Below are 144,179 nucleotides of genomic sequence, written 5' to 3' on the forward strand. Positions count from 1 at the left end.
ACACTCAAGGTAACTTAGTTCATTTACCATGTAAATTAAGATTATTCTCGGACCTAAAACAATAGACTCTTAGTTCATTTACCATGTAAATTAAGATTATTCTCGGACCTAAAACAATAGACTTTGTATTTTCAATAAAAGAAAACATAAATGGTAATATCTCTTGTGGTCCTAAGCTTACTCATCATTCATTCAATGCTTTATTGTATTTATAATATAATCCACTGTCATTTTGTTGCCGTGGCATCTCAATTTAATAAAAGAAGATCATTATCGATATCTTCTGTCTGGTTTTAAATTTGGTTATTTAAATATTGATTATTTGGTTATATAAAAACACGGTTTATTCAAATAAAAAAATAAAATAAAGGGTGTTTTAATATTTTTAATTAATGTAAATTTAATAATTAGGAGAGAAAATAAATTGAGAGAGGATAATCTATGTCCCCCTTATGGGTTGCTCGAAGTAAAGACCTTTCTCTGTCTTATATCTTATCATCCCCACCGTCAAACCTCTTTCTTCTTTATTTATTTATTTATTTTTAATTCATATTGTAAGAATTCAGTTCTTCTAGAGAAACTAGATCACATTTCTTTATTAAAATTTATTCGATGGATGTGAGCTTGAATTTAATATAAAAATAATAAATCTTAATACAAATTTATTATTATTTTTTTTATAAATAATTAATTTTTATCAATTCTTCAAATATGCAAAATTAATTGATAAATAATACAATATAACATCTACACGATCAAAACGATTAAATGATAACGTAAATGTTAAATAAATATCAAATTTGCAGAAATTAAAATTATAATAGAGATATTCAACAATCTTGCATTTTTTTTAAGGTGGCTCCAAAGACAAATTCGTTTGAATTTCATAAGGATGAGTAATCAAATAGAACAAACCAAACAAACCAATTAAACAATATCAGGAGAATCTCTACCAAATATTCTGGACGACAATAAAAATTGTTCCTACCGTGAATTACTAAATAACGTCAAAAAAATCAAATAAGTGATAACTGACCGTCTATATGTATAGTCAAAATAATAAGAACTCCATTAAAACAAGTGACAATACAAGTAAAAGCTAATCCAAATGAAAAATTAATTCAAATAATTCATTATTGAACAAACACACTCACTTTGATCAACAAAGAACCACCAAAATATATATATATAATAAATTTAAATTTTTTCCAAACCCAGATCTTCTAGATTGCGTTTCAAAATTGGATCCCTTCTACTAGTCACCGTTTCCATGTACTTGGATAAGATTAGTGTTTTTCTTTCTTTGATCAAATAACGTTTTTTCGTGTCAGTCAGTCCGGCTATACAACTCTCTATGTGTTCTATTTTTGTCCTTATTTATAATACAAGGAATTACATAATATAATTCATTGCCTCTTGGCACGGGGTACCCTTCAATTTCATCCAAAAAAATAAATTTAATAAAGTGCTATAACCAAATATTTACTATTATATTGATGAACGTCTAATGCAGCAAGTTGAGATAAACCAGAATGCAGAAAACATTTCTATTGCCTATACTGGTATAGGTACTTCAGATGACTAAAGAATGAGAATGTTATTGTCGAGTATATAGTTCAAGTTGAGATAATAATTTGACAAATTTCGTATGCAATTCAAATACAAGATAATATTTTTTTCACGGATTTATATATAAACTACTTACCATATTATGACCCTTCACCAGATTGTTTCAAAGAATTTACTTGTTTGTTATCGTCCAAGGCTTCTCCAATGCTTTTCATTTCCAGTAGCTTTTCCTTCTCTTCTTCACTTTCGGTGGTAGCTTTCATTTCCACAACAGCAGCCTTAGGCTTGCTTGTGGATTGTTGGTACATAATACCACCAGACATGCATATCAATAGACCAATCGTGCCAATCAAAGTCGAATGGTTATCCCATATAACTAAATTGATCACAACAGTCAACAGCTTATTCACAATCCCCAGAACAGTGAAGCCAGTTGCAGAAATTGCTCTCCGGCAAGAAAAACCAAAGAAAGAAATGGCTAAACCAAACAAACATGACAGCCCAACAGGTAAAACCACCTGAAAAGAGTGCCAATCCGACTCATCAGTGATTTCGTGCTTTATCTTTTTCAACTCCCCCATGATAAGCAACTCGATTGGAAAAAGTACTAAAGCCTCCAGATTGTTATACAACACAAGCCCCCATGTGTTCAAGCCGATGGTCATAACCACATGTTTGATGTATACAAAGTCTATAGACATGCTAACTAAATAAGCTGCAGCCCACGTATATGCCATGATGCTAAATTGGTAATCAGTTATTACATAAAGAACGCTACCTCCAAAGATGGTTAAAAGTGACATCCATGTTTTAGTCGTTGGCCAAGGCTGGTGCAGGAATAGGGTCTCTCCAATAGCCACGAATATTGGAACGACTGAACGAAAGACAATAAACGTGTCAACATTGGCATGAAGGAGAAGCTCGCTGTTGGTGAAAAGAGACAGATAGAATATGACAGCTGCTGGAAGGAATTTCCACATTGTTAGGAGGTTAAGCGGGTCATATTCGAGTAGCTTAAACCATCCGCAGAGGAGAACACCTGCTGCACTAGTGAAGTACTGCAAAGCTGTTAAAGCTCCGGGGTATGGAAATTTCATGACAGCCCATTTGTTTATGATTGAAAGTAGCGAAGCTGAGAGGCAGTATCCAGCAGCTATGCCATACACTGATGCGTGCTTTAGAAGGGTATTGTACCATGTTAGTCTTTGATCTTCACTTGGTGATAAAGATGTGACTGATACTGCCTCTCCATTCTTAGGGTTTTCTACATCAATGGTCATCTTCAACTCAAAGAAAATCCAAATCCAAATCTAGTATATCTGGTCATAAATCGAGAAAGTATTAGCTCATACTTGTAATCCTATCTTAAGTATTAGCTATGAAATTAAGCAACTTTTCAACAAGAAATTTAACAGATAACAGATAAAAAACAAGTTCTTCCAATAGCTATCAAGACCCAATGCCAGAAGCAACAAGTAAAAGAAAGCACAATAAAATGAAATGAGAAATCAAACCTACATTTTCAGCTTTAACCATTATGCAAAATTAGATAGAATTAAGCAAGAAGATCAATGTTGTTCCTAGATAGACAGACTCAGATCTTATTGAAATCGACGAAACAACAAAAGGAAGCTGAAATTAATATAAGTGCGAGATTACCTTGTGTTCTTGATTCGCCAAAGTAAATCCCCAAGCACCGACGACGACAGCAACCTTGCCGGGTAGGGCTGCGGAAGATGAAAGTCGTTTGCTTAATCCCGATTCAGGAGGATTTGGTCTCCAGTTTGATTTCAGAGCTTCTTCTTAGCAACAGATCCAATGTCATACTAACGAGCAGTCAGTTCCACTCCACTGACTTGCGCACAAATTATACATTTTTTAATTTTATTTGTTTGAATATACCAAAAAGTAATGCATAATTTAGGCTCAATACAGAAAAATTATCTATTTTTTATTTTAAAAAATGATTTATTTATTTAAGACAGTTCCATTTTTTTTTTGTTGGGTTAATTCTTATTCCTTATCTAATTGTCAAATGTTTAATGAAGGTTATAATATATATTAAAAAAAATATTAGTGACAACTTTATACGTAATATTCTAAGTCTATGTAAAAATTCAATATATTATATAAAAGAATAATCAATTTGATGATTATTTGGATAATCACGGCGATTATTTTAAATTAGAAAATTACAACAGACTTGAAGCTTTTCTTGGTATGATTCATTTGATTTATTTAAAAAATAATAATTAAGAATAATTTAAGAAGGCGTAAAAAAAACTTAAAAATATTAATATATAATAATAAAATAAAAAACAATTTAAAATTTGAGATAGTTTAGTAATTTAATTGATAAATTAAGTAATATAATAAAAAAGAAAAAAAAGTAAAGTAAAATAACATTTTTTTGAATTTAATTTTTTAAATTGCTTAAATCAAACAAAAAGATTTATTTAGTATAAATTATTAAGTTTTATTAGTTTTTTATATTTATAAATAATCTCTTACATCTCTATTATTCAGAGTAAAAAAAATTTATTTAAGACTTTATTTAATAGTATGAGATTGTTTTTTTTTCAAATTTAATTTATTTAAAAATTATATTTATTTATAATATTTTATTAATGTGTTAATTTAGGTATATTATCAAATTTAATAACATTTATATGTTATTTCATTCAACTTTTGTTTTAATAAGATTTTTAGTTTGTCAAATTATACTCGTCATTTTTGTATTATACCGATAATTATATATATATATATAGTATTGAAAAAAAATATTAAATTTTTTTATATATTTAATTATTTTATCAGATATTTATATATTTTATTTTATTTAAATAAAATAAACAAAATGAATAATCTAAATCAAATCAGAATTTGAAAATATATAATTAAAATGTAAAGAAAAATATAAAATATTATAATATTTTTAAATCATAATTCAAATAATTTGATTGATAATTAAAAATTGAGTTATTCTAATTTCAATGAAGTCGGATCAATTTTATTTATTTATTTATTTTTCTAATCAAATCAAGATATTTTAATTTTCTGAATAGTAACATAGATTAGATATTTTAATTTTCTGAATATTAATATAGATTAGATATTTTATAATTTTAATTGATTATTATAAATTAACATTTGTCTTTCTCTCTCTCTAGCATACGTTCTATGGTCAGAAAGAGAAGAACAGCGAAACCCCCATCGATCACATCGAGCTTTCTATCGTCGTCTTCTTCACGAACTATCGCCTCTCCACCTCCGACTGAAATCTCCGGCGACGGACAGAAATCTCCGGCGAGGGACAGATTCTCTTGCCATCTAATCATCGGCGTCGAAGATCCACTTTTCGTCGTGTCAAACTCTGTTCGACGTCACTATTGCATGGTATGCTTTTATACATTTCCATAGAAAAGCCGGAGGAGTTCGTCATTGGCTTCCAGATTCCTCTTGATCTCTTATCAACGGCGCTAACTAAATATAAGAACTAATTATTTGAAAACGAGATGGAAGATTGAGTGGGATACCAATTTCAGAACTGTCTTTCCCCTTCGCTACTGTAGCTTTGCACCGGAGAGAGAAAGACAGAGAGATGAAAAAGGATAAGGATAAGGGGAAGTGGGTGGCAATATTACACAAGGAGGAGGAGGAAGAAAAAGAGGTTGTCCCGGACGAAGAAGCGCCTTCCAAGAAGTTCTCCCCAAGGAATGTTTCATCTAAGTACGACTTCGTTAAGGTCTCATCTGTCTCAATGAATTTCATGGCCGATTAATTATGCTTTTTTTAACTTTAGATAATTTGATCACTAACTTCTATTACCCTTGATTTCTGATTCGTCTGTCATTTCAGGTGAAGGTGTGGTTGGGGGACAATGCCGATCACTACTATGTCCTCTCTAGGTTCTTGCTGAGCAGAATGTTAACAGTAACCAAGGTTTTGAAAACCTTTCAACTTTTATTTTGGATAATGGTTTAGTTTCTTATTATGAAAATTAGTTACCTTCACTGAGTATTTTATACATGTGGTAGTCTTGTTGGTGTTATATGATCTTCTCTATAGGAAGAACTAGGTTAATGGATAAAGGTTTTGCCTTCCTCTAAGAAACTAGCAAGGGTGCATATGCTCTTTTGGTGCACCTGAAGTTTGCATAGGTCATAGTTTAACATTTTATAGCATAAGAAGAGGCATGAACACAAAATGACAATTAGATCCCGCTTAGCTCAAAAAATCCCATCCTGTGCAGGTTCTTCCTTTCTAGCAGCAACAAAAGAGTGGAGACAGAAACCCTTAATCCTTTTGTTCCTAAAATATTTTCCATCGAACATAAGCTGTTCCATTCCCTCCAAAGATCTGTTTCATACTTTACTTACTCTAAACTCTATGATACGATCTATAGCATGTAATTTTGTTTTCCATGGAGTTTCTCTTTACGTAAATATTCGAGGGAAAGAATGACATGAACTTGAAAGACAACAGTCCTGCTATTCATTCAGGGACTTGCCTCACTTGACGCTTATTTATCCTTTTTTGGGACAGGATTTACATTATGTTAACACTGTCAATGATTTTAATAACTATTATAATCTTTTAGTATGCTTACACATTTTTCTCCAGATACCTAATCATGTGGCTGTCAAAATCGCTCTTGAGCTCAAGAAGCTGCTAATTGACAATAGCCTTCTAGATGTGTATGTTATCAATTTTCTCTTTTACCTGCAATGTGTTTTCTTCCATTTACATTTTTGACTTGCAGTTCTTGATCTTTCAAGTTGTTTCTTGCAGCTCTCAATCAGACCTGGAAATAAACTTGTTTAAGGTACCAAATCTTGTTTTGATCTAATCTTAGTTATTTTCTATGGTAATACAAAGTGATGAGTTGGTTTATAGGAGACAATGAAAAGCCAATTATTATTACTCGACTAAAAGGATTTTTTACAAAAGTTTATAATTTTCAGAAAATCTGAATCTTCATTGCTTGTGACACTAGCTCGAATTATTCTTTTCCTTATATATACCAAGTCTGCAGATTTTTCTCGAATTACTCTTTTCTTTATCTATACCAAGTCCTTGTGACACTAGGATATCTGATTTTTCGGTGTTTGGCTTAAAAATGTCAATGTACATTATTTGCAGCTAATGGAACGGAGAGGTTATGGTGAAGAGTACATAAATCGTTATAAGATGATGACAAGGTCAGTCAACATTTTCTTTCTTTTCCTCTATATTGTGTTTACCTTGTTAACTATCTGTCAATAAAGTTAATGTAGTGCTTCTCTGCTAAAATCTTAAACTAAATGTATTTTTTCTTTCTGACAAAGTATCCCTTTCCATGTCGTCGTAAGCGTTAGTTACTTGTTTGGATAGTGGATTTTTATCGCTTGCAATGAATGCAATTTAATGTGGCAAAGATAAAAAAAAAAGTACCTGAAATCTGCGTTTCATCTAGACCCCGATTTGGTAATATTTGATGCATCTTAATTTTGAGGACTCCTGATAGGTGTTAAGTTACTGCACTTCTTTAACTTGAAGCTTGTTTGATCTAGTTTTTTCTTGCAAAAAAACTAGTTTTCTCACAATACTGTTTGATGGAAAAAGTGGTTTATATGGGTATTATTTTATTTGGATTAAATCCAAATAAACCACATCAAACAAACCACATCAAACAAACCCTTGAGCATAGTTGTCAATAGCGTATAGCGCCAAATAGCGCCAAAGCTTCTCATGGCTATAGCGTAAAGCGTAGCGAGGGCTATTTGAAAATAAAGCGCTAAAACATGTAAATATCAAAAATAAAAAACATCACAAAATTAAAAGTTTAAAACATAAAAACCATTAATTCTTAAACTATAAAAAGTTTAAAACATAATCTAAAATTCATTGTCATCATTTTCTTCATCAAGATCGAGATCATCTTCTTCATTTGAAATTGCATAATGCTCGGCATCATTCTCTTCTTCACATTTTTAAGAGAAGAGAAAGAGAAGAATTGGAAAAGTCTTAAGAGAAAAAAGAACAAGAGAATAAAATAAAATAAAAGAACCTTGAGAAGACGAAGAGTCATAAAAAAAAAATAAGGAAAAAATAATAAAATAAGGAAATAAAATAAGATAATTTGGGAAATTTAAAAAAGTCAAATAAATAATATATATGTATATTTTTTTAAAAGCGCGCTATAAGGGGGCTATAGCTATTGGCGCTATAGCTAGAAAGGCGGCGCTATTTGAAAGTGTGTAGCTTATAGCGCCTTATAGCTACAAGGGGGCGCTACGCTATTCGCTATAGCTAGCGCTACGGGCGCTATTGACAACTATGCCCTTGAGTTAGCAAGCATCATAATCTTTCTAGGGTCTGTAGTATTGTTTATTGATTAGCATGTAGGTTTTTATTTAAAAAAAGGTCAAGATATTATTTACAAAAATAATTAGAGCACAAAATGGATACTCGTGCAAATATAAATACTACCCTGTTAAACTAAAAGATAAATACTGTAATACTATTAATTCGTCAGCCACGTGACATCGTGTGATTTTCCCCTTCAGAACCTAGTCTCCGTTCCATATCAATACTTCCTCATTTTTTTTAGAAAATAAATACCATCTTCCTTGATCAAAGAATTATGAAATTTCCCTTCATTTTTGTCGTCTATTAATAGCATGACAAATTAGTCGAAAGATGTGGTCCAGCTCCAATAGTAAAATGCCAAAAATCCGTCTTCGAAAAATTGGAGTTTTTTCAACAGTTTGGTCAAACAACATAATGTGCACAATTTAGCACAAAAGAACTAGGTTCTCTTCTTCCCATGCAAGTTGGCGAGAACTCTTGAACATGGTGTAGTGGTCAAAGAGAGATTATCAGAAGTCTTGTCAACAATCGTAGTGACTCCAATGGACGTCTTAATAATAGCAATTGGAATACGTCTGTTTGTATCTCTAAGTGCTCGTCTTGTGGAATTATACGAGAATCTGGAGCCAACAATTCATTAGATTCAAGTTTCAACACATGCATCTTCAATTAGGGTGACCTTTCATATTATTTAGGTAGTTACTTGAGTTGTTAGATTACATTTACAGCCTTTGATTACATGGATATCGCATTTCAGATTTAGTTTTGCAGGGGTGATTTGATGTTTATGCTGTAATCAGATATTACATATCTAAGGGTTATATTCTTGCATGTTACTTTGGGCTGAAAATTTATTTTAGCCACGTTGAGAGATCTACCGAGAGATTGGATGTTCTGGAATTCAAAGCAGAACAAACTAATTAACTTTCATTGTGGACTCATTAACTTATGATCATTGACATCAGATAGAATAATATGCAGTGAAATTATGTGGACGTAATTCTTAATCACCTTCTGTTTAGATTTCATCATCAAAGAGTACCATTGGTTATTCTTGTATGTGGCACTGCTTGTGTTGGGAAATCTACAATTGCTACCCAACTTGCACAAAGGCTAAACCTGCCAAATGTCTTACAGGTTAGTCAGTTGTATTGAACTGCATTTAACTTCACTGTCTGCTTATACAAGTTAGACAACTTTTTTATGGCTTTTGTACTCACCTATTTTATTTTCTTAAATATGCAGACTGATATGGTTTACGAATTACTACGCACAGCAACAGAGTATGTAACATAAGCTTTTCAGTTCTATAATTTTTTGTCTTGAATTATATAATTCAACTAAAAGAATCTCTTACATGCATATTTATTTGTTGCAAACTTGCAATTGGATATTTGTAATATTGGAACTTGTTTTTTGTTTATCTCAAGTAAGTGTTTCACACAAGTTATGAATTGGTGATAAAAAAGTTGTTTTGATTAGAGAAGTTGATATAAACATGGTCCAAATTGAATAGAATGTTCACATTTCACACCCCCACATTTTGGATCATTCCAGTTATATCATCTTGTTTTGATACATACCTCTGCGATAATCATATAAATGTATGTTTAGCATAACAGCAAGATCAACACCTCTCACAATCTAGAACTGATCTTGGGAAAAATCTCTTAAGAGTAGCTATTGAATTAGGGGTGCATTGACTTTGATTTCACGAATTCAAGGGCATATGATCCCATTTGTAAATACTTTTTAAATAAATTTATGCAACTGGATCCAGGTATATAAATAAATTATTGTATTTGTTTTTTACTATGTTCTGTATTTGGATACATAAACAAAATTAAAAACTTTTCCAAATGGGGCCAATAAGAGTATGTTTGAAAATTGACAGTATTTTAGGGGAATATTTATAGATTTTCTTATAAATAATTAGGATACATATAGAATGTTATCTATCTCATATTGAATGAGAAAACGAAGAAGCTATCCTTCTGAACTGATTTTCAGTGTATTCCTATTTTACTTTTAGAATTAGTATTATAGTGTACATTCAATTCTTTTCTTATCATATGACTACCATTCTCATGGTTATGTTTTTCTTTCATTCTTTAGTGCTCCGTTGGCATCATCTCCTGTATGGGCTCGAGAGTTCGATTCATCTGAAGAACTAATTACTGAATTTTGTAGAGAATGCAGAATAGTTCGAAAGGGTAATTTATAGCTGCAGCTCCCGATAAGGAGTTTTCTTCTCCTGGATCCTTTATCAAATTTTCAAGTGTTTCTTGAGATTTGGATGATGATACTGTTTTTTTTTTCTCTAGGTTTGGCTGGTGACCTAAAGAAGGCAATGAAAGATGGAAAGCCAATTATCATTGAGGTAACTTGCAGTTGTAACTGAGAAGATGCTTCAACTTGAGTTGAAGAGTCATATTTGTAGAACTTTTTTAGCTTACCTTTGTAGATAAGTGTTATCATGTAGTAGACAGGACTTGAACACATCATCATGCATTTAATCAAAATATGATGGGGAGATAATTATTCTTTTTAATTGTTAAAATTTGTATCAACAAAGTTGTCAGTTGTCACAAATACGTATGACTTGTAATAAATATAAACATTGTCTATACCCAGCCTTGGACTCGGGACATGAATCCATCCGGATCAAGGCCACATACAATTGGTCTAAACCTACAGGTTTATACTAGATAGTTTTTTTTAAGGTCAACTTTTCATTGAACAAAGAAAAAGAACGCAAGGTGCGTTCAAGAATTACAAAAAGAGGGGTTGGGAGAAAAAAACAAAACAGAAACAAGTTAAATGCCAATATAAATATGCTGATCCCAAAAAAGAAAAGAAGGAATTTTGCCATACTGTAATACTTCCTTCATTTTTGAGCATTTATACATTTCACATTGTTGGTTTATATAATGTGTAGGGAATACACTTGGATCCCAGTATATATCTCATGGATGATGTCAATAAATTAAGAAATGGAATTCCAGAGAATGTTGAGAAAACGAGTTCAGAAGCAGCTGATGATAAAAATGAATTAGAGGGTAGTTCTGGCGATCAGCAGAGTGAGGATACAAGTATTCCTCCCAGTGAAGGAGAATCATTGGATGTGTCGGTTAATAAGGTCTCAGAAAATATGGAATCAATGGACATTTCTGCAGATGCTCCTGGCGATAAGGGTATGAATTGCCTACATGATTTAGAAGGAAAATTTTAAATCATATATCATTTAAGGAAAATTTTAAATCATATATCATTTTAGCGATCTTAACCTTTTTTGTCTTTATCATTTTCATGTTCCTTACTGCTGGAAGTGAAAAATGAAATCTATGGTTTAGAAGGATGCATGGATTCTTAACTTGATTTGGTAATGTAGGTGAAAATATTAAAGGACTAGAAGCAGATATAAAGGCCCTCCTTGGGAATGAGACAGGATCTGAACCAATAATCATTCCTATTGTTTTAAAGATGGCTGAGTTTGACCATAAGGTGAGTTTTAGCAATCAATTTACCACAAACTTTAGATTATGCACTCAAAATTTTGAGCTGTCATCTTGTTCTTGATGTAGTCTAGTGAGACTAACTGGACCTCTATTAGGTTTACATCCCAATACAAATCATATCCATAAATAAAAGTTTCGTTTCCCCAATGAACAGGCATTACTCGAGGAGTGGATTTCAAATCGTACTAACAGCGACAAATGTCAAATTCAGGTATTGCATTTCTCTTCAACCAATTTTTTGGCTTTTTTAGCTGTGAAATATTGCTTTTGATTTGCATACATACACATATTATACCTTTATATGATTCTGATATCTTTTTTTTTGTCTGATATCAACCTAAGCTCCAGAGAGAATAATGACCTGTGCTTTAGTTTTGTAGTTATTAATTTCTGCTTTTGTGTATTTTTCCTGTTTCAGGACAATGAGAAGTTGATAAGCAACTTGAAAGTTACACAAGACTACCTATGCTCCTTTAAGTCACAGGTGTGCTTATACAAGTTATTTTCTTTTGACTTATGAAGAATACCAATAATACAATATACCTGAGAAAATTAAAGTATATATACATTTTAAATATTAAAGTTTATATGATAGACTTTTGAACAGTTAAACAACTCAACCATCAAACCACGCCGAATTGACCAGATTAGTTTTAAAGATCCACAAATTGGATCAAATGTGGTTGTGTGCTTGCATATGTTTAGCTAAACAATTCATCATGTTTTTTTTACTTGAATATTGAAGAAATGAATTTATTTATTATTTTTGGAAAATGGACAGGGATTGACTGTGGTTAATATATCATCTACAACATTCCCTCAGACACTGGATTGGCTGCATAGCCATCTTCTTCAGGTACATGTCATCATCATCATCATGAATCATACTTTTGTAAGCAGCTGAGTAGGTCTCTTTCTGAATCTCGTCCATTTGATGTCAGTGTATTGAGCAACGCATATCACCTGTTTCTAATGGAAGTCCTGCCGAGGAATCTGATCCAATTGGAACCGAATAATATATAGATGTCTTGTTGCTGGTTTTTATGAATTTTGAGATATCTATGCTTTTAGGTTCTGGAAAACTAGTTTGTGAATTGACAAGTAATCTGTAAGGGGACCCCCATGGGTGGGTTCTTTCTTTCCTTCGAAGAGAAAAGGAGAAAAGAAGGCGAAAAACATCTTTTGTTCATTTGTTTCAGGTGAGAATCCTGAAGAGTTATTTAGAATGGAACAATAACATGTCTTCTAACAAAGACATTTGTTGAACTAAATAACATTTTATATTATATATGGAAAAATCTCTCAAGACAAAATATGTGTGTTTTTTTTTAATGATTTTCTTAGATATTAGGGGTAAATGAAAGAGAATATAGTTACTATTCACTATTAAAAAAAAGTTAAAAGTAATTCAATAATTTTTTTTTGTGATTGTGCTTTTATTACACATTAATGGTTACACAATCATTTGTTTAAATTATAAATAAATATTAATTAATTTTGAAATGAATTATTAGATTATTGTATTTTTGTTACACAGAATCATTTTGATCTGAACACATTTTAAATGGTAAATATTGTATGAGATTTTTTTCTATTTAAACACATGCATAAAATCATCTTGTAAGCTTTATCTTACTATTTTAGTTGTATTGCCACCATATTTAAGAAAATAAAGTTTTTATTATTAAGTAAATAGTTGATATGATAATAAAACTTAGACAAGCATGAATGATATTTATGGCTTTCATATACTTAAATCAAGATTTTCACTTACAAGAGATGATAAATAAGCAACAAATTAAGTTGCTAACCATTTTATTTTTACTTCTAAACAAACTATTTCTAATTCTTAGTTTAAGTGTAGGTTGTCTTGCCAAATTTGATTCTTACTTAAAAATAGTTTAAATTAAACTTGAGATCATGCTAACTTTCTCTTAATTGTATACTATCAAGAACTTTTACTACTCAATATATAACATTCAAAACAAGTTCATATATGTTGAGATAATCCAAAATATGTAGAGGACAAGGCTCATGATTCAAAAAAATATTCAAAATGTTAAGCAACAAAAAAAAAACAAGTACAAACATTATTCATTCATTCCGAGGTGCCTCCATTTGCTGCTTCTTTACATTGATGTCATGTTTCACCATGCTGCAACAGAAACAACAAAGATTATAAATTTCTCAGCCATAGATTTTCTTTTATGTTTATTTACGCCTGCTCAAGGGTTTAAGACTATAGAAATGTGTCAAAGCAATCAAAGGTATGTTGAATTATAGAAATGTCGATGAAATCAAAGATATTCTACTGATTTTCAATAAGAATGTTACAAATGAATTCATTCCAACTAAAAAATGGCCAAAAAGCTCATTGTGATCAAATTAACTAAATAACCAGTAATGTAGTTAAAATGAATACCACACTTCTATAGCAAATCCCCAAGAAAACGAGACCTATATCAAAATCTCAAGTATACCTACCATTATTCAAGCAACACCATGATTGTTTAGATAGACAGATACTGTACTTTATAGGCCAAAAACCACTAATTTCATAGCAACATTACTTAATGGCCATATATGTTTTTGTCACTTTGGTATTAAGCTCTGTTAGGACTTCTACAAATCAAAATATTTAACACATTACCTTATATCATGAGGGGTGATGAATATCCACTGGGAACCTTCGGCTAAAGCAAATTCCACAAGGGTGTCCAAACTAATCTTACGACTAACTGCATCCTGAAGATAAATAATAGCAGGCATTAGGTAGATTGTTAAAGACAATAAATTTTTAAAAAGGTCAACATTTATAAAAGAGAATAAAGAACGCAAGAAGCATTCACAAGTTACAAAAGCAAGAAATCAAAGACAGACGATTGTTAAAGACAATAATGTAATATGCTTTGTAAATTAACTCATCAGACATCAAGAATTTTTTAAATGTCAATTTTCAGTTAACACTTACCATAAACACGTCAAATTCATCCATTGCTCGAAATGGGGATTCAGTCATTTCATGAAGAGCTAACGCAAAACATAATGTTGAGAAAGAACGTTCTCCACCTAGAAAAATCAGTTGAGAAATTTCAGGTGAATAGATAATCGTTGGAAAATGGAATATCTACAGAAAAACTGCCAGTTCACAGGAGAGAAAAAGAATGCTTAAAACTATTTTGGTTTTTCTTTGGTTTAGAGAGGAAGAAACAACAAAGGATCCTGCCAAAACTAACTGTAATACAAAGGAATATAGCATCATTTACTAAGATGATTTGAATTCCTAAATGTTGTGTGAGAATCCACTATAATATGTACAAAATTTAAGAAAACCTGAAAGCCCTCTAGTGTCACGAACTCCATTATTTGATGCATCTTGGGGCATCTTCACCTAAAAAACATAAAATTCAGGTCAGTAAGAAACAGACAACAAAAATCTGTACAGATCTATGCAATTGGTTACCTCAATCGAGAGGGTTTGATCCTCATAATTGACCTTCACATGTCCACTGATCCCTTTCTTTCCCAGATGGCTATTAAATCTATTGTTGCAACCATAAAATATTTAAGCATGTTCAAATAGAAAAATAGAGTTTACACATACTATTCAATTTAATATTAAACTTCACAAAAAATCTGCATGAAAATGCAAATAAGAAACTCATACTTCCAAGTCAGCTGGCGCTTTAGCAATGATGCGTTCCGCTCAAACTTGTCTGATCTCAATTCTAGCGCATTGTGACAAGCCTATATAATAATAAAATTAGTTTCATCAGGAAATAAAAAATACATGGTCTTAAAACAGCAATAGAGTCCGTTGGAAACTTAAAAAAGAAAATCTTAATAGACTTTGTTAATTCTGGGAAAATTTTGGCATCAGATGCAAACCAAGGTTGATTTTTATTTGAGTGGTTAAGGAGCACGTCGTCATTTGCAAGGTTAAAGAAATGATTAATGCCACAGCTCATTTGAAACATTCATGACTGAGATAGACTAATTATGAAAGTGGGCTTGTTGACATTAATATCTCAGGCCCCAACTAGTTATTTTATGAGAAGCAATTCATATGGCTTCTTACCTAATCAATCTGATCTCATCTTAGTTGTTACCTTTCACAATTTGTTTCAAGTGCTACAAGGAAAGAGTGTTTCCCAATATCATAGTTGCTTCCAACACACCTCTTAAACTCCAGAAATACTATCACTGATGACTGGAAATCCAAGAGCCCATTTGGAAACACTTTATGGGTCTGGATCATCTAGATAAGAAACTGTTCATAGAATTCTTTAGAAATATCTTCTTTTTGTCAAGTAGCACATTGTGGATCTAACGTTCGGAAACGAAACTTAATTAGACATAGATTCATAAACTGTTTTGACATTTTCTCGACCACCCAGACCCATACCCAAAACGTGTTAACAAATGGGCTTATAGTTACTTGAAATATCTAACTATGAATCTCTTTTTGGATCAGGCCTTTAGGAACTATAATCAAATAGCATTTCAGAAAGAAAAGAAAATGGCCCTCCCGATCGAAATCTACCTAGGCCTGAAAGACTAACTTACTTTCAGTTTCTCTCGAAATGCTTTATAGGTTTGTTGTTTCCTCAATATCTTTCGCTCTTTTTTCTCATACAACATCCTGAGATCCTCAATCGATTCAGAACACCTGCATAGGAAGGTAAAATAACGTAAAGGTTCAAATTGTCTTAACAATAGATTGTAAAGGACATTATTTTTAAGTGCCTAGTATGTAGAGGAAAGTAAATCAAATCATGTATACCTTTCACTCTCTTGTTGAAGTCTCTGACTTAACCTGGTTAGAAGAGCACTAAGTTTGACAGGATTGTTTCCATCACAACCCTCTAAAGCTTCAATTTCACTTTCAGGACAAATAATAGAAGCCTTTCTGTGGCTCTCCTGTAAAATCATTATTTCATCAAGAATTTGCAGCCACTTTTGCATGCCCCAGACCTCAGAAAACGAATACACAGTTCTAATAACCAATACACATGATCTATTGTGGCGTGCTATAATCCTGACTTGAATAAAGCAACTTCAAGTACAATAGAGAAAAAAAACTAGTAACAAAATATGCAGAATTTTTACAAAGAACATTAAATCCACGTTAATTTTTTTTAGATGAGAAATGTTCACATTAACTTTCCCTAATAATTTTGTGATTTTCCCAAAGAACACAACATAAACATTTGAATGACTGAGTATTTTTCATGGATGTATATAGATCATAGATGAGCATAAACAAATGACAGAAACCAGCGTTGTACAACATGCGACAAGATATCCAAAAATTTAGTAGAAAGAGAAAAGGTTCAATAAATACCACTCGTTTATTTTCCAGCTCCACATATTCTTCTTCCGCTGTTTTTATTTCAGGAAGAACCTTAGTGGACTTTAGCTCTTCGTAATGTCTCTTCTCCTGAAAAACAGGCATTCCAAATAATGTTAGACAAAATTGTAACCATTAGGCTTAGCTAGAGAGGTTGGAGGATTAAGGAGAGAACAATTTCTGCTGAATGTAAATCCTTCTCAATCAGCGACAACTCGTTAGCTGCTTCATCACATGCCCTCATATCCACTTTTGCTGATTCTATAATTTCCAGATTGGATAAGAAATGAGTCACAGAGTATGTATGTATCACACAGCACAAAAGAAGTAAGTTCCTGTACCACATAAATTTTCAAAGGATGTTCTAAGCTCATTGGCCTTTGTCTCTGCCACTTCCGTTTGCACTTGGACTTCTTCTAATGCCACTTCCTTTCCTTGGATATCCTCTTGGAGTTTCTGAACATCACAAAAGTGTAATAATACCCATTTAGGCAAAAGAAGAAATGTTACTAAGACCAATTCTGGCACGGGAAACATAATTACAGGAACTAACTGTGATTTCTTGGCGAAGTTCATCAGCAGAGGAAACATGTGTACTGGACTCAGTAGCATATGAATTCTGCATATCTTGCAATTCTAGTTTATTTGATGTTGCTTCGCGTTCTGCACCCATTCGCCTTCTCTGTAAAACGCAAGAATACCAGTACAGATCATCAGTATCAGGCTTTCAAGAAACTATCTAAAATGATTTCATATCAATGACAATCATCACCTTTGCACCTTGCAGTTCAACTTTAAGATCCTGAGTCACTAGTTCTAGTTTCCTTTTCCTCTCCATAGTTTGCTGAGCTTGCTCTTGTACATGCGATGCATCCTTATCTAGATTATTAATTTGAACTTCAAATGAACCAGATAGACGTGTAGCTCTAGCCTTTTTATTTGGAGGAAGAATTGTTTGAGATTTGCCACGAGAGAACCTATGTAACATATTTGAACACTAATTCTATTAGATTTCACAACAATTTCTATAGTCGACAGAATCATGTCAAACAGGTGGATGGATAAAGGCATAATGAAAATATTGAAATCTGTCAATCCGTTGGAACATAAAAGTAACAAAATCAAACTGTTTAATAGGCACCATTTGGAACTAGTTCAAATACAGAATTGTCATATGTAGCAACCTCTAAGGTTGTAAATGAGAGATGAAGACTTTCAACACTCAGCAATATGATAATTAGAACCTCGTTATTATACTTATACTACTAATCTAACAAACTAATATTTGTCAACTATTGGCCTTAGGTCAGGCCCATATAAGCGCAGTAGGTAACATCATATCTATCTTTGATTATCCTTTTGTTTAATGACTCATTCTTAAAGAGCATTTCTATAAATTAAGTCAAGGATGTCAGTGAGTTCCTTAGTCCCTAATTTCTCCTAACATACTTGAATGAGTTGAGGAAACATTACAAGAGATCAGCAAGCTATACAATTTTGTAATGGTGTATATGATTTACTTCTACAGTTTGATTTTGTAACGATAAACCTACCAGAGGTGGGTAAAGAACTCAGACATGGCACAACATGAGAGAATAGTAATGGACTTACTCAGCCATGGTTGAAACGATAGCACAGCCCGACGAAATACGACATGTTTGACCACCAGCCGCAATTTAATACTATTAATTAATAAGTTAATCATAACTTGCAATTCATAATATTTGTTGGCAGATTAGTTATTTATTATTTGTAGTACCTATAAATTATTTATACGCTACTAACAAAGAGAATTTAAAAAAAAAATTATAATTGTAAGTGTTTGTGGAATATCAATCAAGGCATGTCACACAAGTTAACTCTGAGCAAGTCCCACATGTAAACACTATTAATATGTACCGAAAGTTAACTTGTTTCACTCTTATCAATTTTGTTCTAAGCAAGTCCAGCATGTAATCACCATATTCATTTTTCATAGAAGTTGGTTGATTACCACAGTAAGTGTTATGAAAGAGATGACAAAAAGATAATCATACTACAATTTGTTTCCTCCCTTATGTTTCCTCTCTTCCTTATTAAATAAAACTATCTTACTTTCCCAAGTCAAGCTATTAGTCAAAACCTGACCATTGGAAGTTCATTATACATGTAATTTGTCAACCTTCAATATGTATTCCCACAATGAAATTTGCCTCTTGTGAGATGGTATAACATAAAGCAAGATATTTATTCATTACTGCAAGTTAGATGATTTATCTTACATTTTGTGTCCCTCAGATGTATAGACCTCCTTCAGATTTGGGATTTTCTGATCAAATGTAACTGCTTTACCCACCTCATAGTCCTTTACAAGAACTTGTCGTTCGGCACTTCCCTACAAAACATTACAAGAATCTTGATTTTAGAACTTTCCATGGGAAAAGCTACGGCATTGGAAAGATCAAGGGCTTCATGCTTTTGCTTTTGCTTCTATTAGGAAAACCTCTTTGTTCTGTTTTTTTTCTGGTTCGTGGTTTTCCGAAGACAAGGTTTGCATGTCATAGTATGAGTAACCAAAGACAAATGAAGACTAACAGATAACCGACAAGATAGCAGAAGAAAGGGACAAACAGCCTTACAATATCCACCAGAACATTCAGGATTGTGGGACTGTCCGCTTGTATAATGGAAAGAGTGGTGGGATGCTTCGTTTGGGGAAGCATGTGACTAGGTATCGACAACCTACATTAATGCAGAATATGAAACGAAATTGTTGTGGCATCCATTTAAAACGATGCAAGAAGCAGACTATCAAGGCACTGTTGACACAATCTCATACCTTGGTCTGGAAAAGTCGTATATGATAATCTGAAGATGGTTATAGTAGGCTTCCCTTGCACAACTTCTCAAAAGAAGAGAATCATTATGATCAGTAACGATAAAAGCATTAAGTAACTTCCCTAGAGCACTTTCAACAGCAGTAGCCCATGTTTCTCCCTGTATCAAAGACTGCATTCATAGAAGTAAAGATTGATCTGTTACACAAGGGATCTACTTCTCAGAAATACGAAAATGATAACGATATCAGGGACCAACAACTGCTGAAAAGTATAAATATGCACATCTAAAACTATGGAACTTCACACTGAATGCAAATACGAAACACAAATCTTCATCTTAAAGCACTCATCAATACTTAGTTAGAGTGTTGAAGTTTGTATTAAATAGAGTGTTGCGTAGAAGACTTCAAATAATACAAACAAAAACAATGTCCATACTAACTACCAAGTCCTGAACATGTGACCTGAAAACATTACAACCATCAAACCACGTCCATCAATACTAGTATTCAATTGATAAATTCTAGATCATCATAATTATATACACTACAATCTTCATCTTACAACCTCTCGCTTTCTTTGTCGGTCCGTGCCTACATCCGAAGATGCTAAGTAAACCTATAGGGATATTTTGTTGTGGCTAAAGGAGGAGCCAGACCAATGCTAGGCCTTCCTTGGGCTGAGTAAAACATCTTTCATAGGTTTGTTTGACCATTTTGTTAATCTGCACTATTCCGGGAACCAATGGTACACACACCAAAAGTGCTCGGAACAACTAACAATTACCATCGATCTGCTCCTTTCTCATTCTCAAATTTGTGTTATTTGTGCCTGGTCTTAATTGCAATCTAGTCTCAATTATCAGATTAAATCGTAACCTTAATTGCATTAAAAAGAATATCAAATTATAATGTAGCCAGTAATAGACGAGGCAGCTCTGCGCCCGTGTTCGGGTCAATTATCTAAATCAAGGCAACTTGGATGAAAGGCCTGGAAATTGGGCAAAACTAATCCAGGACCATCTGATAGTACTAACACCATCCGAAGCAACCATGTTCAAAGGGACTTGGTTTTTTATAGTGAATAAATGTGTATCAATATATAGTATATGTGTCATATAGATTAGGACAAAGATCAATTGACATATCTATCAAGTAAATTAGGACATAGTGAATATGATTCTGATGCATATTTGATTGTCGAATAATTATATTTGTCAAACAAGATGACCGCACAATACGACAGGGTGCAGGTAGGCATTAAATGTATTTAACATATATTATTCGTATTAATATGTGAAGCACTCATTTCAATTTTCCCCCCTTTTACTGAGCAAGTGCATATTAAGATTAACGAGAAAGCTATTACTGCAAATGATTTAACCAATCTAGCAGGGAAACGAGCATAGAAAGGAGGCAAAAAAACAAGTCAGACATATAATATCAACTGATCTCAATGAAATGAAGATTGTGGTCACAAATAAGAAGCATAAGCTGATTTATTGCTACTACACCAATATGGTTAAGAATAGTCATTGTACTGACCAAATGAGCACCTATAGGACCAATTGGTGGACTTTTGAATTTGTAATGATGACGCTCAATTGCCTGCAAAAGGGCAGTAACTTTTGGTCCTCCAAAAGCAGTCACCTGATTAAAGGGAAGTATGCCCATGGGTAAGAAGTACAGCAAGAGACAAACAAATAACTCTGTAACACTACTAAACAACAAGCTGCATTAAGACAAATGAATTTTATGGATTTAGCTGTGTAGATACAAAACCTCCATTTACAGATGTTCCTCTAAAAATTAGAAGGGAAGTTTTCCATGTTACAGACCTTATTTGTTTTGTGTAGTTGAAGATCACGGATCTGATCAAGAATCTCTTTATGTCTTTTTCTCTTGTCACTGATCTGAAACAGAAAGCCTGCCACCTTTAGTTCTCAATTTTCACAAATATCAAAGACTCCACACTCCACCAATGGCTACTATAGCCATTAGCGGAGGCATTGGAAGACAATCGGATAGAGACCTAGGCTCCGACACCATGTAGAAATAATGAAGAGAATTTAGATTGATATAATTTATTTTTATTATCAGTTGGTGAGAGCAAAGGATATGTCATTGTTAACTATTAACATTTCTTTTTAGGTAACCCACTCTCAAGTTTCTTTTGGGAAAATAACCCACTATCATGTTAATGCTACAAGAGAGTAGATATATCTCTCTTTCTGAGCACATTGTGCTGAAGGCAGAAAATTCTAAAGAGATCCTCAAAAGGCAGAAGCCTACTGTATTTCTCAAAACACAAATACTAAACCCGACCTGTACTAGACACGACTAGTGAGCCTTGATGGTATCATGTTTTGTCAAAGTGAGAAAAAAAAATGTATTTGGCAAAAACTTGTTAAAAAATTGTCAATCAAATAATTGACAACTTTTCACACATTTGTCACTAGATGAAGTTCAATCACACTTTTCATACCAAATACCAAAAACTCACTATCACTTTTTACTTTTGCATTTTCAAATGTGATTGTGATGGTAACAAATGCCACTTTCCAAAAAAGTTCACTATTGAATACAATCTAGAGAAAGAGAACTACAACAACTCTATTCATCTTTACAGCTTAGTGACCAATAAAAACCACTGCATGGCCCATTGTTTTTAATCTGAAACCAAAAGTGTGAAGAGCTATTCAGCTAAGAAAAGCAATTTATAAATAAATTGACTTCCCTACCTGTTTCATTAATGGAAGGGTATAACAAAGATGTGGAAGTGGAACATTGTTTCACACACATTAGGGTAAATTAGAACAACTAAGAGCAGAATCACTAGAATAGCTCATTGCATGAATTCACAGATGCACTTTCCATGGATAAGCATGATCTTACAACATAGAAGCATACAAACAGAAGACTGTCCAGGGTTCAAAGAGGGGAAACCAAATGAGGCTTTTAACTTTGAATGTCCCCGGGTTAAATTCAAGAGGGTAACTAGGATTTAACTGAAAGATGAGTTTTCAATCAACATGGTAAGCACTTTTCATTGTACACTTTCCCAGCAGAAAATAGCTCTATGAAAGTCCATTAACCACTTTGTTTTCAAGTTTTAAAAAGGTTACAAAAATTTTAGTCCAGAAAATGGAGTTGCATGTGACAAAGATAATGCAACAATGTTCTTAAGTTTTCACATGAAACGAACTGGACAAAAAAAAACTTTATTTTCATTCAAAAATTTACCAGAAAAACAACAAAGACAGAAATAATCACACCTGCTAAAAGAAAATGAGATATCCTCTATGCACATCACACAGAAATAATCTCCAAGCAATTACCAGAAAAGGTCTAGTCAGATTTTACCCATGGATATGGTCCATACCTCTCGATCAATGTCTTCTATTTCACGTGTCTTTGATGATAACTGTTCAGCTAAGTACTCTTCTTCTTTCTTCAACCTACACAGAGCTTTATCAATATTAGCATATGTAGAACAAATTCTATACCAAAAAATCATTCAGCAAAATAAACTCCAACATCATTTTACCAGAAAGATTGTAAATATTTTAGTGAAATTCACTTTGACACTGGAAATACTGAATTTATTATCAAGAAAAGTTGTGTATACAAAACAATGTTTAGTATCCAAAGACAGTATACAGTTCTCAGTTGAAGAAATTGTCTATGTTCTGTGCAAGCAGCTAACTGTTTGCTAGAAGTTTCTATACTAGATGTTCATATTTTTCCAAATAACTATTGTAAATTGTTTCACTTTTTCTTTTTTCTTTCCTTCTCTGAGTAGCTACAGTAATGTGAAAGGAAATGTTGTAATCTACTTGCAAATATTCATCACTGCCAAAGAGACAACAAGGACATTGAAAGATATTCTTTTGGTAACAACAAAAACTTTGTGAACACTGGAATCTCTTCTTCTCTTGTTAAATGAACTCACACAACCTTGTTTCAAGCATATCAATAGCAAATAATAATTCCATGATCTACCAATGCAGTTCATTGGCTGTTGGATCCTTTTTTGAATAAGATTATTAATAAAAATACATGATTATTGTTAAGATTGTGATAATAGATAAGGACCATTCTTGACAAATAATAAGACTAAATTATTAAGAAGGTTTTTTCATCTTTTAAATAATAGAAAGAATTGAACTCTTCGTCTCTTTGTGATAATAAGGTCTCCAACCAAGGTAGCTCATGGTAAGAGTCGGCTTAAGAGACCAAAAGGTCGTCACGGGTTCGCTTCCACCTAGAAGCGCTTTGAATGGAAGTGGGGAGAATAAGGGGTGTCATGTTAGTTCTCCTTAATTCAAATAAAAAGGTCTCCAACCATTAAAAGATTATAGAATTTATAAGAAAGCCACTTCATGGACATGAAAATGGAAATGATATAGATAATATGCCTAGGGATTAGTTGCATCCGATCTTAATTGTTGAATTATCTCTTCATCTTGGATTAGGTGCAATTTTGCTTGCACTCAACATGTTGCTTTGTTTACACTCAACATGTGGAGTGTTGTCGGTCTTTACCTTTATCACACTCAATGTCCTTTAAATATATGAATTTCTCATGTAACTTTATCTCACTATCTAAATAATATTTTTCATTTTCTCAAATTTCTACATTAATCAACCACTATTTCACTCTAAAGTCAATTATATGTATTCTAACCAAGTATGTATTCAAGGAACCCGTTGATATCACTTCATCACTCACATACAAGTTAGAATGGAACCAAACAAAGAATACTTTGTGGCCGAAGTCCTGAATGCAGCTGACAGATTCAAATGGGCATCATTATATAGCCAGATGGAGCTATGGCAAACCACTTGTCAAAATATTAAGAACATGGTGTAAAAAGAACAAGTCTTTGTCAGTTCAGCAAGACAATGTTTTTGCTAAAAGAAAACTTTCCATTTGACTCCTACAACTTCTCTGTACATAAGAGAGGCCATGCAAGAAATTTTAGTTCTTTATTAGCATATCAGTGTGGCATATATTCATTCTACATCAGCTATATAGCCAGCCTAAAGGACAACTTTGTGTGTGTTACTTTATAGGTATGATGAAAAATAATCAATTCATTTAATGCAAGTAATTAGATGTTCTTTTTGTATGTTATTTCATAGAAAACTAGGTTGATTAGGGAGGCTCAATAAGTGATCTTTTTAACATAAAAGAAAAATAACATTAAACATAAAGCTTCACTAAGATAGATGAGGATCATAATCATACATTATTCCATAACGTAATTAAAGATTTCAATTATTGCAAGAATTTGCTAGAATCCAAGAAACTTCAAACAGAACTGACTAGAATAATACAGAAATATCTCAAAAAGTTCACAAATACTGGTAAATATTGAATAAATTGCCATGAACTGAGTGTTGTCCTGAGTCATGTTAATACAGAGATACTACCTTGAGATTGTAACATGGCTGGAATCAAGTACATCCTGAAGTTCCTTCACTTTTGTGTCAATCTCATGTGCTTCAGCCTGCAAATAACTCAAAGCAATAGGATAAGTAATGATTACAAAAATTCTTGACAAATGGTCATGTTTTAAGGGCACCTTACAGAATGAACAATATATTAGAAAAAGTTTACATATGTATCCAGTTATGTCAAGAAAGAACTTTTTAGGAAAAGGTACTGAGTTTAGCATCCGGTTGAATCCAATTGAAAAAATTGGATTAAAGATACTTGTAACTATCAGGATAAAGAAAAAAGAGCCAACTAGAGCACTTGTAATGGATGAATATCCAAATTCTAACTGTCACAATTTGAATACAAGGCTTGACATAATTCATGGAGAAAATAATCCAAGGGCCAAGGTGGCCCATAAAAACACAAGCATTCTAGTTCTTGTTTGCGCCATTTGCCTTTCACCAATTCAGTATGGTTGAGTTGTTCAATTACCAACATTCATGTTCAAAACTTGGTATAGACATTAATTAGAAGTTGCCTTGGACAACTTCATTAATACAAACTTTAACATTCAAAACATAAAGATTGTTTAAGACACTACACAATCCAAGGTCTTTGACCTTGGTCAACGAAGCCTTCTCCCAAATATAGAATTGAGTTAGTTCAACCAACTAGATAAGAAAAGAAGACGATGAAATGGTTTCCCATATGAATCTATCACTATACAGGAATTATCAACAGATATGGAACAGGCATAATGTGACATGCCACGTGTCTACGTTTTGTCATAGGTCACTTAAAACAGAACCATTCAAGCGACAATAAAAACACAAGCACTATGTTTATTGTTTGTGTGCATGTCTTCGTTTCATATTTAATGATGAATAAGATTGCTTAATCCATATCCGCATGCTTTCCATTTGTCAAGTCAACCAAATGCTAGATATGTTGTTAAATGTGGGTCATACAAATGCTAGATTGCAATAATAGACTTAAATGTTTTACTGCACATCTACAGTATCAAAGTTCAAAAAAGAGGCACCTGAGTATTTGTAATATGTTGCTCTTCTATGGCATGCACTTGTTGTTCAAGCAACTTCATCCTATTGACCATTTTCTGAATGAAACTTTTCTTGCGATGATGCTCTTGCTCCAGCTCAAGCCGCTCTTTGGTAGCCTGCGTTTAATAAAAGAACACCAAGTTTCTATAAAGCAAATACCAGGACTAAACTATTCTTGTTCCATACCAATGGAGAAGAAACTGACATGGCCAAGAAAAATAATTTACATTGACAGGAAGGGATAAATGGAGTAAAATGGATAGCACACTTCATAGCTACCATCTTTGAAGTGATAGCAATAAATAAGTAGCTATGGGTTAATTCAAGAGTTTTGATTATCAAAACCAAGAGAACTTTAAGGAAAGAGTAAATGGAAGATTGAGGCAAAACACAAGTAATAATATAAATCCAAGGATGAATTAGAAGCAAAAATGTGAGTGTTAGATGCACTTTATCTTTTGTATAGTTATTATTTTTATAAGCATGATGCAAGGAATAAATCCCTAAGCTGGAATAGCAACCCTAGGTGGCTAGTAGCTTTCTTAGAAAGTTCTCTAGGAGTTGGATGTCATGTTGGCCTTCTACAAGAGTAATAGAATTGATTCTATACCATAGAAAGGCGATGCTGCAGTTCATTCCGCATTCTTGTCAATTCTGATGTCTTTTCCATCATACTTGCACTTTGAGCTTTCTTTTTTCCCAGTCGCTCTCTAAGCCCTTCTATTTTACCCTGTTAAAGACACCAAACTATTCATCAGTCATTTCCTTAAATACAAGGTTACTCATGCAGTGTATAACATTCTAAGAAAGCCTAAATTCTCAAAAAAATCATTTGACAAAGCAAACCATATTTGGCTCAAAAGTGTCATCTAACACCTAATGGATTCTGTCATAATCATGTTCCAGTGTAACATTTTCTTCTCTTTTTTGGGTGGGGGAGAGGTGATAAATGCACTTTGTGTTCCGACAATAACCAAGCTAAGGAAAATGCTGATGGAGATAGTTGGAATTCTAGACAAAAACATAAACAGCATACCACTGTTTGCAAAACATCAAGAGCATTCAGAAAAGAAATATATAAAAAACAATGGGACAACAAATTAAGTATGTAGCCTGCAAGCACATTTAATCATTTAATCAGGCACAGAACTTGCCGCCTGACGGGCTCGAACCTAGGACCTTAGGGTGAGTATCCACCTCTTATTGCCGCAAGTCTAGAAGAGGGTTTAGAAAAGAAATATATATACACACATATATAGCTTCTTTCTATCAGCATTCTTTGTACACTCCCCTTTTTGACTTTTGTAAGTCTTTCGGCTTTTTTCAAAGGTTTACTTATAGTACTTGGTATCATCTTAAAAACAAAGACAAATTGATAGGACAGAATAGCAGTTGGATAACCTCCTGAAATGATTTTCAACTAATTTATCTCAATGATACTACCATTAATTTATCATGTCTGCAATTTACTTTATAAAAATGTGGAAATGTATCCACCTATCATTTGTTGCACTAATAACATACATATGCTCTATATATAGAGAGGAAAGAGTGAAGATCATGTTTCAGGGCAAAAGCATTTTACACGAATTAAATAACATGGGATATTTCAATCTTTGTCAAAAATGAATTTCATGCACTTCAGCATACAAAGTCATGAAAAAAGAAGAAAGGTATACAGACCAGAGTAGAACATACTAACATCCAATCAACTTAGACAAAAAAAAGCACCTATTGAAAGGAAGAAGAGCTACTTAGATGATTAACACAGAAGTCAGTTGTCTGCTGCATTTTGAAAACCTCCATCCAAGATCTACCGGGGTACATTAGCAAGCATTAATATTAATTAATTAATTAGAAAATGGCTTAAACTGGTCGCAAGTTTGAACTCCAGAAACACCCTTAAGGAAATGTTTGGGAAAGGCTTCATAGATCATAATTTCCACAAAACCTACTTATATAGCAGGAGCCTTGTGTACAAGGTACTACCTCGGCAAAGATCCATGTGAAAACAAAAATAATTAGCCAGTTGATGCTTGACACTTGGAATGATTATCAAAATCCTCATTGAGGAAAATGTTTATGAATTGTAGACTCCAATAAGTTTTAAGCAAATGAATAAGTTCTGGTAATGAAGACTAAAAGTTGGCTTCAAATCATTTAACATCTCCAATGATACAACTAATATAAGAAATATAAAGGGTCATGTTTACCATCAATCCTTCTATGCGAGCTTGGACCTTAGGTGCACGCCTTTTCAGCTGTTCAACTACTGCATGCTTCTCTTTAAGTTCCCTGTCAACATCATAAACCCATGACCAAGCAAGTTTCTTCTTTAACAGCTGCACCTGGTGTGATATCTCTTCTACTTGCTCCACATTTTTAATCATTGTTTGCAAGTCATCGAGTTCTTTCTCTATGGGACGAATTGAAGATTCTAGCTCGTCCACCAATCTCTCAGCATCAGCCAGCTGATCCCTGATACTTTTCAGAAGATCTCTCACTTGATGGAGAAGAGTAGCCTTGAAAAAGAACTGCAGAAATATGCCACAAAAGAATGAAAGAGGTTTGTAGGCCAACTCATGTCACAGGCAAGAGGACAATTTTCCTCAGTTCAATCAACTATGAATGAAACAGCTGAAAATATTGGATACATGAAATGCTGACTTCCAAAACAATGCTCACGAATCTCACCTTAAATTTGTCTTTGTCATTTCCTGAATGTAAAAATTCCCTACTCTTGTCTTGACTCATAATAACACATGGATTCTCAACATCAATCTGCATAGGGAAAATATTGACTATTAGAAATCAGGGTCATTGTTTTAACTAGCAAACACATATATTATAGAAAAAAAGTATCATCAGAGAAGAGAAAAAAAAAACTATATCTGAAGTTTCCTGTGTTACATAAATACAGCGTTTACCTTTTTTGAATGGTAAAGTTTTAAGAAATTAAACTGTGATAAACATACAAGGAGACCCATACAGCGGTAAACACAAAGTGGTACTTAGAACTTCTCATGGAACATGTCTAATATAAGGTAGGTCAAGTCTGAATGATTTTCACTTGAAAGCTTATGTTTAGATGACCAAAACACAAGAGTTACTATTAGTGTTTATTGAACTCCTCGTAGAATTCTTCAAGGAGATATCATTTCCCACGCATACACAACTAAACAATTTCCCACGAAAAGTAACACATCAAGCCCTTATTAATTTTTTACCTAAACATAGTGCAAGGTTTGAGGTCATCAATTGCAAGAAAATATCTCAAAGTTAGTCTTACCTATAAGCATGATATACAAAAAACACAAATAACTTTTTAAGGATCATTTATTAGAAACAAAAATAATTTCAATTCCACAACAAAATTAATTCTCAAGTTCAACTCCAGTGTTTGAACAAAAAAAATAATAATAATGTATTTCAGAATGACAATATCTATAGAGTTGTATATATGTCCTTTAATTGATTTACATCTCTTTCAAATATTTCCAAAATTCGAAGTATAAGAAAGAATTATATACAGGTGTTCTACATAATTCAAAACTTGCATTTCTCTTGTTTAAAATAATTTATAAAACTATAATTTAATGCAGTACAAGAATGCAAATCCTTTCCAGGAAACACTAGATCAGACTCACATTGAAATGTTCTATGAGCTCAAGAAGATCTTCTCTACGAGTGGCCACCTTTTTTCCTGTCAAATAGTGTAGACTATATAAATGCAGGTTCTATGCAATTAAGTTGTAAAGTTGCAGGAAAGAAAACACATAAGTGCACAATCTGACGATTAAAAGATTGATAGTAGAAAAACTCTTCATATACACAGAAACCCATAATTGACTAAAAGAACATGTGATTCCCCAATGATTCCTAATGTAAGGTTTGAGATATAATGACAGTGTACTAATTAATCCTTGAGAAGAATGAAGACGTTAAACTGTCTCAGATTGCATATGCAATAAGAGTTGTTCGTCAATTTATGGCATCAGCATGAACAAACATTTGAACTCAATTGTGCATACTCACAAGTGTCTTAAAGGGGCACAAGGAAATCGTGTACCGAAATAGAGGTCACCAACAAATATATGGCTTTTGTGATGGTGATTGGACTAGTTCACACACACATCATTGGTGGACTACAAGTTACTCTCTTTTTCCATTGCAATCTAATCTCTTGGAAGAGTAAGAAACAAAACATAATTTTCCTTCTTCGATATGAAGGAGAAGTCTAGTCGGGCAAGAGAAGAAGTGTAAGGAGATATCGGATCAAGGACGAGATGCTTGAAGTTGAATGAGAAGAATTTATGGGAAAAGGTCCCATTTCTATGAATGAAGCTTGAGACATAAGGATTTTTGTTGAGCTTGGCTTTAGGCAGACATTGCTGGAATTGGTAAAACCATTTGAGTCTATCTGCAAAAATAATCAGTCTAATATCCATGACATCACATAGCAAATGGGAAAAAAATATCATGCACGTTTGTCTTGTTCTACCTAGTCAACTGGAATTGGTAATTCCTACAATGTTACAAAGGCACTCAGTTATGGCGATAATCTAAAGGATAAGTAACCAAATTTGTGTAACAATAAAATTTCAGTACAAAAGAAAAAACAAACAGAAGAAGGAATACCTTGACTATTCTTTAGAACAGTGGAACCACCTGATTCTAAAATCCTACGTTCTATTAAGATAGCATCCCCATATATATCAGGTTTAAAAGCTTCTACACCTCGATTTTTCAACTCTACCACGACATTGGCATAGCTGCAAAAATAATTAAAAACAAGTCCAGTAAACACTAAGAAATACGGATAAAATATCCAATACTATGTTAAAATACATTTGTGTAAACCATGGATTAATGAAAAATAGGCAACAACCATAGCTGTTGGTAAATGGCCTTTTACATGTTTGGAATCTATTTTATATTTCTGCCATTTGATTTCTAATGTTTCAAGTCAATATATGGAAGAAAAGATTGTTAATATTTTTGGCATGTGAAAGAACGTTTTTAAAGATAGTTGTAGTGTATGTGTGTGTCCCAATTAAGAAACAACAGGTGAAGAGCCATTGGCCACCACAATGTTTTTACTACTTAGGCAAGGCCTGTAGATATGGAAGAGTTGTGATATAACAGTTATATTGTTGTGTAGCATTGTGGTGTATCATCCAAGATTGGGCATATATTAATTGAGGCAATCATGAAAATAAAGATTTACTTAAGAGACAAGGAACAAGAAGACGATGCATACGGCTTCTAAAGAGATTCCAACAATTTAGTTAGCTCATCAATCTATTAATGTTGAGCTGTTTCATTGAGGAATTCCCTCATTATGGAACAGTTCAAGTGTATGCTTAGGTTTCTGCTACATTCCATGGCTTCTCCACTCTATATTGTATTGTTGATCATTTTTAACTTCCGACACTTCTCTTTTGTATACTTTGGTTCCTTATATATGCACCCGAGGTTATCTGTATTCCCCTTCTATTGTTGTACTGTACCTAATTGTTTAAGTAGTCTACCTTTTTTTCTTTCTCCTAGTCTGGTTTTGCTGTCAAAGCCAAACCATTTAGTAAGTCTCCTACTTTCTGGACAAATTTGGAATCTTCAATAACTTTGAAGTAGTTAATGGTAATCCCACATGGTGAAAGAAAATTCAAGCATATGAGGGTGTCAAATTGATATACAAATTACAAAGATTTATATAAAGGACAACAAAAAATGAAATACAATCAAGGAAATAAATAAATAGAAATCTCTCCTGAACTAGAGGACAAATACAGGGAGTTCCCCACTGAGGGATTGAATAATTCCTCCATTTAGGAACTCCTAATTTCGGCCCAGAAATATAGAACTTAAAAATTGAAAACCTTCACATACCTGCAACCAGTCTTAATAAAATCCTTCAGAGTAGCAGCTCTTTGAGTGCCTTTAGCTCGACAACCGAATGCAACACACAATGCCGTCAGTATCGCACTCTTACCACCTACATCCATCAAAACCGTACATTTATATGCAAAACCCATTAATTATCACGCATAGACAACAAAAAAGAGCGAAACATTACTTCCATTTTGGCCAGTGACGAAATTAACGCGGTCGCCAAGCTCGATTTGCAAGTTGCTGTGACACATGAAGTTCTCTAATCGAATCCTAGATACGATTCCAGATCTGAATCTGCAATCATCACGGTTGCTCGCAGCGAAATCGGACTCATTCTTCATCCCTACAGCACTCTAGGGTTTTTTCGATGAGGAATAAGCATACGGAGTTTAAGTCCTGTCTTGATTAACAGGCTTTGGCGGGAACAACAATTTAAGACATTGTTTGATGTTGAGTTTTTTTTTTGTTGTTGTTGTAGGATTTTATTCTGTGCTTTTTTTTTATCTTTGAAAAAGGATTTGTTTAGTACAAATTATATTAAAAAAATGTATTTAAAATTTAAATGTAATCAAAATAAAGTAAAATATTTTTATTGATAAATTAAATAATTTGATGTTTAAAAATTAATAACATACCAATTTTTAAATATCTAATCAAATCTTTGAAAACACAAAATAATCCAATATCAAACTAGTCATTAAGAACAATTTTTTTTTTAAAAAAATGATTGGGCAGAATTTTGGAGGGTAGAATAAGTGGGATTTAGAAAAAAATAAAAATAAATAAATAACAAAATTTATTTATTTATTTTCTCTTCATTATTTCTCTTTTTTTTTTAAGTGATATATCATTCCCTCTACATTTTCTTTCTATGACTCTTTTTATTTTTATCTTTACCTTACAATCTAATTTTATTTTTATCTTAATTAAATAATAATATATAATAATATATAATAAAAATAATTAATATTTATTAATTATTTAAAATATTATTAAATTTATTTTCTATTAATTATATTAAGGTGTTTTAATAATAATTGAATTATTATAATCTTTTAACATAATAATATATTTTATGATAAAAAATTAGTATGTACAATTATATTTTAAACTGATTATTTAATAGATATTTAAAATATTAAATTAAAAGACTTAGACCATATTTTTTTTTAGTAATTTTTATTAATATTTTAATAAATCACAATAATTTAAATGTCAATAATTTTGTTTAGATTTTGATTCTTAATAAAAAAAATATTGATTATTTATTAGACATTTTAATTGTTTAATATCTAAATTATTATTTAACCGTTTTTTTAGACTTTATATTTTATTATTTACAAATTACTTGAACATATATAAATCCTCATTTAATTAATGAAATTATTTTTTTATAAAAATAAAATATTCAATGAATTATATTTTAATGTATTTAATCTTATAAGAAATAATTATATATATGCTTCATTTTTTTCTTATTTCCCTATATTTTATTTAGTAATAATATATTAATAATATTACATATTTTTTGAAATAAATTTAACAATTTTAATTAATTAATTAATATATTTAATTTAGGGGTGGAAAAAGTACCTATATTAAAGTTATATCAAAATATCTTACAGTATTATATCAAAAATATCGATTTTTAAAATATATCAAAAAAAAGATAAGGCATGATATATTAATAGTATTTATAAGTTAATATATATATATATATATATATTATATTTTTAAGAAAATAATTAAATAAATTTGATATTAATTAAATTATAAAAATATAATTTTTGAATAATATCAAAATATAATTATAATTTTGATACCGTACAGAAATTAAGGTAATGTAAATGTATGAATTTTTTGTATACCAAGAAATCAAGGTATACGGAAATCAAGATAAAGTTAAAATATGTATTTTTTATATACCAAAATTTTCGATAAGAAAAACTATATCGTAATGACCACCCTAATTTAATTTATTCAACATCTTTACAAACCTCCCTCTCTCTTATACTTACATATATTTTCTCTCATATTTAATATTTAATATTTTTTATTCAAATAAAGTTTCAAATCAATATTTAAATAAGTATTTTTAACATATTTTTTTTATACCATTTCTAATCATTTTAAATTATATATTACTAAAATACATGAATATATAATTGTTTGACATTTAATATATATATATATATATATATATTTATCTTTATAAATTTAGTTTGGAGACACTAAGAGAGATTTTCAGATTATCATTTAATTTTACTTCTTTAGAGAAATATTAATTGTCTAATTTTAAATTAGTTGATATCCTATGACAATATATAAATAATTGAAATATTTGTGTACAGTAATGTATATGTAATAATAGTAGTAAAATATATTAATAATAGTACATAATAATAATTTTGTGTGTTTTTGTCTTCTTTTCTTTTTTAATTATGATATATTTATTAATATGAGAATAAAAAGTAACTAATGTGAATTAAATTTGTTTAGCTTATTATTTTTATATGAGAATAAAAAATGTGCAATTAGGAAAAAAATGAATACGAATAGGAAAAAGCAAAAAAATATAAGTTTACTAGAAAATAAAATTATATTAATAAAAGATAAAATGAAGGTGGAGGTAAAATTTTAAGAAAATTAAGTAATTATTTTTATTTATATAAATAACTATTGGTAATAATAATATATATTTTTTATACAGTAATTAATCATAAATACTTGAACAATTTTAATAATGTAAAATGAAATTGAGATTCTAATTAAATTGTTATATAAACAGGTTTAATTAAGAATTAGTTAAATATTCTATTAAAAACATATAATATAATATAATTAATTATTATGTATAAATATTAAATATTTAAAAATTATTAATAAATAAAAATAAGATTAATATTCTCCTTTTGCTTTTCCTTTCCTTATTTTTTAAATAAAAACTTAAAAAAATAACTACCTTCCAATTAATTATCATATTTATAACTAATTAAGAAATTAAATTTCAAAAATAAAAGAATAAACAAAATAAAAAAATAAAAAAAAAATAAAAAATAAAGGAATAAAAAAAAAAATAAAGGAATAAATAAAAATAGAAAAAAAAATATTGAATAATAATAGGAGCACAAGTTTCTTCATTAGCTGTATATATATAAATCATCCTCATCATTAATCTCACTAAATCTCTAATTTTTATTCTAAAAAAAAATTATCTCTCAAACAAATTCTCTTCTATTTATCATAGTAGTGATGAAATTCCGTCCAATGAACCCATCTCATGTGCCGCCGAAGAAGAGAGGTTCAGCGGTTTGTTGTCCAATGAATCCATCTAATGTGCCGTCGAAGAAGAGAGGTTCAGCGGTTTGTTGTCCAATGAATCCATCTAATGTGCCGCTGAAGAAGAGAGGTTCAGCGGTTTGTTGTCCAATTAATCAATCTAATCCGCCGCCGAAGAAGATATCGATTCGTGGCCAATCATCCGATATTGATGAAAATGATGAAAGTATTCAAATAGTCATTTCAGCTCTAATTCTACTTGGGAATGCAAATATTGTTTCTACCCTAAACCAATAGCACATTTTCAAATCAACCAGATTCGACCATTAGTAGGATTATAATTCCGGACATTACAAATAATTTAAGTGAGAGTTAGAAGAGGAAGTTAAAAAAAGAAAGTGCCAAGGCGGCAGGGGCGGAGCCATCCGGGCTAGGTGTTACTTTATCATTTGCTATATAATAATAAAATAAGGTTAATGTTACTCGGTGATTTTTGTTTAAGGAGAGATAACAGCCCGGAGGATCTTTTGTAAGAATAGCCTATGCAGTAATATTGTTTTCATAAATTGGGTAGATGGACTTTCTATATAAAAATAGTATTAACTTAATTTATAATAATAAAGCAATCTAAATGGACCCTAACTAAGAATTATATAATTATTATATAATAATAAGTAATCCAAATGACCATAACAAAGAATTATATAACTATTATATAATAATAAAACAGTCAATTGTCCATTGTATAATTGATTTTTAATTATAAATATTCACACTCCAACCATAAAATTAATAAAGAGCCCTAATTTAAAATTTTGTAATACATTATCTTAATATTCATATAATTTCTAGAGCTAAAACTAAAAATTTTAATTTATCCATTCTGCATTGAAATTATTCTCTAGCTAAATTTGTATAATTTGTATGGCAGTATTTTTTATATATTATTTTATTAATATTTGTAGTGTTATGTGAATCATTTTTATACTTTTATGTTTAGATAATAAAAATTTTTAGTATCAAATATATACAAGTTGAGAATCTTAAACTTTAACCATTTTTTTTAAGGTTAAATTCAAAGAAGAAGAGAGAAAAAACAATATTTTAACTTTATTTAAATAAAAAATTGACAATTATTCATTATTTGAATCGATTGAAAAAATATAGTAATTTTTAATAATCTTATTATAAATCTCAAAGACTGAAGTTTTGATGAAACTATTCTTGAACGAGATATTAATTTACGTATTTTTATGTGGTAATATCTTGTTAATCATCGTGATAAATTTAGACGAACTTAAGTTAAAATGTGGTCATATGATCAACCTATCCGAGATATGTATCTCGAAAACAATAATGTTGATTTCAATACTCTTGGTTTAAAAAAATCTAATAGTTTTAGTACTCTACTATATTACAAAATTCGTAGATCCTAACTTCAATTATAAATGTATGCAACTTTTACTATTGTGTTATATTGGTTCGGTACAAAACAAAAATTAGCCCGGGTAGATTATAAATCTTGGCTCCGCCCCTGCAAGGCGGCTCGGGTTGTTGCCGATTGTGATGTTTTATTGCCTAATTCCAATTAATGGCTAAAATTTCGTGAGATTGGAGGATCCAATCCAATATTCTTGTTACAAAAAGAATTACACGATTCAGACGTGGATAAATCTAAATATCGTTTATCAATTCCGATGAACTAAACATTACTGAAAAATTTCTTGACTCCCGAAGAAATCAATTTATTGAATACTTTCGAAAATCATGAACATAAAAAAAGGTTGATTCCTAAAAGTATATCCGTCATGGTCATAGATTCAAAGGGAAATGTGAAGGAAGGAATGAAATTAGTAAAATGGGCTATGAACTCTAATACATAGAATCTTGGTACAAGTATTTGGAACGAAATCGTCAAAACTAATGAACTGCTGGAGGGAATGCGTGTACAAATATGGAGTTTCCGTATCCAAGTTCGTCTATGTTTTTCTAATTTATGTTTTGCTATAATTAGAGTAAATACACCTCCAAATTAATAGGAATAGTAGTTAGATAGTCTAATTAATAGTCTTAGATATTATAAAATCTAATATATATATATATATATAATAAAATATTATTAATATTATTATGATAGATAATTATTTTTACAATTAATTAATGTTTCTTTTATTTTAAAAAAATTATATATATAATAAATAATTATTATTATTATGATATATATTTATTTTTACAATTAATTAATGTTTCTTTTATTTTAAATATAAAAAATAGTTTAAAAAGTCAACCCAAATGTCAAATGTAATGGGCAGATATTTTTGTTGATTTTTGATATAATATGAATATATTTTAGTTAGATAATTATTGGTATTATAGTTGATTAAATATTATTATTATTATTTACCGAGTTTAAGTATTTATTATATAAATATAAGATATGTTATCATATAATTAAATACTTTTTTTAAAAAATAAATAAGATAAAATTACATTATATTTGAAATAATAGTAAGTAATTAAAATATTAATGTACAATTGACATTTTTTGATAAATTATTTTCAATTAAACAATAAGTTTTTTTAATAAAATAAAACAATCAGTTAAAAATGATCATATATATATAGAGAGAAATAAAATAAAAAAGTTGAAAATTTTGTTAATACGAAGGAAGGAAGTACGTAGTAATTACATATTAAAAAATATTATTGAAATATAAGAATAAATATATATATGTATTATTATTTAATTGTAAATAATGAACTAATTCCAATTAAATTGCAATTAAAATCTAGGTAATTTGGTTTAAGAACAAATTAAAGTTGACCAGCTAGAATCTAGATAGGTAAATTTTAATTAAATAATTAAATTAAACTATAGCTCTCTCAAAATAAAAAAATAAAAAATAAACTCTAGCTATCCAAACTAAATAATAATAATTAAAGTGAATAAACATAATATTATATATTTAACTAGTTAATTAATATTTTTTTCTTTTTTCTTTTAAAAAGTTTATGATATTTAGATCTAAATAGTAATTATTATTTATCAGCCTATGGTTACTAAGTTTAAAAATAAATAAAATTCACATTTACAAAGTTAAAATAGGCAATACTTACATTTTTGTCGTCGTCATTATCTTTTACATTGCCTTTATCATTTTTTTCGTTGACAATATCTATAGTATGAATACGAGGGTTTCAATGGTTGAAAAAAATTTAGTGATCGTCTTACTTCTTTCATTCGAACTTGCAACCTAATAAAATAAATACAACTTTTTAACCAACTAGGCTAATAACACTTTATATTTTAAATTCAACCCAAAATTTAATAAACGCATGACATTTTAACAATATAAGTTCAACTTTTTAACTAACTAATCTATATATATATATAATGATGCTTAATTTTTAAAGTGTCCGGATTGCCAAAATTTTATAGGTATGGTTCGAACTTGCAACCTAACAAAACAAGTACAACATTTTAACCAACTAAGCTAATAACACTTTATATTTTAAATTCAACCCAAAATTTGATAAACGCGTGATATTTTAACAATATAAGTTCAACTTTTTAACTAACTAATCTATATATATATATATATATATATATAATGATGCTTAATTTTTAAAGTGTCCGGATTGCCGAGTCGAGAGTTGTGGTTAATTTGGATATATGTGAGAGTAAATGGATACTTGGGTCAGATTGTGGGTTGACCCGCCATAAAATTTTTACCGTAATATTTTTTCACGATTTTTTATATTATTATTCGTGCAAATGTACGGGATACATGCTAGTTGTGATAATATCATTATTATATTATAATATATAATTATTATATTATATTAGTTTCTTTATAAGATTAATGTTATGTCTATATAATAAACCTAATTTATGTAATTTAATATATCATTCAATATCATCTCCTATTATAATTCTAACATTATTCTTAAAAAAATGTTACAATATAAGATAATGTATATGTAAGATATTATCAGAATATTATAAATTGTGATAATATCATTATTATATTATATGATATTAGTTTTCTCATAAGTTTAATGTAATGTCTATATAATATACACAAGTTATGTAATTCAATATATCATTAAAATACAATTTATTCCTTCCTCGTTCTAACATGGTATCATAGCCAAATTTTTCTTTAGTTACAAAATCTAGTAGATATATCATGTTACTAATCTTGTAACCTCATTTTTGCACCCAATTATCTCAACAGTACAAATAATTCTTTAATTTCACTTTTGACAAACTAACAATCTCCTCATATTATTAACCTTTTACCTTAACTTTTTCGGTAGATCAATAATCTCATTCATATATATAACCACCAATATTTGTTGTTTTCCAATTAGTCTCTCATATTATAATCTCTCATCTTATCCATTGGCAAACCAACAACAAAACTTTTATCATTGACAAACCAATGTTACCGACCTCTTATCACCCGATAACCAACCACAAATCTTAATCACACTTTCATATATCTTATCTCTCGGCAAACCAACCACCAAACTCAATCACACTGTCATACGTCTCTTATCTATCTATAAATCACATCTCAATCACACAATTTCACAAGTCTCTTATTCTTAGCAAACCAATGTTATTGGCATCTTATCCCTTTTAGCAAATCAACCATAAGATCGCAATCGACCTCTTATCCATCAGCAAACCACATCAAAATTCCAATGTTACCGGTCTCTTATCTATCGGCAATCCAACCACCGATCTCAATAGACCTCTAATCTCGTGACCTCACGATCCTTTATTACTGACCTCTTATCACTCGACAAACCAACCACAAATCACAATCATACATTCATTGTTTCACAAATCTCTTATTATTTTTACAAATAAATATTATCGGTAACTCTTATCACTTTATAAACCAATCACCAGTCTCAATCGACATCTCTAAACGCGTGACCTCACGATCCCTTGTTATCAAACTCTTATCCCTCGACAAACTAACCATCATCTCAATCGACCTCACAATCCAATGTTATCAACCTTTTATCCCGCGTCAAATCAACAACCTCTTATTATTACCGAACTTCCTCTTATTAATCATATAATTTACTTAAATTTGCATTTGTAAGGATTCAAACTCTTGTCTCGAGTAAGAGTCTCTTATCTACAAATATAATTTACTTAAATTTGTATTTGCAAAAATTCGAACTTTTATCTTGAGTAATGATCATTTTAACCATCAGACCACTTATGATTAATGTGTTTTATTTATAATTTTGTGTATGCATGTTGTATATATTTTATAACTAAAAAAATTTCGAAATTTTAATTTTTTGAATTTTTTTTATTTATAAAATTCACAAATAAAAAACTATATATTTTTAATATAACAATTATTATTTGTTATTTTGTGTTATATAAAATATAGATAAATATTATAAAATTATTTTGTTTTTAATTATTTTTTCAATATAAAAAATATTAGTTACCTGTCAAATATAATTGTAGACAAATTATCAAAAATAATAATTTATTTTTATTTAATTATATCATAAATTAAGTTTTAAATAGATTGTTATATATAATATATAATTTTAAAAAAAAATGTTTCATATATATATAATATAATCATATAAAAATAATTAATACAAATAAAATTTATTAATATATATAATTTTTTATTAATTATTTTTATTGAAGAATATTTATTATGTTAATATAATTAAATTAAATTTTTATTCTTAGAATTGATTAATTCTTAAATTCTTAATATTTTATTTATAAGTTAAAGATAAAAAAAAAAAAAATTATATAATTTTAAATAATGGTGTAGAATTATTAATATGAGGAGTGATAGAGTGAGGGAATTTAGTGAGGGAATTTGGTGAGGGAATGACGTGGCATTACCTTCATTGGTTAGAAAATGTAAAAGTGAGAGGAAAGAGAGAAAAGAGAGAAATTATTTGATTTTTTCAGCGAATAAAATTATGCCACATCATTCCCTCACCAAATTCCCTCACCAAATTCCCTCACCTAATCATTTCTCTATTAATATATATATATATATATATATTCAATTAATAAACACTTATTATTATAATATAATTAAATTAGAAATTTTATTTTAAAAATTTATTAAATTAAAAATTTTATTTTAAAATTTTATTAAATTATTAACGTTGATTATAATCATATCCATTTACTTTCATTTATTAATTATATATATTTTTTGTAATATGCTTTCATTTCTCATTCATTATTCAGTATGAACTTTGAATCAATTTTTTTTATCTTCTTTCTTGTTCTTTTAATTTTACTTAATTTGGCTGTGTTTTATTTATTTATTTATTTATTTATTAGCTTATGCATTTCATTTGGCCTTGTTTCTTTATTATTATTGGTATGATATATTTCACTTCATAAATAAAAAGGGTTAAACAAAAGAAAAAGGGTTTCATTCCAGTTTATTTATTGCTTATTCGTGAATTGGTCTTTTGAAAGAAGAAAACAACAAATTTAGAGTTATTTGTTTTGTTGGGATATTGATAAGCACTCTTTAGCCATTAATATTTTGGTATTTTGAATAATCTTCAAATAAATATATATATATTTTTTTATTTTTTATCTATTCATTAATTATATTAATTATTTTAATATATACATATATATTGTAAATATTAACATCCTTTAAATATTTTAACTATATAATCTTTTTTTTATTTAAACAATTCAAAATTAATAAACTTGTGGTACTGAGTTCTACTTAGTTTGACTAATTAAAAATTTCTAAATTAAAAAAATAAAATATGAGTTTGATATGTTAACTTCTTGAATTAAAATAAATATGCTCGCTTCAAAATGTTAATTACAAAATTTAAAAAGAAAAAAAATATCGGTTAGACATATTAACCTTCTAAATTTAAAAAAAATCTATTAGATACATTAATTGTGTTTTAAATGAAGATATTTAGTTTTAAAAACACATAAAAAAAAATTGAATTAAAAGTCCGAGCTAAACAAAAGTGTAATTGAGAAGTATAAAAACACGTTTAAATTTGATTGAAATTCTAATTCAAAATTATTAAATGTTCTATTAAATTTTTTATTTTATTTTATTTTTAATTGTTTGAAAGTTGAAAAGTTATATTTTTTTTTTAAATTATATTTTCTTTCATGAAATTACATTATTTTATATTAAAATTACCTATACAAAATTCGATGTCTATTATTATTAAAAAAAAGATTGTCCTTCTAATGAGTCTTCTGAGAAATTTGATGGAAGGACCCAAAAAAAATAGCCAATATTCCAAAAAGATCTAGGTCTAATAATTTTTACAAAATAATTTTTTTTGCCTGTGAAATTACCCCTTTGCCCCTTCTTCTTTATTCTTTTATTTCTTTCTTCATTTCTTCTTCTTTTCCTCCCGCAACTAACCCCGTAACCCATCCGAAAAGAGAATAATCTGCTGTTTGCGTTGACGGAGAAGAAAAAAAAAATTAAGGACAAATGAGTCATTTCACATGCCCAAAAGATAACCTTAGTCATTTTGACTATTTTAAAGTTATTTATTATATTTGGTTCAATATCTTAGACCCTCACATATATTTTCCCATAATTTATATAAATTTCTTACTATAATTTATATAAAATTTTCACTATTTTAACTATTTACAAACACATTTCATTAGTTCAATTTACTCTATTTTTTATTTATTGATTTGTTATTTTATATATAATCATCAATTGTTGTTTTAATTTTGTAAATATTATTTTATATTATTACTAATTAATTAATTATATAAATATATCAATTAAATTTAATAAAAAAACAATTCTTTATCAAAAATATAAATTATAAATTTGAAGACACTAATATATTGATATAACATTCATGCAAAAACTAATAAATATATCTTCAAATGATGATGTTATATATAACTGAGTTGTTATAACCCAAAAAGCAGTTTTGGTGGTGTTCTCATTTTGCCTATTCCTTATTACCTCCACAAAAGATAAAAGAAGAAAAAACACATATCACAAAATAAAACAAGCCCTATTCTACAACCAGGCCCTAAACAGATTTCAAAAAATCGGTTAATTGTAAATCTATTCTAGAAATAGATTCACTTGTTCATCGACGCCAATATAGACGACAATGAAGAATCTAAAACCTTCCATCTCTATTGCTATGACTGCTTCCATTTCTCAGCATTTCAGCTGATCACAAAATTATTCATAAAAGTAAACAGATAAAACTCTGCTTTTCCCAAACTGACCAATGAAGAACACTAACTGCCACCATCCTGTAATCACAATCCTTAATGAGCACATTAGAACTAATTGGTACCAGGATGAACAAAATCCTACCTAAGATTATCAAATCTATTAGACAGTTGCATCACATTAACTATGACGAGAACCTGCAAAAAGGCATCATGTGAGAAATCATATCATAATACATAATGATTCTATCATTGGACCAACCACAGTTATGTGATTATGAACTGAAAAAATCTCTCAGGACCACATAATATTCTACATAACATGACAGTCTATTAGGTAGGACTTAGGAGTAGAACAGACAGCTGAACAGACACATTTATTGACTTTATCCTATCCACTTACATTGTTTGATTCCTCTACTCAAGATAATTAGAGTTATTTGGTATCAAATAACCCATTATCCATCACTTAACTAAAATACACTTAATTATTTTTACGACACTTTAAAATATTCAAAACAAATTATAGGTTAGTCATTTAATCCAAATAATCCCAACTAATATATAATTATTTTTTTCCAAAAATTCGGAATATACGGCTACACCAAACAAGCTCTAAGTTGTTGGTTTGACATGAAAATTCAAGCATGGAATTTCTTGAGCTAACCCTTTAAAGAAAAAAATAAACAAGTGTACAGCCTTCTTGAAAATAAATAAATAGATGTTTCTTCTATGCTGAAGCCATAAGATCACTGCTGAAGGCAGATTCTGAATAAAAAAAGAAAAGAGGGATATAGGTTTGACCTGCAGGGTTCAAGTGCTCAACATCTCAACTGAGAAACCACATTAGAGCATGAGAATACAAAAGTAATCAGTTTTTGTAGAAAAAGAACAATACAAGTAAACGGATAGTCACCTCCAAGTAAAGCCCATGTCATCTGGTGAGGTCAAAACCTCATGCATTGAGCTCCTTGTTCAAAACGTGACAACTAAGGCAAAAAGGTCATGGTGTGATCAGTGCTTGATTGAACGATCAGACAATCGTTGTGATCAAGCAATGGCAACAACAAAAAATATCAAAAAACACAAATGGAAGCAATATCATATCAGGAAGTTCATGGAGCCAATATAAAGGTTATAGAACATGACCACATCAGGCTGCAAAATTGTCCCAAAATAAAACACCAAGTCCAAACAAAATTAGTAAAATCAAGAGGCTTCAGACACCCTACTCCAACATTGTACTGAGCTAACTGAATATTTGAGCCAGATCTCTGCAAATGCAACAACACTACAGCAAGGTTAGAAGAGGTGAGTCCAAACTTCCAACAAAGAGTCATTGAATGCGGTATGAATTGCTCCAAGAAATCATGCCTGTCAAATGTTACAGCCGTAACAAAGAAAAGAAGTGTTAAGAATTGAGGGAAACAACATATATCATTTATTAAGAAAAAAGGTAACATTGTCTTCATCAGAAAAGACAATTTATTACTCCCCCTCGTGTCACCTGTCTAAGCTACCACGAAGTATAAAATATCTTTAATTTTCTTATTCTTTGAAATGTAGTACAGAAAACCTATAAATAATGGATTTTATTACCAACTTTGGAGTAAGGATTACAGAACAATAAATCAACTGTTGACAAGCTACAGAGAAACATGCCATGAACAAAGTATGTCAAGTGTATCAGTCAAAATTAAGTACATTAAGAGCTGATTGAATATATATGCAAATAGTTTCATCAACAGAATAAGCATAAGGTTGCAGAATATGCTCTACTGAGCAGATGCTAAAGAGAGTTTCAACTATCAATCTTTTTTTTTGGGAAAAAACTATCAATCTTGAAAGGACTTGGGTGAGGAACATAAATTATGGCCAGTACTTTTAGCATGTAGAACTTGAAATTAACCAGTTTTGGCCATAAGATTTATCCTTACAAACTCAAGGGCCTTGTAAATAACTCTTTATCCCATCACCAATCAAATTACATTTACTTTATGCTTTTATAACATTTTAAATATAAATACAAATGATAGTTTAGTCATTTAACCCAAATAATCACCTTTTCATCAAACAAGTTATTTTTAAAAGTGAAAAAAAAAACTACATCAAACAAGCTCCAAATCTCGGTCATCCAAACGAATTCCTTTTGAAAACTGTCACATTTTGTCAAAAAAGTTCCTCAGCAGCATTATGTTATAAAACCTGATGTATAATCAAAACTCTAAGCTTCAAGATATAATTAAGAGGTTACAACAAAAAATTGAATAGCTCCTGCATGTCTCGAACTAAAGGATGTTTTATCATATTAAATCCCCAAAGTAGACAGCAATTATAGAGGATGAACAGCATAAAATAACAGCATCAAACAAACTGCAACATTATAGATACCATAAGACATGAAACTTTCCATGAAGTTGCCTTCATATTTGCACCAGGTAAAAAAAATGGAAACCCAGATGAGATAAAATTGTTAATCAGGTTATGATGCCACCTTTTAAAAATTTCAGAACTGTCATCTATGCCAAAATCTCTAATTCATGTAAGAAACTAAAAGCAAAAACAAAAGTACAAGTATTTTATAACCTTACCTCTCTCTATCTCCAAAAGATAATTAATAAACTCTCACTATGTTGTTTCCGACATGAATTTTTCATACTCAGCATCTGCACTATAAGCTTTCATTTCAGAGGCTGCAGCTGATGGCACAGGAGGAGTCGAGGCCCAGGGGACATTACCCACACTATGTGACAGGTCAGCAGAAGGTAGTGGTGGAGGTGGAGCTACATTGTAATAAGATGGGTACGTATTTGGAAATGGTTGGTACTGAGCTTGAATTGAAGATGGAATCGAAGCTACATTGTTTGGGTACACATTAGTAAGAACAGGCTGAACAGCTGGGCTAGTCTGAGAATTGACTCCAGGGGGAAATATCTGTTGTGTTTCACCAGATTGCACCATTTGAGGAGGATACTGAAATCCAAATGAGGGTACAGGTTGTACAGGAAGATGAGAATACATGGTTAACCCTTGAGGAGATGGATAATGAGCATAAGGAGGTGGCCTAGTTAGTCCCCATGGAACTGGAGCACCAGAATAACCACCATGAGGAGCCTGATTAAGAGTAGGTGGGCCTGGGGGAACAACCGGCTGAGGTAATTTACCAGCAACTCTAACAGCTATAACTCTTCCATCTAAACGGTAGCCACTCATAGAAGTAATAGCATGGTTAGCCTGCTCGATATTAGAATACTTCACAAAACCATAACCCTTGCTCAACCCAGTTGTTCGGTCTTTGATAACCTTTGCCATCACAATCTCTCCGAAAGGTGAAAATAACTTGATCAACGAATCGTCGTCAAATGTAGGTGGTAAGTATCCAACATATAAGTTTGTATCATCAAATTCCTTAACGGGCTTGTTGATCCCATTGGAGATCGAGTCAGTTTGTGAGGTACCTGTAAAAGTAGTTGTGGTTCCTGGACCAAGTGCTAGAGTAGCTGAACTTTGCTTAAAGGAAGATTCGGGAGCATTCCCTCCCAACTCAGCTAAGAAGTTCTGGTATTCATCGTCCATCTTTTTACCTGTTGTTGCTTTCACTGGACAATCTATAGTTGGATGCCCGCCATCACCACATATCTTACACAGGACATCACTCTTGAAAGTAGTCAAACGGGTAGGGCAAGCAAACTGTCGATGGCCTGGTTCGCCACATAGTCTACAGAATTCTTCGTCTCTAATGGTCCCATTCAAAGTAGCAAGCTCTCTCAATTGCTGTCTCTTATGTTCATTGAGAACTTCGTCAACAGGCTGTAGAAGCTTTTCCACCATGCCAGCAGCAGCATCAAGAGCTTCCTGAGTGTCAGCTTCCACCATCACATGAAGATCCTCATTATCAGATGGGTCAGATTTCAAGTCCCTCTTTTGTCCCAACCTACCTTCTTTAGTTGACCCTTTACCCCGGATAACAATTTTAGCTCCAGTTTCTCTTTCCATTCTCTTCTGTGTATTCCCCCTCGGTCCAATAATTAGCCCAATGAAATTGTAACCTGGGAATTCTTTCATAGGTATGTACAGCTTCTTGTGAAGCTTTGGGGGTCTGTAATCAGCTGGAGGCTTATAAGCAGGATTCTTTTTGATAATCTGTGATATGATTTCTTGTCTCTCTCTATTCAATTTCTCACGAGCTCGGAATTCTCTGGTGTTAATTCTAATTCCAAAGTTATCATAAACAGGCTCTGGCGAAGGCGACCGAGCACCTTCAGGACGGTCATCTAACGGCAACCCAGATTGCAATTTGCGACTAATCTGAAGTAACCTACTGTTGAGAGCTTGAATTTCTGGATCAAGATCAATACCTGTAAAATCTTTCATGAAATCTGGAAGTTGAGTAACTGGTTTAGGCTCATCATCCGACCATCGGGATTTCCTCTTCTTAACTGTCCCAGATACGCCATCGCTACCAGCCCCATCGTTAGATTCACTTGGCGGCGGATCCCACCTACTTCGTCGCTTCCTGCGTTTGCTGGTGGTTTCATCTTCTCCGCCAGAGCAGTTGTCGATGCCGCTGTGAGTATTGGTTAAATTCTCGGACAAAAGAGGCTTATGAATCGCGGGTACAGAACCATTTGTAAGATTTGCGTCCTCCTGATTTGATTCTAGGGCTTTATCTGAAATCTCAGCTTTGGACATCGAATTATCTTGACCGTTCGCAGTTAAGGCTTCGAATCGAGCTTCCTCATTCAAATCGTGGTTTAGAAGGGTTTTCTGATGATCAGATTCAGAACTCACGGATCCATGAGAAGCAGGGAAGGTCGAGAGTTGAATATCGACGGCGTGATTCTCTGAGGAGGGCACGGATGAGCATTCGTTGTACTCCATGTTGCCTTGGCCAGCAATGTAAACAAGTTTGAGTGAGAGAAGGAAGATGAAATGAAGAAGACTGAATCCTCTTCAACAAAACCTTTCCTTGAATGCTTGTGGATGGAGAACTCTCTCTCTCTATGAGTTTTTTTTCTCAAAATTGAAACAAATTAAAGAGTTTAAAATTAGAATTTAGTTTAAATATTATTATTATTATATATAATTAAGTATACAATTAATTTTAAAAATAAATGATATTAAAAATAATAATTATAAAATTTATCTAAATAATTTATAAAGTAATATAATCAATAAATATTAATTAAGATCGATAATTTTGAACTCAACACGAAAATACGACCCGAATTGAACACGAAATAATCAGGTTAGGGTCATATATTTTTTTAGGTCTTGTTTAACCTGATTAATAAATGTCAAAATCAGGTCGACCTGAAATTACTCAAAATAGAACCGATAATCCGTTTATAAATTTTTTGTGTGTTTTTTTTCTTATATTTACTCTCTCGTTTTTTTTGTAATGTTTTTTTAAAGCAGATTTGTGATTTAGTGTGATGTAATTTTAATTTGAAATAAAGAACTGTGAATTAATTATTTCGGTTTTGTTCGAGTTGAGTTAAGTAGATTGGGTCGTGTTCGGGTCAATTACAAATAAATAAGTCAGGTTCAGGTTAGAGATTTTGACACGAATTGTTAAACATGTCAAGTTCAAATTAATAACGTTCAACTTGTCTGTCAACTCGAACCCGTCAACTTGAACCCGCCAACTTGAAAATTACCCGAATTGTCACCTTTATTATTATTATTATTATTATTATTATTATTGTTATAATAATAGTAAAAATATAACTTAGTTTAAAACTTTTTTAATTGTGTCCTTTATCATTGTAAAATCTTAATATTCTATACTCAAATGTTAATCCACCTAAAACCTGGTTACAACTTATTCAAATTATTTGAGCTATAGATATGATTATAAAGTATAAGTATTGTAGATTTGTGTTAAAAGGTTGGTTTTTAACCTTCTAAATTTCTAAATTTCGTCATTTATATTTAATCTATTGAATTATAGATTAAATTCTTATTTGATCTCATACGACTTTATTAATTTCATAAATATGATTGGGTCAATATCTCGAATGTTCATAATAATTTATATTAATATTTTTGAAATTAATAAGATCTTTGTGAATTCAATTCTTGAATTGATGTGTATTATTATTGTTAAAATTTTTGTTATCTATGTCTTTGTAAAAACATTACAAAAACATCACGTGGTGACACCAACTATTAAAAATAATTATATCTCGTTAACAAACTACCTATAGTCCTAATGTCCTATACCATGTAAAAACTTGTTTAAAAAATGTACAAGTCATATTATATTATGAACAAAACTCTCAAAATAAATTAAAAGTCAAAAAAAAATTTTTTTTGAGTGAATTTAAAAATTCAACTATTTTATTTTGTTCAATCACAGTTGCTCTGAACAAGTCTGAAATAATCCTATAATTTTTCACACTCATTTAAAATTACATTTGTTTCACTCAATTCACGTTGTCTAAAATATAAATGCAAACAAAAAAAAAGTGTAAAATCAACATATTTAGCTGAAGATTCATTTCAATATAAGGAGGGACAGGAAAGGAATTTGGGCCAGACAATGTCGTGTCACCATATTACTAAGCTAGAGAAATGATAAAGGGTGGGGAGAGAGAAAAAAATAAAATTTATTATTTATTCAATGAAAAAGATTGCTACAAGTCATTTCATTCCCAAATCATTTATCTTGTCAATATATATACTTGAAGGAATGTTTCATCCATAACTAATAGAATAATTTTGACATTTTAAAAATATGGATGATGATGTTAACTACTTCATTAGTTTACTATTTGAAGTTTTTATAAATAAATAAATTTTCATGTTGAACAAATTAACAATCATGTTTATTTAAAATATTAAAGTTTGTCTACATATTCTATTCAAATATTAATTATTTGACCTTTTATTCCTTCTATTAAAATTCATAAAAATATTCTAATATTTTTTATTTAAATAAGTTTATATATTAGTTACTATAAATATTAATTTATAAAAATAAAATTAATATAGACTGGTCAAGCTCTTAAAAGAACATATGTACTGGTTTAAACAAAACAGATCCTCAATTGACAAACTGGTGGTTGAATAAGGTAATGAATGATGAACGGTGGTTGGTGATTTGTCGACGTACGTTTAGTCATGTGCCCCTTAAACTTGTTCATTATATTCAAATATGACCCTAAATTTACTATTCATTTTATTTTTTCTATACAAGTGAAAAAAAATTTAAAAAACAAATGATTATAAAATTTACAATCGTCCTGAATTTTAGCACTATTACCGACCTAAGGGAATCTTCAAATGAAACAATTTTATTTAAATTAAAATAATAATAATAATATGAGGAAGACTTGTAATTTTAGTCTTCAAATATGATTGGATAAAAATAAAATAGGTTATTTAAGTTTTTAATTAATTTAATTACTAAAGTATTATTTTATATTTAAAATTTAAATTTAATAAAAATAAAATAAATAATTTAACAATTAAAATCATGGTTAGCCTTAAGATAAAGGCAACTTGCCTACTTAGGACCACCCATCTCGCCGACAAAAAACTTATTTAATTAAATAGACTTAATTAGAGATAATACAAAATTATTATAATTAATTAACCTAACATAAAATATATATATATAGTAAAATAAAAAATATGAACACTTTTTTTTTCTTGGGCACTAAGTTAAAATGGATAGTGACATGATTGAAAAATAATTTATAAAACACAAATAAAAATTCCCAAAACAAACAAGATTAGTGATAGAGCCTATTATTCATGTATAAAAATGTATTAAGTAAACGAGGAATACAAAAACATTAAAATTAACCATTGAACTATAGTTTTATTAAACTATAACCCTAAACTTTATATTCTTTGTTATCAATAATAATATGACAAGAACAAGAACAAGAACAAGAATAGAGATAGAGAGAATCATTATCTGTTATTACAAATGAATACAAATTTCATGGAATAAAATACATTGGATTAGGAAGTTTAAAAGATCTAATTGACATTGAAGAACCCAACAAATCACTCCATTGATCTCCAGAATTTCCCACAATCCTAAACCCATCTCTCACCATTTCTTCCCTCTTCTCAGATTTGAATGCTGTCGCATGTTTCATATGATCCTCCCTCCCCCTATTTGTTTTTCCAACCAACCAAACAATCATCAATCAATAATGAATCTAAACAAAAACAAGAAATCAAACAAATTACTTACCTTAATATGATCATGTCCCAATCCTGAAACCCAACTCTTTTCAAGTTTTCCACGGTTGCATCCATATAGCTTTCACTCCGACCGGTCAACAAGAAAACCCTAAATCCAACTTTCAAAACCTCCTCATAAAGAATCAAACTGGGTTTTATTGCTGGTGCCATCCCCTTCTCAACCCATTTGTTAAATTCCACTCGATCAAAAATCTCCAACCTAATTAAACAATCTTAATTAAAACATCAAAAGATTCGACCTTTAACTAATAATGCAACAATCGAATCCTTACCCATAACCATGTTCTTCGTAATATGGAAGATTAGAAAGAAGAGTCTCATCGATGTCGAAAATCCAAGCATCTTTTCCATCCTCATTCAATTTGAAATTCTTGGCAAATGATCCAGCTTCCTTCGAAACTCTTTCTAGATCGAATCCATAACCGCGACCTTCCATATATTCCTTCACATATTCACCGCATTCTATAGGAACTGTATCCCATGGACTCAAATTGTTTGTCTCTGCTGCAAATCTCCAACTTGTACACTCCAATCGAAGCTCTTCTTCATCAGATCCTGCCTTGTTCGATTGAAATTCGACCATTTCTGGGTACTGGATTATCAATGGTCTAGGAAGAGGGTGAGAATCTAACCCATCGTGACCACATGCAAGAACCGTCATGGTCAGGGTCAAGAAAAGGAAAACCCAGATCAGTTTCATGATTGTGGGAGAAATTGGAGAAAAAAAGGAAACCCTAAAACAGATTGGTAACAGCAGGGAATCAGAGTAACGTGAGAGTGAAGGAAAATTACAGGAAGAATTGTGAAATTTCTAACACGAAACCTGTTGGAGACCAAATTTGCAAGGAGAGTATTAAATTTTATTCTTTCTTTTTGACCATTTCCTGGTTATGGACGGTGGTGGGGAGACATATTCAGACAGAGACATACATACAAACAATCAGAGGAGAAATGAACTTAACGGATCGTGACGACAACTTCTTCATAAGTTAATTACTTCAATAGATGATACAACCAAAAACAACAAAAATCCATGGTCTTGTTCTAACTTAGGTTTTGGACCAATCATTATATTCAACTTAAAGAAAGTGATCATTTTCAAAACATGACTCTAATTAGTTTGTTTGAGTTTTAAAAATGATTGTTTGTTTATACAAAACTTTAACAAAAACAAAAATCTATTACAGCAATTGTTATGTTGTAGGTCTACATAATTGTAGTGACATGACTTTACATATAAATTAATTTTTTTATTTATAAATTAATAAAGTTGATAATAAAATTATAAAATAAAAAAATTAACTTGGCCTATGATAGTATTGATTATTAATAGTTAATAAATTTGGGCTTTATAAATACTTATTTTACTATAATTGGGCTGCTCCTAACCAAGGGGCTAATTCTAATTATGTAAGTACTAATTAACTTGCAAATTATTATTTCTTTGTATTTATGATTGTCGATTTTAGTGAATATATGGTATTGAACTTTGTATGATTCTATAGTCATAACTTTTATTTTAATTTAAGAAATTTTAAGTATAATTAAAAATTAAACATGGGACATTTACTCTCTTAAGAACTAATTATTGATAAAAAAAAGTATAAATTTATGTTTATCAAACTAATTGAAATGTGGCTAGTAACAAATAACTTAACATATGTTAGAAAGGTGAATGAGAAATAACTAATAAAAATAAAAGGAGCATGGATAGTCATAGCAATTTCTTTGGGATTATTTTATATTGCTAAGCCCTTTATTTCTGTGAAATAAACTAAGCCCAATATGGTGCCTCTCAATTTATGATGATCCAGTCATAGTTAGTTCTTAATTATGGGTATTTAAAATAACATATTTTATCCAACATTATTTTTTTATTATAAAAAATAAAAGTTTATTGTTTAGACTAATATATACATACTTTTAACTTATATCAATATCCATATAATAAAAAAAATCAGAATTTACAATCCAATAGGATTAAAATAATCATTTTTTAATTAATAATATTTTTTTTAAGATCATTTAAGCAAAATAATAATGTGAAGAAAAAGAAAAGAAAAAGAAAAAAGATCAAACTTTAGAAGCATTGACTTCCCTTTACGATACAACAAAGCTGATCATATGGTTAGGCTCCCACCTTCCCAAAAATAAAAATAAAAATCTATAAGATTTAATTTTTTACCTCATTTAATCAACTAAATTAAATTAATTTTGTAAATAACATATAAGTTAAATAAAAAAATTATTTTCCGTCAAACAACGCCCAAAACTTTGAGAGCCACCGGTTATGTTATATCTATCAATATTTGGAAATTTTAGAACAAAACTTTTATGATAATCACTTTCACTATAGGTATTACTTATTATTATTGACATAAGAGATGGGTGAATTAGTTTTTAACATCAGATTATTTCTTCCTCTCTTTTTCCATTTTTTTTATACTTTTATTAAATTTTTAATATCCTTTATCATTGATTCTCAAGACCTAAAAAAATGATCATTTGTTCTGAAAATATATTCAAATGATAAAATATTTAGTTAGTTTTTTTATGGTTATGTTTTAATCAATACATATATTGTTTATAAGTATATTTCAAGCAAATGTTGAGTTTTAATTTTAATATACATTATTGAAAGGCAAACCAAAACTTTAAGTTATAAATAACTTAGCCTTTAGAACAGATAAAAACATTGATGAGAATTGAGACACGCATTTTCCCTAAATTATTTGCTTATTGATAACTAATTAATAAATTAATGGTTTAATATCCTTGAACTATTTCTAAATTTCTAAATTAAGATATTCAACACCCTTAATTAGTTTCAATTTTTTTGGAAAAAATATTTCCCCTGCAATTAATAGCCATAATTTCATTTGTTAATTTTTCTTGATAAGTGAGCAACTCATTCTCATTAAGTCCTTAATCACAAATATAAAAAATCATAATTTTGAATGTCAACAAAATAACAGTGATCTATTTCACGGTTGCCAAACCGGGTTCAAGGCGACATCTTGTTTCACTTTATCTTGTCATGTCAACAGATAGTTTGAATAGGCATCCCGTCCTTATCTCTCAGTTTAGCTAATAGATAACTACCCGCACAACACAGGAAGCAATCAATCACAATTGATTCATTCAGTTCCGCTTTTTTTACGTCACTTTTGGGGTTCAAGTTACATTTAGGGAAGAACGATTATCGAGATAATTATTGATAAATTGACAAGGGAAGATAAAAGTGTGTTTTAATAGATTGGGTGAGGTTAAGGTGTATAGATATGTTGTGTTTAGTTCACAAACTATTTATTTTTAAATAAAAAAATAATAGACTAGTAAAGATAAGGTAAATTCTCAAATGTGGAAACTTTGAATTATTTATTATAGTAGAAAAAATGTTATTTCAAAACATTAAAGAGTGAGTCTAAAGCTATCTGGACCATTTATAAAAGTAAAAGAAAGAGACCCTAATTAAAAAAATAAATGAAAATTTAAAATGATCAAATTTGATAAAAGTTAGAGGGCTTATTTATGAGTTTTTCAATGAAAATTGTGAGGGAAATTTGACGAAATGACTTTAAAGATTGGGTTATTTGCTCTGTTGGTAAATTATAATTTTTATTGCGTTCGTGGTCTTTTTATTTTTTTTTTGACGAAATTGCCCTTGTAGCGAAACGCTAAGGGACTTAGCGTTTCGCTAAGTGGTAATGTGTGAAATGTCCAGATTACCCTTACTATTTAATATATCCAGCCTATTTTTTTTCATTTCTTTTTTTCTCCTTCTCTCTCTTCCCGCTCTTCTCCTCCTTCTCTCTAAACTGGGCGGTGGCAATCGGCGGCGATCGACGGCGACGGCGCAATCCACGACGATGAGCTCCACGACGAGCACAAGCACGGTTCCACTTGGTACGTTTATCCTGTGATACTTTAAGTTTATTATTGATGTTTGATTTATGCATCTTCGAATCTGTTGTTTAGGGTTTACTTTCTGTTTCGCTAAGTGCATAGCGTTTCGCTAAGTGCTTAGCGTTTCGCTAAGTGCTTAGCGTTTCTTTCTTTTTCTTGTTTGGTGTATTGAAGAAGATTAGCTTAGTTAAATTTGTCATGAGGAAGAAGATAGAGATGGATTAGTGTCGTAATGCAGGGATTAGTTGCAGAAGAAGAAGTAGGAACAATTATTGCTTCTCTTGGTGTTTAGAATCAAAGGTAGTATCTTTTTCTAGCTAGGCCAATGTTTGTTTTTTATTCCATGATTGGATGAATCATTCATGAATATATACCAAGCTCCTTCTGCGGGCAAGTTACCGTTGCAAGAAGCATCATTTCTCCTGCAATTTTACAACTTTTTGTGGCTATTATTCATGGACATTGTTTATGTTATTGAGTTTGATTCTTAACTTTTGATGAGAAAAAGGGGTTAAAATATGTTCTGTTTTTGACAGGCAGGCCGAAGAACCTCCTTTTGTGAAGGAATTAGGGACTGATTGCTCTTTTGTCCTGAGGATTGGAGCTTTCAGTCCGTATCATATCAATGGCAACCAAAATCAAAGGGATCCGTAAATGATTTAAATATATATCACAAATCTTTGGTAATTCCTGCATTCAAATTGCAAACCCTCTTTTCTTTTTCTTTTCTCCCTTTTATCATAAGTCACAATAATGATCAAGAATTCTTCTTGCAGTTGTGAAGGATCGTGAGTTGGATATTGGGTATCCAACAGACGTGAAACATGTGTCACATATTGGCTGGGATGGATCCACTGGTAATGCTCCCGGTTGGGTATGTTCTAATTCTTTCTCAATTTGTGTAAATTCAACTTCAATTATTGTCCTTTAATTTGATGATGATATGATGATGATGATGATGATGATATAGATGAACGAATTCAAGACATCGTCTGATTTCTCGACAACCTCCATAGACAACATTCATGAGCTAAGAGGCGGTTCCAGTTCCATAATCTCGTCAACATGGGCGTCTCAAGGTTTGAAAAAACAAATAATTCTAGTTTGATTGATGACTTGATTTAAGGAACATATTTGATTTTGAATCCATATTTGTTTACTTTCTCTTTTCTGGTGGGATATATAGATTTTGAATCCATGGACAGCCAACCAGTAGCTGATATATTCAAAGACACGCCACCAATGGATATGCCAGATATTCCTAAGAAGCAAAAACGGAAGAAATCGAAGTCAAGTTCCTCATCGTCGACGTCTACATCCGCATCTTCGTCAAGATCGTCTCGAGCAATTGCAAAATTGAAGGCTAAATTCGTCGATGAAACTGGCAGACAAGAAAACAGAGATGTTGTGTTATAAAAGAAGATACCATGCACCCCTTTTAACTAAACCTTAATATTTTGACCAACAGATGAAGTGTTTGCAAGAACAAGGATTGATGAAAATTGTCAATGTTTTATATATTGTTGTAAATGCTCTAATGTTTTCGGTTGCACAAAGAGCCAGAGCTTTAATCATCATTTGTCTCCACTAAAATTGAAAATAAACATTTAAGCCTTCCTCCATCAAAATTTCAGCACGCGTTTCGCTAAGTGCTTAGCATTTCGAAATGGATATATTGAACCCTATTTATTATTATTATTATTATTATTATGCATTGTTAAGCTATCTAGAGATTTTCTCATCTCTTTTGAAGATTATACATAATACAAAGGATATGTTAAACATTTTCAACTAATAAGTACTTCACTAATAAACTAATAAAGATTATTTGTTTATTTGTATCAATTACTGTAAATAAGTACTTCACTAATAAACTATAAATACCTTTATAGGGTACCTCTTGAGCTTGATTATACTAGTCTCGAGGTACTTTTAGTATATTTTTTCACGGGTAATGATATTTGTATCAAAACCGACCCGATAGTAGAAATAAGGTGTCACGAAGAGTACCTTTTGAATCTTAAAGAGATCACGACGACTAAATCCCCATCATAAAATCACAGTTAATATAGTGATATATTTGTGGTTTGTTTTGGATATTTATAGTCTATTTTCTCACGTCTTACAATAACTAATATACTTTTTAAGAGTAAACTCTAGAATTTGTTTTTAATCATATATAAAAACAATCAAAATAAAAAGATGATGAATGTCAAAAGTACTGAAAAAATGAACACGATATATTAATGCCACAAGAAGCACACAAGTTAAAACAATTATATCTACATAGTCAAGTTTAGTTTAGTTGTCTCTAGCAACCTTATAAAAAGAAAGAACATGAACTGTATGTATTTGCTGCAACAAACAGCAAAACATCGTCACCATCTTAATCTTAAGTAGCATTCACACACACATAACTAATAATAATAATACATCATTTCATCCATCCCGATCTAAACAAAGAGTCTTCATCATAAAGGTAACAATAAGTCGCAAAGCTTAGTATCTGTACTCATGGGAGTGATGATCTTCAAAAAATGGATTATAATTATCGCTCATCATCTTTGACTCCTTATCAGTCTGCATCATATGCAAGAGATTTCAGTGAAATTTTCAATTAGTTGCATAAAACATTTTTTTCATACCCTTATCCGAACAAGGTCTAAAAAAGAAACGCCGTTGCGGGGATAACATATAATAACAAAAACAATTCTTTACAACTAAAGAAACAAAAATGTAAGCACTTAGCGAAACGGTAAACACTTAGCGAAACGGTAAGCACTTAGCGAAACGGTAAGCACTTAGCGAAACGGTAAGCACTTAGCGAAACGATAAGCACTTAGCGAAACGATAAGCACTTAGCGAAACGATAAGTACTTAACGAATCTTCCCTGAAACAGAACCAATATGAACCAAATAAGAACAGGTTAAATCGAAAGGTTTGAAATGAAGATAAGATAATGGAAACATTAACATAAATCGAATTAGGTTAAGGTTTGAAATAAAGATCTTCTTCTCCTTTTTTCTTCGACCTTCAAATCCTTATAATCCTTCACCTGCATGCAAAATAAGTTTAGGGTTAGAGTTTGAAATGAAGATCTTGTAAATAAAAACATAAATCGATTTAGGTTAGAGTTTGAAATCAAGATCATGTAAACTCCGCTGCCTCCGTCGCCGTAGCCGCCGCCTCCGTCGCCGTAGCCGCCGCCTCCGTCGCCGCCGTCAAAGAAAGAACAAGAGAAGAGAGGGAAGAGAGAGAAAGAAAATGAATGAAATGGAAAAATTAGAGTATTTATACTAAACCTAATCCACTTAGCGAAACGCTAAGTCCCTTAGCGTTTCGCTACAAGGGCAATTTCGTCAAAAAAAAATAAAAAGACCACGAATGCAATTAAATTTATAATTTACCACCAACTCAAATAACCCAATCTTTAAGGTTATTTCGTCAAATTTCCCAATTGTGAACACACGTTAGATAAAATTAAAATATTACTTTTTAAATATATTTTATAATATTAATTTATATAAGATAATGACTATATATATTAACCAGTTTAAATAATCTTAATTCGCTATAATAGTAGTTTTGTTTTTATTAATGGAGGAGGAACAAATAGTCTTTTTGTACACAAATATAAGATTTTCATTAGTTATTACATAAGTCACCGGAAAATCAACCCACTTTATAATTATTATTGTTTGACTATAAACATAGAATAATATTAATCATAATAATATTCCTACCCACGAAAAATAAAATGTAGCTTTTATTGACCAAGACTAAAAAGATTAATATTTTTTTAAAGGTTAAAAAAAGGATTATTCTACCCACAGAAAAAAAACATAAATAATGTCCTTTACAAGAAAAATGTTCTTTCATTCATTCAATTAATAAAAACAACAATTACAATCCAAAAACAAAATCACTGCCTTAGGCGGTTTGATATAGTTTATTTGATTTATTTGTTTGAATTGAAAAAGTTAATCTTCTCTAGCAGTTTTAATTTAAAACTTTTTTAGTAATAATAGAAAATGTTACATTTAATTAATCTTTTAGACATGACTTTTGACCTTTATAAATTTTTAAGTAAAATCTATATATATTTTGTGATATTTATTTCTAACCAACATACCATTCTATTTATCCATGAAAATATTTTTCTTTTATTTTTAAAATTTAAAATGAAAAAAAATATTAATTCAATCAATTTCAAACTTAAATATTTATTTTTAACCTCAAAATAATCGATATCAAATATTACAGACAAACAGACAAACAAACACAATAAGGCCTTATGGATTGCCCTGTTATTTAAATAAATTTCATTATAGGTTATACATTTTTTAATTATTTGAATAATTTTTTATATAGTATTAATATAAATAAAAAATCAAATATATTTTTTTAATTAAGAATACTTTTTTTTATATAGAATTAATATATAATAAAAAAATAAAAATATTTTAATTAAGAATTTGAATAATATGATTAATAAAAAGTGAATAAAAGATGAAAAATTATTCAAATAATACAATTCAAACAAAGCCTAAGGTATTTACTAAGAAAGTCATAAAAATAATAAAATGTTTTTTCAATACCCGCTGACATACGCTATAATTGCAATATAAATCACATACTCTCACATTCAATAAATTAATTCTATCATTAATGTCAATAATACACAATATAAGTAGGTATGATCTTGGGTTTTTTACATTTTTAAAAAATTTGTAGTCACTATCATTCATATTACACCAAATTATTTAATTTATAAATTAAGATATTTTTATTTTACTTTTATTAAATATAAAATAACATTCAGTAATTTATTTTACAAAATATTTAAATATTTATTTTTCAAACAAATTTATAAAATTCCTAAAATAAAAATAAAACTACAAAATCTAAGATCAAACAAGTCCCCTATTCAATTCCATTCTAACATAAATATTAATATTAAAAAAATGTAAGATGTGACAAAATTAAAAATTAATTTGAGATATTAAGATTGATTTTTCAAATGTGGATTTTTAGATTTAGAAATAAAATATTTTTAGATTTCTTTAGAAAACTTTGATCTTCTCTTTTGATATAAAACAAAACAATTTTATATTTACAATTTCTTTCATAGAATAAAAATACTTATAAAACATATGGTGAGAGTTAAATAAAAATATTTAACAAAACAAAAACTTGATATGAAAAATAAAACAAAAAGGTGGATGTAAACTTATTTTGTACAAATGTGTTATGTATAGATCTTTCTAAAGTAACAATAATTATGATATGCTTTAATTTAATTGGACTTTATCATCATTAAAAGTAAGATTATTTTAAGTTAATAAATCACCATAAAATCATGAGAATGAAAAATCATTCATTTTTTATTCTCAATTCTCTAATAACTTCAAATGAAACATTCAAATTCATTGAGTTTAGAAAGAAAAAATATATATATTTAGTTTATAAATACTAAAATAATAATAATAATAAATAAATATTTAACCTTCAATAATATTGTGATAATATTAAAATAATATTTATAATAATTATTATAAATTAGTATTTTCTCACCTTATAAGTTAATTTATTGAATATTTTATTGTTTTTTAAAATTATTTATTAATACTGTGTTTAAAATGCACAACAATTAAATATTTTATCTGAAATTTATTTCAAATATATAAAAATAATATAATTTAAATAAATAGTATTATTGTATTACTAATTTCCTAATAAATAAAATTGAAAATAAAAAATTTATTGTTGAACAAGAAATTTCAACCAAACAAGTGTTAGTGACATATTGTGGGAATAGTCTCTTATTATTGTTAAAAGTCAAGAGTCTCTCCTTATTTATTATATTGAACTTGTTTAGTTTTAAATAAAATATTTTTCAAATAATAGGAATAGTATTTCAGTTCAGGTGTTTTAAATCTTAATCAAACTCATAATTTTTAATCATTTATACCTTCTCACTTAAACCATTTACTAGTTTGAGTTTTTAATTATACACTAAGAATGAAAAATAAAATAAAATAAAAAGAATTATTCAAAAAAGTTATTATTATTATTTTTTTTAATTTAGTTTTTTCCTGTTGTTTTGAACAGTTTATTCTTTTTATAAAAAAAATAAACAAGCAAGACTTTAATCAGGCAAACAAAATCATTTTTCCTTGGAGTGAGCTTAGTCTTACTAGATTTTTTTTTATCTTACAATTAACACCATGTTTTTTTTAATTATTTATTTTAGGCATGATTTTTGATTAAATTAATTGAACATTTTATTTTAAATGATGTTGATAATTACTAATTACATTAAGATTATTAAATATTATAAATTATTTTAATATATTAAAATTTATATTTTGTAATAAACCATGATTAAATTTTAACACTTATTAGCAAGAAGCAAACTATTTTACACATAAATTAAGGATTCAAAACTTTAGTTACAATTCAAGATTCTAAACATATTTTTCAATGAGAGTGATCATGTGTCATTTTAGAAAAATAAAATTAGAATTGACAATCAATTCTAAATATAATTCTACAAAATTGATATTCAATTATCAACCAATTCATATATTTAAAAATAATAAAATTATACTTTAATTTAAATTCTTATATTTAAAAAATAATATAATAAAACAATTTAATTATATATTACCATATTAATAAAATATTGATTTTATACACGTTATTAAAATATTTCAAATATTAAGAGTTTGAGTTTGTCTAAGATTATATTTAATTTATAAATTAAAAAAAAAAATCAATTCAATAAATCAAAAAAGTTTTTTTTTTTAAATATATAAAACTATAATTTTAAGCTTAAAAATGAAATGGAGAGTAATATTTAAATTCTATCATAATTAAAATTGGAATTACAACTCAAAGTTTAACGATCATTTTTTTTTTCCGTTAAACGAATCCATTGTACACAGGTGATGAACATAACTGATAAATTTCAAATAAACCGTCCTGTTCTTCCCAACCGTGTGTCAGACTTGACAACTCGCCGCTTATTTCCGCCGCCTTGCCATCAGATTCCGGCGCCGGCGAAATAATCTTCCTCCTTTTCCTCCGACAAAACCCAGAATCATTTTCCAGAGCATTCCCAATTTCAAGAGGAAAATTCAGAATAGCTTTTCTCCCCCGGAGCTTGAACGCCGCCTTATCGTAAGCCCTCGCCGCCTCGATCGCCAATTCGTAGGTCCCTAACCAGATTCGTGAACCTCTCCGATTGGGATCTCGAATCTCCGCCGCAAATTTCCCCCACGGCCTCTTCCTCACTCCTCTGTAATGCCTCCCTTCCCTAGAAACCGCCGGAAGTGGTGGTTGAGGAAGGATGACGTCATTTTCCGGTGTAGAATTGAAAGAGATGAGTTTGGAAGTACTAGTTGTTGTTGTTGTTGTTTTTGTTTGTGGGTTGGATTGGAAATGAAGAGATTGAAGCTCGTAGTTGGAGAAATACTGATATGAAGATTGAGTTGCCATGGGAGTGAAATCAAATGGGTAATCGTTGAGAAGGTGGTGACTGATAAGATCCAATGCTGAGAGTTCAAGAGAGGATGCCATGGAATTAGAATTTTAGAAAGGATTCAAATGAAGTTCATAGTTAATTAATTAATATACAGAAAAGCCATGGAAGAAGAAGAAGGAAGCATTGAGAGATATTTATGCAGGGGATGAGAGAGGAAGATCAAACACTACGACGTCATCTATCAACATTTGCTTGCGCACTACTAGCGAGCCCCGGAATTTAATGTTAGTATTTAAAAATTAAATTATATTATCTCTGCATTTTTTCATTCTATTAATTATTTTTTCATTTATTATTATATATATGATTAATAATATTTTATTTATTTATTTATTTTTAGAATATTTTTGTCTTTTTTTTTTTTTGAAATAGGACTAAAATTCACTAATTGATTCTCAAGACTTTTTGTAAAACTTGAAATTCAATTATCCAAGAGGTAGTCATATTGTGTAGCATGTTTATAGTTTTATTTTTATTTTATTTTCTATTTCATGATTTATAGTATGTTTAAATAATTTTAATCATTTTTTAATATACTTACATTTAAAATATGAGATAGGGAGAGGGAATTTGGGAATATTTGTTGTCTCTTTAAATGTGGCCAAGTATGGATGTCAACGAGTACTCTATTCCGGGTAGTGAAATACTCATCTATAAACTCGAATTTTATATTAAAACTCGACTCAGAACCCGATGAGTATCTCTATTTGTATTATATCCCCGTTTCGTTGTGTACCCGATCTCTGATGGGTAACCCATTACTCAATTAAAATATAAATTTATATTTATTATTAAATATACTAAATATTAAAAAATAAATAAAATATTACTTACTTGCATTGCATAGTTAATTGTAGAAGTTGAAAAATATAACAAGTTTGTTGTTATTAAATATTGGAGTTCAACCAAAACTAAAATGAAAAAAGTTAACAAAAACTAGAGAAAGTGAAGAAAGTTAAATTGAAAAGTGAGTAGAGAGTAAAAAAAATTTTGTTATAAAAAATGTGAAGATTAAGAGTTATGCGGAAGATAAATTAAAATGATGTTGAAACGGATGGTAAGTACAGATAGAGTGAGCTTGAAAAAAATTAAAATGGATTTAAACTTTTTTTGATAGTGTTGAATAAAATAATAAAAAAATTATAAATATAACTAGAGATGAACATGGATTTAACCTTATAAAAGAAAATAATGAATAAAAGTGAAAAAAATTAATAATCCATGTCACTTTTCTACTATAAGAAAATATTTATTTTGTTTTTGTTAAACATTTCTCAGTCCTAACATAGACTCATTCTGAAAAAGAGTTATTCATATTAAAAAATATATGTTATAAAACCGAAATAAATTTAATAAAGCAAAATTTTAATTAAATTTTTATAATTTAATCAAATAAGTGGTCGTACCAACATTTTAAATATAATTATAACAATAAATATAATTATAACAAGACATTTGTTATTAAATAAGAATGAATAGAATAATAATTAATTATCATAAAAAATAATTAATTTTTATTGAAAAACTTTTAACATATGTTTTTATTTTATGTGAGATTCATACATGTTATCATTAAGTCGGATTTATAGAAAAATAAAAAAAAAATATTTGGGATTCACTCAAAAAAATAAAATAAATAAATAATATGTAACTATAAAGAATCATAAGATATAATTTAAGAAAAAAGTCAAAATAACTATTATATAAATAATAATAATAGTATTATTTTTGAAAAAGTTTTAAAAAAAATTGGAATATACTTTAATATTAATTATTTATTATAAATATGATTTAAATATAAAGAAAATAAATAAATTTTAAAAATAAAAATACCCATAAATTATAAAAATACTAAAACTCATGTCAAACCAATTCAAAAACATAATTATAATTAAAATTAAAATAATCATTCAAATCAAAAGAAAATATATATATATATATATATTTATATATATAACTCACTCTTTTCTTGCCCTTTCTCCAACAATACTTAAGCACCTTTAATGCATACTCAACTGCCTTCCTATAAATTGTAGTATATAAATTTTTTTATAAATGAGCTAGGTACCTCATCCCTTATCTCTATCCGTCCCTGGTATATGTAACTTAATAATATAAAATTAAAAAAATATCTTTATCCGTCCCTGGTATAGGTAATTTAATAATATAAAATTAAAAAAATATTATGATAACATTTTTATTTATTCACATATATATTCAAATTAATCAAAACTTTCGACACCACAATCAAAATGTTTTAAAAATTAAACATAATTATATATACAAATTAGTTAGTTAAAAAGTATAACTTATACTCGGCAATCCGGACACTTTAAAAATTAAACATCATTATATAGTTAAAAAGTTGAACTTATATTCTTAAAAAGTCTCGCGTTCATCAAATTTGGTGTTGAATTTAATATATAAAGTCTTATTAGTCTAGTTGGTTAAAATGTTGTACATATTTTTGTTAGGTTGCGAGTTTGAAACATACATATAACATTTTTAATTTTATTTTTAACAATTTTAAATTTATGGGCGGGTCAACTCACAATCCAACCAAACTATCCATTTACTTTCAAATATATATATTCAAATTAACCACAGTTCTCGACCCGGTAATCCGAACACTTTGAAAATTAAGCATCATTATATATATAGATTTGTAATGATGTGGTATTTAAAAAGTCATTTTAAACTTTAATATATATATATATATTTAATATTAATATTAATATTAATATTTCGGAAATCGGGTATCGGTTATCAGGTTTGGGTTATGCACACTCCAATTCCCGACTCCGAATCCAATCGAGTAATTATTTTCACTCTCCATCTCCGACCCCAATTTAAAATATTCAAACCCGACCATCAGGTACCCACGAATATCAGGTATACGGGTACATATTACCATCATTATGGAAAAAAGACTGAGGCATCATTTAAAATTAGTTTATTTTAAAAACTTCTGTAGGGTCTACATACATTTTTTATGTAATTTTTTTTTTTATATTTTTTGAAGGATAACTCAAACTTTGGCATACCAAGGGGATATCAGATCCTTGCCGAAAGACAAAGTGAGAAAAAATGACATGACCTGAAAAATGTAAAAAATATGAAGAAAAGAAGAGATAAATTATTTTATTTTCCAACCAATCAAATTATACGTCACGTCATTCTCTCCCTATATTTCTCTTAATATAGAAGGGGATTAGGTGTACCACTAAATCCTCTCGTTTGAAGATTTTTGCTTTTGTGGTACATGAGAGAGTTTATACTCTGGTACAACCGATCATCTCTCTTCTTAATTATATATGAGTAATGACAGAGAGCAAACAATACGTAGAAATTATAAGTGATTGGATTTGAAAAAGAAATTACTCTTTTATATATATATATATATATATATATATAATGATACTTAATTTCAAAGTGTCCAGATTGTCGGGTCAAGAGTTATGATCAATTTGGATATATATGTAAGAGTAATGAATACTTCAACCAACTAGGTTAATAAGACTTAATATTTTAAATTCAATACCATATTTGATGAACGCGAAACATTTTTAACAATATAAGTTTAACTTTTTAACTAATATATATATATATATATATATATATATATATATATATATATAATGATGCTTAATTTCAAAGTGTCTGAATTGTCGAGTTGAGAGCTGTGGTTAATTTGAATATATATGTGAGAGTAAATGGATATTAGGGTCAGATTGTGAGTTGACCCGCCCATAAATTTAAAACGCTTAAAAATAAAATTAAAAAAACTATATGTATGTTTCAAATTTGTAACATAACAAAATAAATACAACCCTTTAACATATAGGCTAATAAAACTTTATATTTTAAATTCAAAACCAAATTTGATGAACGTAGAACATTCTTAACAATATATATAAGTTCAACTTTTTAACTAACTAATATATATATATATATATATATATATATATATATAATAATAATGCTTAACTTTAAAGTGTCCGGATTACCAGGTCGAAAACTGTGTTTAATTTAAATATATATGTGAGAGTAAAAGGATATTTGTGTCAAATTTTGGGTTGACCCGTTCATAAACTTAAAACGATTACAAATAAATTTAAAATTATTATATGTATGTTTTGAACTTATAATTTAATAAAAACAAGTATAATTTAACAAACCTAATTAATAATAAATCTAATTAAATAAAATTAATAATTCAAAATTTATTTAAAATAATAATAAAAAAATCAACATTAATAGTATAATAATAATTCATTCATTTATAATAAACTTTAGTGAAAAATTAATAAATTTTAAAAATAAATATTTAATTTAAATATATGAAAATAATAAGTATTTATTATATATTTAAAAAATATAAATATTATATAAATATTTTAATTTTTAGTCATATAAATTATATAGGTATATATAAAATTATAAATATAAATCAACAATCTTAAGTGATCTAGTGATTGAAGTGTTCATGCTACATAATGGAGAACATGGTTCAAATTCCGTTAGGCACAATTTCTAAACTATTCAAAACATTGATAGTTAATATGTGAAATAAAAACGTTGGTTTATCGAAGTGAAAAAATAGTTGGATGCGAATGATATTTGTTAAAATTTGCGATAAAATTGGTGGATGGATAAATGACATTCACAAAATTAGAGGTTGATTAGGATGGTTGGTTAAAATATGCGATAAAATTAGTGGTTGGGTAAATGACCTTCACGATATGGAAGAAGATGATTTGTTGTTTGTTGATTTGACCGAAGTAAAAGTGTAAGGTCATAAGATTAAAAGTCAATTGAAGTGGATAAAAATATGGAATGAGATGGTTGGTTAGTCGAAATGAGTATATCACATGATGAAAGGTCAATTGAGGTGGATAAAAATATGGAATGAGATGATTAGTTAGTTGAAGTGAGTATGACACACGATGAGAGGTCGATTGGGGATTGATGTGCCAAAATGAGGGTAAATAGATTGGTAATGTACCAAAATGAAAGTTTAAGGTCACAGTATAAGATGTCCGATTAATGTGGATAAATGTGAAATGAGATGGGCTGGTTAGTCGAAGTGAGGATAAGTAAGTCGAGTTGTTTATTATAAAATATGTGAGGAGATGGATTGTTTGACCGAAATGAATGTAAAGTCTCGAAATGAGTGGTCGATTGAGATTAGTGGGATAAAAATGTGGAATGAGATTTTGGTTAATCGAAATAAGTAAGGTCACGCTATGAGAGGTCGACTAGGGGTTGATGAGTCAAAGTGATGATAAAAGAGATTGTTAATGTTGGAGATAGTTGATTTAATCGAAATGAAATTGTGTAAGGTCACACAATATGAGAGGTTGTCGATTAGGGGATTGATGGGTCAAAGTGAGGGTAAAAGAGATTGTTAATATTGTTGGATATGGTTAATTTGACTGAAATTAAATTGTGTAAGGTCACACAATATGAGAAGTTGATTATGCTGTGGATAAATGTGTAATGAGATGACTAGTTATCCGAAATGGGGATAAGAAAGTCAAGTTGAATATTGTAAAATATGTGAGAAAATGAGTTGTTTGATGAAGTGAAAGTAAAGTCTTTGAGAGAATAAAGGTCGATTGTGATTGTTGGATAAATATGGAATGAAATATTTTTTTATTAGTCGAACTGAAAGTAAGGTAAACAGATAGAAGTCGATTGAGAAATAAATTAATATTGGTGATTAAAATATGCGAGAAGATTAGTTGTTTGACCGAAGTAAAAGTTAAGGTCACGAGATGAAAAGTCCAATTTGAATTGGGTGATAAATGTGAAATGAGATGGTTGGTCAGTCCGAGTGTTTTAAGATTACGAGATGAGAAGTCGATTGAGCATTGATAGGCTAAAGTTAGGGTAAACAAGAGTTTGGTATTATTTGAGATTTTTGATTTGATCAAAGTGAAAATATAAGGTCACGAGATAAGAGGTTTATTGGGAAAAAATATGTGATGAGATATGTGAGAAGATGAGTTGTTTAACCGAAGTGAATAAAATGTGGAATGATAGTGTTTTTATTTTTATTTTAATGTATTATTCGTGATTTATTAAGAATTTTAAACATTGAAATACATATTTTTATAATTATTTTTATTAATTTTTTTGTTTATATTTTAACCGTGTGCGAGGTTTAAGTTCAATTTGTCATATCATTCTCGACGACACAAAATTATCACTATTTATCCTTACTCATATATATATATATACATATATTATTTTCATATAATTAATTAATATTATTTAAATAAATTAAAATAAATTCATCCCATATATTATAATCAATCATTATATAATAATCTAAATTTCATTATTATATAATATTATAATGTAATTATTAAATAAATAAAATTAACTAAGGTAACCAGATGTAAGAGTCGGCTTAAGTAATCAAAATGTCACGAGTTCGATTTTATCTGAGAGCGCTTTGCGTTGAAGTTGAGACTATGATTGGGTGTCATGCTAGTTCTCTTTAATTCAAAAATAATTATAAAAAAAAAAAGCAAACTCTTATCTTTATTTTTAATAAAAAAAGAACACATTTTTATTTTATTTTATGCTATATTATTATACCAATTAACATACTAAAAATAAAAAAATATATATATTTTTTGTTTTTTTCAAAGAAAACATATTCATAACTTTTATTCTTTTATATTTTATATCTCAACTTATCTCTCTCTCACCCCTTCTAAGTTCTAACTAAAGCGTGAGCAAAGAAATAAAACTAATCTTAGTAAACCTAAACAAAATTACTCAATATTAATACAATACTAATAATACTAATGAGTTTAATAACTCTTTAGACCATTTCCAACCAAAAAATCCATTTTCAAACTTATTTTTGATGTAAATGTTACATCAAATCGTAGTTCTTCTCCATCCGAAAACCTATTTCAAACCCAAAAAAATATTCTTATAATATTTTTCTTATGTCAACTTTTATAATTTTTTAATATCACCTATATATTTTTCAATGTTATAAATTATATCATAATATTTTAATATCACCTTATTATTTTAAATTTGATTATAAATTAATTATAAAAATTTAATAATACACAAAAATAAATATTAGAAAAAAATACTGTACAAAATAATACTGTTTGATAAAAAAATATTATTAAAAAAAATATTCTTCATTATTATAATTTTTTAATATTATTATAATTTTTTTTAAAACATTATAATAGTTTTTTTGAACATTATTATTAATTTTAAACATTATTATAAATTTACGTTATATAAATAAATTAAAATAATAAATTATATAAATAAATTAAATAAATAAGTTTAATCTATAAAATATACATAAACTAAGTTTAAGGGTTGAATTTAAAAATTTTTTTTTTGCGATTCTGAACAGTACAAATTTGCGTTTGCAAGAGAAAATGCTAAAAAAATCATTTTGGGTTTAAGAATGGGTATCTGTTGAAAGGAAAAATGGCTAAAACTTATTTTGAGTTTAGGTATGAAATATGGTTGGAGATGGTCTTATAAAAAAATATTAATTTTATTTTAAAATATTTTAAATTCAAGGGAAAGATTTGATCAAGAAGCATGAGTTATAAGCATGAGTTATATTATCTTAATATATATAAAAAAAAAGTAAAATTTGTTTTATCTATCAACTATTATTTACCACTTATTTGGGCAGAAATTTGCTATTTTATTTATTCTATCATCATTTTTATAATTTTTATTTATCTTATACCATGTTCATGATATAAAACGATCATTCAATACACAAATTAATGAATGTAATCACATTCAAAATAAAATAGAAAAATTACAATATATTTGATAGATTATTCATTTCATTAAATATATTTTTAAATTGACTATTAATAAAATAACATATTATGCCACTTGAATACTAAGTTATTTTTTTAAAATTAATTAATTATAAGTGAAAAATGAATCCAAATAAAGTTTTTAAGAATATATTTACATATCAACTAAAACAATTAAACAAAGTCAGTTTATAATCATTCTTACAAATTATAAAAAGAAAATCACTTTCATAAGTTTTGGTTTTTAGATAAAAACCTTTATAGGATACACTATTAATTATATATTTTTGTAGCTAGAGTAAATATGTACCTTTTAATTCACTTTGCTGATTTTCAAAATATTTTCTTGAAATTGTTACATTGTGCATCATCATGAAGGATATATGCTATAGGGATCATGTCAGTTAAGATAGAAATGTGATATGACCTTTTAAGTTTTTTATTTTATTTTTTTAATTAAATTCATTATTTTTTTTTATCAAATTTAGAAAAAAAAATGATAAAACATACATTTATTCACTCTATCTAAAATTTTTCTATCTAAAATTTTTCTTTTCATTTTTCTATCCCATTTTTTTTCAAATCGACCTAAACTCTAGTTTTCTTGATCTAGTTCAAGTTAACAAATTTATGTGATAGTTCATAATTGGACCCATATATGTGTATGAAAGCCTTTGCTATAATGGTATATATTACATGCTTAATATTTAAGTATCATGTTGCTTTCTTTTGTTTATATATGATTTTTTTTCTAATAAAAATAATTTGAGAAAGAATGTAAAGTTTTCACACGTGCTGTCCTATTTCTCAACTATTTATATATAGTTTGCCATCACTTGATAATGTTGAAAGTGGACATATTTTACCTTATAATATTAGTGATTAAATAAATAAATGGAAATATAAGAGAGAATGATCAAGAAAAATAATGAAAATGACCATCAAATTAATAGTCAACTAAACATGCGAATCATTGATTGGATTGCCTCATGAGTTATGATCAATTAATTAATTATAGTAGTTGAGAAAATTATTTATTAATAATAGTTTACAAACCCTCATGTGAAAAAAAAAATTGTAGAAAAAAGGGAATAATATAATATATATTTCTTTTGATAAGGTAAGAACAAGGGTGCAGGAATTCAAGAATGAGGGTTGTTGGCTAATGTGAAAATAAGGAAATATTAACTAATAAAGTTGAAAATTATTTGTAGATATTTAATTTTAAATTAGAGAAAAGAAGCTAATAGAAAAATATCCATAAAAAACTACCATTTGCAAAACCTGTGAGTAAATGCAATTGGAAACATTCACTAATGAAAATTAAAATGGTTTACTATTTTTGTTTCTGTTTTTGTTGATATGGCATAATCAAATATATATAATGAAGAAACAACTTACACACACAAAAAAAAACATCATTTTACATATTTAATATTTATGGGACAAATGATTCTAAAAAATATATTGGGAAAACATAACTTTTATAAGTAAATCTTATTTTTAACCATAATGTATATTAGATAATTTTTTCTTTTTCCTATTTTTTAAATTTAATATATATATATTTTTAAATTTAGCAAAATGTATGACGTTCTTATTATTAAAACATAGTTACTTTATTATTTATAATATTTTAAAATATTAAGAATATAAATTTTTTAAATTGTTTTTTTTTTCAGAAAAATTAAGTCAGATCAAAATAACAAAACTAAATCACATTTTCCATTAAATATACATTTTCCATATATTTTTAAGTGAAAACTCAATGTTATTCAACCTATATATACAAAATTAAATTAAAATTATAATAAAAATATGACGTGATTATAATTTTTTTTTTAATTTAATTCATTATTTGTTTCTTATTATAAAAAAACAAAATTCATCCCATCATTTTATTTATAATTTTTACTTTAAATTATATTTTTAAGACCACCTCATTTTTTTCTAAACCACCTTCAAATAAAATTAATGAACTGGATTAATTAGCAATATAAGAATAACTATCATGAATCTCTTTCTCATCAAACCAAATCAATTTTATTATTATCTTTAATTACAATCTTGATTCTAGTATTATGTAGGACCTAGTTTGACGGCAACTTATCTTTTATTTTTGTGTTAAATGTTAAAATGTAATTAATAGTTTTGTCTTGATTCCCACTTAAATATTGATCAAATTTGAGTAATTTTTTCTTTAATCCAGCATCAAACTATGGGTGCACAAATTTTCTTACTTTCCATTTTAATTTTTTTTTTATAGATTTGAAAAAAAAAGAATTAGGTTGGATCTATTTCTGGGAGGACCCTCAACAAAAGTTTATCTATAAATCAGAATGAAACTATTATCAACTCCTTACCCAAACAATTATCAAACAATTAAGTTACAAATTAATACTTAAATCAAATTAACCCACTTAGGGAGAAAGAAAGAAAAAAGATTTATATGTGAAAAAAAAACAAGTTGATTAACCCTATTCACATTTTAAGAGCTTAATTATTCAAAATCAATCAAGAGCTATAACCCCAATCATACAAGCACATATAAACCTCAAATTTTCAAAAGTTACCAAATAAATTTAAAAAAGAAAACCTCATATATTCAAAGCTTGACCTTTTGACATGGATGAGTCTTCAGGTTATTAAAAAGGTTTTCCAAGCAGCCATGTTATTTGAATAACTGTCTGTGTATAAGACAAAGTAGTATAATCCCATATTCCCATTTCAATTCTATATCTATCACATTTGTCAATGGTGTGTGCATATATATTATAATCCTATTTAATGAGAGTGATTTTATTAGTTTGAACTAATCTTTTAAACAAGCTAGTCGCTAAAAAAATTGAGAACAAATAAAAATAGAATAACAAAGCATCAAGAAAAATGTTTAATTCTTAGTCTATTCTTCATGTTTTTATCCTCAATCTAATCTAATGAAAATTGTTTAGCGCAACAAAATTTGTCCATTGCACGGAGTTTGCGAGATCATATCTATATGTCTAAATATGTAATTGTAGATTGTTTAGAGACGTTATATTTTATATGTTTTTTCTTATGTTTACTAAACAATTTGTAATTTTATGTGAACCGCTAACTTGTTGAACCCGAAAAACACAACCCTAGTCAATCCAAGCATCCTAAATTCCTCAATTCACATCTAACATGGCCCAAGTATAACTGTATGTTTGTTATCACAGAAACCAAAGCCCAAAATTCTTTCACCATTATTGGGCAGTGGAGCAATAAGTGAGGCTTGTTTCTTTAACCGTCTGGACTTGGTCTTTTGAGGAAAGTTTGAGTCTGAGCATGTTTGCCGAGACTCGAAAAATGGTAAACTAAGTCTGAGCATGAGAGAAATCTCTTTGTAAGTAAAGTGAATCATCTATTAACAATATTGATAAGGATACTATTATGAATTGCACTACACTGATAAAGACCATATTATATGAAAATTTGTGATTTCAAACCTCCATAAAACTATTTACTTCATTATAGTTATCGACTAAATATTTTTTTTTAAAACGGTAAAATTCTCAAAAGTGAGATGTTTATGATTAAAGGATGACAATGAACGGACCTTAAAATATCTGATTAATAACATTCACACAACAAATGTTACAAACTAAAAGATTTGATTAATAACATTCACACAACAAATGTTACAAACTAAAAGATTACAGTCAATATAAGCTCATAATTATTACAGTTAGAGTGTTTATTTTCATGTAAGCTTACTGCGTCATGTGACATTCTTCCCCTGCCCTTTTCCCTTGCGATGAAAAGAGATTGAATTGAAGAAGATGATGAATCTTGTTTATTCTAATTGTGTAATCGTTCTTTGAACGAACCCATGCTAATCTAATAGAAAATATTTTTTTTTTCAGAATTTCAGGATTCTTATTTTTGTTATGCCCCTCCCACCGTGACTACTTTTGTCATTTTTCATTTAAGACATTATAAGTGAAAATTGAACTCGTGACATTTATTATTTTAAGAGTAATTTTGTCATTTGAGATACCTTGTGGTTTCTATGCCTCCTATAATTAATTGACATAAAAAAATAAATATTTCACATTATAAATATTAATTTTTCATAAATGAAAATAAATATATTAACTAAAAAAGGTTTTTGTCTTCCCTTAAAAATGTTGTAGCATATGTTTGACTCTGTCCCAAATTACTGGCGTTCGAATCTGTATGTTTTTCAGGTTAAAAGTTAAGTTTAGTTATTGTCAGCTTATAAGATGAAAATTTGAGATATTTTTTTCAATCTCTTTGAAAATATTTTAAAATGTGTCTTCAACTATCATGTGATAATTTTTTTATTAAGAATTATTTTCATTATTTTTAATTTAAAGTGAAAAACGAAAAAAACTACCACCTGATGAACAATATCATCCCAAGCCAAATAGAGAAAGTTAAAACTATTTATTAACATAAATGGAATATCATAACCACAAAATCATAAATTTAAACCTTTGTGACCATTTAAAAATAAATAAGTATCAAGGCAAGGAAAACTTGACAAGAGCCCGAAAAAAGCCTTATTGACTTTGAAATCGCATCATATCATATATCATATATACAGAGTAAGTCGATCTAAGGTTTACGAAAGAAGGTAAAGGAAAAGAAAATGATGAAAACGTCATAGATATATATTGATTCTTGAATTATTCTCAAATAACATGTGACTAAACTTTTATATAATAAACTGCCTGTTATAGACTTTATAAATCGACATACATGACATAAAATTATATAACATAAAAGTTATAAATGTGAGCAAATCAAAATACAAATGAAAGTCATAAGTTCTATTATTATAATTATATTAAATAGAAATGGTCGGGTGGATGGGCCTTGTTAATTTGATGGCTTTGCAAGTTGAAGCTAAATGTTGATAATTGGGCAGGTCCACTCAAACTAAAAAATGATTATTTTCATTGTCACGGATTATAATTATGAAAGACAAAAATATTAAATGCAATTTATTTTAAGGTAACACCTTTAACCTTTAGAGGGGCATCCTATAAAACCCTAGTCTCCCTATCCCATTTAGAGATAGCAACAGGGCGGTTCGGACTCGTTTTATTTCGACGATTTTTTTAATAATATCCCGCCTCATTCGGTTTTGTTCGGTTTAGAGGAAATTACACGGGGCACCTTTAATAAAATATATTTTTTTTTAAAATAAATTATAAAATAATATTATATAAACGAATTTTTTAATATAATATCCGAAGAATTCTACACGGCCGTGTATATATTATAATATATTGAAATTTTATATTATTATAAAGAAATAAACTTATCATTCTTATAAAATATGGTGAATAAATAAATATATTGGTGATTTAATTATGTTTTATATGTTCGGGGCATAATCGGAGTGAGATCGGAGCGGGGCGGAAGACACAAATACCATCTCCGTTCCATCCCCGTTCGGTTTTGGGGAAAAGTCATACCAAACAGGACAAATCGGTTTGATATTTACGGGACGGTTTCAAATTACAATTCTTAATCCCATTCATAAGATCTCATGTTATTATTTATCATTTTAATATATTTCTCTTACTAGGTATTTTTTTTCTTTATTTTATCTTTAATAAATGGTCATTAGGTTTAAGGATGTTTTAATTGAAGTTTTTGTGCGTTAATACTCATAACCTAACATATAAATGGAAAGTAATAAATAATATATTTAAATGAAATAAATTTTACATTACTCCTTTTCTTTAATTTCAACTTAATTACTTTGTTTTTTCAATAAGGGTTTCAACTAATTGGGAGCTAAAGAAGGAAGTTTTAAAATATGAAAAAGAAAAATAACAACACAAGTGCATGATAACATAGAGAAAGGATTACATCAATTTTCACCCAATTTTTTAAATATGTTGGCTAGTGGTTTCAAATAATGTTTTTTTCCTTTCACAATCGATTACAAAAATCTTAATATGACTTCGCCTTCTTTTATAAAGTTGGCTTCTCCTAATGTCCAAAAAATGAACTGTCCACTTCATCGCCATCTAGACAGCTCAATTGTTAGGAACACATTTATTTTGTTCAAAGGGCATGAAGTTGATTATTCACATTTATTAGATGTTCCATGATTAAAAACTAACTATAACATCTTTGTTTATTGTCTCTACTCTATGTTTAAACATTTTTGTTCATTCTTAACTCAACCTATTTTAATTATAAAATCAAATAAGAGTTTTAACAATATAAACATCGAAAATTATACTTGAGGTTTTAAACCACACAAACGATGAAACTTTAAGCTATAAGCAGGAATCAAACATAAACCGAGATACATATCAATATAAAAAAATATATATATTACCCATCAAAGTTGTATATATTTCAATCTTAAAATAATAATAAAACTCATATTGTTAGAGCTAAAAACAAATACATGACTTATTTATATTGACTATACCAACCCCTTGTCCAGCATGTTTTCCACAGTCCACTCCCACCCAACACAAATAATGGGTCATTTTGGGATATTTTTTTATATAATTATGTAGATAATTTTATTTAATTGAATCAAACCATGCAAATAATTGTGATTCTCATTGTATTGTATGCATATTATTATTATATTAATAAAATAATAAAATATGCACAACTAAAGATGACGATGGGATATATGTACTTGTACCCTATGCCTAATACTCGTAGATACTCGATGGTCGAGTTGAATATTTTAAATCGGGGTTGAGAATGAGAAATGTAGAAGGTTCGGGATCGAGAATGGGGTGTATCAAACCCAAATCCAAAATTCGACTATATTAATATTAAAATGATTAATTACTCTAATCATTCAATTAATTAATTAACTAATTACAAATTAATCGCACTTAATCTAAAGGGGCACTGATATAAATCTAAGATGATGCTGATGATGATAATCGATAATGGTTGGTGTATTAAAATATTTAATAATAATTAATTAATTAATTAATTAATTAATACAGTCTGTCTACCTAATTTAGCTTCACGTTTATTAATTTAATAAAACTTTACTCTTTCCTTTAATCAAAAGACACTAATGACGTCATCAGATGCGCAAGCAAGTTAACAACTTTTACGCACGTGATTGAAAAATCCAAACTTTCTCCTCTTGTCTACTTGGCCAACTTGATGTACAAAACAAATAAAAAATTATAATTTAAAATTAATATTTTTAAAAAATGGGTCCCACCAAGGTGCATGAACCAACAATCTTTCTCTCTCCCAACTTCATTTATATTCTTCTCTTTCATTTTCTTTCCAATTCCAATTTCTTCTCTCAAAGATCCAATTTTTCATACAAATTCTATACTGAAATCGAAAACCCAGATAGTAATTTACATGCAAGGACAACAAGCGGCGGCTATGAGTTTTCCGGCCGGCGATTTACCCATGTATTGCCGGAGTTCAAGTTTCGGTAGACTTATCCCATGTTTAACCGATACTTGGGGTGATTTGCCGTTAAAAGTTGACGATTCAGAAGATATGGTCATATATGGGATCCTCCGTGACGCCTTGAACACCGGCTGGACGCCGTTAAGTTTAACAGCGACGGCGCCGGATGTTATTAAACCCGAGCCAATTGAAGAATTAATGGAGCCCTGTACAATCTCGCATGCTTTGTGGAAGGATGATAAGATAACGCAAACGCAAACGCCGGAGAAGACGATGGAGGTGGCGGCGACGGCGGCGGTGGTGAAGAAGGGAAGGCATTACAGAGGTGTAAGACAGCGGCCGTGGGGGAAATTTGCGGCGGAGATAAGAGATCCGGCTAAGAAAGGAGCTAGGGTATGGCTTGGGACTTATGAGACGGCTGAGGAAGCCGCGATGGCTTATGACCGAGCCGCTTATAGGATGCGTGGCTCAAGGGCACTGCTAAATTTTCCTCATAGGATCGCGTTGAACGATCCGGAGCCGATTAGGATATTGGGGAAACGCCGAGCCACTGAGTCGGCTTCATCGGCTTCTGAAGGTGGATCTGTGAAGAGGAGTAAGGAGGAGTCGACGGCTGAAGGAGCCGAGCCGAAGATAGAAGAGAGTTTTTCTAATGGTGGATGATAGATGAGATTAATAATGAAAGCTGGCAAGCAATGATTGGATGTGATAAATGAGCTGTCAGTGTAATTTATTAAAATGGTCCTCTGAAATTTGTCTCTGTTTCGAAGAGACCCTTGGTTTTATGGAATGTGTATTTATCAATGGTGATTAATCTCTCAACACATAAATTACTACAATTAACCCTAAAACGGTAAAACCCACTGCCCTCAATCTACCCGTTCAATATTTTACCTAAGGTAATTTTTTTTTACTATTATATGATTTGAAAGTAAATTATTTGATCTCATTTTAAAAAATTAGAAGGAAGCTCGGTTTAGGGTTTAGACTAATCTTCATTTGTTTTTTTCGTTCAATTTATATTTTTTTTTTTTTTGTTATTAGACTTCTAGAATATTTTATTAAATATATTTTCTATTTTCATACCTTTCTAATTATAATTAGAAAAATAGAATCTTTTTAGACAGATACAATTCTATAATAGATTTGAATTTCAATATTATATACATATCGCTTTGCTTTATTAAAAAAAACTAGCTATTTTTTGACTCTATTCTAATTTGATGATAATAAATCAAATTAATCTAAAATAAAGAATGAATATATACTGAGTTATAACTAATAACTAAACTGAGTTATAATTAAGCCTCTTCATTCATAAATGTGGAAGATAAGAATAAAAAAAAAAAAAGAATCGACCCTTCAAGTATTCTAAATTCCATGGGGAAAATAATAAGATGAAAGAGATGAGTGTTCTACTCTATATCCTTTTATCGCGATTCCTGCTCGAGTTGTGCTGGTAAATTGACTTATGATGTCCTAAATTTACCACATTTATCCATGCTCTCTTGTTTATTGCCCTTTTGGGGATACCCTTCACCTTTGGTCCTACCCTGCCTAATGTGAGTGGGCCAGTTTGCTGAAATATCCTTTTTTCTTAAAATTAAATTTTAAGTATGAAAGATGGTTCCATGGAATAAGGCAATCGATATACTTTTCCACCGAATAGTCAAATATGTTTCCTTAAAATTGGGGATTGGTGGGGCACAACAAATTGGGCCTGGAATCAGCAGTTCGAGTTCTTGTAGGTCTGTAATGATCATGCCTTCTCTTTTTGATGAACTGTATATTCCATTGTCCGGTTCTAGCTGTCTATCTCCTCTTCTTTCTCTGACCTTACTTTTTTATTTTAGTTTCTTTCTTACATAAAGAAAGATATTTAGCTGCTACTCCTTCATCAATGTTGTTGGATGATTAATTGTCAATAACACTAGATCATCATTTGACAAATCATGCATATTATCACCATTATTAATGAATTATAAATAGTTAAGCTTTTAATTAAATTTATTTAAAAGAATAATTTTTTTCATTAATTCTATCAATGAAAGTTAAGTTAACTATGGTGAAAAATCTAAACAAATATAATTATGTATTTGTGGCAAACTAATAAAAGGATATAAAAACTATATGAAATTAAAAAAAAAAATAGCCAAAATAAATTCATTCAATCTAAGTTTAAGGCGTAATACATGGTTTTACCGATGAACATAGAGAGTTTAAGTTGAGGCAAAAGCTTATAAATACTTTGAAATTTTGAACTTAATATTTAAACTTTTTAATAAATTTATTAACTAATTAGAGAGTATATTATTTATTTTATAATTTTTTTAAAAAAATGTAAAAGAAACTTTTAAATAAAGTAACTTATTTCTCCATTTTATTCAATTCGTGATCATCATCAAGATATATTTGCTTTATTTTATTTAGGCCTCTAATTGTCAAAGCACTTTCATATATATTGCTTTATTTTATTTAGGTTTCTAATATTTTGGAAAAGCTTATAAATTCCCTAACTCTTTTTATTTAAGCCTCAAATTATTTTCGGATATTGATATAATAAGCCCAAATATTTGGTGAATTTCATGATATTTAAAATCTAGAAACAATTTATTGCTGTATCAAAATGTGAGGGCTAATTTCAGAGTATTAAATCATTTTTTTAATACCATGATTTTTTGGTTTCATGAATTTTAATTTGTTTGAAGTTTCTCGTTTTCTTATAAAAAAAGAAATGAATCATACAAAATAAAATTAATTAACTGTTCAGTCAAATATTTATTTTATAACTATAATTATATAATTTTCATTATTAACTAAAATATTAAAATAAATTAAATTATTCTTTATCATTTTAAATTAATAAATTTATCCAAAATCTTTTACGTACTCTTACTCCAAAATTTACAATATTTTTTTACCTATTTAACTATACTAATACAAACCAACTACAAATAAAACAATAAAATGAATAAGGCTAATAAATAAAATTAATTTAACTCAACTAAGTTAAAATCTCAATTTATATTGTAAAACTGTGTGATTGTACGATTTAAAAGTCTAAAGATTATATTTTTCGATAAACTTTTACAATTTTAAATTAATTATTTTTAAATTTACAGTTTTACGAGTTTATAAATTATTTTGATTTTATTTTTTTATATTATTTAAAAATAAATAAAATAAAATAATATTTAAATTTAATCTTTTTATAATGTATTCAAAACAATTAATTTATACAATTAGTTTTGTAATTATCACTTTTAAAATGTTTGGAGGTGTATAACCCACATCTTCAACATTTTAAATTAATTATTATTTTTATTAAGATTATATATATAAACTGCAAACATCCATAAAGAGATTTATCTACCGATTTCCCTATTACAATGAAAACAATGATATCTTTGGGTAATTCTACTATTTTTTATTTATCTGAAACTGTAAAATTCGCACTTAGAAAAGAAGAAGAATCTAATCTTTCTTATATATTAAATTATCGTATTTGACAATTTGTAAAGATGGGTGAACAAATTGGAAACAAGAACCAGAATCAACATGCTTTTGATCTCTCCATTAATGTTCCTCCTCAAGGTTTCCAAATGCTTTGATGATGATGGCCGCCTCAAACGAACTGGTAAAAAAAACAAAACAGACCCATCTTGTAACCCGACCCTGTTTTTAAAATCCTCTGTTCTTTAATGTGGGTCGGTTTGGACAGCCAGTGCCCATATAATCACGGCGGTTATAGGCTCGGGAGTTCTATCTTTGGCTTGGGCGACAGCTCAATTAGGTTGGGTTGCCGGTCCGGCGGTGATGTTTTTATTCTCTCTTGTTACTTATTACACATCTGCCTTCTCGCCGCTTGTTACCGGTCGCCGCTTGAATCCCACAAATCTTAACTTGAAACCCACCTAAAAACACAAATCATCAATTACAATAAGTTTCCATCATACCCTAACAAAGTTAACAAAAACCCATTTCAAAAAAACTTACCAAGATTAGATCGGACTGCATCCATATAAGTATAATTTCTTTTTCCGGTGACCGGATCGCCGGACCGGTAACAAGCGGCGAGAATGGCAGATGTGTAATAAGTAACCAGAGAGAATAAAAACATCACCTCCGGACCGGCAACCCAACCTAATTGAGCTGTCGCCAAAGCCAAAGATAGAACTCCCGAGCCTATAACCGCCGTGATTATATGGCCACTGGCCGTCCAAACCGTCGACCCACATTAAAGAACAGAGGATTTTAAAAACAGGGTCGGGTTACAAGATGGGTCTGTTTTGTTTTTTTTACCAGTTCGTTTGAGGCGGCCATCATCATCAAAGCATTTGGAAACCTTGAGGAGGAACATTAATGGAGAGATCAAAAGCATGTTGATTCTGGTACATGTCTCCAGTTTATTCACCCATCTTTACAAATACGATTAAATATATAAGAAAGAGTAGACGAAGGAGAAATGAGGGATTTTAGTACAGATGAGAGGGGATGAAGGGTATGTATATATAAGGGTAAATTACTCAAAATCATATAAAAAATTAAGGAAATTATGTAAGGGCAAATTTCTTTGGGTCCTTTAATTACTCTGATGGCTCACATTTAGTCCTTAAATTAATTTTTGAAATAAATTGTCCCTTCAACCTTTATAAATGTCACCCACGGTTCTTACGAAGTTACGATCAACTTTTTAGTTAAATATAACGGCTTAACTTAAAATATTATTGTTTTATATATTATCTTTAATCTTATTTGTTTATATTTATATATATAATTATTAAATCGTTTATATATAATATTATATATATATCTTTTATTATTAAATTTTATATTTATATAATTATTAAATCTTTTATATAATATATAGATAATATATGTATATATATATTCTTTATTTTTATAGTTAGAGATAATTGAGTATTGAAAAGTTATCATTAAGTTTATTAATTTTCAAACTATTTTTTAAAATATATATTATATAAATTATATAAATTTATTTATATATATATAATTAATAATTAAAGATAATACATATAAATTATTTTAAAACTTTTATATATATATATATATATATATATATATATATATATATATATATATATATATATATATATATATATATATATGAGATTTAATAATTATATAAATATAAAATTTAATAATAAAAGATATATATATAATATTATATATAAACAATTTAATAATTATACATATAAATATAAAAAAATAAGATTAAAGATAATATATAAAAAAAATATATTTTAAGCTTAAGCCGTTATACATATAAATATAAAAAAATAAGATTAAAGATAATATATAAAAAAAATATATTTTAAGCTTAAGCCGTTATGTTTAATCAAAAAGTTGACGAAAATACCATTGGTTGGTGACCTTTCTAAAAGTTGAAGGAGCGATTTGTTTCAAAAATTAATTTGAGGGCTAAAAGTGATTGATCGAAATAATTCGAGGACCGCCTAAATAATTTGTTCATTATTTAATTCATTTAAATTTTTATATTTTTTATATTTATAATGATGTTAATTATTTAATAACCAAATTGAGTAAGAATTGAAATTTATAAATATTTTTTTTTTAAATAATTAATTGTTTTAAAATAAATAAAAGTTTATATTAGATAATTAGATAAATATAAAAAATAAATAAATTAATATATATATATATAATTAAAAAAAATATGTGATAATAAAAAATTATTCTTTTAAGCATAAAATATATTGTTTTTGAATAATAATAAATTATTATAATAGATAATGGTAAAATATTAAAAAAATATTTAAAATTAATATATATATATATATATAATTAAATAAAAAAATTATTCTTTGGTCTTAGTTTATTTTTTTTATGATAATAAATAAGTCTTAAATTAATATATTTTTTAATAATTTAAAACTTAACATATTTAGTTAAATATATTTATAATATATAATTTTTATTTTTTATAATTTATTTTTAATAAATATTTATTTATTTTATTTCAGTATTTTATATTAATATATATAATAATTATTATTTATTAAAAAATAACATTAGTTATTACTTTTAGTGTCTCAATTTATTTCTTTATTAAGATAAATAAGTTTCAAATGCATTTTTAAATCACTTTGGTATGATTTAATAAAAATACATTTTTAATTTTGTCTTTTAATATGATTTTAGGCATTTACTTAATATAAAATAAATATGTAATATTATATATAAATATAAAAATTATTAATAAGAAAATATATATTTTACATGATAAAGATAAAGAGAAATTAATTAATTAGGAAATTTTAAAAAATATATGAAAAAAAATAAAATATATTTTTATAAAATTAATAATAATAACTAGACAGATAAGACATTATATAATATATATAAAAAAGAGAAAACAAAAAATAAAATGATTGTTGAGAGGGTTTAAAAATATATAATAATTATTTTTATTTAATAATAATAATTTAATATTATCGTATTTCGTGTAAAAAATATATAGACAACTATAAATTAAAATATAGAATATTTAGTATATAATTATTTAAAATATGTCAAAATATACTATTAAATAAAGATTTTTTTAGTTTTATTATTATATATTTATTATATTGTATAGATTTTTTTTCAAATAATCCAAATTATTTAAATAACTAATCAAAATATCAAACAAGGCCTTATAGATATTTCCATGCACACAACAGGTAGATATTCAAAGTCGAAATCTTGTCGGATACCTAAGAAATTTCCATTGCATGCATGCAATGACCTGCAAGAATGAACACTTGCCACCATTTTCTTCAACTCCTTCTTTATATATATTAATATATAACCCTATCTCAGTACAATGTACTCCGATCAATCTCAAACTCAAACTCCTTCATAACCAACAATGGCAGCAATGCTCGATCAAAGGCCAGCAGGACAGGTTACCAGCAGCTGAGATACTATTTTTCTCTAAATTAATTTATCCAATACTAGTAAAATGATTTTCAATTCATACCCAACTCATTTATTCATTTATTTGGGTTAGTTAATGTGAGTTGGGTTTCAATTCATACCCAACTCATTTATTCATTTTATTTGGGTTAGTTAATGTGAGTTGGGCTTACCCAATTGTGCCTAACCCCTTTTAGAGACAATGTTTAGGGTTTCTTTTCTTTCATTTCATTCCATTAAGTGTGACATATTTTTTCTTTAAACTTTTCTAATTTGATTAAAACCATTTACTAAAAAAAATTAATTAATTTATCCATTACTAGTAAAATAAAATTTTCGTTTCATACCCAATTCATTTATTTATTTTATTTGGGTTAAGTAATATTAGTTGGGCTTACCCAATTGCGCGTAATCCTTTTACGAGACAATCCAATTGCGCGTAATCTTTTTTACGAGACAACGTTTAGGGTTTCTTTTCTTTCATACAATACGTTTCATTCCATTAAGTGTGAACATATTTTTTCTTTGAACTTTTCTAATTTGATTAAAACCATCTACTAAAAAAAATTAATTAATTTATCCATTACTAGTAAAATAAAATTTTCGTTTCATACCAATTCATTTATTTATTTTATTTGGGTTATGTAATATGAGTTGGGCTTACCCAATTGCGCGTGATCCTTTTACGAGACAACCCAATTGCGCGTAATCTTTTTTACGAGACAACGTTTAGGGTTAGGGTTAGGGTACAATGTCTAGAGTTTCTTTTTCTTTCCTATAAAACGTTTCATTCCGTGTTAGTTGTAAATGTGTTTTTTTTCTTCTTACTCTCTTTTGTTTCTTTCTCTACCTATTGGCGGGCGGCGGCCTTCTAAGATTTTGGAAGATTTTTTTCTTTTTTATCGTGAGTAACAATATTTTTATTTTATTTTTTTGAATTAAAGAGAACTAACATGATACCCCTCAGTTATGACCCATGTTTTCAATCAAAACGCTTTCAATTGGAATCAAATTAACACGTGATTTTTTTTATCTTTATGCCGACTCTTACTAGGCTACTTTGATAGGTTTGTTTTACCACAACATTTTTATTTATTTCAAGTTTTGTTGATTTGGACGATAAATTTTACTTTTACCCTATTCTATGATTTGTTTAATGGATTTTTGAAGATTATTCATGTTGGCAAGATTGCAGGATGTAGCATGTAGGGCTTGATTTTTCTTCACTCAAATGAACAGATCTATTTGTCACAAAAGAGTTGTATTGTGGCATTCATTTGGACAAAATTATTTTTTATAAACTCAATCAGAGTTCTTTTTTACCCGATTTAGGAACTTTTGATAGAGATCTTATATCGGCCATCTTTGTAGACCATTTAGTTTTTGATTTGGATGTTTCTCTCCTCTTTATCTTCCCATCTAGTTCTATTTTTGAAGAACAATCATCTTATTATTACTCTCGTCATTCATTTATCGTGCTAGTTTGAGTTTTTTTTATCCTGATTTAGGAAGAGTTTTTGATAGAAATCTTATTCTGGCCATTTTTGTTAGCCATCAAGTTTTTTATTTCAATGTTTCTCTCCTCTTTGTCTTTTCTGTAGTTATATTTATAGATGGATCGAGTATTCATCGTGACTACTTTGATTTATTCATTGTTTAGGAGATGGATATGTTATTACAATGTTTTTTTTAATGTTTTATGATTGTGATAAAAATATTTTTTGTTAATCCCTTATAAGTTAAACAAATCAATTATTTTTTTTTATTTTTAATTTGTCCAGTTGTTAACACGTTAAACAAATATTACACAAAAAAATTTTCCAACATCAATCTTTTTTATTTATTTTTAATTATACTTTTTACTAATTCAATATTAATTATGAACTGTTCTATTATAATTAAAATACTTTTTGATTTTTTTCCATTAATGATATTAAAATATTATCCCAAAAGTTTTTAAAATTAATTAGTATGGTACTATCATTTTCTATTGTAATATTATATTTTTTTTCTTTAATTAACTGATATCAAGATATTATCCCAAAAATGGGATGATATCAATTTTAGAATAATATCTTGATATCGGTTAAATAAGGGAAAAAATCTAATATTTAGATTACAATAGAAAAAGTTAGTAGCATAGTAATTAATTTTAAAAACTTTTGGAAACATAATTATTTACAAAATCTCAACAATTATATTTTTAAACATTTTTTAATTTTATTTTTGTTGGGAAGGATTGTGATTATCCTTAATCATTAATTAATACAAATTTCTATCCATATAAATAAAGCCATTGAGTGAAAACAAATTCATCAGTGAAAATATTTTCTCTTCCATTTATTTCACAAATAAATATTGTTTCTTATTCTCACTTTTGTTACACTATGACCACCAGGAGAAAGTTGCAACTTTCCTTCATTGCCAATAACCGTGCAAGGAAAGCTACACTCAGGAAAAGGAAGGGTGGTTTGGTCAAAAAGATGCACGAAATAACCACCCTGTGTGGGATCGAGGGGTGTGTCATCATAAATGACGAGAGTGATCCTCAACCAACGGTTTGGCCCTCGGAGGAAGGTGCTCGAAGGACTATCGAGAGGTTTAAGAGCCTTTCGATAGACGAGCAAAAGAAGAGGATGGTGAATCAGGAGAGTTTCACACAACAGAGGCTCGAGAAGATTCAAGAAAAGATTAAGAAGCAGAGGGGAGAAAATCGGAAGAAGGAGGTCACGCTAACCATGTACCAAAGCATGTGTGACAACCCGTTGGTCGTGTCCTCCACTCTTAATGCAAATGAGTGTGAGGAGGTGATCAATATGCTGAGTCAACACATAATGGAAATGAACCTCGCTGTGGAGACAATGGCTTCGTCTTCCAATCCCCTCCCCTAGACATTCCCCCATTCCCTTAGATTTTATTTAAGTTATTTATTTTTTTGTAATTTCATGTATGTATGTCCCTTTTGACATATTTTTATCAATAAACTAAGTTTTTCAATTTAAATATTTGTCTTTCATGTCATTCTTAATTTAACTAGATGCACAGTTAATAATATAAAAAACTAAGAAAAAAATGTTGGTTTACCTCTTAATTTCTTATTTTATTATTTTTTAATTTAATTCAATATTATTTAATCTAATTATTAAAATATATGACAAAATTTACATTTATCCACTAGTTTTATTTAAATTTTATTTTATTTATTCACTAATTATTAAAAATATTAAAAAAATTAATTAAGTAATTCATTTAAAATTTTAAATTTTTTATATCTATAATGATTTTGATTAAAGCCGTCAATTTGGGTTAGGCTTGTTGGGTTGGCCCGTCCCGCCAAACAATTTAGACGGGTTTAGTTGAAATATTAGCAACCCATTTGGAAGTGGGCCTATACGGGCCAGCCCGCTTGGGTCGTGGGCCAAGGCTGTTCGGGCTTGGGTTGGCCCACAGTTTGGCAAAAAAAAATTAATCTGATTTATAGCCTTATAGACATAATATGCCGCATAACCCTAGTTTTATTTCTCTTTCAGGCATCACTGTAACAATTAATACTTAATACTTCGCCCATCGGCCGCTGACTACTTATTTGTTCCGCTTTCTTCTTTTCGTTCTCACCTTCAAGGTTTGTGGATTTAAACTTAGTTACAGTCTTCAACAATCAATACTTAATAGTCTTCAACAATCAATACTTAATACTTCGCCCATTGGCCGCCAACTACTTATTTTTTCTGCATTTCTTCGTTTCGTTCTTATCTTCAAATTTTCGTGAATTCAAACTTGGTTCCAGTTTCAAAAGCTTCACACTGAAAGTCTGAAACTTAATATTTTGTTAAATAATATATTCATTTTTGAAACGGACTTTTCTCAAAATCAATGTATTAATTTGGAATTATTAATGATTTTTATTTGTAGCGAGACAACCCGCGGACTGGCCCGCCTAACCCACAACCACCTTGAGTTGGGTTAGAGATTCTCAGTCTGCCGGGATGGTAAGCCAGCCCGTCGTCGACCCGTCAAACGATAAATTTTGTTGGATAAATCCGCTCCGTCATGGGTTAAATCTAAAATAATTTTTAAATTACTTTAAAACTTAACTTTATAATAATAATATTAATTCTTATTATTTTAAATAACTTTATGAATCTATAAATGTCCAAATAACTTAAATTACTCGTTTTAATTGCTTTGAACTAACCCAATAATGTTTTTATTATTATTATTTTCAAATAATCCAAATTATTTAAATAACTAATCAATATCAAACAAGGCCTTATAGATATTTCCATGAGCACAACAGGTAGATATTCAAAATCGAAATCGTGTCGGATACCTAAGAAGTTTCCATTGCATGCATGCAATGGTCTGCAAAAATGAACACGTGCCCCCCCACCCAACACTTGCCACCATTTTCTTCAACTCCTTCTTTATATATATTAATATATATAACCCTATCTTTCCTCTATCTCAATCTCAGTACTATAATATACTCCGATCAATCTCAAACTCAAACTCCTAATTCATAACCAACAATGGCAGCACTGCTCGATCAAAGGCCAACAGGACAGGTTACCAGCAGCTGGGATGATCAGCAACCTAAATCGACACAGATTGTCAAGGCCGTTGCAGCCGTCACCGCCGGAGGCTCACTCTTGCTCTTCTCCGGCCTGACTCTTGCCGGAACCGTGGTTGCCCTAGCTCTGGCCACCCCTCTGATGGTCATCTTCAGTCCGGTTTTAGTTCCGGCAACAATCACACTTTTCATGATCATAGCTGGGTTCATGATTTCTGGTGGATTTGGGTTGTCTTCTTTGACAGTCTTTGCTTGGATGGTTAGGTATCTCACCGGAAAGAAACCGCTCGGCGCCGGTCAACTTGATTATGCCCGGTCTAAGATAGCTGGTAAGGCACGTGAGATGAAGGAGAAAGCAGAACAGTACACTGGTTCTAATTAGTCACGTGACTTCTTTGATCTATAATATATCAAGTATGGAAAGGTAAAAAGACTCACTTGTGTTTGTGTTATTATTAATAAGTACTTTTATTTCTTGGGTTGTTTAATTTTCAGTGGCTTTTGTTTTTTGTTTGTTTGTTTGTTTGCCTATTTAATAATTAATATAATATTATAATTATGTGTGAGTGAGTCGTGGCAATGAAAGGAAAAATGAACAACTAATAAAGGATATAAAATCAAATTCAAATAAGTTCTTTCCTTGTGTTATTATTAAAGAACCCCTAAATTAAATAAATAGAGCTTCTAAACAGAAAACAGAAGCCCATTAATTAGCCAATCATATATATATATATAAGAAATTAATTAATTAATTAACCAAACAAAAATGAATTAATTAGTTAATTAATTAGAGCAACAACCACCTTTCTGGTTAACTGGTTGCCCGCGAATCTGCACAGTTGGCAGTTTCACATTGGCCGCAGGTTGATTCGCCATCCTATATACAAAATTTAACAACAATTAATAATTGTAAATTAAGGTATCGTGTTGTTTTTAACTTTTAATTACTAATAATACAAACACTCATTGTGTATAGCCTTAAGAATGCCCTAGACTAAGTTGAAGTACTGTCCTAGCTTAAGAGGCTAAAAGGTCTCAAGTTCTATAATAGCCTTCAATAACCGAGAAGTGGCCTAAGTTGAACCTTAAGAACGCGAGAAGTGGCCTAAGTTGAACCTTAAGAACGCCTTAAGTTGAAGTCCATAGCTAAGAATGCCCTAAGTTGAACATTCATGTGGGGATCCTAAATTAAAAAAGAAGTGGGTTTTTGAAGTAGACCTGTTTTTGATGTCAGAAGCCATAGCCATGAAAGCTTGTTCAACGTTAGTTGAGTCTTTAGCACTAGCTTCCATAAATGCAATTCCAATTTCATCAGCAAATGCCTTAGCAGTGTCATAAGAGACAGCTCTATTATCAGTTAGATCACATTTGTTACCAACAAGAAGTTTGTTTACATTCTCACTTGCATAACGATCAATTTCACTCAACCATTGTTTCACATTATTGAAACTATCCAGATCTGTTATGTCATAAACTATAATGATTCCATGTGCTCCTCTGTAGTAACTACTCGTTATTGTCCTGAATCGTTCTTGACCAGCAGTATCCCACTGCAAACAACCACACAGACATTATTAATCAACATTGCTAAAGAGAAAATACTGGGTAAAATCGACATCTTTTATACAATTTGAAGTTTAATTGTTTTCCCATCCTGCTCCACTGTTCGTATTTTCTACACACAAGGAAAGAAAAATGCAACATTATTAGTTATGTTCCTTCTCTGTTCCATATATATATGTCAATCCCACAAAATCATAATAAAAAATGCTTACAAAGTCTACACCAATTGTGCTAATGTAGCTGTCAAGATAAGAATCATCCTGCAATTCAATTCAGATAAGTTTCTGAATCCATAATTAATGTATCCAAATGGAGTCTAACAAACTTACAGCAAATCTCAAAAGAAGACATGATTTTCCAACTCCAGAATCTCCAATCAACAAAAGCTTGAACAAATAATCACTGCAAAACGAATACGAATGAAGACACGAATGAAGATAAGAATCATACCACCAATACAACTGAAAGAGAGTTGCTCTGAATATCGAAAGACTAATAGATTGAATGCAAGCATTATGCATATGTATAACAAAATATTCATCTGTTTCTGTATAAACATTCTATCTACCTCTAGATGTAGAAAAACTAGTGGAGATCTACAATTCAAGAGGATACACATCTTTCATGGTCCAAGAACATGATAAAAATTGGAAAATCATTAAGAAATGATGCCAAATTAAAAAGAAAAGCATGACGCAGACACTCTAATTCATCATCTTCTGATATGACCACAGGAGAGGAAACATACAAGATTCATATATACGAATCAAAATTCATAATCTGAGAATCCACAAGTAATGATATGATCTAAAATTGATGCAGTAAGATGATCTAAGCCAAATATTGAAGTACAAACAAGTGATATCGCAAATGAAACAGCATTAAAGAAGATCTAAGATCAAGGATCAGAAACGCACTATTCAGGATTCATAACTATTATCGAATTGTGATGACGGACGAACGAACGATCTCAAAACCTGGATCAGATTGCTCTCCACGTCGCCGGATAGAAATATGAAGAATTTGAATCGCAATAGAGAGAGAATGTGAAAACGAAACTGAATGATGCGATTACTTAGGAAAACGTCTGAATTCATTCATTCATTCTTTCTTTCTTTCATTTGACCCTTAATCTATTAATCAATATTCAAATCTACCTCTATACTTTATTTTATTTTTTTATACAAGATCAAACCATTCCCCCATTTTTTGTTTTTGAAAGAAGACAACAATGGAAGCTCTTAGAGCTTCGTATGGAGATTCTTCATCTTCTTCAGATTCTGATTCAGAATCCGAATCCAAATCCAAATCAAAGACTCAAGATTTTGTCTTGCCTCCGCCTCCTCTTGATCTTCTCAATCCGCCAGATTCTCACAGTGAGCTCTCTTGCCTTTCTATCTCTTCATTTGTTACATTCGATTCATCAAATGTTTGTTCTTTTCCTTCTCAAGTTACGCCGGATTACCTGCTGGGTTCTCAAGCAAATCGCATTCGAAGCTTCCCTCATGTCGATGGAAATTACGCCTTACATGTCTACATCCCAGGTATGAAGGGGGAAACCCTTGTTAAACCCTATTATCGAATTAGGTATTAAGGTTTGTTTAATCGAGATATGAAATGAAAATCTGAATCAATTGAAGTTCTTCTTCTACCAATTAGTTAGCTAGTAGAATTGAAAAGTAAAACTTGTGATTTCTGTTTAGTTCATATACCTGCTGCACCAAAGAAGGAGATGATTCAGTTTCTGAAAAGGGTTGTGTCTCAAGTACAAGGACTATATGTTATTGATCTAGATATCCCAATTGATGCTTTGTGCAAGGATGAACAAAAGCTAGATCAAATTGTCATGGGAAGAGAATACCATATAAGTTTAGGTAGAACAGTGCCGGTTCGAGTTCATCAAATCGATTCGATAATAACAATGCTTCGTCAGAGGCTTCAGATTCAGAAGAGGTTAGATATTATCATACTTAGTTCTCTGAGTTATGATCAGATGTATATTGCTTGATTATTGACCGGTCTTTCTGTTTTGTTGTTTTAGGTATTTGATTGATTTTAGCAAGTGGGAAGTTTTTGTTAATGATGATCGAACACGATCTTTTCTTTCCATTGAAATTTTAGCTGGAGGGCTGGTTCAGGTAACACACAAAAAAGAGATAATTCTATGTACAAAACATGGTTTGATTTGATTTGTTATTGTTTCAGATAAGAAGACAGATTCAGGCAGTGAACGAGGTTTATAAGCTTCACAATCTACCCGAGTTCTATGAGGTTAGCCAGCCTCCTAATGTTATTTTGTTTTTTGGTGATGGTGTTTAATGCATTTGTATATTAGGAGGCAAGACCACATATTTCGATAGCTTGGGCATTGGGAGATATCAGCGAATCATTGGAGAAGGCGGTGGGGGAAGGAGAAAGGGGGCGTGGTGGCGGGAAGAAAAATATGTTCAGTTGTGAATTTAGTGGCATTGAATGTAAGATAGGCAAGAAAACCCATCAAATATGTAGTAGATACAAAGATTAACTAAACCAACAACAATGGATGGAGGATTCTTATTATTCTATTTGCCTTTCAGTTTCTGTTATTAAGCTATAAACTGTTTTTTTTTTACTTCAATTTCTCTTATATTAATATTTTTCTCTATAATAAAAATTATTTATAATACAATTGATCTATTAAATAAATATTTATTTTATAATTAATAAACAAATAAATATTATTACATTTTTACAGTATTTGAAGTGAATGTTAGGCTAAATATGTAAATATCACATTTCTCTATTACTAATCATACTGGGAAAACTGCCACCACAGTTCTTACCACATTGCTAATATGTTACATTTTAGATTTAACAATAAAGAACAAATTTTATCTTCAACTATTGAAAAACACCACTCAAAGAGAAGATGCAGGAATTGTTATTTATAAACTATGTTCTGAAAAGCTCAAACCCGAGACCTTGTAACCACAAGCCTTACGATCTTCAACTGAGCTAACCGAAACTTCAATTTATTTAAACTCTTATGCCCAAGGAACCCACACCCAATTGGTCCCCAACATATATATAGTATCTCTACTTTGACAAAAGTAGTAACCAAAAATATCCCTTCAATGAGTTCAATCTTCTTACAAATATAGTGTCTATATATATATGAACTTTAATATAATGTGAACTCAACCCAATGAGAGAAATATGAGAAAACCAAATTCCATTATAAATTAATTCTTCTTCACAGCCCCTGTATAGATTCAAGATTGTACGTTTCCGAACCTGCCCCTCTGTTATCTGTGGGCAAATCAGGGGTGTTTATAGCGTCGAGAGCTTGTAGATAGTTATAAGAAGCATTCCTATTAGAAGGTGGCCCTGGATTGTTGATTCTGCTTGCAAGGAAACGCCTAATCAGCCCCCTCAGAAACGGAGCCATTGTATCCGGTTCATGTTCCAAATAATACATTACTGCTCCCATACATGCACAGAACAAAGCCACCTGATACAATACATTACAATGTTCCATTTTTTTAGGGTGTGTTTTCATTAAACATTATGAATTGTAAATGCTGAACTAGATAAGTATCTGAAAATAAATGATGAATAAACTAATATCGAAAAGATGACTATACTACCGAATTAAGCTGTATTCTAGCTAGGTGGTTTCAAGTACAACTTAACAAATGGACTTATTTCAAACAAGCACTTAACTTTTTTAGATTAATCAAAATACAATAAAATCTATATATAGCATCACAATCTAGAAATTTGCCTCAATCACACTTTGTCATACTAAACGGAAAAAAATAATTTTCAATTTTTTTTTTTTTTTGTTAAGTTTTCATTTTGACATTGATTGTGACAAAATACCTCGGCATTCTTGACATTGGGAAGCAAGTGGCGGTTGACTAATATATACCACCAAGAATCACATGCTCGTGGAAGAACATACAAGGCAAGTTCACCACGTCTGGATTTCTTCTCCAGTAGAACCGAAAGGCCAGCCATTCCACCCGCAAGCCAGTAGACAAGCTTGTGATCATTTGATGCTACCTTTCTATGCGAACATATCACTCCCTGCCCAGATATCATTTTTGGTATATCATATTTTGAAAAAGAATAAAAAAACTAGAGCAAACGATTACCTGAAATATTCCTACAAAAGCAGATAAGAAACTAGTCGAACGAACGGCTCCTTTAACAGCATACAAACTGGTCTGGACCGGAGCATCCATGAACTAATATGAATCAAAAAGTTAAAAACAGAAATCCAATTAGCATAAAGTTTATATGAAAAACGCATTCAAAAACATGAGAGAATTATGTACCTTCTGCAGGTGAAGAACAACAAATGGTACAAAAGTTAAGGAGAAATAAAGGGGAAATGTTTTTCTGAAAGTTGATGATGTGGCCTTTGCATTATGAGCCAGGCAGGAAGTTGTGTGCGGGTGAATCATCGAACAAGGGATAATAGATGGGAAATTTTCCAGCTTTGCAGGGTTAGTATTCCTAGTACTAGATAGATAAGCCGAGAGAGAATCAACATCTATAGGAAGACCTCTACAGCAATCTCTCACGGCCTTATACACTGGCTTCGCAACTGGTCCAGTTTTCTGAATGAAATCTTGATAAGCTTTTGGCAAACTCTCTGGACGCATTACAAAAGCATACATGACCTGGATATGAGATTCGGATCAAATTCCATGGAAATTCAAATAAGTAATTGCTGCTTACTATTTTATAAACATAACAGCAGTTCTTAATGAGAGAATATAAAGAAAAATGATAGGTAGTTGATGATTTAAGCAGTGTTTCATCATATCACTTAATCTAAATGAGTGTTATTTAATACCACTAAATTTTTTAGATTCAACTGAAATTAAGCTATGAAATCTAATTTAATTCAGTAGGTTATGGATGACTTAACTGATTAATCAACTAAGAGCATTCAAAAGACAACTTTAATCATATAAATTAATCAACTTATGTCATTACATGGGTAAAATAGTATTTTAAGTACTTCCTCGACATTAATTCTAACATTTTATCAAACTAACTTTCATACAACACTAAAAATTTTAATATTTTCATTTGGTTTCTTTAGCATTTATTTTTCTTATATTTAACTCATTCAACACTTAAAATTCAGTATTCAACATTGAGCACTTCCTTTTCAGTTTTATCAAACACACCCTTAATCTTTGAATGGTAGAATATACATCTCATGGAATCCAACCTCAAAATCATGTTAACAGACTAAACAGATTATTTTGTACCATTAAGAAATTAAAAGGCAAGGCATATATGCATATTTATTCATCCTGTAATACACGCCCCCATTTGGAAACAGTAGGCCCCAAAAGGAAACAGCAAAAGGCCTTTCGGTTTCTCAAAATTCATATTAAAACATTCACATACAAGCATATCCAGCTACTACACTACATTATTTTCAACCATTTCCAAATGGCTCGTTTTTTACTTATATAGAACGGAGCAATTGTTAGTACCATCTCTGCAAATATGAAGATGGTAATTTAAATAAGAATAAAGAAGATCAGATGCATTACCTGGGCACACGATAAACCAAAAAGCAAAGCATCCCCATGTCGCCAATGGCTTCCCCAGAAGTGAAACTTGTTCTTTGATTTTGCAGAGTTGTATGCAGACTGAAAGGGCCAAAGTGAAGAAATTAAAAGATAGTTTGATGCAGTTTTTTTTTCAAAATAACCTGATTTTTTTTGGAAATAAATAAGGAACCTTGTTTGATGAAAAAGTGGATTATTTGGGTCAAATGACTAAAATATACTTAGTATTTAAAATGTTATCAGAGTAAAGGTAATGTGGTTCATAAATAGGATAAGCATTTATTCATCAAACAAGGCCTAATTGATTTCTAGTACTGTGTCATCAAAAGGTGTAAATGTATCAATCCAGATTGGTACCTGGGCAACCCTAGCTAAAAGATATAAGGCCAGTGTACGTCTCCTATTGGAATCGTCAAGTGCCAAAATAGATAAACCTGCGACCGAACCTGCTAAAATTCTGCTCCATCACCCCCTTAAACAATGTCATATACATGAAATAGCACTATACAATAACATCATGAGCCAACAATATGAACTTATACTTAAATAACTAGAAAACACGGTCAACAAACATCTAAGGAAGGAGAACTTACGCATTGAAAGGTGTCTCTCTCTTTCTCCACTTTCTCAACAAACATCTAAGGGCATGATAAGATCCAGTGAATCCTCCAAATAGTAATCCAATTCTACATGCTTCCTCTCTCACTATTAAATCTTTCTCTGATACCAATTGCTGCAAGTAAATTCAACTTTTCATTCACCAACAGTTTATACAACCAAAACTAGGGCATCATTACTGAAACACAACATAGAAATGACCAATCAGATGTGGAAATACTAAATGAGGTTTAAATTAAGCTTAATGACATGAATGTCAGTGAAAATAGGCATGCCTAAAGTTCATATACAACATGAATGAAACCTACAACATTGAAATCGGTAAAGCAGCAATAGTCAACCTATAACAGATCAGTTAGTAGGAAATGAAACATGAATCGTTTAAGCCATTGAAATTGATAGAATCGAACCTTGAGATCAAGAAGGGAAGAATAAGACTGTCCACGAGCGAGTTTGAAAGCTCGGAGAAGAATTCCGACTCCGACGCGAACGCCATATGAAAGTAGAAAGCTCTGACAGAGGTTACCAATAGCGTTGGCAACACAGGACTCATCCGCATGGTCGCAAGGAGGTTGGAGTCTCCGGACGCGACGCTGACGGCGCTGGAGCTCCTCTATTGCTTCCCGGAGACGTTCCTCGGCCTCTCGGAGACGAGTTTCGGCTGATGCGTCGTTCAATTGAGGTGGAGAGGGATGAGAATGTAGGTTTGAATCGGGGATAGAAGGCATTTCTTATTAGTTTTAGAGAGATAAAAGCGAAGCTTGATGCTGCTGCATCTGAAGAATGGAGGAAGACGACGGTGGTGGAAAGGAAAGGAAAGAAAGAAATCAAAATAAAAATTGTTAAAATAATAATAGTAATGGGCATGTTGATGATGTTTGGGCAATAATGTTAGAGATTGCTTTTTCTTACAATTAAACCATGACGGAAATTTCATATCCTATCCAAATCTTAATTATTTTTTATTTTTTTTTGTTTGTACTTTTTTTATAATTATTAATATTTTAGGGTTTAGACGGGAATGAATTGGGTAATTAGCTTTTCATGGAAATGGGTAATTGTCTTGAATTTGTTAGTTTGTATTTTATAATTATTAATTTATAATGATTTAAAAAATATTAATTGATAATAATTTTGAGAATATATAAATATTTTAAAGATATTAATATATAGGAATAATAATTTAAAATATAGTATATTTTAATTAATAAATTAAGTCAAATATAGGGAATGAAAATTAAATAAAATAATTTTTTTTTGAAATAACTAAAATCAAATAAATTCTTAATTTATATTTTGGGAGGTAGTTTATAATTTAAAAAGTAAATTCAATAAATATATAAATTGTCGTGATATTCAATTTGTAACGTCCTCAGTTTTCTAGGGGTTCTATTAGAAAGTTGTGATTATGGAATATGGATAATGGATAATATATATAAATATATATATAAATAAACAAAACAAAAAAACAATATCATGATAATAAAAAAATATATAATTTATCTTTTTGGATAATTTTATTTATTTATTTTTATCGTAAATGAATTGTGTTTAGTTAAATCAAAATTTTCATCTCCTAATTTTATAATCCAAATAATATTTTCAACATTGGTGGTGGGTAAGTAGTTTGTTAATTATATTCTTCAATTATTTTGATGATATTTTTTGAATTCGTGTTTGTTTCCTTGTACAAATAAATAAGATGAAATTACTATATTTAGAATTGTTTTTTATTTTAATTTTAAATAAAAAGTTACTAAAATTGATATTTCAACTGAAGGACGTGTAAGTATTTTCTTATTATTTTATGAATTTTTATTTTTTTTATTATATATGTAAATTGTCGGTTATCACTTGGTAGAAAATTTTTGACGTTATTTATCAACCCTCGATCGAAGACGATCGAAGACAATTTTCACCCCACTCAGAATATTTGCAGGAGATTTAAAAAAAAAAACATGATTGAATGAAAAGAAACTCATACAAATAATAATAAACAAACTAATGGTTACATGTAGTTTAATGATATTTCATTCAGATTTATCTAGGCAATAATTTTTATAAACAAAATAATAAATTACTAACCATAATAATCATATTATATCTTATAAAATAATCTTAATGATTTCCCCACATAAAATAATAATAAATATTAATAATAATACTAAATTACTAATAATAACATTATTAATTAATAAGAGTAATAAAGTAATTCTTTTAAATAAAGATATATATTTTGAAGGTAAAATTAGTAATCCTAATAATAATTATCTTAAATTTATTGACATTTCACCGAGATAAAGTACAATAAGATTATGAAATGTACAATAAATTTATCATTTACAAAAAGTAATAATAAAGTTCGTGAAGTTGTTATCGACAACGATTAAGTTGAGATGAAAATATAATACTATGTTTATTGTAAATAAAGTAATGGTTGAGTGTTACAATAAAATCATCCCAATAAGTGCTCGTTGATAAAATTGATACATGGATACATTTTAACATATCCCAATAGCCAAATATGTTGCTAAATATAGACTATAAATGAATTCATTGTTAAGAAATCATAATATTTTTTTATGATAAAAGTATTGCTACGTACCTTCACTTTAGGGCTTGGTTTAGGAAATGGGTTTTTAAGTTTTATATGGTTTTTTTGTTCGAACAAAATTAGGAAAAAATTGATTTTTAAAATTTTAAAATTAATTTGAGAAGGATATGGTGAAGGTGAAAGAATAGTGGTTTAGAGAGATGAAATAATTTTGATATTTAAATGTATAAAATTGATAATTAGATAGTTGATATGATGTTTAAATTTTTAGAATAAAAACTGAGTTATTATTTTAATAACCAAAATAAAAAAACTCCATAATAACTATTGGTTGGTCAAATTTGATTAGACTAGCAATGGTGCCCCCATTTTCCTTAAAATTTCTCAATATATTTATCATGCATTGTAGTCTTATCTAATCAAAGGTATAATTTAATTGTTTGATTAAAAATGAGAAATCTGTAAAATGCATCGTTAGATTCTTATTTAAAACGGATTAGGTTATATTATGAGACATGAAACTCTCGTAAACAATTAACAACAATGAACATTTTACTCCTTAGGTAAACATTATTTCAAATCGTTAAGCCTTCAGATATTATAACGAGTAGAGATTGGATGAAGCACCATGTCCAATATTCTTATAATAATAATATGATAAAACAATGATAAATCTATGATACAAAAAACATGGAAGGGAATTTGATTCCCAATGAAATACTATACAAATAGAGAGACCACAAATCAACACCAAATCTCGTTTTACTCAAATGGAGAAACGCTTCGAGTACACATCAAACGGCTCATTAGCTGTTAATTGTGGCTCCTGCAACAGAATTATCCCGATTTTTAGCATTTCATCGTCAACAAACTTAACAAAGTTAGCCAATAACTGACATCGGGAAGTAATTTGAGACATTTTTAAAAGTACAGAAAGTTTAATGACGCGAAATGAACTTTTTTATCCTCGTATGAACGACTTAGTATTACCAATAAAACAAAATTTGTGTAAAGCATGTGGATTTCTTTGGTTTGTTAGTTTAAGGTTGAGTATGCTGTTGTTAAATTCAAACTTAAGAAGCTGAAATTGAATACTTTATGTAATGTATGTATGCAATTACCTGTCTCAGTCCACTGCTGGTAGATCCTGTCAAAAGCATACTGAGAAGAGAAGTAACAACGCCTCCTCCCAAATCATTATCCGAGCTTCGGATTGTAGACCTCATGGCAGTTAACATGTTTCCGTAAGTAGTTGCTTCTCCTCGTTCAATAGCTTGTATGAAAGAAAATGTCATTGCGCCAGTTGAGGTTACCTTGGATAAAGCCTTCACAAGAAGATAAAAAAGGGAAGTTTTTCAGATCGATGAATGAGAGAAATGCACTCGGGTTTTGGAGAGGAAGGTAATCTTACAGCTGTATCAGCAGAAGTTTGATGATCATCACAGCCACTGAATGAGATAACCTCACCACCATTGGTTCCTTTCCAGGTACCAGATGGAGGACGATGATCCTCCCACACATATTTCCCAGTCCTACAAATCCATCAATATATTCATCAATTGCAAGAGTGGACATCCAAAAAAAACATGGAATTCAATTTAGATTCTTGCCTTGGGAGCTTGTTTGATCTTGGGTTATTTAAGTTCTTTTAAAAAAAATATCTTTTCAACATTATCGTATATATCTTTTCAACCATCAAATCACTTAATTCATTAACTAAAATATCAAAATATTACTTTCCTTTTAGTAATTTAACTCAAATAATCCCAAAATACCCCACTTTTTCAACAAACAAATTTATTTATTTAATAACCCTACATCAAAGGAGCTCATAGCTAGACTGTTCTTATGTAAAAGAAGCAGTTTTGTAAAATCCACAAAAATATAAAAATGCATTCATTTACCTGTCCATCCTGCAAAGAAATGGCAAGTCCAAGACCGTGCCACTATGACAAGCATCAATGATGGCGTGAAGCTTGACCCCACGGGGGAGAGGCCTGACTATTGTTGCGTTAACTTCGTCATCTATAATCATTCCCTGCGTTTCAAAGTCCACTGGACATAGTGTTTCGTCAAACCCATCAATCTCATCACCAGTATAGTTCCTCTGTTGGGAACCATGTCCAGAGAAATGGAACAACAGAGAATCTCCAGGCTGACAACCTTGTACAAGCCAATACATTGCCATTCTCATATTATGTTTTGTGGGAAGTCTATATGGATCTGTTTCTTCTTCTGAAATATAACTTTCACAAAGGATTCAAATCAGAAATGACAAACCCAAAAGTTGATACATCATGGATAATCAGAAAACATGCAAATGAAGTTTTAACAGCACAGGAATAATATTTAAGAAAGGGGGCAAATCCTAGACCCGATTTGAACTGAAAAGGCTTGACTTGTGTTCCAACATGCATGTAATAATTAAGTGTGATTTACATTGTTCATTCCAATATTGTAACACACTTGAAATTCAACCACTTCTTTTGTTTTGTATTCTGCAACTCTGCACCAATATATCTCCCCACTATTCTTTTTACTCCCGGTGGTAGCAATTAGGTACTTGTGATTTGTGAAGTTCGTTTTCTGTAGTGATTATCATGCTAAATCATTTGTATCCTGAAAATCAGTCACCAAATACACCTCTAGCACAAATAGGAGGCGATGAATCTGTTTTAAGAGTACTGTAATGACCACATGCCTCGGATTACATTGCGGATGCTATTTCTTTTACTACATTTTATTTATGATCTATGTTAGATCATTGTATTTTCTATAAAAGAATACTAAGAATTAGTAAATATAATCTAGTAATAAATGCATTGCTAATTGTATTAGTAGGCAAGTTAATGAATGAAACCATGTTTTTCACTTCCATTTCCCTCCTGATCCTCCCCTGAACTATGAATAGTAAATGATTTTTCTCTTCTTTGTCAAAACATATCAATGTGCATTAATGAAAAAATAAGGTTACAAAACGGGAATTTTGTGTCATTAATGATGTCGGAATTGATGTGCCAACACATGAGTGAACTTGAAATCTAATAAGAGATAAATTCCATTTTTCAAAATTCAATCACGTGTTCCATGAGTTAAAGATTGTTTCTTTCCACTTCTAAAGGATGTCATTTCAAAGGAAAAAGGTAAAATGAAGAAGTAATAGAGTTTATCATGTGAAGAACGGGAAAACAGAGAAGAAATTACCTGTAAGCATAAGAATAGAGGATTCAGGAAACTTGAACCGGTTGATCAGCATATATTTCATATACTTAGCATCATTTATACATCCCTTGAGCTCATGGCGAGAATTCCTATAAGAAATCCCGCAGATCACCGCCCTCTTCCGACCATGAGCCGAAGGAATTTGTCCGGACGGCTGAGTATGTATCGGCGGCGGCGGAGGCGGGACCTGAGGGGGAACGTAATGATAGTTGTTGAAGCTCGTTGAAGAATAATTCGGCGGAGGAGGAGGTCCAGTGCGAGGGTCGGCGATCCGAGTGATGGCTTGACAAAGTGCGCAACGAATCGATTTAGCTCCGGGGGGAAGTTGCAACGGCGTGCGGCAACCAGAGCAATCAACTAGCATCAGCATTTCTAGAGAGAAAGTGCGAATCGATGATGAGAAATTAGAGAATCGGGATGATGATGAGATAAATCGCGTAAAGAGTCAATGGTCAATTGGAGACACGCTTAAGAAGTAATCGTTGTTCATGGAAGCAAGCAGGAGCGTGGAATCTGCCATGGGAGTAAGTGAATGAATACGAGGGAAAAGTAGAGGAAAACATCAACGTTGACTAATCAATTCATCTCTGGACCCATTTGTGTTTTTTTTGTTTGAATTGCACGTAATCTTAATTATATTTTTGATATGTTTTGAAATGAGATGAAATGAAATTTGAAAACATTTTTACATATTTTTTAAAGTTAAATATTGATATTTAAGGATTCTATTTTCATCATTAGTTTAAGTTAAAAAAAAATAAAAAAAAATTGGTGAACCCGAAAAAAATTTGAGAAAATTTAAATAGATATAGTTTATGTATTTAATTTCAAAATTTATAACAATATTATTTTTATTTTTGTTAAGGTATAACAATTTGAGCATATTTATATTTTAAATTGATTATTTTTTTAAAGATATATAAATACACTCTTAATACAATTTGAATGTAAAAATAATTGGAAAATAAAAGACGAGAGATAATTATATTTTAGTTTGTAAATGTAATAAATTAATTGTGAGAATGAAAATATTATATTAAAGTAAGAAGTTTGATAAATTAAATACCGTAACATTCAATTTAAAGTTCGAGTTTCATTCTATAAAAATAAAAATGATAAATTCGAGTTTAAAATAGTAATTAGTCAATACTTAATCAGTCCCTAAACTTTTACATATTTGCATCTAAAGGCATCAACTTTCTTGATACATTAAGACTAACCTCGAACTTCAAGAATATGTTTTTAAATTGGCCTTTTTATTAGTTTAAAGATATCCGTTAACTTCTGTGATCTTTCAAGATAAATTTCACAATCGCCTTCAGCTTCTTTAGTTAGAGTTATAAAACCATTGACTCTTAAAAGTATAAATATTGGTCCAATTTAAAAACATTAAGAAGAAAAGAAAAGAAAAAAACTATATTTTTTGAACATCTTATAAAAATATTAATTTATACGAAATATATTATAAAATATACTTTTGATAAGTTTTGTTATCTAAAAATACTCTAAGCAAAACGAACATCAAAGTCCAAAATATTATTTTTAAGTTATCTTTAAAAACTACAAAAATTAAATTAACAAATTAATCTAAATAAATTCTCAAAAATTCCCACGGCTCTTACTAGTAAGACTTTGTTAGTCGGTTAATATTATTTACCAAATTAATTTTATACTTAATTATATATATAAATAATATTATTTTAAAATAAATTCTTACCCTCAAAAAGTAATCTCTCAATTTTTAAAATTCACAAATTTGTTGACCTTTAACTGTATCATCTCTATTTAGCATTCAAAAATTAAATAAAGTTTGTAGATTTAACCTCAAATAATTGAATTCAGACAAGTTGAAGACCTATATTCCACTTTTAAAACACATCTAAATGTTTAATTAGCCATTCTCCTTTGTGAACCAAACGCCACCATCTAAATACGCTTGTTCATATAAAAAGCTCTACTTTGAAGCACTCGTGAAGAAGAACAAATGTCAGCATTATGTGTGACTAAAACAGTAGTAGAGAGAACAGACAAAATCTTCTCGAAAACAATCTACCATCACAAATGTCTTTTTTTTTTCTTCCTCAAACCAAAAAGTTAAAACCGGATTAAAGAGAGAATTCCATATCTGAAACTACAGCTAGTCACGATCTTCCCAAGCAGATCGTGTCTCTAGTGCTTCGTCATCCCTGATCCATCCTTTGATTCCATTGATGACAAAGAAGTACTGCAAAGAGAACATCGAGTAAGTATTAGGGACAAACTTAAATGGCCGAGAGAAACAGTGAAGAAGATAGGTAATTGAATCCAATAATGCTGCTTACTTGGAATGCTAAGATCAAGGGAATGAACATCTTTCCCCTCTCATTCGGGTTAGGCCCTTCAATCAACTTTTTGTCAACCAGGATTGGTTTGCTACCATTTAAGGCGACTTCTGTGATTGTGTTCACAAGATTCGAGATCCAAGCAGTGCCATTTGGAAGAATCTTAGAGAAGAAGAAACACATAAAATAGATTATTTTAATGATAACAAAGTATATAATTACATATTAACTTCCACCAAACCTTTTCATCAAAGTCATTCTTGTTGCATCTTCCACTGTTCTCAACCAACTCTATTGGAATTGGGAATCCCTGTGTCACAGTTGTAATTATTAGATACAAAAACTTTGGATCCAGAAACGTTTATGTTGGGAAACTAAAATTAGTTATAGACAGATTGAGAAATTTATTGGTTGTTTCTTGTCTAGATCTAGATGCATAAACAAAAAGTCATATAAGTATTTCCAAATGGGGGAATTAGTGACATGATTGTAAACAGTTATAATAATAGGGGTAAGAACCATTGTATTAGAATATGTTGAATTAAATTAAAGTTTACAGTCTTCTCTCATCTAAGTTCATATAAATGAAAATAAATTTTGGGGCAGGAATTCCTTATATTATTGAGCTTTCTTCATTTGTTTGACGACAATTCAATAAGTTAAGAACATATTCTATAGAGATGACATTCAACAACTATCCTTCAAATCTCTAATAACCACTAGCTTTGTTTGATAAAAGCATTCAAATCATCAATGAAAGCATTCAAATCATCAACTAAAATACCCCTACTTTATTTTTTTTATAGCATTTTAAAATACAAAAAATATTTAATTGTTTAATCCAAAAACTCCCAAATAATCTACTCTTTCATCCAAATCCAACTAAGGCCTTGTTCAGATTGGATTATTTGAATAATCAACCAATAACCCACTATCTTCTCATCAATAACCTCGTTCAAATCATTAAACAAAATATCCAAAATACACTTTCTTTTTAAAAAAAAATAATTTTCATTATGCATATATATTCTTTTCAATGGGTGAAACACCCAGTTCAAAGAAGCAGGCACTCTAATTACTAAGTTATACATTTGTTTCATTATATATTAATATCTTTTAAGTAATTTTACCCAAATAACACATTTTTTCATAACTCTGAACAATTTTTTTATATAAACCGAATCTTTTTTTCCCCAAGGTGTCAGATATTCAAAAATAAACCTACATCAAACAAGTTCTTAGACTGAATTAAGTACTCTTAAGGGGAAAGTGCCAACAAAGTACCTGAACTTCTTGCTTATTTATACGAGCTCCTTGTCGAACAACTTTCAAAAGGGCCTCGGACCTCCTAGAGAAGAAATCCTCATAAGTCAAACTATCAGGCGGAGTGAGCTGAGCATGTGTCAGCACTACCATCCCTCTCTTCCATATACCTTTACCAAAACTATCGGTTATAGCTCTAACAATCTGCTTATCCAAATTGTCCACTCTGTACGAATCTAGCCGGTCCACATAGAGCAGAACATCAATTGTCTTGTCCAACAGAAACCTGTTCATATAGTAAAGTTCAGTCAAAAAGTATAACGAGAAGTCCAAACTAAGCTAATCCAGACCTTTTTATGAGCTCGAGTGCTTGGTCATTCACATATCCTCCTTCAACAAGGCCAGGAGTGTCAATTATGTTCAATGTAAAACCTGCTCTTGTTCGAGAAACCATCACAGGTCTTGGCCCTTCAGACTACCATTCAAAACAAAACAAAAATATCATAAGAATCAGAATACAGTTTTGCTCACACATGAAACAAATATGGAGATTGACAATACCTGAAAAGCACTGACTGCCATCACTCTTTCCCCTATAATTGAATTCACAGTTGAGGATTTCCCAACCCCACCTTTCCCCATCACAAGGATGGTCAAAGTGTTTACATTCTAGAGTAGCATAAGAACAAAACCCAACAGATAAGTTTAATGAAAAACGAAAATAAATGTTTGAAATGGCTCACCTCTTGCTTGAGCTTTCCTAATAACTCATGCAATCTTGACTGGGTTGCGGAAGGAAACTGCTGAATTCCAACCCATTCTCGAGGTTGAGCCATTGTTTGAACAACGGAAGAAAGATTCAGCCTATGATGGGTTACTTCAATTAGAGAATTAACGATAAGATTATGACTAGGGTTTATGCTGTTTTTGAAATTGAAATTGAAATCGAAGATAAACCCTTAAGCTGTGAAGTTAATTGAAAAGTGAAAGGAAAAGAAGCAAATGTGGAGACTTACTTATCTTTCTCTCAGCACAGCGCGAGAGAAGAGGCGCAGAGATGGGATGGCTGAGAATACGATGGGGTTTTAGAAAAAGATTGTTTCTTTATGCAAAATAAGCCCTTATCGTCTTCAATTCTCTTTCTCTCTCCTCTCCACCGAACTGTATTTATTTTCTCACACTAAAAGTTGACGGCGTGACGGTCAGCTCATTTATTATACATGTCCTCATATCTTTAAATTTATATTATTTTCCCCTCAAACTTCCTCCCTTAGTAAACCATTCTTTTAAATTATTCCACTTTTAATATTTTTTAATTCTTCAACACTTTATTTAAATAAGGGAATCAGAATAGAAATGAGATTATAGATGTGTGGAATGAGAATGAGTATAATAGTGTTTGGATATTTATATTCGGATATTTTCATTCCACTGACCATGTTTAGATTTATTAGAGAGAAATTATTAATATTATTATGTAATTGAATTATATCAATATTTTTATTTTTTAATTATTATATTTTATTTAATTAAAATATAAAATATTAATTTTTTTATATTATAATAGTTTAAAATATATAAAATATTGAAATATGTCCTAATTTAAATTTATTTTATTGTACTCTGTCTAAATAAAATTTATTCGACTTATATTATTCACTAATATGAATTATATATGAAATGGATAACTCAAACTATTTATTTTTATTTTTATTTTAATTAACAGGTTTTTGACTCCTTTATTGTTTAACACGTTTTTAATTAATTTTACACGTTTTTTATTATTTATCACATTTTTTTACTTATAAATACGTTTTTAACTCGTTTAATAAATATTTGACTTGTTTTTGTTCTATTTAACATTTTTTAGTTGTTTAACACGTTTAACATATTTTTAACCCGTTTAATAAGTATTTGATTCATTTAATCTCATTTTTAATACTTTTTAAATTTGTTTAACACAATTTTTATTTATTCAATTTAATTCACATCTGACTTTTAACAATTTTTATCTCAAAATTTAAGTATGTAAATTAAAAATTAATAATGTATAGATGAAAAGAGAGGGGAGAGTGACGAGAACGATCCAGTTAATGATTCAACATGAGAGCAGGAAGGTTGAAAGGAGAGTGATTATTTTTTAATTAAAATTATTATTTTTATTTAATTTGAATAACCCTAATTCAATCTAAATTAAAATTAATTCAAATTCAACATAATTCAAATTTAATCCAAACCAAATTACCTTACCAATTTATATTTTGGGTCTGGCCCATCCCTATCGTCCACTATATTTAATTTTTTTTTTTATAAAATGTTAAATATTCTTAAATTCTCTTATGATTTGTCTACATAATAAAAGGAATGTGATTTATTTGTTTAATATGAGAATATTTTATCTCAGTATTAGTTAATTCACAAATACATATATTAAAATAACTTTATTTTTATTTTTTATATTAATATTTTTTTCACCGAATAACTCAATTTGAAAAACATTTTATTTAAATAAGTAATTGTATTTTACATGACAATAATTCTGGGCCTCTGGCATGTAGGTCTGACTCCTGGGTAAGCCCAGTTAAAGCAGCCCATGAAAATTTTAAACCAAACTATTAAAAGTACATTTATACTTTGATAATGTTAGAGTTATTTATTGTATTAATTTTTATTTTCTCCTCTTAAATATATATTACTCATAAATACATATCACTTAATATATCTTCTCTCTTATTAATCACTCAAATTCAACTTAATTTTATTAAAATCAATTTATAATATTTTTATTTTTAATATAAATCAATCCATACAATCTGTTTAATCTTTTTTTTTTAAATTATTTAAATTTAAACTAAATTAAATTTTAAATGTTATACCATATTTTGATAAATTATTATTAGTAACTAATTACTAGACAACTCGTTACAATCTAATAAAAATAAACTAAGTTTTTCAATGTGAGGGTAAGAGTCTATACCTACAAAATCAAATGTCAAGCTTTTTTCCACTTACAACCTTTTAAATTGAAAAGGTTAGTTTGTAAATTAAAATCTTTTTATCAAGATAATTTATAATATTAAATGAAATAATATTATAAGACTAGTTAACGAACAATCAGAACCTGCGTAAACCCAGTTAGTCCCTTGGATTAAGGCATCACCTTCAAGTTAGACATGACAAATTTTTGAGTTCCGAACCAGACCCAGACCCAAATTTGTCCCGAAAAAATTGAGTAATTAAATTATCCAAAATATTTGTTCAGAACCGATGGGTACACGATCCTGAACCAGTCCCAAAGATAAAATTTGGAAAAAGGATGAGATAATGAATAACGTGACACAATTTGATTTGCTAAAAAAATATTAAATTTTCTCTTTTTACTATATCTCTACTCACCCTTTATCATTCTTTCGATAAATTTGATACCGCATCATTTAGTCTCTTATCACTCTTTTTTTAATACTCATTTAACTACTTTAATATATTCTTACATTTTTAACATATATATATAATAATAATAATGCTTAATTTCAAAGTTTTCGGATTGCCGGGTCGAGAGTTGTGGTTAATTTAGATATATATATATATGAGAGTAAATGAAAATTTTGGGTTGAATTGTGGGTTAACCCGCCTAAAAACTTAAAACGGTTAAAAATAAAATAAAAAAATGATATATGTATGTTTCAAACTTACAACCTAATAAAACAAGTACAACCTTTTATATTAAACCTTAATAGTGAAAAAGAGAGTTTAATCCCCTTTTATAGTCTAGCGACAAAAAAAGATGAATATTCTCACCCTAAGGTCCTAGGTTCGAACCCGTCAGGCGATAAGTTTTGCGTCTAGTTAAATAGTTAAGTGTGTTTGTTGGCTACATGTTTAATCTGTTGTCCCATTTTACCCCATCAAGTTAGTTCAATGGTAAAAGTCGCTTAAGAGACTAAAATGTCACAAGTTCGACTTTATCTAAAAGCACTTTTAATTTAAGTGAAGAACCATGACTATGGAGTGTCATGCTAGTTTTACTTTAATTTTTTTTAAAAATTAGTTAATTACGAAAGAAATTGATACATTTCTTAATTTTTTTATTTTAATAATAAATCTAAACAAATAAAATTAATAATTCAAAATTTATTTAAAATTATAATAAAAAATCAACATTAATAATATAATAATAATTCATTTATATATATATATATATATATATATATATATATATATATATATATATATATATATATATATAATAAACCTTATTGAAAAATTTAATAAATTTTAAAAATAAATATTTATTTTAAATATATTAAAATAATAAGTATTTATTAAATATTTTAAAAATATAAATATTATATATATAAGTATATTTTAATTGTTAGTCATATAAATTATATACGCATACATAAAAATATAAATATAAATCAACAATCTTAAGTAGTATAGTGGTTGAAATGTTAATGCTACATCTCACGGTTCCTTGTCTTCCTAACCTAAGGGGCTTAGGGTTTGATGCTACATAATGGAGACCACGATTCAAATTCCGTTAGGCACAAATTTTAAACTATTAAAAAATATTGATAGTTAATATGTGAAAAAACTTTGGTTTATCGAAGTGAGTAGATGGTTGGATGCGAATAATATTGGTTAAAATTTGCGATGAAATTGGTGGGTGGGTAAATGACTTTCACAAAATTAGAGGTCTTGGGATGGATGGTTAAAATATGCGATGAAATTAGTGATTGGGTAAATGTCATTCACGATATGGAAGGAGATGGTTTGTTGTTTGTTGATTTGACCAAAGTGAAAGTGTAAGGTCACAAAATTATAGGTCAATTGAGGTGGATAAAAATATGGAATGAGATGGTTGGTTAGTCGAAGTGAGTATGCCACATGATGAGAGGTCGATTGGGTCAATTGAGGTGGATAAAAATATGGAATAAGATGGTTGGTTAGTCGAAGTGAGTATTCCACACAATGAGAGGTCGATTGGGGATTGATATGCCAAAGTAAGGGTAAAAGAGATTGATAATGTATCAAAGTAAAAGTTTAAGGTCGTCACAGTATGAGATGCCCGATTAGGGTGGATAAATGTGGAATGAGATGGGCTAGTCAGTCAAAGTGAGGATAAGTAAGTCGGTTTATTTATTGTAAAATATGTGAGGAGATGAATTGTTTGACCGAAATGAAAGTAAAGTCTCGAGATGAGAGGTCGATTAAGAATAGTGGGATAAAAATGTGGAATGAGATGGTTTTGATTAATCGAAGTAAGTAACGTCATGTTATTAGAGGTCGATTAGGGGATTGATGGGTCTAAGTGAGAGTAAAAGAATTGGTAACGTTGAGGATGGTTGATTTGACCGAAATGAATTGTGTAAGGTCACACAATATTAGAGGTTGATTAGGGTGTGGATAAATGTATAATGAGATGGTTAGTTATCCGAAGTGAGGATAAAATAGTCAGGTTGTATATTGTAAAATATGTGAGGAGATGGGTCACGAGATAAGTGGTCGGTTGGGGATTGATGACCAAAGTGAAGAGTAAAAGAGATTGGTGATGTTGGAGATGGTTGATTTGACTGAAGTGAAAGTGTAAGGTCGTATATGAGAGGTTGATTATTGGGGTGGATAAATATGGAATGAGATGGATGGTTAGCTGAATTGAAGATAAAGAATGTCGAATTGTATATTGTAAAATATGTTAGGAGATGAGTTGTTTGACAAAGTGAAAGCAAGGTTTTGAGATGATAGGTTGATTGTGAATTGGTGGATAAATATGGAATGAGATGGTTAATTAGTCAAAGTGAAAGTAAGGTAATAAGATGAAAGGTCAATTGTGGTGGATAAATGTGAAATGAGATGTATGGTTAACCGAAGTGAGAATAAGAATGCGGAGTTGTATATTATAAAATATGTGAGAAGATGAGTTGTTTTATGAAGTGAAAGTAAGATCTTTGAGAAAATAGAGGTTCATTGTGATTGTTGGATAAATATGGAATGAAATGATATTTGATTAGTCGAAGTGAAAGTAAGGTAAAGAGATAGAGGTCGATTGAGAAAGAAATTGATATTGGTGGTTAAAATATGCGAAAAGATTAGTTATTTGATCAAAATGAAAGTTAATGTCACGAGATAAGAAGTCCGATTTGAAATGGTAGATAAATGTGGAATGAGATGGTTGGTCAGTCTGAATGCTTTAAGGTCACAAGATGAGAGGTCGATTTAACATATATGTGCTAAAGTGAGGATAAAAAAGAGATTGATAATGTTTGAGATTTTGATTTGACCAAAGTGAAAGTGTAAGGTAGGGGTGCAAACGAACCGAGCTGTCTCACGAGCTTTTCGAGCCGGCTCTCTATATATTTGATTCGAGTTTGAATCTATCGAATTCGAGCCGAATTCGAATATGTTCGATAATATTTCGAGCTGAACTCGAACCCAAATTATTTTGTTCGATTATTCACGAGCCGCTCGCGAACTTTCATTTAATATTTATATATATATATATATATTTTTTATTTGTTTATACATTGTTAGGGCATCTCTATTCTCTCTCCTCCTTTCTGTCAAACTTTTCCGCGGCCCACCATCGCACCATCTCACCATCAAAATCCCACTAATCCAACTTCAAATCCAGAATCCAGATCCCACCATCCCACCGATCGACTCTAAATCCAAATCCCACCGATCATAGGTTTCCACCGATCCTAGGTTTCCACCGATCCAAATCCACCATCCCAGGTATGCATCCCTTTTTCTCCTCACTTTCATTTGTTTAGTCATTGTTTCCTATTTTTGTTGGTCTGAAAGAGCTATAATAGCATAAGGGTTTATATGAACACCCGTTTTTATTATTTTTAACCTAACTGTACAAATCATTAAGACATTTACTTATGCTAAGTAGTTCCCTATTAGGTATTATTTCAGTCAGTCCATCTTCTTTGATAGTTGATGCTCCACGTTTTTATTTATTTATTGTGCCTCACTCTCTGTTTTATTGTCATTAAACAATATCTGCAGTGATAAATCTGAGGAAGGGTGTCACAGGCATGATCCAAGTGATAAATTTGATGCTCTTAGTTAGTGGTAACTCAATACATACAAATTTCCGTTGTTGTCAACTATGGCTAGAGATATATTAGCAATTCCCATTACAACAGTAGCTTCAGAGGCAACCTTTAGTGCTGGAGGTCGTGTTATTGATAAGTATCGTGCTTCTTTAGCTCCTACAACAGTCGAAATGTTGATGTGCGGTGGAGATTGGTGTCTAAAACGACATGGAGTGACAAAAAAAACTAAGGTAATGATTATTTTGCTTTGCTTATATTTATTTCTCTTTATCGAATTAGAAAGTAGTGTTTGAAAAATAAATGATAACTATATTTGTCATTATATTTGTAGGCTGATAAACAACATTTGACAATTGATCTACCTATAGACTAAATTGATCATTGGAACTTGAAAAAATTAGTTACATCTTGAAGGTAAGCAATTGTATTACAAATTTATAACTTTCATACATTTTTTAATGTTTTATTTGAATTTACTAATCTAATCTTTAATTAATACTAATATGAAAACAGACAAGAACCAAAGAAGATGCTAAGCCTAATATCCATCTCCATTCTAAGCCTACATTTTGAAGGTAAGCAATTGTATTACCCAATATTGAACTCTAAGCTAATTTGGGCCCTAAGAAACATATTCATATTTTAGTTGCATGGCCAGTGAGTTGCCTTTGAGTATCCTTTAAGTTCATGTTAATTAATTAGCTATATTATTATGAATTTATGACTATCTATTTGGTTTTGTATAGGTTGAAGAGGTGAAAGTATGAAGCTTTTTTTCTCATGAGACTTTTGTTTATTTTGGATGAAAGCATTGAGCTTTTTTTCTCATGGGATTTTTGTTTATTTTGGATGAAAATATAACGGTAGACTTAGTTCTTTTTTTGATGAAAATGTAATAGTGAAAGTTGTACTAAATGCACTTTCTTATTTTGGTGTAATTCTAAATGTTTATTATGTTGTACTTAATTTAATTCAAATATTTTCACATATTTTGAATCGAACTCAAATTTGAATTATTTCGAGCTATGATTCAAAATTGTTCGAATCAAGGTTCGAACAATTCGAATCGAACTTTATTTCGAATCGAGCTCGAGCCAAATTTTATTGAATTTTCGAACTTCGAATCGAATTCGAATACCATTCATAATTTTCGAGCTCGAGCTCGAATATCATTTTTTTTGTATTATTCGGTTCGATTCGGTTCGTTTGCGCCCCTAGTGTAAGGTCACGAGATAATAGATTCATTGAAAAAAAAAATATGTGATAAGATATGTGGGAAAATGATTAAAAATAAAGAAAAAGAGAAAAATTGTTATTTTTTCAACGAATCAGATTGTGCCACGTCATTCTCTCCTTCAACCATTTCTCCAATATTTATAAGAAAAAAATATTAATAATTAAAAAACTAATTCTCTCTTTAATTTATCTTTCTTTACCTCCTCTCTTCTTCTCTCTTTATCTCCATTTTATTTATGTTATTTTACCATACCCATTCATGATAAAAATAAAAAATAGACATATTTAAAAAAATAAAAAATAAAATTGAGTATGAAAAAAAAAGTAGAGACATATTTCAAAAATACGAGATCGGTTGAATTTTAGAATTTTTTCTCGGGTACCCAGAATTGACTCAGAACAGATCAGTTCCGACCCAAAATTACCCGGCACTGATTTTAAAAAAATTACCCGAACCGATCAGTTTGGTTCCGTCGATTACCCGACCCGTCGGGGCTAAACTGCCATGTCTATCTCAGGTCATTCGATAAAGTTTTTAAGCTAAAAAAAATCAACTTATCAACCAAATTCTGCAATTTTTTATCTTATATTTATTATTAATAGTCAAGTATTATTTAATATTTATGAAAATGTGAAAATTTCAAGATACTAAATATTCTTGGGCAACCCAAAATAGATACCGCTTATCACAATATATAGGTATTGTTTGTTATATGATATTAATTATATATGTATTAATTGAAGGGGTTATAAGTTGTAAAGGGGTATTAAGATGTATGAGTTATATATGTTATTTGTATTTGGTTGAAATTATAAAAGGGTTATAAATTGTATAAATCTTATAATTTTGTATTTGGTTGGTAGTGTAAAAATGTTGTATAAAATATAAAAAACATTTTTGCCCTTTATATGTATATAAATTTAACTTAATTATTAAATTAATATTTACTTACTTTTTTATTATTATTTCTCTCCATTCATGCGTTTTTTTTTTATTATTGCTTGTAATTTGTGAACATATTTTGTGTTATGTTATAAAATGATGTTAACAAAAATAGTTCTTTGTTTATATTAGAATATTGAAATTTTGCTACTTACTTATAATTCTTTTATTTCCGTGTTCAGGTGGAAATCTTAAACTCTTTAGATCTCATTTAAGAATCAAGTTTTTTACCACTATATTAAAACATAACTTTAGTAATAAGTCATTTTTTTACCTCATTTAAAATATATTTAGTTGATAAAGAAAATGATTGATAACCAAAGTGCTCACACTGCTCACATATTTAATAAGATTTCGCAATATATTAAATAACATAATTTTATAGATTCAGCAAAGTATAATTACAAAATGTGTAATTAAGATAACATGTCAAATGTAAAGTATTTATGACCTAATGGTCTTAAAAAACCTGCAATTGTACATGTTCTTGCAAGGACAAAAATAACATGTTATCTATCTTACTATCAAAAGCAAGTAGTTTATATGTCTACTTTTTCTTAACCACACGTACGAGAAAGTCTTGTGATGATCAATAACATGTTAGCATCATCATTTAAGGATGTAAATATGTCAACAAATTTTTCCTTAACTATAATTGCAATAGTTGCATCTATCTTGTCAATTAGATCAAGAGGAAAACGAGAAATTATTTCACAAACTTACCCTCTTTTCGTTGATATAGATCATCATGGTAACTAGTTTTAGCAACTAACGCAGCCAAATTGTTTGTTGACTTTGTAAAAAATTATCGCATTGTGGCATTCATTTTCTTCATGCATGTCATTAGAGGTTTAAATTCATTTCTCTTACCCGGTCTTCCTACATCACAAGTTCTTGCATGAAGACCCCGATGTAGGCTCTTTTCCAACATTTTTATACTCTATATCATTAGTCCTCACTTTATTCTCCATTCTTGTCATTGCTTTTTCATATCCTTCAACAAATTCTCTAGTTGCTCGATCTTTTCAAAATACAATACACAAATCCTCATAAAGTAGAAGAGACTTGTCTCTCAATCTATATGCATTAGGATCAACCTATTCAAAATAAAATTATAAAGTATGAAATTAAAATTTGAAAATAAATTTAAATATAATATTGTTTACCTTAACATGTGCCTCACAAACAACATCGTCATCACAAGTAATGCTTTTGTGTATATCATTCCATCCAAAATCCTAATAAAGTGCATTGATCAACTACAATATATATTCTTTTTCCAACCTTAATTTTTGAGTCAATATGTGGCATATGACATAGATCAGTACTAGAAAATGCAATCAACATCTTGTCATACAAAAAATTTAGGTATCCTGACCGAAATGTATTATCCGTCTTCATTCCTAAGTTCCCAATATCTTTCAATGCTTCAATAAATATTTGTTGCTCTTTGTTAGTCCAAATTCTTCTACTATTAACATTTTTCTTCCATATCTTATTAGCATGTTGAGGTACTGCATCATTGTTTTGACTATCCATATTTAAACATTAATAACAACAAAAAGATAAATTGTAGTAACACAATTATATATCAGAAAATACATTAAATAAGAATAAGTGGACATTATAAAGAAAGTGAATTAGATGACTCTTATGACCTAACAAATGCCACAAATTAAGATCTTCAAATGAGTATTCATAAGTTGAGTGAATTATTGTTGTACAAATAAGAAACCAAAAGATAATATGAAACATAATATTAATAAATAAACTTGTTTCGCAATAACAAAAATTGATAGTATTAAACAAAATGGTTTCAAATTGTAACATTCAAAAGATAGAAATTATACAAACAATTATTTCTACTCCCACTTCTTCTTCCAGATCTCCCTTCAAGAAATATTTTCTTCGCTAACTCAATCCTCCATTGTGTTCAATCATCATATATCTCTATAACATTCACACTGCCTCTAATTTGAGGATTCAATTGTCGTATAAGCTCATTTGTTAGTAATTTTTCCATAGAATCTATTGGAATTTCCCTTCTTATATAATTATGTAATAAACAACATGAAATAATTAAACAACATTGCGTCTCAGTTGGATAAAACATAGGGTTTTTTAGTATAGCTCATCTAAGTTTGAGAAAACCAAATGTCCTTTCAATAACGTTTCTTGCAGTAGCATGTTTCATGTTGAAAAATTCTTTAAAGTTAGAAGGTGTTCGTGCAACATCCTAAGATCCTGAATGGCACTTGTGGTCTTTAAATGGCGCTATAAAATCCTGTCCATTTGTGTATCCAACATCTACTAAATAATAATAACATGGAGTAATGTAATTATTTATTAACATTTTTACTAAATAATAATAATAACACATGTTAATGTCTAATATTTTTATATGAATAAATAGTTATATATTTCTTACCTCGAGAAACTTTTAAACCATTGTTTTTATTAATTGCATCTCTTAAAATTTTACTATTAGCAGCAGAACCTTCCCAACCAGGAAATATATAAATGAACACATCATACCATGAGAGCAAACCCCAAGCATGTTTGTTGTAATTTGTCCTTTTCGATTTCTATATATTGCTTTCATATCTTCTCCCACATTTACGGAAATATATGTTCCATCTAGAGATCCTAAACAATTCTATTCATACATAAAAAATAAAATAAAAATCAACATGTCTTTTTTAGATATATAGAAACAAGACATTTATTATTTACCTCAAACCATTTTCATCTTTCATCTGTATGAGAATTTTGGAGATGCTCTGACTTTTTTAAAAGATCAACTTGAAGACTTATAACGATTTTTAACATTTCATGCATATATTTACTAATTGTCCATCTAGAATAATGAAACGTAAATGAAGCATTCATTATCTTAATACGATGAGCTAGAATATAGAGGAATATAACTAACTTATCTTTTAAAGATACACTTCTAGAGTGAGATAACCCTGACACCTCCATCAAATTGTATAAACGAATGAAAGCTCTTTTTATCTATTCTTAACAAGTCAATACATGTTGTATCATTGTATTTTGTCATCCTATTTATATTATTTGTTCTGAATTGTACATGAATGATAGATGGAGGAATAGATTGGGAGTCGATAAGCATCACTCATAAGCAAGAAGCATAATCATGCTTTGCCAAAAAGAAAATTTGAGTTCATTTTGTATCATTTCAAAAACCATACAAATTACATTATGAACGTCATAATTATCCGCTTCACCACTGTAATATTCATCATCATCATTAGCATCCATCTATTTATAGTGATAATTAAAATTTAATATTATTAGTAAGAAGATATATTAATTTAAGCATACATCAGTCACATCTCAAATAAAACTCAAGACTAATAAAGTAATATGAAGAATTAATAATAAAGTAATTTAGCAAATATTTGTTAAAACAAACTCAAGACTAATAAATTAATATATGAATCAAAAGTGAAAGTTTATATTTGGTTCTTATCAATACATGTTATAAACAATCCTATTATATAAATGCTATAAACAATTTTATTACTCTGTATTAGGATAATAAATGTTATAAACAATATTATTACTCTGTATTAGGATAATACATGTTATAAACAATCTTATTAATATATAATAGATCCGATTCAAGTACTAAGCTAAGAAAAAGAGCATATGATTAAAATTAATTATTATATAATGTTATAAGTAATCTTATTAATTTGTATTAGGATAATACATGTTATAAACAATCTTATTACTATGTAATAAGTCCGATTCAAGTACTAAGTTAAGAAAAAAAGCAAAATCGCTCAAATAAGTATTCAGGGTGAAAAAGTTTGAAACAATAGTATTTATACATGAACCTGTAACAAGTATTGATATGATTCTCTCTTGAAGGTCGAAGAACAATTGTAAAACTGAAATGATATATTTTCTATTTTATCATATATTTTTTTTTAAACTAGTAGATACTAAAAAACAATCATTTGATCAAAAGATAGAAAAAAAAACTTCTCAAGAAGAAAATTGTATTGTGTATGTTAAAAGACATATACATGTTCAAATATTGTATTCTTGTATCGTCTTCAAAACAATGGGCTCGTCCTCAACTTCTTAGGTTATCAGCTGATACAAATACTTTATTTTTTTAATCTTCTCCGAATCTTCCCAAATCTATGTTTGTAGAAATGAGTTTCCTGAATCTTCTCTGAATTTCCCCAAAATCAATGTTTGTAGAAATGAGTTTATTGATTCTTCTCTGAATCCCCCTAAATCCTGAATCTTCTTCGAAGTTCCCTAAATCTATTATTGTAAAAATGAGTTTCCTGAATCTTCTTTGAATCTCCCAAAATCTATGCTGGTAGAAATGGGTTTAAATGAAAAATAGTTTAAGAAAATGAAAACCATGAAGAAAAAGGGTTTCAGATGAAGATCGATGAAAAGAGAAAATGAGGAATTACTAGATAGACGAAGAAATGGATGAACTTTCTAAAAAAAATAGTAGGGCTTTCAAGGAAAAAAACATAAGGGTAAATATAGAAATATTTTTTTATACTGGTTTGTAATTGGTTCTAGTTTGCTGTATAAATTATATAAGCTTTCACTAGTGAAAAAATTGTCATTACCGAGAGTAAAAATTGTCGGTATAACTCAATATCGAAAGATTAGAAAACTATCAGCATTCATCAGTATAGCGGATTTTGGTAAATCTTTTTAGGTATTTTCTGAGAGATTTGTAAATCTCTCGGTATTTCTCCCAAGAGGAAATACCGAAGGTTATTCAAAAATTTCTCGGTACTACCCCTAAGAGAAAATACCGAAAGTTATTCGAAAATCTCTCGGTATTGTCCCAATAAGAAAATACCGATGGTTATTCAAAAATCTCTCGGTATTGCCCCGAGAGAAAATACCGAAGGATTTTAGATTCTCTTTCAATATTTCCTCCAAGAGAAAATACCAAAGGTTATTCGAAAATCTCTCGATATTACCCCGAGAGAAAATATCGAAAGTTATTTTATTATCTCTCGGTATTATCACTGAAAATGACTCAAATAGGCCGTCCGTTTTTTACGCAACCAAGCCATGTTATTAGTCAAATCAAAACATATACAATATCATTCATAAACAAAAATATCATTATATTTCCAAAATTTTGAATCACCAAAATGTTTACAAATGTTTCAAAAACACTACAATATACTAACTAGAGAGTGAAAACATTGCCATTATGTATGCAATTTGTTGTTTATATTGCTCCATTTGTGCTTCTCTTTCCGCATCCCTCGGCCCCCGAAAATGTACTCTCAATAAAATCACCAGCCTCATCCTCATTTGTACCACCTGGTGGGCCAACACTAACTAACGAGTACACAACATACATTGTGTCCCTAAAAGAGTCTCTTCGGATTGTAAGATCATCTGCTTGTGCAAGCAAGTTCTGAAATGACTTTTTTTAGTTTCTTTGGAGTTTCGGTAAACTCATTCAAGTATCCCTGCGACCATGATTCATCTTGCAAACACATATCATTAGTATAGCCTAATTAATCAAGTATAATACCATAATTAATTAAGTCAAACAATACCACTAATACCCTAATTATGCTCAACAAATAAAACAGATTCTTCAAATTAAATCAAACCCTAGAATCATCATAAATGAAGCAATTAGATTCAAAATACAAATCTTTTACTCAACAAGTCAAACATATTCATCATATTAAATCAAACCCTAGAATCATCATAAATAAAGCAATTAGATTCAAAATCAAAAGCAAACCCTAACATAAATATAACCATAATATAAACTAAACTAATTAACCTTGAAACAACAACGTTGAAGAGGAGGAAACGCCGATAAGAAGCAGCGACACGAGGAGCTCAAAGAGGCAGCGACAAGAGGAGATTAGCGTCGGTCAGTCGGCATCGGCGGCGAGAGGAGATCGACGTCAGTGCGTCATCGGTCGTCTATCGTCTGTAGAGAGCTCGGGAGAAGAGAGAGAGGCGCAATCGGGTAATTGGGGAAGAAAGGGTTTCAATCTAAATTATAAAGGTTTGTTATCGAGAGATATACAAATCTCTCGTTATTGACCTCTTTCAACACTTATAATTATTTTTGTGTTTTTGAATGAGCTCAATACCGAGAAATTTATATAAATCTCTCCTTAATGACCTCTTCTAATACTTAGAATTATTTTCGTATTTTTTGGATGAGGTCAATACCGAGAGATTTATATAAATCTCCCATATTGACCTCATCCAACACTTAGAATTATTTTCGTGTTTTGGGGATATGGTCAATACCGAGAGATTTATATAAGTCTCTCCATATTGACCTCTTCCAACACTTAAAATTATTTTCATGTTTTTGGGATGATGTCAATACCGAGAGATTTATATAAATCTCTCCCTATTGACCTCATCCAACACTTAGAATTATTTTCGTGTTTTTTTGATGAGATTAATATAAATCTCTCCCTATTGACCTCATTCAACACTTCGTCAATTCCACCAGCCATATTTTGAGAGCATCAGACCACCAGAGCTCATCCTGGTAGCCATCCTCTCGTATCCGTCAATTCCTCCATGATTATCTCTTAGATTCCATAACCCTTAACTTAAAATCATCATTCTTTAGAAAACCATGGACTTGCAATGAAAACATGTTTTGAAACCATATGCATCGTTTACATAAAATACATGAATAAATAACATTGTGTGGGTTTTATAAAACGTATAGAAGAATTCTTGCCTGGTAATTCCTTGTTTGCGGAATCATCGGTCGGACCAATCGGCCCTGGGTGCCATCATCCACGGTCGTAGATCTCTGTCAAGACCGCAGATTCCTCGGTCTAGAAATGTTGATTTTGGGACGTGACAAACTACCCCCTTATAAAGAATTTCGTCCCTGAAATTCGATCATAAAGGCAGTACAAATAGTGTGTTTATGAAAAATGGTTTCATGAAAAAACATTATTTCCAACTATTATGAAAAACGATTTCATGTCATGCAAAACATCATTTTAAAACAATTTACAGACATGAAGGCCTTAGAGGTGCATCTGTAGGAGCATATGTGTGAAAGTGCTAAGGTTCGGAACCGTTGTTCTGATACCAAGTTGTTACGCCCTAATTTCCTACTTTCATGCACCTAAATCAACGTGATTTCGAACATAAATGCGGAAGCTCTAGGGTGCCTATTTGACCCAATCATTGAAAATGTTGATATAAAAGTTGGTCCTACGGTCTCGGTCCCTTCTTCCACACACATCTCCGACACCATGCATCCGCTCCAACTCTTCCTTCACCTGTCATAAAATTCGTTGGCTGGATTCCTACACCACACAAGCATAGTGAGTCTATGGACCCAACAAGCATTTATAAGAACACTTTTAAGACATTGCATCCATGAGGGTTTTTAAGGGTATCTCATTAGCCAATCATGTATAGTTGCATACTGAGCACAGGGTGGGCATCCCTTCGTCAATTCCACCAGCCATATTTTGAGAGCATCGGACCACCAGAGCTCATCCTGGTAGTCATCCTCTCGTATCCGTCAATTCCTCCATGATTATCTCTTAGATTCCATAAACCTTAACTTAAAACCATCCTTCTTTAGAAAACCATGGACTTGCAATGAAAACATGCTTTGAAACCATATGCATCGTTTACATAAAATACATGAATAAATAGCACTGTGTGCGTTTTATAAAACGTATAGAAAAGTACTTTGCTGATAATTCCTTGTTTGCGGAATCATTGGTCGGACCACTCGGCCCTGGGTGCCATCATCCACGGTCGTAGATCTCTATCAAGACCGCAGATTCCTCGGTCTAGAAATGTTGATTTTGGGACGTGACAAAACTAGTTTAATTTGGTCATTACATAATTATAACCATTTTTCATTTTATGTCACTAACTCTATAGGCCTTCCTCCTCTTTCATTTAATTATATATAATTCATTTTAAAGCTTATTTTAAAAACTTTGACACATAAACAATAATAAATAATAAATGTATAAGTTTCTTTCTATAATCAATCTTGAGTATTCCCGTATTGGATAATCGGTTGAATAACATGTTTTTTCTTTTTCTAATTTACATATTTTATGGTATTTTTATTTTATTCTCTTATGTCAGACTTGTGTAATTATTTTAAACATTACAAAGAAAATTATTAGTGTTTTGGAGTGTTAGACTGCCTTATACAATTTTTTATTTTTTAAATTCATTTTAGATATTTTTTAAATTGAAAAAATATATAATATTTTATTATTAAAATTAAATAACTTTAATTGATTAAATAAAATTAATAAATATTTTTTAAATTGATTAAATAACTTTAATTAGATGATTATGATTATAATCACAAATAAACTAAATGAGCCTAAATTTTTTGGTTCACATATGGATATAAAATTTTCTTAAATCTCATGTAGAGCTGGACATCTGGATTAACATTGCCCATTTTTGTCCCTGCATCAAGATACAAATTTGGTTTATGTCGTGTCTAATACTAATGTTTATAATTTTTTTGAACATATTCATAACAAAAAAATATTTTTTTATATATATTTATATAATTACTTGATACATTTCAAACTATACAATAAGACTTGAGAAGATTAATACATTTCAAAATCATTTTGTAAATATAATATTTCAACCAAACATATTTCGGTGGTGCAATACTCTTGCCCGAGCTATAAAGATCGAAATGACACGGACCATGGTCTCGTGACTAAGATTGTGTCGTGACTAATGACCTACACGACCCAAATGCCCATATCTATTCTCAAACTTTGTGGAGACTATAATAACTTCATTTTCAAAAAGAAATTCGATGACTAAACAAATAAAAAACTTTAAGAAAATTTTGGGCCCACAGTAATCGACCTAAAACCGGATGCCATATATTAGGCCTTGAGAATGTTTTTTTTTTCTCCCTGGATTAAATATATGCAGATGTATAAATCAAGAGAAAAAATAAAAAAAATAAGAATCAATAGTTTAATATACAGAACACTTTTGCTTTTCCCCAGACCTAAATGTCCTTTTGTTTTCTTGACTGTGCAATTGACCGTATTTCATATTCGCTACTAACCAACCACAGCACAACGACAGCCAGATAGAGAGAGCTCATCAAAGAGACAAACACCCACCTAATGCTAGTTTGATTAACCTACAACTTATTCCTACAGTGGTTTTAGCTATTTTGATTAAAAAATTAAAAAAAAAATTAAAAAAATATCAAATTAAATGTATAAAACACACTTATTAGCAATAACAATGTGATTAAACCCTACATTTTTTCAATGGAATAGAAGAGATTAACAAATAACAAGTGACAATTATCAAATAAGTAAATCAAACTAACATATATATTTATGCAGAGAGGAAAAGTGGTCCATTTTATCACAGTGGTGGCTTTATCAATGACCATGGGATTCCTTGCCTGCAGCTGGCTATCATCATAACCTTTCTCTTTCCATGCTTCAAACTTTATTTTCTTCCCATTAATACTATTTCCCGATCATGTCTCTATTCACAAGTAACATATATATAATCATGTTCATTTGTTTTATTAAAAAAATAAGTTTGGTAGGGTTATTTGAAGAAAAAAGGTTAAAAATATTGATGATTTATATAATGTATTGATGAGATTATGAGGGAAGAAATTGTGAATTATTATGACACAAGGCATTCATCTAAAATGAGGTTTACTTTTTTTAAAATTAATAGCTTTTATATTGAGAAAATGAGTTTTTTTTATAAAAAGATTTAAGATGTATTAATATATAATTATAATATAATTAGTTTGTAAGTATGAGGTATTTTATTATTTTACTTAATAAATTGAGTGATTTGATTGATAATAGAAGGAATGAAATGATATTTGATTATTGTTGATTTTTTTTAATAAAGTACATATCTTTGTTTAATATATTAAACATAATGTTTCCGAACAGAAAATTATAAGTGAGAAAAATGTAAAATAATTTGTACATTCATTTAACTTAAAAGATTGAGTTGGTTAACTAACAAAAAAAAAATGATAATTTAAATACTTATGTAAGGCTAATTGTCATAGCTTAAAATGATAACGAAGAAGATCTAGCGCATTAATGATGAGAGATTTTATTGCTACGAGTCAATCCAACAAATAAAGTTAATAATTTTCTTAAAAGGAAAACAAAAAAAATTAAATGAAGCCCTATAAGTAATATATATGTTAAGAATGTTAAAGAAGACATAACTACATTGGGTGACAAAATCTTGATAAATTAGGTTGTCTACTAAGAGTAGATAAATTAAAAACTAGAGAAATAAACATCACAAAAAAGAATTGGAAGAGAGTCAAGCCAACTATACAAATTCCCAATAACCATATAATCAAAAGAAAACTTGTCATTATTTTACATTGGAACCAAATGCTACATAAAATAACATAAGTTAAGGACAAAAGACTGATTTTACGAGTTAATAAGAAAGGAAAAATCAAGAGAATAAGTCATAGGGCCGATGTAAACTTTAAACTAAATATTCATTGTAGGAGAATCAAATGTACACAATTAGCTCACTTTTCTCTTATTATTTTAGGGACTCTTTCTTTGTGGCGTCACCTTAATGCCGATCGGAATGACGAGCTGTTCCGCATATCCTCCTGTATATAGGTGAGCTCATGATATGTATCAAAAACTAATTGGGAAGAATGTCAATTTTACACACCAAGTTGTAGGAAAGTGTCAAATTTACTTATTAAGTATCAAAATTCTATTTATATGTATGAACTTGTCAAAAAGTGTCAAATATATTTAAAATAACAGAAATGTTAAACGGTGTTAAAATTTTTGTCACATGTAATATCCACATATTTTTTATTTTTTTAAATTGACATTACTTTAATCATTTTTTTTTAACTTTTCTCTTTTTGATTAACTCAAGTTCTTTTGAATTTTTACTTTCTTCTAACCTCCAAGTGCTCCCTAACTGAACTTTAAATAGTCATCATCGTTGGTGGAAGTTTTTTTGGCCGATTCCTATATCATAGACGTTGAAACCCTTAAACCTTACACTATTATCATCATTGGTTGAAACATTCATTGATCGAATCCTAAATTGTCAATGTTGTGGTGAAGTCTTTGTTGGCCGAATCCTAAATTGCCAGTGCTGTGGCGAAGTCTTAATAACTCGTTACTTTTTAAAACAATTTTTATAATTAATCAATTAAATATTATTATTAATAATAAAATTACTCATAGATGGAGAAATGAAGAGAGAAATATTTAAAGAAAATGGTAAGTTGTGAGGGTAAAGAAAGAGAAAATAAATAAGAAAAGATTTTAATGTTTTGTTTGAATAAAAAATAATTAAAGTAATGTCAATTTAAAAAAATAAAAAATATATGGATATTACATGTGGCAAAAATTTTAACACCGTTTAACATTTCTGTTATTTTAAATATATTTGACACATTTTGACAAGTTCATACATATAAATGGAATTTTGATACTTAATAAGTAAATTTGACACTTTCTTACAACTTTGTGTGTAAAATTGGCATTCTTCCCAAAACTAATTATATTCAACTCAATTGATCATCCTTTATACATCACTAAGGCCTTGATTGTTCTTGGGTTAATCAGTAATTATGTTAATTTATAACTTCAGGTAATTTAATGAAAAAAATCGACATTAAAATGTCACGGATTCAATTTTCACTGAAAACGAAGGACCATTATATTGGTATGTCATTTTAGTTCTCCATAATTAAAATATATATATAATTTTACAAAAATAAAAATGTTATATTATTTTGATAAATAATATGTTGAATGATTATATAATAGTAAGTTATTTTATTAATCTCAATTATTAATCCCAGTAATTTTATTCATTTTGGAGTTATTTGAACTAGGAGATTATATATTGTTTAGTTTTTTGTAAGTGGATTAATAGTGTAAATGTATATAAAAGAAATAACATTGTAATTAATAGTTTAATTGTTTAATTCATAATTTTATATATTATATATGTTCTTTCGGTTAAATTTTTTTAAAATAATTTTAACCTAATCAAATATTATTTCACTGTCTTTATTTTTAAATTCCACCTTTCACGATTATTTGAAATGAAAATATGCACAATCGTTAAATTGGCACATAATTATTGTTGTGATTTATTATTATTTTTTGTATGACTTTTATTAAATGTAAGAACCCTGTACGAAAAAGAGAGAAAAAAAAGTGTGTAATGAGTGGAGGATAGTTGGGAAATGGGAAGAGCATGCAGAGCAGGTGTCGTAGCTAGCATTAGGCCACCTCTCCTCTCTAGGAATCTCATCATCAAATACAAACTCTTTTTTCAAATATTAATTATTTAATTCATTAATCATTATATTCATCTTATTCACATAACTCACAAATTAATAAACATCTAATGCCATAATAAACCAAATGGGATAACCATAATGCTATACTCATTAATTTTTTAAAAGATCAATAATTAATATGTTAGTTTTCTTGCCAAGAGCCCATGCTCTTCAAATTGTTTCAGGTTATACTAAATGAGAAAATAGTTCACCATTTATGGACGTGCCTGACCCTCGTTTTCGTGGCTATAGTGTATGTCGGAGTGTGTAATAGGATGTGCTTGAACCCCTTTTCGGGGCCATAGTGTTGAAGCGTTTTCTAGGTTTGTATCGATGCCCCTTCAATGTGAACAAATTAGTTGTGGGTGCTTGCTTGGTTTGGAGGGTTCATTTTGGAAATAAGGCACCACACGGTCATTTTTCATGTTTATTTGAAGTGTTTCTTTATTTTCTAACTAGGATTTTGACTATAAAAGACCAAACAACCATTTTAATTTTTCAACACAAATATTGTGGATGATCGAAATGATGCATATCTGCCTTGTTTGCATAATTTGGATGCGCAAGTTTTGCTTTGAAGAAAACGAGTTGGGGTTGGATTCAACAAATGATTGTACTATTTAATTACAAGTCCAATTTTATGTGTCACATTTGTTATTTTGACACTATTTTTATCACTAAGTTAAGCGTCTCTAATTTATAACTTGGATCTAAAGTTAGTGTACATGGTCGAGATTAGGGTTAATTTGTTAATTAAGATATTGCATTGATGCGATTCGTAATACTGGATCCTCTTTGGGTCAATCGTTTATTTCTCCACTAAACAGAGAAGCTTGAATCTAACATGAGTTAAACATTAACTTAGAGTAACTATTGATTTAGAAGTTATTTGCATGATCAATATCTCCATTACTGTTAATGTTAAGGTATATTAAATATATACTACTTTTGTTTTTATTGAAGAATTAGCTCTTGATGTAATGAGGATGGTATTGATTTCTTTGTGATCATAACTCAGTCAATTCACGTACAAAGTTAGATAGTCTAGATATGTTAGATTATATGTACTTTGTATAATTCAAAACAACAATTAATAATAATAATCTTCTCATATCATAACTTGTACTAAATAAACTTTTTTTTATCTTATTTTTGCAACAAAACAAATACACAAATGAAATGATTTTACTGTTTTAAAATTAACCAAACACAAAAATATATACATTTTAAGAGTTCTAAGTAGATTATTTTTTATAAAATGAAAATTAAGAGCTTTGAATTACATAGCTAGCTAGCTCTAATTGAGCTACTTGTCTTATAACTCACAATAAATAAATAGATGAAATGAAATATTGTGAGATCTGAAGTAGTGTTGGTTAGTTTAAAATATAAAAAGGACAAATTGTGAGTAGATACTATATATGAAAAGTAAACCCAAAAGAAACTACTATGAAAGGATAGATGTAAATGAAGTGTCTCTTTAGCTGGATCTCCCCCTTAGGGTTTTACAAATATAGCCTTACTTGTAACCCTAATTACTGTAATGAAAATAAAATGAAATTAAGAGAAGAAGAAGAATGTGATAGAAGATTGATCTACTAATCTAATTGGGTAAGCATCACAGGTTGTAACTTGAATGAGAGTACACTATTGAAATACGGGTTTTAAGGCTTTTTAATAACCCTTTCTCCCTCTCTCTCACTACACGTGCAAAACTACACACAAAGAAACCCTAGAAAGAAGAACACCTATGGCTATGGAGATCAGGTACCAGCACCTACCAGGTCTCATGTGGAAGATATGCCATGTTAGTGAAATACCATCTCTATCCCTGTTCATATTAAGAAAAAGAAACCACGGTAAGAAGAAAACGGGAATATATGCTTGGCTCCTCATACGCCATCCACGGAGGCCATCGATTAATCGGTGACATCTGCAAATGGCATACAGGGAGCCAGGCATATGCATTTTCTTTATATACAAACCATAATTAACATAAACCCTATTCTTCAATTTACTCGGCACATGCAAGACCATCTGATCAAACAGTAACCCTATTTCTCTCTTTCTCTCTCTCTTTCTTTGTTTGAGAAGAAAAAACATTTGTGGGGTTGGAAGTTTCACCACAAGTCGCTCCAATATATAGATCGGATTCGATCACATGAAAGAGAGAGAGAGATATAGAGAGAGAAAGAGAAGCTAGGGTTTTGGTCGGTACCCACGCAATTTCCCAAGCTTCTCCCTTCTCCTCCTCCTCATAGCTTCTTTCTTCTCTCCTGGTTTTTGAAATCTCCTTTTTCTGGGTTGTAAAGCAATGTTTGCTTTTCTATTCTGAATTGCATTTGTCTTGAAGCGTTTGTCATACATGGATGATGGATTCCCCCACACAACATGACACATTCTCTCTCTCCACTCTCTCCCTCCCACTCTCCATCTATCTATATAGACACATAATTATTTCTTTATTACAAATATTTAAAATATATACATAACAAATCTGATATTATTAACTTTAATTCAATGGTGTATTGACAATTCAAAATTTCTAATTTACTAGCTTTATTGAAATCTAATTGTTATAACTATTTATTTTATTTTATTTTTCTAAATGTAAGATGTAATCATTCTTTTCTTTTTTAAGTTCATAAAATATTTAAAAAAAATTATTTAAACACACAGAAATGAAGTATAAAATGAGAAAAAAATAATATTAAAAATATCAAATAAGAAAAATAAAAGCGGTAGGGCATAGACACAAAAAATTAAATTAACGTGTGCACAAAGGCTCATAAGGCAATTATAGTGTGTCTCAAAATATTTTGTATATATAACTAAATGATTAAATTTATTTTGCTTGCTTATAGGATCTTATTATCATTGAAGTCTAGGTAGATTTTGTGTAAAATTTAGCTCGAATAGATTTTAAATTCCAGCTCTCCTCTTGCACGAAAGTCTTTAAAAAGTGCGATGAGCTCAGGTGGTAATAATTTATAATTGACGTGTTCACAATATATATTTAAAAAAAATAATATTTTCAATTTTCTAAAATATAATACAACGAAAATGATCAAAATGGTAGTCTTTCTCTTTTTTCATTTTAGTTTAATTTAATTTCGGAGTGGTTATCATAATCTCATCAATCATCTCCAGACCTTGATCAATATCTTTGCCAAGCTTTTATGCAAGAAAGACAATATTGTAGGGCTGTGAGGCAATCAAAATGGTTGAGAAAATTCAGGATAATTAAAAACTTGATAGAAAAAACGATAAAATTAACTAAATCCAAAAGAATAGAGAAACGTTGAAAGCTCTAAATGAAGTGGAGTTAATTATGTGATAATCGTACCCTTGATAAAGGAATTGGCATTCAGATCCATGTTGATTTTTGTAAATCCATACTTGATGAGATCCACCTATTGGTAAAAAAAAGCAACTTTTTTGATGATGATTCTATGTACTTTTATGTTTATTCATGTTTTTGGTTCAATAATGTTATTTGAGTTTCATCTCAATGTTTGTAATTTAAAACTAATTACAATATTTTTTGTTGCTTCATCATAATTCTGTGACCTACAAAATATAAATTAATAAAATAATTTTATCTTTAAAAAAAAAACTTGACAAAGAGATTATCTAGATAGTGATGTTATTTAGTGGGGGTAATAAATTGAAAGGAGTTAAGTTTCAACCTTAATATTTGAAGCTTCCAGAATGTAAGACATGGTTTTGTCTATAATTTTGGTGACCTACTCTCAATATAATAGAACAATGAAAAAGTCTTATTTTTATAAAATAAATAAATAAAAGTTTTAAAAAGTTGAACTAATTTGTGTGGTTCATTTTCATGACTAAGCTTATTCGTTTTTTTTATGTTAGCACAATATTTCAACATTCAAATTATAATAGTAGCTAGCTTCACATGGCCTATTTATGCTTAATTAAAATAAAACGAGATAATCCACACATGTCAAAATGTAGTGAGTATGTTCATACATATGTTGATCAAGCTATTAACCATGACAAAGAAAAATATGAAAAAAAAATTGATATATTTTGTATTTACATTCAGTCAGAAATTGTTAGGCCAAATCGAAAAAAATAAAATAATTAATTATACTCTAATAATGTGAAATAACTCTCTAATTTTTTATTTTTTATTTTTAATTTAATTTACTATTTATTTCTCTAATTCTCAAAAATAGATAATAATCTAAGTTGTTCTATCCGTTTCATTCATAATTTCTCACCATAACTTTAATTTTCCACCTTCAATTATTGATTAGAGGTGATATTTTTTTTTTTTTCATTTGTTTTCTTTAGACCCCTTATATTCGGTTTTATATATATATATATATATATATATATATATATATATATATATATATATATATTGTATGAGTGTATTGTACTTATGTGCAACCTAGTTTGATTTGGAGATAATTTTTGGTTCGTACAAAATTGTTGGAGATGTTTTAAATGAAAGATACAAGTGCATGGTAACTAGTTTTCACAATCCCTTCCTTTTATAGATAAAAGAAAAAGTATTCATGTCATCATGTGGGTCTCCAAAACTTGATGATTAAATATGGGTTCAGTCACAGTACCAAAAAGAAAACTCATATATCTTGGTCTAGACTTTCAAAAGGCAAATATAACATTAACAATTTGAATCCATAGTTTTGTAATATTTGCATTTTCTATCACTTTCACCTTGAAGACTAATATTTTTTTTTTAAAAATATAATGAAAATCACACGAATTGGGAACAAATATCTACTAATACAAATTGTGATAATAGTTGTCACAAATTCAACATGTACATAAATGAAAACAACATTAAGTTGCCAAATGAAATATAAAAACTGAAAAATTATTATACGTCATAAGATGAATTACAAATGATATTGATTTTAGTTAGACCTCTTAATGTTTGAATTTCGTTTTTTATTTCTTGGGAGTTTCATAATATTGATATAACTAAAATATATTTTTTATTTTTTATTATTCTTTTTATTTATTTGTCGTTAACTTCTCACTACTTTATAAATATAAAATTTTTAAGCTTGTTAACGTTATATTTTTTATGTTTGTTTCTTAGTTAAACATGTTTGTTATTTTCTAAATTATTAATCCCGTTGTATTTTAAATTTGTTTGGTGACACTTGTATTTTTTCTAATTCTTTTAGGTTAGGCTCAAGAATACTCTCATGTATACCATATTATATATATATATATATATATTAGTAAAAGTGGTGATTTATTTTATTTATTTCGCAATAATATATTTTTGATATTTGTAATCTTCGCGTTATAATAAATTAATAAAAAAAATTATTTTCATAAAATAATTGACTTGAAAAGTCGAACCATTTTGCATGCTCATTTAATTTATAGCTAGATTTGTAATACTAATTTATAATTTGATGTGATCAAATTTATTTCTTACAAAAATAGTATTCTATCGTGTTTTTTTTTTTTTTTTGTATATGAGAAGTTTTATGTTTTTCTTTCCTAGTACAATTAATTCATTCAATAATTTATTTAATATTTATTTATTATTTTTGGATATTGTTAAAATCGCTTACATAAGATCACTAACCCAAAATAAACAAGATTGGATTATAAATATAGTAACCATGCATAATTAAGTTATTGCCAACTTTTTTTGGATGGGAAATAACTTAACGTCATTTCATTAAGAGCCCAAAAGTGGAAGAAATGGTCAATTATCAAAGGTAGACAAACCCTAACTTTGATTAAAAGAATCAAACAACTCTAGAGTATCTAATTAGAAACAAACAAAAAAACAGAGATTACAGACAACTAAAACATACCAATCATACTACTTAACATTCTTGTTCAATGTAGCCAATATCATTTCCGCTACTTTCGGATCTCAATCTGCTGCTCTCACAACCCACCTAGTTTTTCTAATCACCTGTTTTGATTTATGTTTCTTTATTGGTGATTGAACTGTTGCATTTGATGACGACTGTTTGTGAACATTGACTTCATTCCCTTGAATCTATTTTATTTTAGAGGAGCCAACACTAATCTGATAAAATGAATTACATTTCAGTATTTTAGAAATTTTACATTTACCTTCACATTCTTTTGCTTTATTTTTGTCTGACTTGATTCAGTCTACTTTCAATGTTTCTTTCTTACTATCATCCACTCCATTCTTATCACTTTCTTCCTCTGATTCTTCCCCTTTTCCTTCCTCTGACTCTTCGTCTTCTTCTTTCTCTAATTTTTCATCTTTCATTTCATTTGATTCTTAATCATTCCCATCATCTGCATCTCTATCTTTAGCTTCCTCATTCTGATTGTTTGATTCTTCAGTTTCAGTTTCCTCATTTTGCTCCTGAATTTTTAGTTTTCCTTCTGTTCTTCAATTGCTTTTGCACATTTGTTTCTGGGATGTTCAAAAATATTGCATAACGTATATTTGTTTGCCCTCCATTCATGCGTAATATCAATGTCTATGGGTTTGCCTCTTCTATCAACTACTGTCATTTTTGTTGGTAAAGTACTTCTAGGATGCACTTCAATGCTTATCATAATATATGTGATGTGTTCGCTTTCCTCCGTTATTGGGTCCATATATAATGGTTTCCCTAAGAGACTAGCGAATGGCTAAGTGCTTATGCGTTATACATATGAGCTGAAATGTTCCTTAGTTTGAACCAAATTTAAGATGTTTCATTCGGTTTGTTGAGTATGTTCATACCTTCGGACCATTTTTCCAGCTTCATACAGTTTGACCCAACATATGTGTGTCCCAACATCAGAATATTTTCCAAATTTATTCCTTGCTTGAATTTCAAGAAATAGAGATCATGGATGTTTGTTGATACTTTTTCCAGTCCCATATGCTCCCATTATTTTAGTAAAACATCCTTAGTGACTGGAAAAGATACACGATTCATACCTATGTAGTTTCCAACAACTATATTTTCTCATTCTTTAATGCATTTTTTCTTCACTTCAACAGGTAATTTAAACTCAAAAGGGATCTAATAATATCAACTTTTTGATTAAAATCTCCTAAGTATGTTTTGCCTTTATATTTCTCCCTATCTTCATATTTCTGTCTTACATTTTTCTTCCAGACTTTATTAACTTTCCAACTGGAATTACTTCTGATAGTATAGGTCTTGGTTTTGGGGCATTTCATAAGTTCCCTCATTATTTCCATAGACCATCTAACTATCTTCTTGTATTCCTCTTGTTTTAGTAAGTTCCAGTTATGAAGATAATGAATATTGAGTTGGATAGTGATTTGCTGTGTTTTTTCCTTGCTGAGCAGAATCTCTCCTTTCTTTGCTTGGAATAACAATGTGGCAATTTGATTCTTGAGTCCGTAGAGATTTGCCCTCTAAGTGTATTCAACCTTCCATATTTCATCATTTTTGATTTCAGGCTTCAAACTTTCAGTCTCATTCTGCATTTTTTCCTCAATCTTCTGAGAGCTCTGTTTCTGCATTTCTGATTTCTCAAAAATATATTTTATTCCTGTTTCATCTATCGTTTTCTTGCTTGAATCAATTTCCATAAAGTCATACACTTCTTTTTCCTTATTCATATTCTTTCTCCCCATCTTAGCAGAAGAACTGGAATGCAACAAATTAAGAATGCAGACAACTCAACCAAACCCAATTTACTTACAACCGAGAAAAATCTACGACCAAGAATGACCGTAGACTAGCCAACTAGTGACTCTGTTTCACAACCCAACGACCTAAGAACTGAAAGCAATCGATGACCTAGAGCAATCACAACCCCATACTTGTTCTCAAACAACCCTATCGACTGTATTTATGATTTCCCTACCTAGTATTCGTGACACAAGGGAACAATTTCTAGACAAACGTACCACACGTGTCGATTATGTTGATCGTGCCGAATGTGTCGACGATCGTGACTTAGACCACATTTCTCGTAACCTATGACCAAATCAAACAACCGAATTTCGCGCGACCGTTCTGATTGTGCCAAACGTGTTGACCGTGTTGATCGTGCCGAACTTGTCAAACGTGCCGACAATCGTGATTCTGATGTGATTCTCCCCTAGGGTTTCGGATTTTTTTTTGTTATTGTCAACTTAATTACATCCTTACATGTTACAATGAATGAAGAGGTAGAAGTATTAAGTATAAAGTTCATAAATTTCTTGTTATAATGAATGAGAATCTTAGATCCTTTTAAATCCTTAATTTATTTTAATATTGAACTTAACTAGAAACAAAATTCACATGTAGATTTGCACTACTAAAATTATTTGTTTTCCTTTAATTAAAAGTACGGCTAGCATCTAATTAATAATAGCTATGTACAATTAATTGGTTTAATTAGACTTGCTAATTCCGGTATATATACAAATGAGTTGCATGTAGGGTTAATCAATCATGTCCAAAACACCATATTTATTGTCTTCATGTAGAATAATAAAAATATTATTTGATATTTTCCCTCAATTAGAAATAGGCAAGATGAAAGTACTTTTCATTTCTTAATTTGTACCATATAGAAACATAATCAATCAAGTCATTTCAAACAAATATAACCGTGCATATCAATTTGATCTCATATATACTTTAATATAAAAACCTGTTATTAATTATTAATATTTTTTTTTGTCGATAAATCAAAATTATCAATAATCGTGAAAATATACTTTGATCTTTAATAAATAATTTAATGAAGACGTTCTTCATATATCCTCGCTTGATCTCGAATCGATATTACTTGATCTTATATCTCTAAGTTATGAATCTGAATTTGAATTTGAATTGAAACGGTCTTTTAAATTGTCTAATATTAAAATTATATTTTTAAATCCTCTCTCTTGATAGTCTCAAATGATTAAGAGTGAATACATCTTTATATTTAGTATGATTATATATACCTAATATATAGGTTTCTAATATATACATTATTATACCACCATCAAATATATTGCATCAAATCTTAATTTTCACTTCAAACAACTTAATATATATATATATATATATATATATATATATATATATATATATATATATATATATATATATATAAATAAGTTTTCTAATTATATATTTTAATAAATCATTTTAATTAAACTAACTTTTAATATTTAAAAAAATAATAAATAAATTATTTTAATTAAACATAATATTTTATTAGATAAAAGTCATATATAATTATTAAATAATATATGAATCCCTGTTGTAATTAACTCCAACAATACACTACCATATTTGAACTTACTGGTTTTTTATTTTAATTCAAAAAATATCGTTTCACTCTTTTTTTAATCTATTATATCATTTAATTCATTAATCAAAATATTAAAATATTCTATATTTTTAAATTATTATTATATAATAATATATACCTTCTAAATTATTTTATCAAAAAAAAATTCACCTTTTATAATTATCACCAATTATTTCTTTTTAAATAATCATTTTTTAAAAAAAAAATCACAAACTGAATCAGATCATATCATAGTGTTTTAATTAGTTATGAACTAATATGACAACTTTATGAAAATATTAGAACAACTGATAATATATATAATTTAAACAATAATATTTAGTTTTCACACTTATGATATATATTAAATGTACTAGACTAGCTAGTTACTATTGGTTTTACTATTCGTAGAATCACTAGTATATATAAAAGAAAAATACAGCTTCCAATTAATACAAGTATACAAGGATAAGAAGCAAACAAAATAGAAGATAAAAAGAAAAGAACAAATAGAAAAAAGCCAAGTGAATCAAAACAATAATCACATTATTCTCTTTCTTTAATCAAAGAAAAACTTGTAAATGAGTAAGGTAATTTTTTAATGGATAGTTAACAAATACCCGAACTTTAGGCATATGAATTCCTACTATATAAAAAAAAAATAGTAAAAAAATATACATATTGATCTTAGCCTCGAGGTAAATGTTTTATAATTTGTAATTTCTCTCATTTTGATGTCTGTCTGTTTGATTGTATGTTGTTTGAATTATAATTTATAACCACTCAAATTATAACTTTTTTGATTAATGCAATGATGTTTTATTCGTAAAAATAAATAAATCAAAACATTTACTTCATTTATTTTACTACATAATGATTTGTTTAAAAAAAAATATTTTTATGGTTGAATTTAAATGCACACAATTCCCTTTTGTTTAAAAAAAATAAGAAAAAAGAAAAATAACACAACTGACCTTTTGAAAGACTTTAGATTTTCTCTCCCTCAATAGTAGGCTGTAGGCCCAATCCAAAGGAATCATCAATGGATTTTCTAGTATTAAAAAATAGAGTGTGATCCATGTATAGTTATTTACTTGGTTCAAATATTATTAACCACTAGACAAATAAAATTTTGGTCACAAAAAATATAGAATCATATAGATAAGCAAATAAGTAAATGTTATCTTCAAATTATATAAATACTAACAAAATTAATATAAGGAGGGACAATTATATATATATTAAATTTACATTTTTGTTTTAGGTTTGGACCAAATGTTTCATAGTAAGACTTTTGATATACTGTCAAGATAAAATGTATATAGAAGCCACAATTAAAAGTTGATTTATGAGAGGTTAGCCTATTTCCATTAATGTTAAAATTAAGATCATTAATTATTATTATTATATTTAACATATTAATATTTTGACGCAGACAAAAGACCTAAAATAAAAATGCATGTCCTCAATCATAGAAGAATTGATGATATCTAGAGATGAAGTGAAATCTTTCCTTTCATACATCATCAAGAGAGACCACTCTCCTACACAAAGAAAAGACCCCTTTCTCCAAAATAATATTTAGGGATGCCAATTGATATTCAAAAATATAATATTTCGTGGGTATTTTAAAGACGGTCAGATATGGATAATTTAAATTGAGTTTGGAGTCGTGATATGAAGTAAAATTGAAATACCCGTCTATTCGAGAATGAATAATAGTTGATAACGGGTTTTGAAACTCTTAACCGATTCATACATAATTTGAAACTCTTAACCGATTCATACATAATTTAGTATTTTCTCTTTCTTATTTCATTTAGACAAATAAAATATTGATGAGATATTGGGGTACCATCGTGATTAGTAGTTATCTATATTGTAATCGTCGGTATATATTCATGATTTTTATTCTCTTAGTAATAAAAGTTGACATTTAAACTACTTAATGTGTTAGTATAACTTAATATTCTTTAATTTCTATTTATTTATATATAAAAGTTTAAATTCCCAATCTAAAGATTGGGATTCCATTTAGGTTTGAAATTTTAATATCATTATTTTTTACTAGAGCAAATAAATGAAGTTATAGACAAAATATTTGATTTTTTCAGTTAATTAGAAAGGAAAAAAAAATCTAAATGAAACACTCCAAAGTAATATGATATATTCTAAAGAATTGGATTTTCATAATCTTATTAAGTGACCAAGTTATGATATATCTCGAAAATATATTAAAAATTAATCAACTAATTTGTTTCTCTATATTCTCTATTCAGTAATAATAATAATAAAAATTAATTAGCATAACACATCCAAAATAATTTATATTACAAAAGGGATATACCATTATAGTATTAAATTATATATTTATTTAAAAAAAATAATTTTCTGTTAACCTAGTGAATTAGGTAATAAATTCGGAAATTTGACGAAATGATATTAAAGATGGTCTTATTTGAGTTTTTGACCTGCGCATAAAATTAAATGCGCTGATAACACTTTTCTTTGGACGATTTTGCCCCTATCGCGAGACGTCCACAATCGCGAGACGCTAATTTTTTTTTTTGTCTTGCGAATACCGGTTGCGTCTCGCGATTGTGGACTTTTCACACGGTATCCGATTACGTCTTGCAAATGAGGCATTTTCGGGAAAAAAAAAAAGTTTAATCAGCCCATAAAATTAAATGTCTGGTAAAAAAATGAAATAAGGCTATCTTTGATGCCAGTCAAATTTCACTAATAAATTTGGTTATAATTCAAATAAAATGATACAAATATATAAACTCTGAATCGCGCGATGAGCGATGGCATCGTCATCCGCCCACAGATGAAAACGTGTTCCCGGCTATAGCGGATCAGTTTTCTTCCAAATGAAGAATTTAGTTAGCTGAATCAATTTCCCATCTTCACTGACCGTCAAGATTCAGATTCTCGCTTTCAAACTGTGTACTGCAAATCATTATTCCTCATGAATACCACGGCGGTAAGTTCTTTCTTTCTCTAATTCATCCTCAATTTTGATTAACTTTCAACGGATCTGAAACTGAAATCTACTCTTATGGAGCTCATTTTTCATTCTTTCAATTGTTTGTGGATGAATGATTTCTCAGAGCATTGTCTATGTATTGTATTGGTTGACGAAGTTGTGTTTAGCAGGGGGCGAACTATTTTACTGGATTTACAAGGTTGTGTAAAGGACTTTGTGTTGTTCTTATTGCTGGACACGTTCTTGTTCAGATCATTCCATCTACTGTTATCTATCTTGCACTTATTCCAGCCAGGTTACTTTTTTACCACTCTTTTCATTTGTTGATTGTTGATTGTTGATTGTTGATTGTGTTCGTATTTGATATTCCTTGTGCTCATCTTAGTAACTTATTATTTAAAATCCAAAGAGATCTACTACTTTTCATTGTTTCTTTATCCCCAACACAATGGATCTGATAATTTACAACAACGCAATTCACAGTGGAAAAAGGATTTCCTTTCGAATTTCTTTCACATTCTCATGCTACTACAGCTTATTTGCCTTCATGTGGATGAATTAGCTAAGAATTATTACGAGTACTTGAGATTTGGGCATAATCTCAGAAGCGGACTATGTTTAGAAAAAGATTAATAGGTGAGGTCTTACCAATCATAATATACCATACAGTAGTAACTTTGAGTTACCAGACATGGGGTTTCTACAAAACTTCTTAGAGTCTCTAATCAGAAAACATGCTTGGTCCATTTGACTGAAGGATTGTCATATTTCCAGCATTAATCATATTAGCAATTTTGGTGGTTATTTTCTTTTGATGCTTGTAATCTACATCCCTCAATTTAGTCGATAACAGCACTGATAAAATAAATCTAAACGTAATAGTATAGCTACATTGTGCTGATTTAGATATTCTTTCTCTTTGAATGTTGATTTTGTAGGACTATTCCCTTTGGTTGGAATCTCATAACTGCTGGTTATATTGAACAATCAACTCATGGGGTATGATGTCTTGGCCTGCATTTATTGATGACTCTAGACATTGTCACATTTACTCTAGCTTTTAATTTTCTATTCCAAATGGTGGTTTCTTATATTTACATTCTTACAGGTGATTCTTAGTATTATTGGTCTCCTTTTCTTAGGCAAGCTGCTAGAACCCATATGGGGTTCCAGGGAGTTCCTGAAGTTCATTTTTGTTGTGAACCTTTTGACTTCTGTATGCGTTTTTATAACAGCTATTTCACTCTACTACGTTACAAGGCAGGAAATTTACCTGTAAGTATTCTGAGTTTTTCTTTGTTGCTTTTATTCTTGGAAAATTGTGACCTTGCTTGAACCCCCTCAATGTTTTGATAGATATATATGAAGATAGTCTCCATAGATAGGATAGTCTCATACCTTTGGCTTTATTTTGTCATGAATAAAAAAATATTGCCGACCAAAGATTATGCCTGAACTTGCTATTGATTCTACTACTCACAATGTTCTTGCTACATGTCCCATTTTGGATGAAGGAAATTATCTTATATGGTTTTGCAGAGTTTGTAGAATCTTGTAGGTAGGAGGCTTCCTTCATATATTTTATGAATTGTTTAACTATTCCAATATATATGCAATACTAAAAGAAACTAAATAAATGATAAAAACAACTTTCTAGATAAGCATAAGTTAGCTTTTGTTAGGAAGACAAACAACTCTAACCACTTGGAGTAAATTGCTCTTGGAAATGCAAAGAGGGCTTTGTAATGGACCTAGGTTGATATGTCTACGGAGTTACTATATTTGTAAATTCTATATTTTAGGATTTGTTGAGTAACGTACCAATATCATATATATAGTTTGGTAATTATTTTTTGAAGGAAGGATTTATCCTAGATTTACATGGTACTAGAGCACCCATTACCCTAAACCTTGTAGGTTGTTGTCATTTTCATCCTCTTTGACTTATACTCTCACAAACTGCTCCACTGTCATGGGATTTTGAAGGCCACGACACTAAACTAGGGTTTAACTACAGTGCCTACTTCCACTATCGAATGGGTTATGTTGATATTCCTATCTACTATGTTTATTTTGTGCTACAATTTTCTTTCATCACTAAGGTCTCGATTGATGAAAGGGTTTTTGGGATAAAACCCAATTTTTATCCCTAAACTCAAACATCTTATCAACCATCAAATCAAACAATTTTATCATTTAAATACCAAAACTACCCTATAATTTTATCCTCTCTCTCTAAACCATCATTCTCTCACCTACACGATATCCTCTAAAGTCAAAGGGCAAATTAGTCTTCAAATTTTAAAAACCATTTTTTTTTACTTTTTATCAAACAAGGATTTTTTTGATAAAACCCAAAAAACCCTTTCCTCAAACAAGACCTGAGAAATTTTTTCCATAAATTCCCTCTCACCCTCTTGGATGGGGAAGGTCTTTGTGTCTGCGGCTTCCATTCGACAAAGGATGTAGGTCTTCACTTCAGAGGCTTCCATTCGACAAAGGATGTAGGTCTTCACTTCAGAGGATGCAAGTTGAGGGAGGATTTGTTTGGCCAAGGGGTATTAAACCAAATAATTAATTCCTCATTTATTATTTAAAAACTTTTCGTATTTCTAGCTTTTCATATTCTTAGCTTTTCATAGTCTTAGACTTTTCATTTTCCCATTTCATGTATATATATATGTCTATTGTTTATCAATAATATACACAATATCAATTCTAATCTTCTCTCTATCTTATCTTCTTACTATCTTTCTTCTTGGTATCAGAGCTTCTGATTAATTTCTTTTTCGATCCTAAGTAATGGCTGAGAGTAAAAATATTCCTCTATTAGCTTCTTCTTTCCTCCAGCCTATTTCTGTGAAACTGAATCAACAAAATTTCGTACTCTGGCGATCTCAAGTTATTCCCGTTTTAAAGGGGAATCGTCTTTTTTCTTATGTCAACGGAACTCTTCTTGCCCCGAGCCCAACTCTTGCTCCGGCAGAAGAAACTTCAGAAGCAGTCATGATCGTCAATCCTGCTTTCGAATCATGGGAAGAACAAGATCAACGTATCATAAGTTGGCTTCTCTCCACCCTCACCGAACCTATATTGGCTCAAGTTGTTGGTGATACTTGTGAAACGTCATTTCGACTATGGACGGCCTTGGAGAAAATGTTTGCAACTCAATCTAGGGCACGGTTAGTTCAGTTACGACTTTTATTCAAACTCAAAAGAAAGGAACAAAAAGTATGACTGATTATCTGCAATCTGTAAAATCTATTGCCGATTCACTTGCCTCTATCGGCGAAAAAGTCT

The 144,179-nt window shown here is 29.4% G+C and overlaps 15 protein-coding genes and 1 pseudogene across 17 annotated transcripts in view; 7 read left to right on the forward strand and 9 right to left on the reverse strand.

The window, feature by feature from the left end:
* Window positions 1-1,497: 1,497 nt before the first annotated feature.
* On the reverse strand, window positions 1,498-3,432 carry LOC124930739 (GDP-mannose transporter GONST3-like). The gene is made up of 2 exons (XM_047471086.1): window positions 3,229-3,432; window positions 1,498-2,888 (listed from the first exon to the last, which is right to left on the reverse strand). Exon 2 carries the CDS (start codon window positions 2,847-2,849, stop codon window positions 1,710-1,712), a length of 1,140 nt encoding a protein of 379 aa, XP_047327042.1. The 5' UTR covers window positions 2,850-2,888; window positions 3,229-3,432; the 3' UTR covers window positions 1,498-1,709.
* A 1,293-nt stretch (window positions 3,433-4,725) lies between these two features.
* LOC124931594 lies at window positions 4,726-12,479 on the forward strand. Its single transcript, XM_047472101.1, has 15 exons — window positions 4,726-5,314; window positions 5,428-5,511; window positions 6,193-6,266; window positions 6,361-6,394; window positions 6,712-6,770; window positions 8,943-9,057; window positions 9,166-9,203; window positions 10,036-10,133; window positions 10,245-10,300; window positions 10,859-11,114; window positions 11,312-11,424; window positions 11,593-11,649; window positions 11,857-11,922; window positions 12,220-12,294; window positions 12,380-12,479. Exons 1-15 carry the CDS (start codon window positions 5,171-5,173, stop codon window positions 12,452-12,454), a joined length of 1,344 nt encoding a protein of 447 aa, XP_047328057.1. The 5' UTR covers window positions 4,726-5,170; the 3' UTR covers window positions 12,455-12,479.
* Window positions 12,480-13,386: 907 nt separating this feature from the next.
* LOC124930693 (structural maintenance of chromosomes protein 6B) lies at window positions 13,387-32,390 on the reverse strand. The gene is made up of 28 exons (XM_047471033.1): window positions 32,187-32,390; window positions 32,000-32,105; window positions 30,749-30,882; window positions 29,758-29,813; window positions 28,805-28,891; window positions 28,324-28,644; window positions 26,721-26,840; window positions 26,092-26,226; window positions 25,043-25,119; window positions 22,989-23,064; window positions 21,445-21,519; window positions 21,152-21,256; window positions 19,607-19,776; window positions 19,407-19,509; window positions 19,050-19,162; window positions 17,561-17,765; window positions 17,342-17,470; window positions 17,130-17,244; window positions 16,964-17,049; window positions 16,783-16,878; window positions 16,222-16,358; window positions 16,005-16,107; window positions 15,106-15,185; window positions 14,902-14,980; window positions 14,772-14,829; window positions 14,410-14,507; window positions 14,089-14,183; window positions 13,387-13,593 (listed from the first exon to the last, which is right to left on the reverse strand). The coding sequence occupies exons 1-28, from the start codon at window positions 32,341-32,343 to the stop codon at window positions 13,533-13,535; spliced, it is 3,177 nt and encodes a 1,058-aa protein (XP_047326989.1). The 5' UTR covers window positions 32,344-32,390; the 3' UTR covers window positions 13,387-13,532.
* Window positions 32,391-44,573: 12,183 nt separating this feature from the next.
* Window positions 44,574-48,480, reverse strand: LOC124933060 (splicing factor-like protein 1). The gene is made up of 2 exons (XM_047473785.1): window positions 46,088-48,480; window positions 44,574-44,870 (listed from the first exon to the last, which is right to left on the reverse strand). Exon 1 carries the CDS (start codon window positions 48,375-48,377, stop codon window positions 46,125-46,127), a length of 2,253 nt encoding a protein of 750 aa, XP_047329741.1. The 5' UTR covers window positions 48,378-48,480; the 3' UTR covers window positions 44,574-44,870; window positions 46,088-46,124.
* Window positions 48,481-51,411: 2,931 nt separating this feature from the next.
* On the reverse strand, window positions 51,412-52,629 carry LOC124931024 (acid phosphatase 1). Its single transcript, XM_047471411.1, has 3 exons — window positions 51,992-52,629; window positions 51,709-51,918; window positions 51,412-51,626 (listed from the first exon to the last, which is right to left on the reverse strand). Exons 1-3 carry the CDS (start codon window positions 52,417-52,419, stop codon window positions 51,449-51,451), a joined length of 816 nt encoding a protein of 271 aa, XP_047327367.1. The 5' UTR covers window positions 52,420-52,629; the 3' UTR covers window positions 51,412-51,448.
* A 3,621-nt stretch (window positions 52,630-56,250) lies between these two features.
* On the forward strand, window positions 56,251-57,041 carry LOC124929791 (annotated as a pseudogene).
* A 5,438-nt stretch (window positions 57,042-62,479) lies between these two features.
* LOC124932833 (ethylene-responsive transcription factor ERF104-like) lies at window positions 62,480-63,359 on the reverse strand. Its single transcript, XM_047473519.1, has one exon. The coding sequence runs from the start codon at window positions 63,205-63,207 to the stop codon at window positions 62,551-62,553; it is 657 nt and encodes a 218-aa protein (XP_047329475.1). The 5' UTR covers window positions 63,208-63,359; the 3' UTR covers window positions 62,480-62,550.
* Window positions 63,360-78,275: 14,916 nt separating this feature from the next.
* On the forward strand, window positions 78,276-79,215 carry LOC124932691 (ethylene-responsive transcription factor 2-like). The gene has a single exon (XM_047473359.1). It carries the CDS (start codon window positions 78,358-78,360, stop codon window positions 79,072-79,074), a length of 717 nt encoding a protein of 238 aa, XP_047329315.1. The 5' UTR covers window positions 78,276-78,357; the 3' UTR covers window positions 79,075-79,215.
* Window positions 79,216-87,737: 8,522 nt separating this feature from the next.
* Window positions 87,738-88,241, forward strand: LOC124929792 (agamous-like MADS-box protein AGL80). The gene has a single exon (XM_047470183.1). The coding sequence runs from the start codon at window positions 87,738-87,740 to the stop codon at window positions 88,239-88,241; it is 504 nt and encodes a 167-aa protein (XP_047326139.1).
* A 1,638-nt stretch (window positions 88,242-89,879) lies between these two features.
* LOC124929793 (oleosin L) lies at window positions 89,880-90,315 on the forward strand. The gene has a single exon (XM_047470184.1). It carries the CDS (start codon window positions 89,880-89,882, stop codon window positions 90,300-90,302), a length of 423 nt encoding a protein of 140 aa, XP_047326140.1. The 3' UTR covers window positions 90,303-90,315.
* Window positions 90,316-90,581: 266 nt separating this feature from the next.
* On the reverse strand, window positions 90,582-92,553 carry LOC124928588 (ras-related protein RABD2c-like). The gene is made up of 6 exons (XM_047468826.1): window positions 92,401-92,553; window positions 91,813-91,885; window positions 91,696-91,743; window positions 91,548-91,595; window positions 91,139-91,470; window positions 90,582-90,797 (listed from the first exon to the last, which is right to left on the reverse strand). Exons 1-6 carry the CDS (start codon window positions 92,412-92,414, stop codon window positions 90,704-90,706), a joined length of 609 nt encoding a protein of 202 aa, XP_047324782.1. The 5' UTR covers window positions 92,415-92,553; the 3' UTR covers window positions 90,582-90,703.
* A 138-nt stretch (window positions 92,554-92,691) lies between these two features.
* LOC124928587 (U6 snRNA phosphodiesterase 1) lies at window positions 92,692-94,072 on the forward strand. Its single transcript, XM_047468825.1, has 6 exons — window positions 92,692-92,859; window positions 92,935-93,027; window positions 93,187-93,436; window positions 93,525-93,621; window positions 93,689-93,754; window positions 93,819-94,072. The coding sequence occupies exons 1-6, from the start codon at window positions 92,715-92,717 to the stop codon at window positions 94,005-94,007; spliced, it is 840 nt and encodes a 279-aa protein (XP_047324781.1). The 5' UTR covers window positions 92,692-92,714; the 3' UTR covers window positions 94,008-94,072.
* A 282-nt stretch (window positions 94,073-94,354) lies between these two features.
* On the reverse strand, window positions 94,355-98,473 carry LOC124928586. The gene is made up of 8 exons (XM_047468824.1): window positions 98,088-98,473; window positions 97,653-97,792; window positions 97,417-97,516; window positions 97,042-97,140; window positions 95,803-96,150; window positions 95,620-95,712; window positions 95,345-95,551; window positions 94,355-94,973 (listed from the first exon to the last, which is right to left on the reverse strand). Exons 1-8 carry the CDS (start codon window positions 98,403-98,405, stop codon window positions 94,716-94,718), a joined length of 1,563 nt encoding a protein of 520 aa, XP_047324780.1. The 5' UTR covers window positions 98,406-98,473; the 3' UTR covers window positions 94,355-94,715.
* A 2,355-nt stretch (window positions 98,474-100,828) lies between these two features.
* On the reverse strand, window positions 100,829-103,961 carry LOC124930089 (metacaspase-1-like). The gene is made up of 5 exons (XM_047470453.1): window positions 103,436-103,961; window positions 102,136-102,466; window positions 101,643-101,763; window positions 101,353-101,556; window positions 100,829-101,057 (listed from the first exon to the last, which is right to left on the reverse strand). Exons 1-5 carry the CDS (start codon window positions 103,821-103,823, stop codon window positions 100,998-101,000), a joined length of 1,104 nt encoding a protein of 367 aa, XP_047326409.1. The 5' UTR covers window positions 103,824-103,961; the 3' UTR covers window positions 100,829-100,997.
* A 1,417-nt stretch (window positions 103,962-105,378) lies between these two features.
* LOC124930701 (translocase of chloroplast 34) lies at window positions 105,379-108,202 on the reverse strand. Of its 2 annotated transcripts, none has more exons than XM_047471042.1 (8): window positions 108,054-108,202; window positions 107,781-107,901; window positions 107,599-107,706; window positions 107,388-107,512; window positions 107,059-107,323; window positions 106,016-106,084; window positions 105,775-105,936; window positions 105,379-105,677 (listed from the first exon to the last, which is right to left on the reverse strand). In XM_047471042.1, exons 2-8 carry the CDS (start codon window positions 107,871-107,873, stop codon window positions 105,591-105,593), a joined length of 909 nt encoding a protein of 302 aa, XP_047326998.1. In that variant the 5' UTR covers window positions 107,874-107,901; window positions 108,054-108,202; the 3' UTR covers window positions 105,379-105,590. The 2 variants fall into 2 exon arrangements, with proteins under 2 accessions (XP_047326998.1, XP_047326999.1); XM_047471043.1 differs by having other exon boundaries at window positions 107,781-107,914; window positions 108,054-108,181.
* A 32,492-nt stretch (window positions 108,203-140,694) lies between these two features.
* The window catches only part of LOC124932315 (rhomboid-like protein 19), a 7,725-nt gene continuing 4,240 nt past the window's right edge, over window positions 140,695-144,179 (forward strand). Inside the window, exons 1-4 of one of the 2 annotated variants that reach the window (XM_047472933.1) lie at window positions 140,695-140,876; window positions 141,047-141,174; window positions 141,818-141,878; window positions 141,988-142,154. In XM_047472933.1, the coding sequence (XP_047328889.1) occupies window positions 140,862-140,876; window positions 141,047-141,174; window positions 141,818-141,878; window positions 141,988-142,154 (371 nt within the window). In that variant the 5' untranslated portion in view covers window positions 140,695-140,861. The remainder of the gene's footprint in view (window positions 140,877-141,046; window positions 141,175-141,817; window positions 141,879-141,987; window positions 142,155-144,179) is intronic. The other variant, XM_047472934.1, reaches the window with a different exon arrangement.

This window comes from Impatiens glandulifera, chromosome 3, assembly GCF_907164915.1.
Source record: "Impatiens glandulifera chromosome 3, dImpGla2.1, whole genome shotgun sequence".
Taxonomy (NCBI): Eukaryota; Viridiplantae; Streptophyta; class Magnoliopsida; order Ericales; family Balsaminaceae; genus Impatiens; species Impatiens glandulifera.

What these genes read in the sequence shown, in the direction of transcription:
- LOC124930739 (XM_047471086.1), bottom strand. Translation starts at nt 2,849, where the DNA reads ATGACCATTGATGTAGAAAACCCTAAGAATGGAGAGGCAGTATCAGTC.
- LOC124931594 (XM_047472101.1), top strand. Translation starts at nt 5,171, where the DNA reads ATGAAAAAGGATAAGGATAAGGGGAAGTGGGTGGCAATATTACACAAG. An exon ending in CGTTATAAGATGATGACAAG is followed by an intron (nt 6,771 to 8,942) that starts GTCAGTCAACAT and finishes CCTTCTGTTTAG; the next exon opens with ATTTCATCATCAAAGAGTAC. An exon ending in ACCTGCCAAATGTCTTACAG is followed by an intron (nt 9,058 to 9,165) that starts GTTAGTCAGTTG and finishes TTAAATATGCAG; the next exon opens with ACTGATATGGTTTACGAATT.
- LOC124930693 (XM_047471033.1), bottom strand. Translation starts at nt 32,343, where the DNA reads ATGAAGAATGAGTCCGATTTCGCTGCGAGCAACCGTGATGATTGCAGA. An exon ending in AACTACACAAAACAAATAAG is followed by an intron (nt 21,257 to 21,444) that starts GTCTGTAACATG and finishes CCCTTTAATCAG; the next exon opens with GTGACTGCTTTTGGAGGACC. An exon ending in ACATCTGAGGGACACAAAAT is followed by an intron (nt 17,766 to 19,049) that starts GTAAGATAAATC and finishes TATGTTACATAG; the next exon opens with GTTCTCTCGTGGCAAATCTC.
- LOC124933060 (XM_047473785.1), bottom strand. Translation starts at nt 48,377, where the DNA reads ATGGAGTACAACGAATGCTCATCCGTGCCCTCCTCAGAGAATCACGCC.
- LOC124931024 (XM_047471411.1), bottom strand. Translation starts at nt 52,419, where the DNA reads ATGAAACTGATCTGGGTTTTCCTTTTCTTGACCCTGACCATGACGGTT. An exon ending in TACGAAGAACATGGTTATGG is followed by an intron (nt 51,919 to 51,991) that starts GTAAGGATTCGA and finishes TTGTTTAATTAG; the next exon opens with GTTGGAGATTTTTGATCGAG. An exon ending in TGGGACATGATCATATTAAG is followed by an intron (nt 51,627 to 51,708) that starts GTAAGTAATTTG and finishes AAAAACAAATAG; the next exon opens with GGGGAGGGAGGATCATATGA.
- LOC124932833 (XM_047473519.1), bottom strand. Translation starts at nt 63,207, where the DNA reads ATGGCATCCTCTCTTGAACTCTCAGCATTGGATCTTATCAGTCACCAC.
- LOC124932691 (XM_047473359.1), top strand. Translation starts at nt 78,358, where the DNA reads ATGCAAGGACAACAAGCGGCGGCTATGAGTTTTCCGGCCGGCGATTTA.
- LOC124929792 (XM_047470183.1), top strand. Translation starts at nt 87,738, where the DNA reads ATGACCACCAGGAGAAAGTTGCAACTTTCCTTCATTGCCAATAACCGT.
- LOC124929793 (XM_047470184.1), top strand. Translation starts at nt 89,880, where the DNA reads ATGGCAGCACTGCTCGATCAAAGGCCAACAGGACAGGTTACCAGCAGC.
- LOC124928588 (XM_047468826.1), bottom strand. An exon ending in GTCTTCTTTTGAGATTTGCT is followed by an intron (nt 91,744 to 91,812) that starts GTAAGTTTGTTA and finishes ATTGAATTGCAG; the next exon opens with GATGATTCTTATCTTGACAG. An exon ending in AAACAATTAAACTTCAAATT is followed by an intron (nt 91,471 to 91,547) that starts GTATAAAAGATG and finishes GGTTGTTTGCAG; the next exon opens with TGGGATACTGCTGGTCAAGA.
- LOC124928587 (XM_047468825.1), top strand. Translation starts at nt 92,715, where the DNA reads ATGGAAGCTCTTAGAGCTTCGTATGGAGATTCTTCATCTTCTTCAGAT. An exon ending in TAGCTGGAGGGCTGGTTCAG is followed by an intron (nt 93,622 to 93,688) that starts GTAACACACAAA and finishes TTATTGTTTCAG; the next exon opens with ATAAGAAGACAGATTCAGGC. An exon ending in ATCTACCCGAGTTCTATGAG is followed by an intron (nt 93,755 to 93,818) that starts GTTAGCCAGCCT and finishes TTTGTATATTAG; the next exon opens with GAGGCAAGACCACATATTTC.
- LOC124928586 (XM_047468824.1), bottom strand. Translation starts at nt 98,405, where the DNA reads ATGCCTTCTATCCCCGATTCAAACCTACATTCTCATCCCTCTCCACCT. An exon ending in AGAGAGACACCTTTCAATGC is followed by an intron (nt 97,517 to 97,652) that starts GTAAGTTCTCCT and finishes GTGATGGAGCAG; the next exon opens with AATTTTAGCAGGTTCGGTCG. An exon ending in TTGGTTTATCGTGTGCCCAG is followed by an intron (nt 96,151 to 97,041) that starts GTAATGCATCTG and finishes TCTCATATCCAG; the next exon opens with GTCATGTATGCTTTTGTAAT.
- LOC124930089 (XM_047470453.1), bottom strand. Translation starts at nt 103,823, where the DNA reads ATGCTGATGCTAGTTGATTGCTCTGGTTGCCGCACGCCGTTGCAACTT. An exon ending in AAACTTCTGCTGATACAGCT is followed by an intron (nt 101,557 to 101,642) that starts GTAAGATTACCT and finishes CTTCTTGTGAAG; the next exon opens with GCTTTATCCAAGGTAACCTC. An exon ending in CCAGCAGTGGACTGAGACAG is followed by an intron (nt 101,058 to 101,352) that starts GTAATTGCATAC and finishes ATTCTGTTGCAG; the next exon opens with GAGCCACAATTAACAGCTAA.
- LOC124930701 (XM_047471042.1), bottom strand. Translation starts at nt 107,873, where the DNA reads ATGGCTCAACCTCGAGAATGGGTTGGAATTCAGCAGTTTCCTTCCGCA. An exon ending in TAAATAAGCAAGAAGTTCAG is followed by an intron (nt 106,085 to 107,058) that starts GTACTTTGTTGG and finishes ACTGTGACACAG; the next exon opens with GGATTCCCAATTCCAATAGA. An exon ending in AGAATGACTTTGATGAAAAG is followed by an intron (nt 105,937 to 106,015) that starts GTTTGGTGGAAG and finishes TTCTTCTCTAAG; the next exon opens with ATTCTTCCAAATGGCACTGC.